The 144,179-nt window shown below is 42.9% G+C and overlaps 2 protein-coding genes across 12 annotated transcripts; both read left to right on the top strand.

Moving 5' to 3' along the window:
* The first annotated feature begins 14,562 nt into the window (after positions 1 to 14,562).
* DIO3 (iodothyronine deiodinase 3) lies at positions 14,563 to 16,339 on the top strand. The gene has a single exon (XM_035117139.2). It carries the CDS (start codon positions 14,689 to 14,691, stop codon positions 15,556 to 15,558), a length of 870 nt encoding a protein of 289 aa, XP_034973030.2. The 5' UTR covers positions 14,563 to 14,688; the 3' UTR covers positions 15,559 to 16,339.
* Positions 16,340 to 67,103: 50,764 nt separating this feature from the next.
* On the top strand, positions 67,104 to 142,976 carry PPP2R5C (protein phosphatase 2 regulatory subunit B'gamma). Of its 11 annotated transcripts, none has more exons than XR_009557179.1 (16): positions 67,104 to 67,365; positions 69,496 to 69,561; positions 76,637 to 76,799; positions 112,630 to 112,829; positions 116,749 to 116,859; positions 117,847 to 117,939; positions 118,027 to 118,157; positions 120,904 to 120,963; positions 121,365 to 121,473; positions 126,286 to 126,339; positions 127,316 to 127,486; positions 127,928 to 128,055; positions 130,951 to 131,052; positions 133,031 to 133,103; positions 136,193 to 136,286; positions 136,794 to 136,910. XR_009557179.1 is itself a non-coding variant. In XM_060271789.1 (16 exons), exons 1-16 carry the CDS (start codon positions 67,330 to 67,332, stop codon positions 140,137 to 140,139), a joined length of 1,737 nt encoding a protein of 578 aa, XP_060127772.1. In that variant the 5' UTR covers positions 67,104 to 67,329; the 3' UTR covers positions 140,140 to 142,976. The 11 variants fall into 11 exon arrangements, 10 of the variants coding, with proteins under 10 accessions (XP_060127772.1, XP_034961696.1, XP_060127800.1 ...); XM_060271789.1 differs by lacking the exon at positions 136,193 to 136,286 and adding an exon at positions 140,008 to 142,976 and having other exon boundaries at positions 67,104 to 67,356; XM_035105805.2 differs by lacking the exon at positions 136,193 to 136,286 and adding an exon at positions 137,271 to 140,001.
* Positions 142,977 to 144,179: the final 1,203 nt, after the last annotated feature.

The following is a 144,179-nucleotide window of genomic DNA, read 5'->3' as shown; positions in this document are numbered from 1 at the left end:
TGCCATTAGTGTGCGTCCGCATGATAGCACTGGTGACAAAGACAATAATATATTATTCTTTAAAAATACAGTAGGATGTTGGAAGTTGATACAACCAAGCCTCTGATTAGAAGCTACCATAAGGAAAAAACCTTGCATTATATTGGGCAAAATCGAGAGAAAACCATCCTGTTGAAATAACTTGCTTCCCCCTCCCCTTAACCTTAATTCATTTCAGTGCAATTTCCACACATGTAGCTTTGTCGCTGGATTGCATCAAACAGGCGAATCTGCTTCATCCCAAGTCAGACCACAGATCCATTTACCCCTATGCTGTTTCCTCTGGTTGAAGAGGAACATTTTCTCCTGGCACCTAAAGATGTACAATGAAGACACCAGATCAACCTCCCTGGAGAGAGCATTCCACAAACAGGGGCCACTACAGAGAAGGCCCATGTTCATGTGGCAACCTTCTGGAGATACACAAAGGAGGGCCCCAGAAGATGATCTCAGGGTCCAGGTAGGTATACAGTAGTACCTCGGGTTACGAACACGATCCGTTCCGGATCACGGTTCGTAACCCGAAAAGGTCGCAAACCGAGCGCCGCTTCTGCGCATGTGCAAAGCGTGCGCGCTGCTTCTGCGCCTGCGCGGGGGGGCGCGCCGAAAACACTTCCGGGTTTACGGAGTTCGTAACCCGAAGTGTTCTCAACCCGAGCGGGTCGTAAACCGAGGTATGACTGTATATGGAGAGATGCAACCCTTGAGATATTATGGTCCTCAGCTTCTATGAGCTTAAAGCTGAAATAAAGTGATTGATTGATTGATTGATTGATATGGTCCTCAGCTGTTTGTATATAATTCCTTCTACTAGCTTCTACTGGTTCAGTCACAAGGCATAGCAACTTTCTGATCTTTTCATCCTTCCTTTGTCATCAGCAGTTACGTGGATGAGGCACACGAAGAAGGGCCTCAAATGATGAACATAAGAGTCCAGGACTGTTTATATGGGAAGAGCCAGTCCTTCCGGTATTGTGGCCCCAAGTCATGGATCTTTCTTCTTCGAGGTTTGGGTCACTGCTCCTCTTGAATGAAGTGAGCTGCTGGAATATCAACCAAAGGGAAGCATGGGGTGCCTGCCGCCATCCAGATGTTGGACTCTCAACTCCCATCAGCCCCAGACGGCATGACCAAGGATCAAGGATGAGGAGAGTTGTAGGCCAGAAACATCCCAAGGGACTCCTCCCTGACTTACACTAACACAATCCTCCAACTTGTGAATTCTAGAATTCTCCAAGTTATATTTACCCTCTCCTTTGTCTGCAAGAACTTGTTTTATTGCCTTTGCTATGAAAGAGCCAAGCAGCCACTTGGCGTCTCCTCTTAATTTCTCTTCCCAGGCAGCCCAGCAGCTTCCATTTTGTATGCCACAAGATTCTGAGAGGAAGACAAATATGGTGCACATACCATATCGGTCACAACAACAAATCCCTTGGCTTCCGCAACCACCTCGACTTCCCTCTGTGGAATATTTCTAGCCGGGCATCGTCTCTCTCTTGTTTACTCCCTCCTGCTAAGTCTAAATAAACTGACAAGCAAAACTAAAAAGGAAATATGTAGAGATTTCAAAAATCAGCAGGGGGTGAGGTTTTCCCAATGTAAACTAGGAAGAATTGCGGTCCTGTAAGATGCTGAATAATTTCAGTTAATTGCTTGCCATTTCCTGACTATTGGGGCGGCAAGAGACGGGGGGAAGTCTGAAAACAAATCCAATTCTTTCCAGTGCCAAAGAATAACCCAGAACAGAAGTCATTAGATTTACACAAACCGTACATCAACTTTTAAAAAAAAACTTCATAGAAAGAACCCAAACTCACTCAGATTAACAAATTCAATGTTCTGAAGGTTTTTTTTGCTAGAAATTCTAGGTCCAGAAATACCATGTACGCTACAACAGCTGTGCAGATGTTATTTGCCCGAAGATGGAAGGAAGACAAAGAACCTGCAAGAGAAGAATGGCTGATAAAGATGATGGACTATGCCGAAATGGCGAAAAAGACCAGGAAAATTCAGAGATCAAGAAGATGATGCATTTAATAAAGAATGGGGGGAAATTATATGTTACTTAAAAGAACACTGTAAAAAAAAAACCATTGGCTGGCAGGATTCTAAAAATCTCTTGCAATGTAACGAAAACTATGGTGAGAATTGAGAATTAAGTAAATATGGAGAGCAGTATGAGATGCAGTTGGGAAAGAATAAAACCATGGAGAGGTGGAGGGAAGTCTGAGGATTCAGAGAATCCCATGTGTACATGGTTATGATATGTTTGTGGTGATAATTGTTAAAGACAAAAACAAATAAAAAATTATAAAAGCAAAACAAAACTCAGTGTCCAAGTCCTCTGGGGCATCAGGACGTTAACCCAGAAATGGGGAACCTCAGGCCCAGATGTGGGCCCATGCCAGCTCCCCTCCAGATGACACACCTCCCCAGTCCTGTTCCTCACCCTCCTCAAACTCTGTCCTTGAACTGTGATCATCCCTCTTGCTTGCCTAGACGAAGGGCCAGTTAAAACTTCTGTCTTTTGCGTGGTAGGAATGCAGTCTACTATACAAAAGCATGGCATACAGCCCACAGGGTTCTGGCAACCAGGGAATGTGGACCTCACGTCGGGCTTTAAAAGGTTCCCCAGCCCTGGTTTAACTTAAATGAAAAGGAATCATCTTTTCAAGAAGTAATGGAACGCTGCAAACTGTTGTTCAGCAGAACAGATCTTCTCTGTTAGAGCTCATTTATTATCCAGTGCTAGCAGTCTATTTTTAATTCGGGTCAAACATACCCAGAAACTCTCTCGATTATTGATAAACAAAAAGCTTTCTCTTGCATTGAGTTAAGATTAAGAAACACGCCCTTTCATGTTTTTTGGTGTTTCTTTAGGCCTCAGCAGAGTGCAACATGCCAGCCTCCGACAGCATACGAAGCAGAAATAACTTACCAAGGGTCTGGGAAGAGCAAGGGAGGGAAAGTTCGAGGGAGCGCTTGAAAAAAGAACAATGTACCAATCACCTCCATCTTAAAAGAAACACATTTTAGAATGTTGCATAACGTTATCTAATACGGCTAAAAATAATGCAGTGGTAGAACAAATGCCAGGAATCAGAAGTTACCAGAAAGGAATCTTCTCCAAGTGGATGTTTAAAGCACAGTCATGTAGTGGAAAAGGAAAGATGGAGGTAATATAGGCAATAATAATGCTTGAGATATAGATAGAGACATGGGCGTACCCAGCAAGGGGCAGGGGGGACAGCTAAACCCCCCCCCCCCGAAGCAAAAAAAAATTACCATATTTTACGGACCATAACCCACACTTTTTCCCTCCGAAAACTGAAGGGGGAAAGTCGCTGCGGGTTATGGAAATCGGGCTGTTTTCGTCCCCTCCACGGCTGCAGCTGGCAACAGGAACGTGGGAGGGGGGAGGAGCAGCCTGAGCTGGGGGGGGGGGGCGGACGGGAGCTCCATCCTTCCTTCCATCCTTCCATCCCCCTTCTTTATTTCTTCCCTTTTCTCTCTCTCTCCCTCCCTTCTCTCTCACCCCTTCTTTCCTTCCTTCCTTCCTTCCTTCCTTCCTTCTTTCTCTTTCTTCCCTCCCTCCCTCCTTCCTTCCCTCTCTCTTCCCCTCTCTTGCCCCCCCCCCTAGTTTTGATCCTGGGCACGCCCCTGGATAGAGATAGAGATACAGAGATACAGGAGTGGCTTGCCGGTTCCTGCTCCATGTGGATCATGTTTAGTCATAACTCTCCACTATGATCTGTCTGTCTTGGGTGGTCCTAGTTACAGGTAGGTAGCCGTGTTGGTCTGATGTAGTCGAAACAAAATTTAAAAATTCCTTCCAGCAGCACCTTAGAGACCAACTAAGTTTGTCATAGGTATGAGCTTTCGTGTGCATGCACACTTCTTCAGATACACTGAAACAGAAGTCACCAGACCCTTATGTATAGTCAGAGGGTGGGGAGGGTTATTACTCAGAAGGGTGGTGGGAATGGGTGATTGACTGACTTGTAGCTGTTGACGACTGTTAACGACTGCAATTGGTCTTAGGGGGGGGGGAAGCAAGGGGTGAGATGGCTAAAGATAGCTTTATCATGTATACAGAATTATATATCATGTATAAAGAAATAGCGAAAGACCTGTGCTTTCATCCAGGAAAGAGGATTGGATTTCCAGCTGAGAAGAGAAGAATGGGGAAGGGGAAGGGGAAAGGGAGTTGGTTAAAAAGAAAAAAGGGGTGGCAGGGGGGACGTGGCAGGGCAAGAACGTGGATGATGGAGTGGGGAGACATTGGAGAATGGGAGTGGGGTGAAATTTGAGGTTATGAATGTGTGAACTGTGAGAAAGGAATCTGCAGTTATGAAGAGGATGGAAGAAAATTGTGAACAATTTAAATGGAATTTAATTATATATATTAATTAATTAGTGATTATGGAAGAAATTTAGAAGGGGTATATAAGCTAAAGGGGGGAAAATATTTTAAGATTGTGTAAATGTAAAGAAAAATAAGTTGTAAATTATAATAGATTAATTATGGTATTAGAGGATAGTGGAGTGCCCCTGTACCTCCACTCTCCCCCCTCGTCTTGGACATTTTTGTGGCAGGGGGAGGTCCTGGGGTGGGGGTGGGGGGTTTCAATGATAAAAAAGGACTGCTTCTTCTGTTCTACTGCACCTGGGGATTCTCTGGTGGCAGGGGGATCTCTAGGAATGGAGTGGGGGAGGAGGGGGAGGGTAATAAATGAAAGAAAAATGTAATGAAAAGGATTGAAAAATTATGATAAAGGATATTGCTAAAGAGAATTATAAATTGAAGATCAGAAAGAGGGGAAAGGGGAAGTCTATAAGACAATGATTAGAAAATGGATGTTTTAAAGTTATATTTGTATTGTTTGTTCATTTTGTTTGTTAAGAGTATGTGCTATATTATCTTACCTTCCAGAACCTGGGTCCGGCAGCCATGTGACACCAGAAGTTGCGTCAACGTAACTTCCGGTGTCGCTTTGCCCTTCTATGGGCACCAAAAATGGCCACCGCCGGCTTCAAAAGTCGCTTGTACGCATGTCAGGAAGTGCGTCGACGCAACTTCTGTTGTCGCTCCGCCCATCTATGGCCACCAAAAATGGCCACCGCCGACACCGGAAGTCGCGTCTATGCACTTCCGGACATGCGTAGATGCGACTTTTGAAGCCGGCGGCGGCCATTTTTGGTGCCCATAGAAGGGCAAATCAGAAAGAAAAAAATGGCCGCCGGCAGGAGAAAATAACGGAGAAAAATGGGAGAAGAAGTGATACGGGGGACCACCGGGAAAAGGTAAGTAAAAACGGGGGTTTCCCGGGGAAAACGGGGTACTTGGCAGCTATGTATATTATACGTTTTTATGTTTAATTTGGTAAGGTTAAAAAATCAAATAAAAATTATTTTTAAAAAAAGAAATTACAACAGAAGTGACAATGTTGTTGCACTTTCTTCTGGGGTGATAGAGCACAGGCTTCCATTGGAATGATGGGCCACTGGCCTGATCCAGCAGGTTCTTCTCACTAAGAGAATGGCAAAACGAATTGTTGGCAGGAGGCTAAGGTTCAATTTAGGCCACCCATAGGAATGCGATTGTTCCTTGCAACCATAAGAGTCGGTAACGTAACTTCGGGCTTTATCTGGACATCAGGATTCACTCCTCCTGGGAAGATCCAGTTCCCAGTTCTGTACTGATTTAGCAGGCGCACACAGACGTAACTGCGAACAATGACTAATTTGATCTAAGAGTCCATGGCTACAAATGCACAATGGAACAATGGTTGACAAGTGTGGTGATAACCTGCAGAATTACCGAGGGCACATTGTTAAACATGGTACTTGAAATTAGATGGAAAGAACCTGTAAACTTAGCAAGCAACCTGTTTGTACCGTACTCAAGAGAGGACTCTTGTACTCTCAAAGAGGTATGTGGCAAAGACATCTTGAAGTTTCGTATCAGTTTGCAAAGATTCTTCCCAGGTATTACTTTGGACTTTGGACTGCACATGGCAGGACATACCCACAGAAATAACCGAGCAGCTCAACCACATTCCCTTGTGTGCAACCTCCTAGGGGCCACATTCCAGTGGTGGGTGGGGCCTCAGGGAAAATCAAATGGAGCAATGGATGTAACTCAAGCTACACCAGGCAGTGTTAGAAACTCAGATAAAGGTAAAGGGGACCCCTGACCATTAGGTCCAGTCGTGACCGACTCTGGGGTTGCGCGCTCATCTCGCATTATTGGCCGAGGGAGCCGGCGTACAGCTTCCAGGTCATGTGGCCAGCATGACAAAGCCGCTTCTGGCAAACCAGAGCAGCACATGGAAACGCTGTTTACCTTCCCGCTATAGCGGTTCCTATTTATCTACTTGCATTTTGACGTGCTTTCGAACTGCTAGGTTGGCAGGAGCTGGGACCAAGCAACGGGAGCTCACCCCGTCACAGGGATTCGAACCGCCGACCTTCTGATCAGCAAGCCCTAGGCTCAGTAGTTTAGCCCACAGCGCCACCTGGGTTCCCCTAGAAACTCAGATATATAAGCTAATTGTCAAATGGTTACGGTTGCCACAACGGAATGTCTAGGTGCCTATTTTCCAATGAGATTTATTTTTATTTTATACCACTTTATATTTTAAAGAAAAATCTCAAAGTGGTTTGCAACACATTAAAACACCCAACAAAACAATGCAGAATAAAGCAAATTCAAGCTTGAAGGAAAATATTTCAGATCCTTTTCTAAGTTACATTTTGTTTTCCCCGTATTTATTTATTTATCTACTTACCTAATTTATATACCTGCCCCATAGCAGAAGGACACTAGGAAGCCAGTGTGGTGTAGTGGTTTGCATGTCGGACTAGGACCTGGGAGATCAGGGTTCAAATTCCAACTCAGTGATGAAGCTCACTGGGTGACCTTGGGCCAGTCATAGCCTCTTAATGTACTTCACAGGGTTGTTGTAAGAATTAGCTGGGGAGAGGGTGAACCATGTACTCCTTAAAGGAAAAAAAATATGCTCTCCTGCTTACCTGCTTAAGAAAGCTGAAGGAGCCAGCCAGGTGGAGATCCCTGGCATCCAGAGATCTCCATGTGATTGAAATTGGACCCACATCAGTAGGAAAATGCACCTGGCGCCTGGCTAATTTCGAACACTGGTACCAGGATGTAACTGTAATGGGTGTCTCCAGACAGTGATTGTTTTTCGGTTTGTGCACTTAAAATGGATTAAAACACTCTGTTGCTCTGCTGCAACAAATCCACTTTTTTAAAAAAATAACCAAACCAAAAAAACAAAACTGGCCAACCTTTTTGTGGTTTGTAAAACAAAGATGCACTAAAGAAGTGTGGGGTGAACAGACAACTAACAAGAAGATGTGTAAACACCCTGCAGGCAAATCAGAATGCAGGATGAACGCTCATTGCCATAAACAAATGACAGCAAACACTCAATAAAATCTAACCACCATGTTAAGTTTTTGGGCAGGGACATCATCTGACTAATCATCTGGAAAAAAAGCCTAGGCTGTGCTCCACAGTATCTGCACAGTAACACACAACCCTTTCCATCAAGGCATGGAAGAGACATTATTGCAGTTCAATGACATATTCCAGCCAGGCAAAAGCAGCCAAGGAAGGTGTGGTGCAGGGCAGGTGAGGAATTGGGGGGGGGGGAGAATTCTGAGGATCAGATAAGGTGACCTAGAAGGCAGCATCCAGCCATGGTTCTATCCACAAATTGGTTGAAAAAAAGCAATCGGGAGGCAGGGGAAGATCTGATTAGAATGGTGAGGTGTGGAAGGATGCCAAGATACTTGCATCGAATGCTCCACACATATGGGATTAGTTAGCTGGCAGAATTCTGATTTACTCAGATTTCTTCAGGGCGCCCACATTTGCGTCCATACAGGAGACTTAACTGAAGCTGGTCTCATAAAAAAGGTATCACAGCACTCTTGAAAAGTATTCTCCTCTTTCTCCAATTGCAAGACTCCGTTTCAGCAAAAGACGGCTAATTTATTCTCTACGGGGCATTACAGAATGAACGAGGGCTTATGTAACATTATCGGTGTGTGAGACTATATGTAATATAAAATTGTTCAGTGTGCCTTTATTTCAAATTTCTATGATTTTATGAAGTGCCAAGAGCAAAAACAGATGTTCCCCTACTCCGCTTGGATATCAAAAACCCTAAACTGGTATGCTAACATGTCCCACAAGGCCTGTGGACTGTTTGGTAAATCTGGGGATAGATTAAGAGGCCCGAAAATGCTTGGCTCCAGAGTTTTCATGCCAAGATTGTCAAAATGGTTGAAATAAATATGAATCAAATCTGGACTCCAATGGCGCAGTCAAGCATTACTCAGAGGTGGGGAGGGGTGCTCAGCCTTAAATATAAGTCTAAGAGGGAAATGTTAATCTGAAATGTCAGTAACTGGTACAGTGTGTTTGTATGGCAGCTTTGCCAGCAAGACCCAAAAGCATGGCTAAATCCCACTGAAATCAATTGGGTTGAAAAATTATCTGTATGTTTGTGCCTTAACAACAACTGAATTTCCTACCAAAGTTGAACTGTTACAGGCATGTCCTGTTTTTCCTGCTGCTCAAACAATAAATAATTTATTATTATTTGTTGTTGTTGTTGTTGTTGTTGTTGCTTTTACCCTTCTCCCCCGCTCATCCGATTGGGTTGCCCCAGCCACTCTGGGCAGCTTCTGTTCTGCCAAGGACAGAGTTCTTTCTGGACCTGGAGTCAATAAGCACACCAGTGGGTGAAGAAAAAGCTTTGCTTTATTTGTGTAAGGTCAAAGAAATAACAGCAAGCATACAGAACACAAATAATGGCTAACCAGACAGGAGTTACACACAATCTCCCCTTCAGCTGCCCGGAGCCCCAGGTAGAGCAGCGAGAGAGACCCCAGCCGACAGTCTCACAACATCGGGTACCTTGATCTGTGAAGAAGCTCCCTGAGCCTCTTCAGCCTACAGCTTTTATAGCCAACTTTGATGTAATTGGGTGCACCTGGTTAGTAGGCATCACTCATGGTCAGCCCAGGATACCGGGCGCGGCTAGCGCAAAGCAGCTGAGAGTCTCCCATTCACTACAACTGGGTGTCCTGTCAGCACTTAGAGCACAGGAGACCCAGTAGATTCCTGATACAGGTGTGTGGAACACAAATTATACTATTAAATCAGCAGACCTTAAACCGGGGATGTTAAAGGGAGATGTCACCTAACTCCTCGGAATTACAATGGTCTTCCGCATTTCCGCTACAGCTTCCAACATATATAAAATCATAATAAAACATTAAACTGCAAACTGCAATATTCTGCATAACACAAACAACCAAATATTGTTTAGAAAATTATTAGCAGGCAATGACAAAGCCACCAGAATTTTTTTTTTCTTTTTTAATTCTGTTAAACCTGTAAATTCCCTCACACTGCTGTTTCAGAACATTTCCTTGTCGCCTTTGAATTGATAATCCTTTGAATTGATAAGGATTGGGAAAAATTTAACGAATATAAAGTAAAAATTGTAGAAAATGCCAAACTCTTAGCAGATAGGTGAAGGGCTCAAGAAATTGTAAACAGTAATGGAAGAGAACGAGAAAAAAGGTATACAAAAGAATTTGGAAACAGAAACCGGAATAGAGAAAAGGCTGGAAGTTATCACAAGGTGGGGGGGTAAGGGGGGCTATCCTTTATGTTCTTATTTTTTTTAATAATTATTTTTATTAAGGATTTTCTTGGGTTACAAAGGTAGTGCAATGCCTCATATATATTTTTTCTCCCATGTATCATTGTTACACATCAATTTTACTTGTTGAGATATTATGAGGAAGGGGGAAAGAGGTGGGTGGGATGGGGAGTTGGGTGTGGTGGATTGCCGATGTTTCTGTTTTTTCTTGATATGTGTAGGGGTTCGGCATCAGCATCGTTTGTGCAGGTTCTCTGTTGTTTGTTTGTGCTTCTTTGTTGGTGAGAGAGGCCGGGATTTGTCTTAGGATGTGATTGTTCATTTGTGGTTGGCTGTGATGATCCTTAGTTTCTTGTGTGAGTGGGGAGGGAGGGTGTTTTGATTAGGTTAGCCAAATTGATTTGTATGCTGATGGTAAGTTTTTATCGTTGTCTTGTTGGGCTGTATAAGTGACGAAGGGGAGCCATACTGGGGTGAAGGCGTCTTCTTCTGTTTGTCCCCGTGTCAGTTTCAGCTTACTGGTGAGTTTTTCTAGTAGGGCCGTTTCCCATACAACTTGGTACCATTGGTCCATGCTTACTCCTGACAGGTCCCTCCAGTGTCTGGCTATAATGTTTCTGGTTGCTGGCAGTTCTTATGTTCTGTTTTGAGGATTATTTTATGTTACTAATGTTTGATAATTGTTTAATTTCTTAATGTCTTGTTATTTATTTTTTATTTCTTCATTTTTTCTATCTTTATTCTTATTGTATCTCAAAACTGAACAAAAATGTTAATTAAAAATAAAAAAACAACCCCATAGTTGCCTTTGCCTGGACTTAACTGTCCAGGAGTCCTTTACCTTTTTACCTTTACCATTAGTGGGTTGCAACAGGAGCGCTGCCACCATGCAAAGAGTAATAAATGGGTCCCCAGGCGCATGTTTGGATTAAAATATGGGACTGGGTCTGGCAAGGTTGAAGATCTGGACTGGCTTGCAGGGATTCTGACAAGGGACTGAACCTCAGACCTTCTGCATCCAAAGCACGTGCTCTTCCTGAGTTTTCTTCCTACCTTATTGCTGAAAGGTGCCATTCTGCGCACCCGCTGGCAGCACATGTCATTGACCTGGATGTGTCAATTCAGAAGTCCCACAGAGTACAACAGAAATTCCCGTCAGGCAAGTGAGTATCACGTTGCAGTCTAATTGCTTTGATGCCTTCCAGATTCCTAAAGCTATGGGCAAATCATGTAAATACATGCAGCATCTCCCAGCCTAATATATAGTTGTGTGGCTTTTGATTTCAGCAATTCACTTACCTGAACCTTAAAGAATCTCAGGCATCGGGGCCACTCCCAATTATCCCTGATACACAAGGAAGAGGAACATAGTCTGATTTAGGATAAGGATAAGTATTTGCCCATCTAGGCCAGATTTTCTACCCGGGCTGACAGTAGTTCTCCAGGCAAAGGTCTTTCTTTTTTTGCACTGATACCACCTGCTCCTTTTAAGATGCCAGAGGCTGGACCTGGGAGTTTCTGCATGCAAGCATGTGCTCTACTACTAAGCTATCATCCCTCCAGAGTTATTCATGCTCCAGATCAAGCTTCCATTCCCCTTTGCAAAAAATGGTCACATCTACACCATACAGCAGGTGGTGGGAATCTTGGGCCCAAAATAGCTGGACTAAAACTCACATCAGCCACAGAAAGCACAGCCGATAGCCAGGAGTGAGGTGATGGGAGTTGTGGCTCAGCAACTTCAGGAGAGCCGAAGATTCTCCATACCTGCCAGACAGCTTTCTGCAACCTGGTACCCTCCAAATGGTTTGGATGGCAACTCCACCCAGTATGGCTGGGGAAGGCTACATCTCAGCTTCTGGCCAAGAGTACTATGCATGCTCCCAGGCCACAGAGTCATAGACCATATTTGCACCATGCATTCAAAGCACCATAATGGCACTTTGAACAGTCATGTCTTCCCCCCAAGAATTCTGGGAGCTGCAGTTTGTTAAGGGTGCTGGGAGTGGTTAGGAGACCTCAGTTCCACTCACAGAGCTACCAATTCTCAAGAATGGTTTAATGAACCCTCTGCAATTGGGAGAGCCCCCTCTGTCTGAAACCCTGGGGAGAGCTGATGCCAATTAGGCAATACTGAACTAACAATAATAACTCTGTCCATCTGACTGGGTTGCCCCAGCCACTCTGGGCAGCTTCCAGCATATCCAAAAACATAATAAAACATTAAAAAGCTTCCCTATACAAGACTGCATTCAGATGTCTTCTAAAGCTTGTATAGATACTTATCTCCTTGATAGCTTATGGGAGGGTGTTCCCAGGGCGGACCAGCCGGCCAGCAGGCGGGCGCAGCTCGCGGCACCCCCCCCCCCCCGGCGGGCCGGCACTGTGGTGACCTGCGCCACCCAGCCTGGCCATAGGGCCGGCCCAGGGTGTTCCACAGGGTGGGCACCACCGCCAAGAAGGCCCTCTGCCTTGTTCCCTGTAACTAGATGGGCCAATGGTCTGAGGCAGGATAAGCCTATGTCCTATGTTCCTGTGACCAGGCAGCAGATGATGGAAAAGGTGTCTGCTTTGAGAACAGGAGTTGCCAGTTGAAGTATTGCAGGTGTTGGACCAGTGGCCTTGTGACTATGCGGAAGGTGGCTCTGTGTTTTTGTGCAACATGCCCATCGTGGGTGGCACCGCGGTCTAATCCACTGAGCCTCTTGGGCTTGCTGATCAGAAGGTCAGCGGTTCGAATCAGCGTGACAGGGATGAGCTCCTGTGGCTCTGTCCCAGCTTCTGCCAACCTAGCAGTATGAAAGCACACCAGGGCAAGTAGATGAATAGGTACAGCTGCGGCGGGAAGGTAAATGGCGTTTCCATGCATTCTGGTTTCTGTCACGATGTTCAGTTGCGCCAGAAGCAGTTTAGTCATGCTGGCCACATGACCTGGAAAGCTGTCTGTGGACAGTGGCGGAGCTTCATGCTCTGGCACCGGGGGGGGGAGAGCAGGCGGGGGCAGGGCTGGCACGCGTCCTGGGGGCGTGGCGCGCCGCCCGCAGGGGTATAACGCTCATCTTGGGGGCATGGAGGCAGCCGCAATGGCACCCCCACCCGGATTGCGCTGCCGGGGGCGGTGCGCTCCCCCCACACTCCTCTTCCTCTGCCAGTGTCTGTGGACAAATGCCGGCTCCCTCGACCTGAAAAGCAAGATGAGTGCCACACCGCATAGCCAAATTCGACTGGATTTAACCATCCAGTGGTTCTTTACCTTTTACCCTAACAGATCAACCTGGAGCTCTCATGAGTTCACTGCCAGGATAGAGGCTACCTATGTGTGCCACCTTCAAACACGCTGAACTTTTATATAGTTTTGGACACAGTGAGCAAATGTCCGAGGCTTCCTGGGTTAAGGGAAAGCTGCCAACCAGGAATACGATTACTTAGACCTGGAGGAAGTGAGGGGGGAGGTAAATACCCACACGCAGCAGCAGGCAGCATAGCTGCCAAGTTTTCCCTTTTCTCACGAGGAAGCCTATTCAGCATAAGGGGAAATCCCTTTAAAAAAGGGATAACTTGGCAGCTATGGCAGGCAGCCTCCTATCTAGTACGGTAGCTTCGCCTCCAGCTTTCGGCCAACAGCTACCCCTAGTGGTTGCTCCCCCCAAAAGCCACCCTGCGGTTTTAACTCTTACTCTTGTGGATTTCGCTCCGGTCAACAGGTTTAATGCTGGAGCGGCACCGAGAGGTCACTAACCAAGCATTAACCCCTTTCCTGCCGGGATCAGGGCTGTCGGCCACGAACCTGTAGGCTGAGAGCAAGCGGCGCCTGAAGGTGGAGAGAGCACGGAAGAGATCGCTTTCCCACACACACACACACACAAATGTGGAGAAAAATCGGAAAAGACACGGTAACCCACCCCACCCCCGCTTTTCTTAAGTAATTGATCTTTTTAGCGTTCTTCGGGCTTGCAGTAGTTGCTGGCAAAATAGAGTGGCGAGGGGCAGTTTGCTGCGCTCGAAGGGGCTGCGGAAAGTTTGCCGGTTGCTGCTGAACGGCTGTCGCTTTGGGTCCTTTGCCTTGCAAAGCCCGCGCCGAACCGAAAGCGGGGGTGGGGGCGGCCGGCGGGGGCAACTCTCGGCGTCGGAACTTGGCTTCCCGGCCTCGCGCTGACGGCACGCGGGGTAGACACAGAGGGAGGCGAAAGAGGGGAGCAAACTTGGCCGAGTTTGCTCGCTTGCAGCGCGGGGAGCCGCTTCCCGTAACCCAGCCAGCGCCTCTCGGGGGACGGGGAGGGGCGTCGGCATCCGCTGTCCTCGCGCCCCCCTGCCTGGGACCGATCCACCTCCCTGCGCTCCCCGAACGGGCCGGACCGCGAACGGGCTGCCCCACGCGAGGCGGAGGGCCCTCTCGGGAGCCTGTGGCACCGCTTTCCTCCCGGCGCACCCGGTCTGCCCTCTTCCTCCGAGAAGCCCCCGAGCGTCCCTTCCGGCAGGGCGGGCGAGCGGGCGTCTGGCTTGCCTGCCGGCGGCTGCTCCCTGCACGCTGGCACGTCCCGCCGGCTTCCTGGCCCAGTCGGATCCGGCTCTTCCTCCTCCTCCTCTTCTTCCTCCTCCCTCCCTCCCATCCCAAGCCCCCACCCACTCTCCTCCCGCGCGCCTTTCCTTTTTCTTTCTCTTCTTCCTCTCTTGGCCACTATATTTTTAGGTCACTAGACTGGAGGGGTAGGTAATCCCCAGGCTCAAGTTCCAAAGGGGGCGGGTTCTGGCCGGAGGTGGAGTCACTTTTTCATTTAAATCCCCGACTATAAAATGGGCTTAAGGAGAAGCGGGATCTCAGCGGCTAAGCCACCCGGAGGAGGAGTGGCGGCACGAGGGAGAGGCGGCGGCGAGGAGGGCGGCGTGGTGGTGGGGGGCTCTCCGGGCAGCTTGCGCGCCCCTGGCCGTAGCCGCGGCTCCGGCGATGCTGCACTCCATGGGCGCCCACACCTTGCAAGCGCTCAGCCAGGTGGCCGCCTGCGTGCTGCTCCTGCCGCGCTTCCTCCTGACGGCCGTGATGCTCTGGCTCCTCGATTTCCTCTGCATTCGCAAGAAGCTCTTGCTGACGACGCCGGCGGCGGTGGCCGGAGAGGTGGCGGCGGCGGCGGCGGCGGCGGAAGAAGAAGAGGAGAGCTCTTCCTCGGGGCCCCCTTCGGACGACCCTCCGCTGTGCGTGTCTGACTCGAACCGCATGTTCACGCTGGAGTCGCTCAAGGCGGTGTGGCACGGCCAGAAGCTGGACTTCTTCAAGGCGGCGCACGTGGGCGCGGCGGCGCCTAACCCGGAGGTGATCCAGCTGGACGGGCGCACGCGGCTGCGCATCCTCGACTACGCGCGGGGCAAGCGGCCGCTGATCCTCAACTTCGGCAGCTGCACCTGACCGCCCTTCATGGCGCGCCTGCGCGCTTTCGAGAGCCTAGCCGCGCGCTTCGTGGACGTCGCCGACTTCCTGCTGGTGTACATCGAGGAGGCGCACCCTTCCGACGGCTGGGTCAGCTCGGACGCCGCCTACGACATCCCCAAGCACCAGTGCCTCCAGGACAGGTTGCGCGCGGCGCAGCTCATGCAGGAAGGCGCGCCGGGCTGCCCGCTCGCCGTCGACACAATGGACAATGCCTCGAGCGCCGCCTACGGGGCGTACTTCGAGCGCCTCTACATCATCCAGGAGCAAAAGGTGATGTACCAAGGGGGCCGAGGGCCAGAGGGCTACAAGATCTCCGAACTCAGGCGCTGGCTGGACCAGTACAAGCGCCGCCTCCAGGGGGGGCCCAGCACGGTGGTCGTCCAGGTGTAGGAAGGGGCTTCAGGCGGCGGGATATAGGGTGAGGAGAGGGCATGGTGGGAGACCATCCGACCAGGAGGAGAGAGGTCTCTCCCTTTTTCCTCCAACCCGCAACTCCCCAAAGGCTCCTGCGTGAGTTTTCATGAAAGACGTGACTCTTTCCACTATTCGAATCATGTTGATTTGCCGAGCATTTGTTATTAACATTCATTTCTACGTGCGGTTTTAATTTTTCCTTTTTAAAACAACAACAACAACAAATGCGTGGGTGGATGAATAGATCTCTCTCTTGTGGGCGGGGGGAAAGAAAACCAGCGTTTACTACTTGGATGGAAGTTTCAACGTCCTGTGAAACCCGATGAGTGCGTATTTGGTTAAGTGTGCCGATAGGATTGCAACCTGAGTGCGCGCAACACGCGCTGTTTGTTTATGTTTGTGTGTGGGTGTGGGTGTATGTTCCGGCGGGATCCGAGTTCTGCCGTGCACGTGGGTCATGTTGTCTGGGGGCAAAGTTTCCTCTGCGCCCGAGTGATCTTCCGCCGTCCTAGCAAAGCTCTTCGCTGGGATTTCTAGTGTTTCTGTGTGATGACCGGTTTCGAAATGGTGATCCCGATGCCAGGAAATCGCGTCTGATGATCTGAAATATTAGAATGACCAGTTTAAAACAAAAGCAAAAAAAGAAGAATGTTTATTTATGTGACCTCTCCGTTTGTTGTACTTTTCCCTTTTTTTGTAAAACGTCCATTTTTTATGAACTTTTTATAACATTATTAATAAAGATTATTGAGTAAAAGACATGCCTGATTTGGATCTTTGTAAATGAAATGTAAGAGTGTGCAAAACGCCTCCTCTCTATTGCTCTTCTATCTCCTGGGTCACATGGCTTCCTCCCAAAATCCTGGGAACTGTAGTTCCCAGCACAGAGTGCTGGGAATTGTAGTTCGGTGGGAGAGCAAACTACAATTCCCAGGATTCTTTGAGGAAAGCCATGACTGTGTGGATGTGACCCTGAACGAAGCAGAGAGCCCTGCTCTAAAGTGCCGTCAGCTCCTTGCATTTAGTGGGGGGGTATGTTTTTAAATGGGTGCACTGAGAGTTGCTCTTTGGGTGTCTCAGTCCTGAAAATGTTTGTGCATGGATGGCAGAGCCTTTCGCCCCAGCCAGCATGGTTGACAGTGCTATGGGATGAGGGCAGTGGTAGCCCTCCAACCACATCTAGATGTCGCTGCTTCCCCATTCCTGGTCCCAGAAAATGAGACTATTATTAGTTTGTATCACTCAAAAGGTGACCCAGGGAAAGTGACCTGAGTACATTCAATTCAATGCTTAAATTACAGAGGGGGTCTGGACACTTGCGAAGACTCCCTTATATACTGTTTTTAGAAAGCTATGGGAGATGAGAGAAGATCAGGGGCTGGGGCTTGTGGATTTCATTAAACCTCCTCCCATCTTCCTATTCAAACATGGGCAAATGTCCACACATCTGCAAGACTATAACCCCCCTACTACACACTTCAGCACCCCTCAACACGGCATCTCGAGACTGAGCAGTAATTGTATCTGACGGAAGTTGTCCCATTGGTGGACAACATAATGTCCTCTCCTCCCCATGCACCCCTAAAATCTGATCTGGTCATTCCTCTCTTCCCCCCCCCCCAATAAATCTCCCCTTACCGCCTCTGCCCAGCAGGGGAGCAAGGGGAGGGGAAGAACTTTGGGTGCAGCCTGCTCCATCCAGGGTGGTTTATTCCCAAGTAAATATGCATAACAGTGAAGAATATGACAGACTAAGTCTGCCTGGATAGCTCAGCATGATGCTGATAATTCCAAGGTTGCAGGTTTGATCCCTGTATGGGACAGCTGCATATTCCTGCATTGCAGGGGGTTGGATGATCTAGATCAGGCATCCCCAAACTTCGGCCCTCCAGATGTTTTGGACTACAATTCCCATCTTCCCCGACCACTGGTCTTGTTAGCTAGGGATCATGGGAGTTGTAGGCCAAAACATCTGCAAGGCCGCAGTTTGGGGATGCCTGATCTAGATTCTATGCATCAGGGAGTTGCTACACAGAGCTTTTCAGGTCACCCACAAAGACCCACATTGCATGGGATGCATTTCTTGAGGGGTCATCAGCCTTGAACCGTTCCAATCTCAAGCCTTGTTGGACTCCAAAGCAAAGGGAGCAGTCCTTATCCAAACCAATGGACTACAGAGTCTGTATATCAAAAACACACAAGCACCCTGTAATAGGTGCTGGATCGGAACAACAGCTCATCTAGTCCAGCATCTGATTCCTACTGCAGCCAATCAGATGCCTATGGAAAGCTGTATCCGCGCAATAGCACTCTCCCCGGCAACTGGTATTCAGAGGCATACCAGCTCTTGAGGTAGCACACAAGTATCACAGCTAATATGTTGAACCAACTGAAAGTTCCAAGTTCATCAGAAGAGCCTTGCTGGATGTAGTCAGCAGTCCAGCATCCTATTCTCCCAGAGGCCAATCAAATAGCTATGGGCAGCCTGCAAGCAGGACCTGGGTGTAACACTGAGGGATAATCTTAAAGGGTTGGGTTACTGCAAAACCTTGTTGACACTGTGTCATTTATTGTGGTTGCTAATTCACAGCAAGCTGCCCCACTGACCCCCTTTGACCCTAACTATGGACTGAAGAACTGCCAAAAATAATGGGGGCAGCTGGTGTAGCTGTCCTTAGCAAAAGCAATTTAATTTCCAAGGATGGGTAGGTGCATGTTCCCTTTGATGGAGCTTAATGGCATTGGGCAGAGTTTGCAATATTGCTAGATCATAGCCCAATCAGTTGAGTGTGAGGAGGCCATTTAGCCTAGCCCCCTGTTCAGAAGAAATACAGGGCTAGGGAAGCCACACACAGCCCAACAGATGGTTGCTGATCTCATGCACCACAACTTCAAATATTTGCATATCCCATTTCAGGTGTGGGAAACTTGCCCCGCCCCCAGATGTGGCCGGACTCCAACTCCCATCATCCTTGGCCATTGGCCATGCTGGCTCTGGCTGATGGGAGTTGAAGTTCAGCTGCATCTGGAGGACCAAAGTTTCCCCACACCTGCCCTGTTTCAAGTAATGAATGGGATGTGCTCAAAAAAAGTTGACTAGATGATCCTCAGGGTCCCTTCCATCTCTACAATTCTTTGATTAAATTAATTGTATCCCACAACTCTGTACATGACCTCCACTGAGGTCAATGAGAGTCACCCTCAAATACATGTACAATTGTAGCACAGGGATGGGGAAACAGATGTGGCTGGGCTCCAACCATAGCTGCCAAGTTTTCCCTTTTCTCGCGAGGAAGCCTATTCAGCATAAGGGAAAATCCCTGTAAAAAAGGGATAACTTGGCAGCTATGGCTCCAACTCCCATAATCTCCAGCTGCCATGGTCAATGCCGAAGGTTGATGGGAGTTGGAGTCCTGCAATAACTGGGGGGGCACAGGTCCCCAATGCTTTTCAGACGGGAAGTGCTTACAAATACCTGCCCCTCCTTGTTGTAACTTTCCACATCCCCGCAAGCAAGTCTGCCTTGCGCTAAACATTGTGACCCACAATAACCCAAGAGGGTCAATCGCTTACAGCTGAGCAGAATACTCTTATCTGCAGCTGTTTCTTCATTATTTGCATGGTTCCTTGATAATTTTATTTGAACAAGGAGGGATTACTCGAGACCAAACAGTTACTCATTTTGTTTACTAATTTATTTCACAAACACACAGTGTACCCCCCTTTTTTGCCATCACTGCAAGTGAATAGCTTCATTTACCTCATTTAGTTGTAAGGGCCATGCATTTCCAACTGTGACGGTAGGTTACATGGCTGCCCAGTGCTGTAAATCTGGCGGGCCAATTTGTGCAGAGTACCATGCCCAAAATTGCCCAATCCACCAACATTCACCGGATTCCAGTCTGGGTTCAGTTTTGCTCAGTAGCAACCAAGTGGAACAGGGAGTAAAGATCACACACAAAAAAACCCACAGACTTCTTATTGTAACTGAAACAAGTCATTGTTTTTATATATATATATATACAGTACAAAGCTCAACAGAATGAAATTACAGGAAAACGATCTCGAACTTAGATAGAAAATTTAATTCATAGGAACTAAAATAAGATAAAACATGATCAGATTTAAAGTGACTTAAAGCAACTGAATATAATTTTCATATGATCTGATAAGTAGCATTAACAAAGCAATCTAATCAAAGTAAATTAGATAACTCCTAACTCCAAGCAGCCCATTTAGTTGTGAAACAAACCTAAGATTCCCTAGAATATGGGGTCAACAAAAATGCAGAGTTACCACTTTTAGGGCAATAGGCTGGACCTTGGCTACAACAAAGCAAGACAGATCACAGGAAGCAAGAAAGAAAATGTCCCCACCCCCAAAAGAAGCAGACCCACCAATAAAATCCATGTACAGTACATCTTTTATATCAGGCATGTCCAACCAGTAGATTGTGATCTACCAACTGATCTTGGTAGGTTGCGGGATCCTTATTGATTGCAGGATTAAAGTGTACAAAAAAGTTACCGTAACTAAAAATAAAAGCTCAACAACTCTGGGCAATCCACCCACCCGACGCATGCTCCTCCTCCCTCCAATGACAATAGGTAGATCACTGCCATTTATTTATTTTTTAATACTGGGAGTAGATCGCAGTCTCTTGGGAGTTGGATGTGCCTGTTTTTTATATCAATCAGCAAATAGACCTATCCATTGGGTTTGGGGTTAATGTTACAGTTCATGTAATTGGCGATTCTTCTGCCATGCCTTGAATCAAAGTTAGAATCAAGTGTCAAAAACTGTCATGTGCAGTTTTTGACCACTTGATGATTCTTGTTAGGAATGTACAGTAAGTCATACCTCAGTATTGTCTGCACTGACTGGCAGCAGCTCTCTGGCCTTTCAGCCCAGGGATGTTATTAGCTCTACCTGGAGGTGCCAGTGATTGTTTGATGTTTCATTGTGTTTTCCTGTTTTGTTGAGAGCTGCCCAGAGTGGCTGGGGCAAAGCACCACTAAGTGTTAGATCAGTTGGTTAGAGCATGGTGCTGATAATACCAAGGATTCCTGCATTGCAGGGGGATGGACTAGATCAGGCATCCCCAAACTTTGGCCCTCCAGATGTTTTGGCCTACAGCTCCCATGATCCCTAGCTAACAGGACCAGTGGTCGGGGAAGATGGGAATTGTAGTCCAAAACATCTGGAGGGCCAAAGTTTGGAGATGCCTGTACTAGATGATCCTCAGAGTCTCTTCCAACTCTACAAATTTTATGATTCCAACACAGAACTACAGCTCTTCACCTTTCCTTTCAGGTGACTTGTCAGAAGTGGATGGGTGGTGGTTTTTTTTTGTTTTTTGTTTAACTAAATGCTTCCCATCAGTAAAAAGGAATTTACCACAAAGGCTGGGGAAATCCCTACAAGCGGTCACTTTTCCCCTTTGCGTAAATCAAGGCTATCTGCTCCTATCATCTTAGCCTCTTCTCGAAGTGAATCATGGCTCGCCTTCCCACCAGGTATTTATGGATGTTTGTTTCAATCAGATTAGACTGCAGGACTCTTGCTCTGACAAACCCATGCATATCGCAAGAACTTTCAGCTGATAAGAGTGCATTGAGAAATAACGTCACTAGCAGGGTTGTCTGAAGACTTGTAATGAGAAACTTTCTACCTTTCTATATTTATTTAAATTTTGAACCGTTATGTAATGAGTGTAATTGGAATTGGAAAACCTACAAAATGCAATGATATAAAGGTTAATTTTGAAAGCCATGAGGCAGGAGGGAAGGAAGTTGATAGGCCCTAAAGAGCCAGGCAGGGCTGGCCCTACAGCAAGGCTGGGGGGGTGCCAGGGGGCGCCACGCACCGGGCGCTGGGGAACGGGGCGGGGGGGGGGCGCCGGAGGGATCTTCGCACCACGGCGCCAGGGAACCAGATATGCTTAAGATGGCCCTGGAGCCAGGGCAGTAAAGTAGATAAGAATGATGTGAATGTATATGATTAAATGGAGATATATATATATATATATATATATATATATATATATATATATATATACATACATACATATATACATACATATATACACATACACACGTACACACGTACACATACACACACACACATACACACACACACATACACATATACATATACATACATACATATATAACCTCAGTGTAAAACCAATGGTGTGATCCAAAGGATTACAAGTTTCTGACAGAATATGCGCACCTTGCAGACTTAACATATAGAATAAGAGAACAAGAAGAACATACGTTTAGAGAAGATTGGAACATGTTTATTGAATATATGGGAAATAATTGTGTACAGCTGAAAACGCTGGCAGCATTAAGATAAATTCAACAGTGTAAATAAGCTTTGATGGATGCGATAATGGAATACTGAATGGTATAGATCAGGTATCCCCCAAACTTCGCCCCTCCAGATGTTTTGGACTACAATTCCCATCATGCCTGACCACTGGTCCTGTTAGCTAGGGATCATGGGAGTTGTAGGCCAAAACATCGGGGGGGCGCAGTTTGGGGGTGCCTGGTATAGATTCAGGTAGGTAGCCATGTTGGTCTGACGCAGTCGAAATAATAATAATAATAATAATAATAATAATAATAATAATAATAATATTCAGAAGGCTTTGTTTTAATCCCTTGATCTCTGTGTCGGCTGTGGATTTCTGCTGCTTCTTAATCTGAGCTATTGATTATTAAATCTGTTTTTACTTCTGAAGTCAAATACAGAATGGGCAGCCAATACTGGTGGAAAAGAAAACTGTGATGCAGGGCTGGGGCCAAATCCTGCCCTCCAAGCATCTCTTGCCTTGCCCTCAGTATTCTTCCCTTGTTATGCCGCCTTCTCTCTGATCTGCACTCTCCTCAAGTGCTTTTGGAAGGCTGAGAAAGTGTCATTGAACTGGCAATGCTTCTTGTTTGCTTGAGGGAAAGACTGGAGAAATTTATGAATGGGGGGTGTATAAAGTTTATCCTTTCACATGGTTGCAATGTGGTTTGCAGTACAAAAGTGAGAGTCATCCATTGCTCCACCAAAATTTGGCTCTGGCATACCTTCCACTGGCATGCAGGCTTTGGAAGTCTAAGAATACAGTGGTACCTTGGTTCTCAAACTCAATCCATTCCGGAAGTCCCTTCCAAAACCAAAGCATTCCAAAACCAAGGCACACTTTCCCATAGAAAGTAATGCAAAACGGATTAATCTGTTCCAGACTTTTAAAAACAACCCCTGAAACAGCAATTTAACATGAATTTTACTATCTAACGGGACCATTGATCCATAAAATGAAAACAATAATCAATGTACTGTACTATAAAATAAGTAAGGCAGTATTGTAGATGATGAAAATTAAAATGATTTTTTCTTACCTGCTCTGATGATAGTCATTGTTTGGAGCAGGGGGGACTTTTATCCATTTCCACAGTCACACAATCAATCAATCAGCTGAACTGGGTTCCACACAGTCACAAAAACAAATTAACTGAAAAAGCCTCAAAAACAAAAACGCACAATAAATAGCAAAACCAAAAGCACCAAATACAGTGGTACCTTGGTTCTCAAACTTAATCTGTTCCGGAAGTCCATTTGGCTTCCGAAATGTTCGAAAACCAAGGCACGGCTTCTGAATGGTACAGTCATACCTCGGGTTACGAACACCTCGGTTTGCGAACAGTTTGGGTTACGAACTGCACAAACCCGGAAGTGTTTTTGCCCCCCGCGCGTGCGCAGAAGCAGCGCGCGGTCTGCGCATGCGCAAAGCGTGAAAATCGCGCTTTGCGCATGCGCAAAATGGCGCTTCGCGTCGCGTTCGGTTTATGAACTATTCGGGTTACGAACTGCAATCCGGAACGGATCACGTTCGTAACCCGAGGAATTACTGTACAGGTGCTCCAGAAACAATAGCCGCATCAGACGTTCGGCTTCCGAAAAACGTTTGAAAACCAGAACACTTACTTCTGGGTTTTCGGTGCACCAAGGCGTTTGAGAACCAAGGTACCACTGTACGACCTTCAGGCTGCAAAGGATTCCTCATTCCTGCTGTAATGTGTCAGGCAAGAAGGAATCAGGTGATCAGGAGAGCCAATAGAGGTCTTGCTGGCTTTGTCTAAGAACTGTCTTAGGCTTTTCCTCTTCAGTCTGCGCAGCTTGTCTGCGTGGTTGATCACTAGCCTGTTTGGAGCATACTGTTACCCTCCGACCTCATTGCGCCCTGACGAAGAAACAATTCTAGAAATGACACCATAAAGAAAGAAACAGGTGGGAGAAATACCCAAAAGTTTAAAGTTATTTAATAACAACCCTACAGTGAAGGACCATCAAGAAGCACAAGGCTGTTGTCAACCAGATTAGCAGCACATGGACCTAGGAGAACAAGCTGTACTTCAGACACATGCATGCAATTCCAAACCGCAATCAAAATTAGTCCCAAAAGTAAGGAAAGCAGAGGAAGTTCTGCACATTGAAGCTTGTGACAGAACAGTTGGGGAAAACAGCAACTGCTCTACATTTCCAGAAAACTGGCTGGATTTATGCAGTACAGTATCTATATTCCTGTCTCCTTCCTTGTTTCCTCTTCCTCTTCATGCACCCAACCCTATCTTCACTAGCAGCCTTTGACTAAAATATATGCTCAATGGTAGGTGAACTTTGTGAAAAGTTGATTTTGCAAAGTTGCTAAGTTCATGGAGACTAGAATTCCGCACAGCGCTCCGTAGTTCTGTTGCAAAGAACAATTTTGCAGTTGTCTTGTTTGAAAGATTACATTAAATATTTGCAGTATTGGGACCATAAATTTTGTTAATATTACAGAAGGATTGACGAAAACCTGCAGCAAACTCAAAATTGGCCAGGTAACTGTATCTATCTCTCTATCTGTCATCTATCTATCTACCGGTATCTATCTATCATCTATCTATCTATCTATCTATCTATCTATCTATCATCTATCTATCTATCTATCTATATCTATCTATCTATCTATCTATCTATCTATCTATATCTTTTTAAGCGCCCAATGTTCTATCCCATTCTCGTGCAACTATGAAACATTGCCCAGTATGGGACTATGTGGGCAGCAGCACACATTTAATTATTAATAGCTGGAGATGACTAGGTACATTGAGCAAATCTCTTCATGTTCTCCTTTGTAAAGTTTTCCAGCAAAAGTGTGAATGAGGGTGATCAGAACCTTGTGTGTGCAGTTATCTTACATCACGTGGAGAAGGCCTGCAGGCAAGTACAAGTGTCAAAGTTATGAATAGGCTACAGATCTTACGTTTCAGAAACTTGTTCTTCCGCAGCTGAACAAATAGAAAGGGCGTCAAAGACACACCAGCCTGGTACCCTCCAGATGTGTCGGACGGCAGCGAATCCCTGACCATTGGGTGTGCTGGTTAGGGCCTGATGGGAAAACAACTGGGGAGCACCAAAGTGGGGAAATAAAACTCTCTGCTCCAGGCACATCATAAGCTGCCAGGACTCAAAATGGGAGCGTTTAGGGTTGTATGCAGCTGCCCCATGTGCTGAGCCACTGGTGCATGGTAGAGCATCTGCCTAGAAAGCAACTTAGTATCCTCATGTACTGGAGTGACCCCACTCATCCAAGCCAGCTGTTGATTCCTTCCAGACAGGAAAGACTGTGAAATGGATTCCCATTCCAATTAAGCCTAAAATTAGGAGTGTTGTCTTCTGGTGCTCTGGTGCTTTTCTGCATCCTTTGGCAGCATACACACCCTGCATTTAAACACATGACTTTCCCTCAAAGAATCCAGGGAACTGTAGTTTGCCCCCAGAAAGGGATAGTTCCCAACACCCTTTACAAGCTATAGTTCCCATAATTATTTGAGGGAAGTCATATGTATCGAAATTCTTTCAATATATGTTTGTGTACGCAGCCTTTGTTCCCATCTCCTGGTTTATCCTTTGGTCCTGACATCTGGCTTCGTCCATTACCCTGCCTCTTGGTTTAACCTTTCAGAAGAGCCCTACTAGATCAGGCCAATGACCCATCTAGTTCAGCATCCTGTTCTCACAGTGGCCAACCAGATGCCTGTGGGGAACCCCCAAATCGGACCCGAGCACAAGGGCACTCTCCCCTCCAGTGGTTTCCAGCAACTCATATTCCAGAAGCATTACTGCCTCCAGTAGTGGACTCAGAGCATAGCCATCAAGACACAAAGCCTTTCATCCTGACCTGTTCCTTGGTCCTGACAGCTGGCTTTATCTGTGGTTCCCGACATGCCTTCGTCCAATCAGGAAGGTTGAAAAGAAGGAGTCGTGCTTCCAGGTAAACAATGGTGAGGAACAGACTTAGAAACATAGAATCATAGAGTTGGAAGAGACCACAAGGGCCATCCAGTCCAACCCCCTGCCAAGCAGGAAACACCATCAAAGCATTCTTGACATATGGCTGTCAAGCCTCCGCTTAAAGACCTCCAAAGAAGGAGACTCCACCACACTCCTTGGTAGCAAATTCCACTGCCAAACAGCTCTTACTGTCAGGAAGTTCTTCCTAATGTTGAGGTAGAATCTTCTTTCTTGTAGTTTGAATCCGTTGCTCCGTGTCCGCTTCTCTGGAGCAGCAGAAAACAATCTTTCTCCCTCCTCTATATGGCATCCTTTAATATATTTGAACATGGCTATCATATCACCCCTTAACCTTCTCTTCTCCAGGCTAAACATGCCCAGCTCCCTAAGCTGTTCCTCATAAGGCATCGTTTCCAGGCCTTTGACCATTTTGGTTGCCCTCCTCTGGAAACGTTCCAGCTTGTCAGTATCCTTCTTGAACTGTGGTGCCCAGAACTGGACACAGTACTCCAGGTGAGGTCTGACCAGAGCAGAATACAGTGGTACTATTACTTCCCTTGATCTAGATGCTATACTCCTATTGATGCAGACCAGAATTGCATTGGCTTTTTTAGCTGCTGCATCACACTGTTGATTCATGTCAAGTTTGTGGTCTACCAAGACTCCTAGATCCTTTTCACATGTACTGCTCTCAAGCCATGTGTCACCCATCATTTTTTTTGCCCAAGTGTAGTACTTTACATTTCTCCCTGTTAAAATTCATCTTGTTTGCTTTGGCCCAGTTGTCTAATCCAGTGTTTTCCAACCAGTGTGCCTCCAGATGTTTTGGGACTACAACTCCCATCATCCCTAGCTAGCAAGACCAGTGGTCAGGAATCATGGGAGTTGTAGTCCCAAAACATCTGGAGGCACACTGGTTGGGAAACACTGGTCTAATCTGTTAAGGTCATTTTGAAGTGTGATCCTGTCCTCTGGGGTATTAGCCACCCCTCCCAATTTGGTGTCATCTGCAAACTTAACCAGGATGCCCTCAAGCCCATCATCCAAGTCGTTTATAAAGATCTACTTCCACTTCTTTTGGATCATGTCATGGCCCAGTAGGGTGGACACGGATGGATTAGGAGGAGGAGGAGAAGGTCAGGCAGAGTAGGAATAAGTCAGTGAGAATAGGTTGTCTCATCCCTTATATACCCAACCAGTCAGTGAGCTGTGCAGGACAAAGATTACTATTGAAGACTCCATTTGCAAGAAGCCTTTGAAAGGGAGGGGGGTGGCATGCTTTATCCCAGTCTGTATCTGTGCTACACTACACTTGACTTTTTAAATACAGTGGTACCTCAGTTTCCGAACGTCTCCATTGACGAACAATTCGGTTTTCAAACGCCGAAAACCTGGAAGTAAATGCTTCGGTTTTCGAACTCGCCTTGGAAGTCGAACATACAGCTTCCGTATTGAGTTTTCCGTATTGAGTTTTCCGTATTGAGCCTTCCGTGCTGAGTTTTCAGTTTTCGAACGTTTCGGAACTCGAACGGATTACGTTCAAAAACTGAGGTACCACTGTATAAGTGTATTTTATTGTTGACGTTTTTAATTCATAAATAAAGTTGCTCAGATTTGGGAACCAAGCCTCGGGCAAGAAGAAGTAGAAGAAGAGTTTGGATTTGATATCCCGCTTTATCACTACCCAAAGGAGTCTCAAAGAGGCTAACATTCTCCTTTCCCTTCCTCCCCCACAACAAACACTCTGTGAGGTGAGTGTGGCTGAGAGACTTCAAAGAAGTGTGACTAGCCCAAGGTCACCCAGCAGCTGCATGTGGAGGAGCGGGGAATTGAACCCGGTTCCCCAGATTACGAGTCTACCGCTCTTAACCACTACACCACACTGGCTATATACACCACACAAGAGCTATATAGAGTAAGCCAGGCATCTATTACTCCCTTGAGTCACCTAGTCTGGCTGGGTTGGTGAGCTGCAGTATCCACACCATTGTAGGGACCAGGTTGCAGCTCACCAGAGCTCAGACCAATCTCCCTCTGGTGGAGAGCTGCAAAAGGTAAGGCACTTAGGGCCTGCTTCCAGAGGCTGCATATGAACCATACATTTAAAGCACATCCTCCACACACCCCAAAAAAATGAATCATGGGAACTGTAGTTCACCCCATCCTGATTCCCAGGATTCTTTGGGTTGGACAGAAATGTTCTTTAAATGTATGGCCCTTAGTTCAATTTGCCAGTTTCACCTAACCTGGTGCTCCCCACCCCAGACCTTGTTGGACTACACCCCCCATCATGCTCAGCCACCATGATCGATGATCAAGAACATGCATCCCCAAACTTCGGCCCTTCAGATGTTTTGGACTACAATTCCCACCTTCCCCGACCACTGGTCCTTTTAGCTAGGGATCATGGGAGTTGTAGGCCAAAACATCTGGAGGGCCGCAGTTTGGGGATGCCTGGTAAAGAATAATGGGAGTTGTAGTCCAACATCATCTGAGGACCCTAGATTGGGGAAGCTTGCCCTGGAGCCTTACACTTGGAGCATCTGAGGTTAACTAACATTTATTAAACTGAGCAAATTCAGCCTTTATCATTATCATTATTGTCACTGGCTTCTTGCTTTACTCTTGCATCCTCAAAGCCAATCTTTTCAGATGTTAAGAGCAGTGATGGTGCCAATTTTGCACCCTAGGCAAGGCTAACTTCTTGCATCCACCCCCAACCCCAACCCCACAAAAAAAACAAATTGCTAATTTTCAAAAACAGGTGTCTTATAGAAAAAATGAAAAGCACAACACTTGAAATTAATATTGAATTGCAAGAATAAGCAATATAATAATCTTTACCTTTCTCCAATACAAAATAAAATGTTCTGGCACACAAATCAATTTTGAATGATCTTGTGATTTGTAATGTTAAAATTTAAGTTTCCATTTCAGGCACATCCAGAATCTCACTTTGCAAATTTTGTCACCAATTCTTTCAGGGGTCAAGTGCTGATGCTTGGGCTTGTTCAACTGATATAGCTACAGCTAGTCTCTTTTGCGACATTGTTGAGCGTATGCAAGTCCAAGCTTTGAGAAACTGCGTTCAAAATATAAAATAAAACATGGTCAGAAATTTGTAAGAAACGACGAAAACCAATCAGTGTCCCTCAAAGGTCTGTGCCCCTCTGAGGTCTGCGCCCTGGGTGGCTGTCTAGTTGTCCTGGTTAAGAGTGAAAGCATGGCTCTTTGATTTCATTTCCTTAAAAAGGTCACTTCAAAACCTTTGCTGAGATGGCATTACCCAGAGAGAGTTCCCATGACTTCATGGGAGATGGAACACCGGTTCTAAGAACCAACAAGGAAAGTATTTTCAAGCCTCAGATAGCCCAGAGTCAGGCTTCTTAATCCACATTTAATTTCCTCAATAATGCCATAATTGGACTGCTTTTCAATGAGAAAATACCCACAAATCCCCTTGAAGTCCATTGGAGCAGTAAGCGCCCAGCTCCACTGAATAATATGTCAGCGTTGCTCAACAAGCTAACTATGGGTTGATGAACTTTAATTTCTTAACACAACTTAGCAGTGCTTAATTTTTTTTGGCCGGTGAGTAAAGTAACAGACGGGAAAGATTTTGAGCTTTGGTGGCCAGGGTGTGTGTTCGTTGGCTCCAAAAACAATAATTTGCTATTAACATTGCTTTTCCTCCCTCTTAACAGCTTACTTTAAAAGGTTGCTTAAGCCAAGCATTAGCTGTTCTTAAATAGTGAATTGTTAAGCAAGGCTTAACTATCTTACATAGCTATGAAAATTATGCCAGTCCGTGCAGCTACAAGACTTTTGATTAGCTTTTTTCAAGAGGATACAGAAGTAAAATGGATATAGAAGAAAACCATGGATCAACATAATGAATTAAGAGACTACATTCATTGGGGGGGGGGGTATGCACTATCCAGGGAGTCTTCTCTTCTCATGAAGTGGCCAAAGTATTGGAGCCTGTGCGACAAAGAAGCTATGCTGCCCCCTGCGAGGGCGGGGCCACTGGAGCGATCTCCGCCCCTCAGCGCCAGGGCGCCTGAGCTGCTCGAGACTGCCCTGCTGATCAGCCTTCTTTATGGTCCAGCTCTCACTTCCATACATCACTACTGGGAAAACCATAGCTTTAACTATACGGACCTTTGTCGGCAAGGTGATGTCTCTGCTTTTTAAGATGATGTCTGGGTTTGTCATCGCTTTTCTCCCAAGAAGCAGGCATCTTTTAATTTTGTGACTGCTGTCACCATCTGCAGTGATCATGGAGCCCAAGAAGGTGAAATCTCTCACTGCCTCCATTTCTTCCCCTTCTATTTTCCAGGAGGTGATGGGACCAGTGGCCATGATCTTAGTTTTTTTTTATGTTTAGCTTCAGACCATATTTTGCACTCTCCTCTCAAAGCTACTAACATGAGTTTGACCAAACTTCAAGAGGCAGTGGGAGACAGGTGTGCCTGGCATGCTCTGGTCCATGGGGTCACGAAGAGTCGGGCATGACTAAACAAAAAGCTGTGAGGATAAAACTGAGGAAAGGAATATCCTTGAAGGCTTAGAGGACCTGTGAACTCACCAGATATTGTTGGACCACAAGTCTCATCAGATCTAGCCACCATGACAGTGACCACAATTCAAGGACATGGTTTGTTGTTGGCATCTGTCTGTCTCAAGAGACAATGGAGTGCACCTCCAGGAGTGAAGTCAAACTGCTGGAGAATCACAGTGCCTGCTGTGGCTGCAGAGACTGGTAACTCGTAACTGCTGACTCCTGCGTTGTTTTTGCTGCTTCAGCAGCACCGAAGTGACCTCTCCAGGGTGCAAGCCTGGGCAGTGCAGATGGAGGTCCTGGGCTGCTCAGACGACAAGACTCTTAGCCTCACTGATTTGGTCCAAAGGAAAGCAGAGCAATACATTTGGCACCAGCTTGGCTGCAAGAGTGGCTGGAAAGAGGTGTACAGTATAGGGACTCCACTCCAGATTTGTGTTGGGTTTACTCTTTAGTCTTTTCTTCTCCCCGAACACTTCGGGATGGAGACAGTAGTCCAACAATATCTGGAGGGCTGCAGGCTGTCCACCCCCTGATCGGAATCAATATATGAAGATAAGTTATGGCTTAGTAATAGGACACGTAATTTAAATGCTGAGAATCCCAGACAGTGGTGGCTGCTGACTTCTGGTACTGGTGGGGCAGAAGACCACCAGGAAGGAAGACCAACAGTAGGTGGAGCCAGAGCCCAGGACCAGTAGAGCTGACTAACTAGTTTTGACTACTTCCTCCTCTACAAGAGCAACACTGGGAAATTGTTACCCATTCCCTGGATTGGTAGGAAGTAGGAGGGCAGGCAGATGAGGGCAGGCTGATGGTATAGCAGAGCTCCCTATGCCCTTCTAGACCAGTCTCCACTGAACCCAGATTTATTCCACAGCATCTTAGTTAAAAGAGGTGTTTCTAACTACCCCACTTCTTACCTTTAGAAGCCTTATAAGAAGCTGCTGTAGGAAAGGAACTGTGAACAACATCATGGAAGAGGTGTTTTTAGAACCAATGTGAAACTGTCCAAGTCCTTTTATATTCTTGGAGCTGCCAGGGAGCGTAATATTGTTGTTGCAATCTTGTAGTAGTGAAATGTTGTGTTTTTGTACATTGTTATATATGCTAATATGTTGTCACTCTATTATTTTATTATGAAACTGTTCTTACAATGCTTGATTTCCAGGCGTATTCCCCTTTTCTTTGTTGTAAGCCACTTTGAGAATGGTTGTTGTTGCTTTTTGGAAAGGTGGCATACAAATAAAATTACAGTGCTGATGGAAAGGACCGGGTAGCAAGTGATGGGAAAGGTGTCTGGAAAAAACGCACCAGTCAACGAAGCGAAATGAGAACCTTATTGTCTCGCACAACCAAAGAAGAAGAGCAACAGGAAACACCCCACTCAGCTCCGCTCAGACACAACTAAGTCCACTGCCACCTAGTGGTCAAGCTATGGAACAAAACTATCCATACAAGGAGAACCAGCTAAGATCCTCAGGATAAAAATGTAAAGATTAAAAATTTAGTTTGCTTAATGCAGATTAAAAGGGCCTGTTCAGGCCTGGCACTGCTCTCCAATTGAAAACAAGTCCCTTTTCCTGAAGTGGCAGCCTAATAGCCAGCTGGCAATGCATTGATAAATTCTGGGCCCAAAAGCAATTTTCACTGGCTCTGGTGATCCTCCCACCTTTTAATTAAGGTGTGATAAAGGGCCGGCCTGCCATTTTGTTCATGTGAGAAAATGCCGAACTCAGCCATCTCACCTTCTCTGTGGCTTAGCAGTCCCCGAAGACACCAAAGAATGCTTTTCTGGAAAGGAATTCCTCATCCTATTGGCTATCCTCCTTAACACTTAAAACCACGTTTCAGTGGCTTCGCTTCAGGCTGTTTAAAGGAAGCAGGAATTACTGTAATTGTCAGCAGGACGTTACAAAAGGGAAAGCACTTCTCTCCTGATTTAATGCAGATTGTTTTTCTTGTTTCCTGTAAGCAACAGAAATGAAGAGAATGAAGAGAAAACACACAGGGAGGGCAGGGTGTAAAAGAATGTGGAACTACACTGATGCTAGTTTTCTTAGCCACAAAGAATAAAGCAGGGGTCAGGGAACCTCAGGCCCAGGACCCAAATGTGGTCCTACAACAGGGTTTCCCAAACTAGGGTCTGCAGTTGTTTTTAGACTACAATGCCCATCATTCCTGGGCACTGGTCCTGCTAGCTAGGGATGGTGGAAGTCATAGTTCAAAAGCAGCTGGAGACCCAAGTTTGGGAAACCCTGTCCTACAGCCCTCTCTTTCACCTTCCACAATGTTTTAATAGTGTATGTCATTTTTTTATTTTAAAAAAAAATGTCATGATGAACCTGCGAAGTGGAGTAAGTTAGACATCGGAGTAGAAAGTCGTCATCCCCTAAAATGCCCACATGCCTGCTAATAGCAATTATTTACATTTTACTGTAAATGCCATAACATCGTGCTGTTGTTTTTTGTTTTTTTTTAAAAAAACAGAAATGTAATAGCAGCATAACTGCTACTAAGATTTTTTAATGGCCAGTAAAACCCATTCTCAAAACTGCAGACACAAATGTTCTAGACTGTCATTTTTTAAAATTAGTTGCCTTCAGGGAACACTTTTCTGTCGAGTACATAACCTATCATCCAAGCAATCCAGGACATCTCTATGCTACAGGGAATCCTGGGGAAGTTATGGAAGGTAAACTCAGTTTACATGAACAAAACTATTGCTCTCCTTCATTTGTACTAGGTTTGCCAGCTTTTATCCCTGCCATGTACTCTGAATCACTAACATAAGCCATACAGCAGGCATCCCCAAACTGCGGCCCTCCAGATGTTTTGGCCTACAACTCCCATGATCCCTAGCTAACAGGACCAGTGGTTGGGGAAGATGGAAATTGTAGTCCAAAACATCTGGAGGGCCAAAGTTTGGGGGTGCCTGCCATACAGTATCAGTAAACAGGCTTCTACAAATATATCACACAATAAAAAACTGAAGGTATAAATCAGGTGCACATCCAAAGGAACAGCTGGATACACATCCACTCTCTTTATCCACGCTGTATTGCTTTCATTGGGATGTGCATTCTAATGTGCACATTCTGGCAAGATTAATTATAGAGACTCTGTGGTCCAGACAGGAAACCCTCCTGCTTGGCTGAAACCAATGGCTGAAAAAATGAGTATGGCCCCTTTAAGCACTGAAGACGGAAATTATGACCTGCCTGCAGCCTACTTAAACCTTTGGGTGGTTCCAGACCTTTAGTAGAGCAACATCCCGGTTTGCTTGCTTTTCAGTGACTGTTTCCAGCCTGGGTTTTTGCTCAGTGCCACCTGGAGCTGTCCATGGTCCTGTGCCTGAACTCCCACCCCAATTTCCCAATTCTCCCTGCAGACTCTGCTTAGAGCAGGTCAAATACACTTGGGGGAATGGAACAAAGTAATAATTTAAAAGTTTTGACAAGTAAGGAAACAGCTGTAGGATTGGGGCATCATTATAAATGCATATAATGATGCAGGATCCAGGTGCAAATAATGCAATTTAAGATTTGTCTAGCATACCCAGCTATTGAGACACAAAAGGTATAGAAATATGAGTATTATTATGGATATGACCAGAGCTATTAAAAAAAATCCAATGCCAACTGACCTCTGGATTTCAGCTTTTTAGAAAGTGTTTATTGGAATTTTGACAAAACCAACTATAGACATTTATTTTATAGTCTGTGAGTTGAGAGGTTATATGTCTAGGAAGGACAAAGCTGAAGTACAATCCTATCACCCAATTTCACAGCTCTACAAGGCAGCTACTATTTTTTAAGAAGCTCAAACAATATTGGTAGTTATGTAAATGTTAATCAAACTAGTTTTAACTCTAAATGAACTATTGTAAAATACATAATTCAGACTACAACCCTATTAATATTTATCTAATCCTATACATGTCTACTCAGAGGTATGTCCTGTTAAATCTAATGAAACTTACCTCTGAGAAGGTATATATGTGCTAACAGCACATATGTCAAAAACACAGCTGCTTAAAGCTTCAGGAAGGTGCTGAAAAAGCCTTTGATAAGCTAGAATGGAGGTGTTTGGCAACTTTTTTTGCTAAAGTGTCTTAAATTCTGTCATTTTAGCAGTAGCTTATATTGATGCTTATGAAAAGAAGACAAGCTAGAAACAGATGATGTAGTCACTGATACACATAATTCAGATAACCTAAACACATAATGGGCCTGTAATATATAAAAAGATGACTGGTTATACAGCCTTGGATTCTGAGAATCACACAGAAAAGAAAGCTAAAGGAAAGAGAATGTAATATTTCCTTTTCCTCTCTACAACTCACTGATCCTCCAAACACCCCCCTGGAGGGTCTAGAATCCTCTTGAACAGTATCCAATGGGCCATGCTGGTGGGCTGCTGGCAAAGCAGAGAGAGACCCAAAGTTGGGCAGATGTAGCTTATGTATGTGAAACTCAACTCACACAAGGTGCCTCTACCTGATTTTGAGTGATTGTCTCCTTCCCCAGCAGCTCCACCCATGCCCACATTCCACACTGTTCCAGAGGATTCCAGACTCATGGGAGAGGCTGTTCAGGAGTCAGAGTTGCAGGACTGAAGAGAGCAGAGGAAAACCAGAGATCACACCAATCAACTTACTTGCTTGTCCAGAGGAAGTTGACCACAGGAAATTCAACAACAACAACAACAACAACAACAACAACATTATTTATACCCCACCCATCTGTCTGGGTTGCCCCAGGCACTCTGGGTAGCTTCCAACACATATACAAACATAATAAAACATCAAACAACACCTTCAGATGTCTTCTAAAAGTTGTATAGTTTTTTTTATCTCCTTGATAAAAACCACTTGGACAAGCAGAAGTATGGACGAGCCCTGAGTAACAATGAGCAGCCATGAAAGAGTTGAAGAAAAAGAGTCACTTTTATTTAGTGGGCCAGAAAAATGTTCATTTATTAGAAACTGAAATATTTTCAAGGCAATTCCCCCTCTCGGGGGGGGGGATCCTTTCAGAGATTGAGTTTCACTGGCACCTCTTATTTTTAAAAATGCGTTTAAATGCTCTGCAAATGGTTGCTCATAGGAATCTCACTATGTTTTAATAGAATAGAAAAAGAAAGGAAAGGAAAGGGCAACATCCTGGTTTATTTTCCTGCTTTGTTTAATTGACATTAAGCCAGAGTTCCCCTGTTTCGACACATAACAGGAATCTTGGCTTAGTAAAAACCCGGATCTTTGCACCAAAGCTGGCATGCAAAAGGAGGAGGGGAGGCATGAGATAGGAGTGCTGGGACTTGACACTTATCCCCAGCTTCATAAACCATGTGCAGCTGGTTTATGAAGCCTGGAATGACAATGAGAATTGGGATAACCGTATTGGGCAGATTTTATGATGCAGTGGCTGTGTACGCACCATGCATTTGCATGTCGAAAGCACATTTCTCCCCTAAAGAATCCTGGGAACTCTAGTTTGTGAAGGGTGCTGGCAATTGTAGCTCTTTGAAGAATGAAGCTTGCTGGATCAGGCCAATGGGCCGTCTAGCCCAGCATCCTGTTCTCACAGTGGCCAACCAGGTGCCTGTGGAAACCACTCTCCCCTTCTGTGGCTTCTAGCAACTGGTATTCAGAAGCACTGCTGCTTCTGACCCATGGAGGCAGAGCATAGTCATCATGGCTAGCAGTCACCGATAGCCTTATCCTCCATGAATTTGTCTGGTCCTCTTTTAAAGTCATCCAGGTTCGTGGCCATCACTATTTCCTGTGCGATTGAGTTCCATAGCACCGCTTTTTGCCTGTCCTGAACCTGAGAGCCAGTGTGGTGTAGTGGTTAAGAGTGGTAGACTCGTAAATCTGGGGGACCGGGTTCAATTCCCCGCTCCTCCACATGCAGCTGCTGGGTGACCTTGGGCCAGTCACACTTCTTTGAAGTCTCTCAGCCTCACTCACCTCACAGAGTGTTTGTTGTGGGGGAGGAAGGGAAAGGAGAATGTTAGCCACTTTGAGACTCCTTCGGGTAGTGATAAAGCGGATTATCAAATCCAAACTCTTCTTCTTCTTCCAACGTTTGGGTTCATTGGATGTCCATGAGTCCTAGTGTTGTGTTTTCTTCATGGCCCCCTGGTAGGCCCTCCTGGATGCATATTGTTGAGTAATGGCTGTCTTAGCTCACCAAATTAGCTCATCCTGCTCCCTAGCTTTTAAACTGCAATAGTGACAACCAGGGGCGTACCCAGGATCAAAACTAGGGGGGGGCAAGGGGTGGGCCCAAGGCATGGGAGGGGAGGGGCAAGGGGAGGGGCCAAGGCACAGGAGGGGAGGTGTCACAAAGTGGGGATGTGGGTGGGGCTACAGAGCCCAGGTGAAACTGACTCCAGTCTAATAACACCAAAAGGGGGGAAATCCAGGGAAATAATAAGGAGGATCAGAGAAAGGTCAGGACAAGCAGCTATAAAAAGGGACATTCTCAATGAGCCTGCTGAGGACCAGCTGTGGTTACGCAAGAGCAAGGACAAGGCATATCCCATACTACGCACATGGGCACTCATATTATGAATGAACAGCATCCTTTGCCAGCCTGGCACCTTCCACGTGCTTTGGACCACAACTGCGCTGCCAGAGGCAGATGGGGGTTGTAGTCCAAAGCACACGGAGGGGAATCAGCTTAGCAAAGCCTGCTGTACAGAAATAAATTAAAGTTTGTCTGCTTTTGCCTTATCCCATATTTTGCCTTATCCCATTCTGGGCTGCATCAATAGGAGTATAGTATCTAGATCAAGGGAAGTAATAGTACCACTGTATTCTGCCCTGGTCAGACCTCACCTGGAGTACTGTGATTCTATGATTATATGAAAAGTATTGAGGGAATGGAGGAGGGGGGCAAACTGCAAGTTTTAATATTGTTCCATGCCACCCCAATATCCACAACAGTGAGATTCCAGGGGCCAAGGCACTTGCCCAGGGTTCATATTTCCACAGTGGAGATAGTGGTGTCTTTATGATGTATTGCTTATTTACACATATTTATAAGCTGAGCCTACAATACAGGCGCTACATAATTATACTTTGTCCATAATAATTTTCACACAACCATCTTAAGAAATCAATCCATGCCTAGGTAAGCCTGTATAGGATAGCAGCCTGAAGCACAGAAACTATCTACAGCCGCTCCTTTCACTTGAACCCCTCACAGAAATCCTGTAGAGCTGGCCTGAAAGGGACCCCCAGGGTCATCTAGTCCACCCCCCCGGTAATGCAGGAATCCTGCCCACAGCGAGACCGACCCCTTTCATACGTCCAGATTCCTGTAAGCCTAGCAAGCTGAATACACCAAGGTCCGGACTCTTCTGCCCTGCGAAATGCAACCCAATCGTCTGAATGGTGGACAATGTCAGCAAAACAAATAGGCAAGTTTGAAGACATGGCAAACAGTGGCAAAGTTCGTTATGAGAGGGAGATGGAAAGTTATATTCCTCCTAAAGGAGAGAAGAAGAAGTAAAAGGACTCCAATTCCCCCAAAAGTCCACCACCTGCTTTCTTCCTGTTTTGTTCTGAGCATCGCCCAAAGATAAAAAGCGACTGTTAGGGCAAAATTCTGGGTGCGAGAATGCTCAGCCACCCAGCTCATCAGGCAAGGGCCTGTGGTCGTTGCAGAGTATAAAAGGAAGGAGTCCAGCCACGATCCGGAGCAAACAGCAAGGTTTATTACTGCGCAGCAGGTTCAATGCCAGACTGAACACCATGAACAGGGCTGCAAGAACTTTTAAAAGTTCCCACCACCATCCCATAATGTACATCGAAAGCATCATACATACATCACTTGTGACAGGGTAAAACGTCAGAAAAGGGGAAGGGGCAAGGGGCATTAGCATACAGGTAAACAGGAGGTAAACAGGATTAACATAAGGTAACAATGCACGATGTCCCAGGACATTGTTAAGCAAGTACCAGTAAGTATCTGGGAGGGGATCCTTGAGTACCTGGCGGGGGGGGGGGGGGCAATGGGTCCAGGTGTGAGTATTGCCTCTGGCTTCGGAGGGTTGGGAATGGCAGGAGATGGTACCTGAATGGATTATGGATATGCAGAGGAGCACCACCCTGGCTACCTGACCTCTTGCTTAAAGGATTATGGCTGTTCCCTGCATCCCTGAGAGCCCTTGGCCAGAGTAGCAAAAGGGGGTTTCATTTAGAAATAAAGATACACGGTATTCATTCATAAAGAAATATGGTTACATAGAGTCTCAGGCAACAGAGAAAGGGTAGGAAAGGGAGCCTTTATTACACAGGGCTTGATCTTGAGGGGGTTCGTGTTGGTGCGATACTAGAGTGGTGTTGTAGGATCAAATGGGGTCCCCTTGAGGGCATTTGTGCCAATCTTGATTCCCAAATGAAGCCTCGTTTGGGTGCCCCCCCTATAAAATTCCCTAACAGTGACCACCCAGGTTTTTCTATTGGTGAGACAGCAAAGAAACTAAAAACCGTAATACATAACAACATAAAAAATATCTGTTGTCAATGCCAACATACCATCGCTTCCAATGAAGCTACATGCAGACTCTTTATAGCAGGGGTGGCCAACTTCCAAGAGTTAAAAACTGGCAGTGATTGATCTACCTCCTTTTGGGGGTTCAGGTTGAGGTTGTTGAGCTTTTTTTTAGGAAGGAAAGCCATCCATGTTTTAGGGGGTTCAGGTCAAAGTTTAGCTTTTTTTAGGAAGGAAAGCCCTGTTTTGGGGGCTTCAGGGCAAAGATGTAGAGCTTTTTTTAGGGGAGCCAAAGTTGCTGAGCTTCTTTGGGGGGAGCCAGTGATCTACCACAGACGTCCAGTGATCTATTAGTAGATCATGATCTACCTGTTGGACATGCCTGCTTTATAGCAATAAAGGGGTGCTGGCCCTTTAAGGCTGAAAGAGAAAACTGAGACATCCATGCCCACCCTTTCTAACACACATCTTTTAAGATCACATCACACAGTGGCTGCCCAAACAGCTTGGATGATAAAAGACACAAAGGAGGGAGGACAATTGGGAAAGATATAACACCATTGCATTCCCATGCCTTCCAAGCCTCCTTATGCAAAACCACCCAGTTAAAACGGAACTCCTTTCACACCTCATTATCGCTGGAGGTTTCATTAAACTGATAAAGATCCCCCCTCCCCAAGGACAAGAGTAAAAGCTGTGGTGCCGACCATTTGCTACCTGAAACAAGGAAACAAATTGTATCTTAAATACTGGCACAGGAGCTTTGGAAGGCTCGCCTTGTCCAGCCTCCTCTCTTTGAGAGAGAGAGAGAGAGAGAGAGAGAGAGAGAGAGAGAGAGAGAGAGAGAGAGAGAGAGAGAGAGAGAGAGAGAGAGAGAGAGAGAGAGAGAGAGAGACTGACTGACTTCAATCCTTCAGCAGCCAGCTTCAAGTTCTCTCTCTCTCGCTCTCTTCCCCCCTCCCTCCCACCGCGATCCCTGGGAGGAACATCAGAGTGAGTGTGGTGTTTTACGTACAGTGTTTTATTCCACACCCCAGCTCTTCCAATTCTGGTTCTCCATTCCCCCCTCCTTGTTTGCTCTAGTAAGAGCAGCGGCAGAATGAGCTGAACGAGCGAAGGCTGTGGGGAGGCAGCCCGGGCGAGCTCCAGCAGGAGGGTGTTGCGCTCTCTCCCCTCCTCTCCCTCGCTGCGTCCTTTTGCTTCTAGAGAGGGGCAGCTGCCAGCTGGCTTCTAGAGTAGGGCAGCTGCCCTAACTTGCCCCATGGTGGGTACGCCCTTGGTGACAACCCACCAACAGTAGCAGCAGCAGCAGCAGCAGCACAACAGTCTAAAAGGTCTTATGGGAACCTGGGTTTGGAATACGAGTGCCCCTCATTTGCCTGTGCCCTCTCCACCCCATAGCAATTATTGTATTTATGCCTCCCTCCCATTACCTTACCCTACCTCTCCTCCTGCATTACCAAAAGCCCAGAATAGCTTAAAAAATCTAATTGGTCCCCAGTGTTTCCTCTAGCAAATTCAGAGAATCTATAAGAAAACTCCATGCCATTTCCACACTTGGTGCCCAGATTTTCGATTCAAAACTGCCTATTTTTAGCTTTAAAAACAAGAATCTTTATTTTTACTGGACTCTTCAAAGTCCAGCTAACTCTTCGTGGAAAATGTTGGAAAACATTTTATTTCGAAACAAGCTTGTTTATCCTTCATTCATTCGCTGGAATGCCACACACTCCTCTGCTTTTGCTGATTAGTAATCCCCCCTAACTGAGAGCATCGTTCTTTTTTGGAACCCAATCCTGCAGCACACTGGGCATCCAATTTATTTATTTTTTAACAGTACAATTGTTTTACTATATGCTAGCCAACTAGGATGTCAAAAGCAATGTGGCTTGAACCGGAGACTGACTACCTTCAGGCTCGGTGAAATTGTAACTAGTAACAGAATGTCCACTTGCCCTGATTAATCATCACTGTAATTACAAGGACCTACAATGAAATATTGGTGTGTGGAGTGCTACTGTTCAGGATTCGAGAAAGCCCATTTCATCCTATCCACTGACCCGTTTTAAGCCCCACCCACGCCGTCCCAAAAAAATCATCCCGCGTTCCAAAGGCCACTGAACACACTCTATCTTCACTGAGCGGTTTGGTAAGATTTTCTCGCCATAGGTTTTGTTTTGTTTTTTCAAAAAATTCCAAAGATTCCCCAACCCCTGTCTCCTGCAGATAACATCTTACCAGGAGGCAATTCTGTCCAGTATAGGAATCAGGCCTTTAGTGTAGTGGCACTTACCTTCTAGAATTCCCTTCCCTTAAATATTAGGTGTTGTTTCTGTTGGCTTTTTTGGCACCTACTAAACACCCTCTGCGGACGCAGGTGGCGCTGTGGTCTAAACCACTGAGCCTCTTGGGCTTGCCGATCAGTAGGTCGGTGGTTCGAATCCCCACGACGGGGTGAGCTGTTGCTCTGACCCAGCTGCTGCTTGAGCCAGGATATTGGTGTTGCTGTGTCTGTTCCCAGGAGAAAGGAAGTCTTTATCTCCTTATGCTCATGTGATGTTTTTCGCTGTACGCTGTACACTTACACTTTCTCTTTTGGCTATGCAAGATGCCGGACGCAAAGCTGCATCTCTCTATAATAAAGTAGTTAAAGGTAAAGGTAAAGGGACCCCTGACCATTAGGTCCAGTCATGACCGACTCTGGGGTTGCGCGCTCATCTCGCATTATTGGCCGAGGGAGCCAACGTACAGCTTCCAGGTCATGTGGCCAGCATGACAAAGCCGCTTCTGGCAAACCAGAGCAGCACATGGAAACGCTGTTTACCTTCCCGCTGTAGCGGTTCCTATTTATCTACTTGCATTTTGATGTGCTTTCGAACTGCTAGGTTGGCAGGAGCTGGGACCAAGCAACAGGAGCTCACCCCGTCACAGGGATTCGAACCGCTGACCTTCTGATCAGCAAGCCCTAGGCTCAGTGGTTTAACCCACAGCACCACCTGGGTCCCCTAATAAAGTAGTTAGACACTACTTATTGATTCCTGTGTGTTCTTCTTCAAGCTGAAGGCAATCGCAATTTGCTCTAGCTTCTGTTAGCTGCGTGGGGGCAGACTAACACCTCCCCCCCCCCAGCTACGGAATGCTAACAGGGTGGGATATAAATTAAATAAACAATGCATAATAATGCATTAAAAATCACATGGCCTGAAATTAGACACGGGGGGGGGGGGGTGCTGTTGCTGTTTTATCAGCACTGTGTATATGTTGTTTTGTAGAATAATAAAAAGGAACGAACAAATTACGGAATCTTTGCCTGAAGGATCTTACAATTAAAGTTTTGACAATGGGGCAATAGCCAAAGCAGATGGCAACTCCATCTGAACCTTACTAACTTTACCCCCTGACCTGGACATAAACCCCATTGAATTTAATGCGACTTGCTTCTGATTAGATATATAATTGGTTTGCCATCGGCAATCTGGAGCTCCCTGCTTTCCTGTAGCTAGTTTCTCATCCTCCTGCAGATGACTACCTACACATGAATTCTGGAAGCCACAAACTGTGTTGTTTATGCTAGCATCAAAATTAATTGGCAAAGCTTTACGTGCATCATTCCACTTCAGGTGGCTGCTGGTGTACAACATTATCAGTGTGCTTGCTCACAGGAAGAAAGGCTCCCTGCAAGCAGAAGGTGTGTTCCACATGTTTCTACCTGGCAGGCTATTTGTGTGGACAGGCGGAGTCCCCCAAATCCCCTGGCAACCCGCTGAGCGGAATAAAGACTCAAGACAACGTGCAATGGGATTCAAATTGGCCACAACTTTATTAAGATTCAGATGTAGGGAGACCTTGACTCAGGCATTGGGCGTTATCCTTCCCAGTCCCCAGCCGGGGTTCTGGAAGACTTCAGGGTTATCTACATGTATGGGGGTTGGGGCTGGCTCTGGAGAACACATGTTCAAGCAGAGAGAGCCCGCCCTCTGTTCACTGCCGCTGGAAGAGGGAAGTGATGACGCCTATTGGCATGGTCAAGGCTTCCCCCAATACCCCGCTCTTGTTGCCGCAAAGGGGGTGAGGTCTCCGCCTCACGCCCCTCCCTCTAGGAAAATCGCCAAAGAATTCTGCCCAAGGCCTGACACCGCCAAAGTTGTGACGTATTGCTACAGGAAAGGCGAAAGCTGCCAATGCAGGAAAATTCCTTTCTGACTCTTCAACAGCGGCCTTGACATAGCAGCGCCTGTGAACCTGTAGAGAAAAGGTTAACCTGCAAAAGAACATGAATGAAGGGTGGGAGAAGCTCTGGAACCGACTGGTGCTTGGAGGTAAGATTCAAATTCTCTTTGTGTGAGCCGGACAGTCCCTCCCCTTACCTGGCCACCCCCTGGCAACACCTCCCCAGGCAGGATTGGACGCTGAGCTTGGGTAGGCAGAGAACCCTGGCATCCTACCTGGGAAGGCGATGCCAGCTCCGAACTACCAGGGAGTCGCCTCTGGGACCAGGGGGCTTTGCGCGTCCACGCAAAAGTCGCCCCCCCCCCATTGATGTGTGGAGCGGTCATTCCCTATGTGCATGGAGTTCAGAGGAGACTTTCAACAAGCATCTCCTACCCTACAGCACAAAGTCGTAGAGTATAGAAGGCAGGGGTGCCAACTTGAATAAAATATTGGGGGTCCCAGGTAAGTCCTATCCCACATAATTGATCACAAGGCATGGTGCACACACACACCATTTGAATAACAATGCCCATCAATTTGTGGGGGGGTGGCCCCCTCAAATATTTTGGGGTGGGAGCCAAAGGGACCTGAGCCCCTAGGAATTGGCTCCTGTGATGGGGGGGGGGGTTGTTACATGAACCCAATCACAGACTGACAGCATATGAGGGTGTCGCTCTAGGTATCTCTAAGGCCAGGGACTGCCTTGTTTTTACTGATAGGCAAGATGCTGTGAGTTGCTGGTTTTTTAACTGAGGAGAAGGGTAAAAATCACTTAAATAAATAAGGTAACCCAGAGAGCTTCGTGGCTGAGTGGAGGTTTGAACTCTGGTCTCCCCAGTTCTAGTCCTACTTCAGCATTCTAATATGTGATGTGATGTGACATCATTGCTAAATGAAACAAATGCCCTCTCATTCAGCACACATGCTCACATTCACATCCATGGATGTGTCGAGAATAGTACATTTCTTAATAGGGAGACTCTGGCATTCTATAGACCATACATTAAAAGAACGTTCCCCCGCTCCCAATTTTTTTGGGAACTGTGGTTTGTTAAAGGCTCTGGGAATTGTAGCCCTGTCAAGGATAAGCCACAGTTCCCAGTATTCCGGGGGGGGAGTAAAATAAACGTTCTCCTTTAAAAATTCAGTCTAGCCAAGTCAAAAAGTCACCGGCTACCGCTACTCCAAGTTATCCACTCAGGAAATATTAAGATGGATGAGAAACTTTTGCTATGGTGTGTGTTTCTCAGCTGTTTCCATAGAAGTGTCTTTATAAGTGGTAGCAAAAATGGTTCCACATATTCTTGTGCCAAAGGTAGATTTTGGGTTTTTAATGAATGGTTGTGAAAATCAAGCGTCTTTTCCCAAAAAAGCTTTGTTTCAATTAGCTAAGATGTCCACGATTTCTTTTTCGGATAGCCAAAGGATTAGAGACCACCAAACTGCTGGTATTTTAAGAATCTGTCCGTTCGCGGCTCTTGACTTTCTCTATCATCTGCGGTTGAAAGAACGTCTTAAGCACTTTAAATTCTTTTGGTTAAGGATCCCTCCCCTCTTTTAGAAGAAACAAATAGAAAGATATGCCAAGTGGACATTTATTACATGCTCTGTGAGTTTTAAGGAGGGGAGGGAAACTCTCCTATCTTCATCTGGAATTTAAGCTCCTGTATTTCAGTGGAAAGGAAGAAAAAAACTGTAAACTGGAGTAGAATCCCAGAATAATAGGGTTGCAACCCCCTGCAATGCAGGAATCATTTTGCCCAATGCGGGGCTCGAATCCACACCCCTGAAATTAAGAGTCTCATGTTCTACCAACAGAAGTAGCTAACCTTTTCAGCTCGAGGGCCTCAATGCCTCTCAGCAAACCCTCCAGGGGCCACATGTAATGGTGGGTGTGGGCAACAAGTGGGCTTAGATGTGCTGCACCTGCAATAGGGTTGCCAGGCCACCAGGTATGACCTGAGGTCTCTAGGTGGTGGGTGGAGAGGCAGACTCTCCAGGTGGGCAAGAATACTTTTATTTCATTTCCCCCCCATTAAGAAGACTTTTCATGCTTATTTTGGAGCAACAGGAAGGGAGCTTGCTCATGGTCTTCTTTGGCGATCACTCGTAGCCGAGTAAGATTGTCTTCCATAAACACGATTTTAACAAAGTGTAAGTGACTGTGGAGGACAATTCTGCATCCACACGTCCTTCCACAGTGGGGGCATTGGTTTCCAGGCGAGAGTTGATCACTGTGTGGATTTGCCAAGCGTGCCTTCCTCTTAGCATGTTTCTCCCTCGCGCCCTGAGAGCGAGTTTCTTCAAAGGTGTCATACCTTTGGTAAAGGCTGTTCTCCAACTGGAGTGCTCGCAGGCCAGTGTTTCCCAGTTGTCAGTGTTTATACTGCATTTTTTAAAGATTTGCCTTGAGAGAGTCTTTAAACCTCTTTTGTTGACCACCAGCATTACGCTTTCCATTTTTAAGTTTGGAATAGAGTAGTTGCTTTGGAAGACGATCATTAGGCATACGCACAACATTTTTAATTCAGCATTTTAATTCAACATTTTTTGCTCACGGTAGTCAGGCTACAAACCATCATTGAAGGATTTCCATGGATGCAGCCATGGGACTTGTTACAGAATCCCAGATGATCAAGAGTCACAGTAAGCCATTGAAGCAGCGTGGTTAGAACTGAGCTAGAACTGGAGAGATCCAAGTTCGAATCCCCACTCCCTTGGTGACTTTGGGCCAGTTAATATCACTCAGCTTGATCTACCTCGCAGGGGTGTCATGAGGATGAAAAAGGTGGAGTGAAACTATCCGTATCAGGTACAGAAAACATTTTCATGCCAAGATTCATGTTACCTTGGTCAGAACTTTCCAGAGCTGAGCAGAGTGGGTGGGGCCAGAGTCCAAAGTGGGTGGGGCTAGAGCAGGGCACACGGGGACACACACACATTCTCTCTCTCTCTCTTTCTCACACACACACACACACACACACACACACACACATTCTACACCAGTGCTTCCCAAACTTGGGTCTCCAGTTGTTGTTTTTACTACAACTCCTTATCATCACTAGCTAGCAGGACCAGTGGTCAGGCATGATGGGAATTGTAGTTCAAAAACAGCTGGAGACCCAAGTTTGGGAAACACTGTTCTACCCTGTCCTGAGCTCACTGGGCAAAGGGTGGGATAAAAGCTGCAATAACAATAATGTTATTTTTCAATGTTCCAAGTTCTCAGTATCAGAATTGGCAGTCTTAATGGGAAGAAGTGCAATCCTGAAGTTCGATCCACCCAGCTCCCTAAATCAGAGCTCTGCAGGCATTCCTTTTGAATAGATGTTTCAGCAGCTCCTGGAAAGTGTGCTGTGTTTTCCAACCAAACAAAGAAAAGCATCTAGACTTACCACTTAGGAAGCCTTTGGATCTATTCGCAAGCCAATAATAGAAACAGCTCTTTTTTCCTTGGAAGGCAGCTCTTGGAAAACATGTCAGATTCTCATAGAAACAAGTCAGGAATTTAAAAGAATGTGTCTGTGGCAGAGAACTTAAATCTTTCATCACTGGTCAGGATATTTCTGGTTTGGACCGCCTGCGATCGTGTGCTAAATCATGTGGTATTATTCGCCTGTGTGTTTGCTTTTCATGTTTTATGATTTGCACTAGATTTCATTTCCATGTGCCGTTTGGCTCGTTGTAGAATTGGGAGCATTTTCTTACGGGACGCCTGGAGAGGCGTCTCTGCCATTCCGCTGCCATCATTCCGATAACTGGTGTTTTTTTGAAACTCTTCCCTAAATCCTTCCTATTTCCTCAAGAGAGGGAACTGTGCTTGTGGTGCTGTTTGGGGTTTTTTCTTGCCAGCAGATTCTTAACATGCAGATCCTGTGTCAAAAATACTTTAGTCTCCCATTCAAAAATCGGATTGAGGGGAGGGGGAGGGAAGCAAACTGGAATTTGAGCTAAATTTGGGCTGTCATATCATTTACTTCTGTGGCTCCTCCAGAACTCTAAGTATTAGTCCTACTGCATTAAGCAGACGGGTGGTAAAATATTGATTTATTTACATTCTCCATATGATGCATTAAAGACTGGCAATGGGTGGCAAGAGATTGAGGGGGGTGGTGGTGTCTGATGTTTTAGACCTCCCTAACTTGGTGCCTTCCAAATGTTTTGGTCTATAAATCCTATGTTTTAGCTGTGCCGGCTGGAGCCAATAGGAGTTATAGCCAAACACTCTGAAAACATTTGTATTTCCTACTTAAAACTTTTCCCTGTACCGAGCTGAGCATATGGGAGCCAATCCGCCAACATAGCTCCAGTCTCAGTGTGTATTATGACATACTCTCCAACATTCCTCAGGTGAAAACAAGGACATATTATAAATCAGTGTTCACTTGCCATTCCTGGCCTCCTCCTGAGGCCAGGATGGAGAGGCAGTGGCCGAGTGAAGCAAGCCAGGGCCAACCAACCATAACAGCCCACCCGCGGCCCCGCAGCGCCCCTCGCAGCCATGGCAATGGCCTCACAGAAGGCCCCGTCCCCATCGCTCCCCTACCCACCCCTTTCTTTATGGGAGACTGATTGTCTGAGGAGCGGGGAAACGGTAAAAAAACTTTTCAGGGGCATTTAAGTGACCTGGATCTTGTTCTCGCAAAAACAGGAAGTGCCGCCATATTGAGTGGGGGGGAGGGAGGGGAGCAAGAGGCGTAAATCTAAGAAATGTGATAGAGAGACACACAGATCTGCACATCCAATAACATGTTGAAATGCTGTACTGAAGGGAAGGCCCCTTGGGAATTCAGGACTCTGGGTGAAAAAGTGAGAAGCTGTGGTGGCTTAAGGGTTTTCGTGACTGTCAGAGGTTCTTGAGGCTACTCTTGAGTAACGACACTCCGCACCTGCTTGTCTTTAAGGTGTTTTTATTGTGCATTCTATTTACAGTGCAAAGAGTCTGGAAAACATGTCTTCTTAGTCTGAGTCAGAACCTCGCAATGGCTTCTTTCTGTTTCGCGCCCAACATAACAGCTTGGGAACCCCAAAGCGCCTCCCTCTCGTCCTACGGGGTGCCGTGCACCTCAATTCAGGTGTAGGGGGGGGAGGGCCATCCTTCTGACTGCTCTCCCGTCATTTCCTCCCCAGCTGCCTCCTTCTCTACTCGGTGTTGAGGCTCTTTCATGCTGTTAGAGCCTCTTCCCTCCCTCTCTGCTTCCTGACTCCTGTAATCTGATCCGCTACTGGACTTACTGCTCTGAGAGGAACTCATGAGGGGGGGGCTGTTCCCTATAAGCCCTCCCCCTTACAGTGACGGTCCTGGTATTTGGGGGGCAGTTGGAGGGTATGCTATGAAGGATTGTGCAGTATATCTATTATATATCCTGTGACTCAATTAATTTACTTAATCAAGTGAGAGTCCTGCTAGGTTCCTGGTATTTATACTGCTACCTCTATGGCAAACCATGACCATTTTTGAAATCAGAATTTGCATGCATATTGCATTTGAAATAGAATATCAGAAAATCTGTCTTCAAATAAAGTATTGCTAGTTCCACTTAAAAGAAAACATTTTCTGGGCCTGGTTTAACAACTTATACATTGGTAGAATTGTGGAAACAAGCCGAAGTTTTGTTTTTGTTTTTATCTCACTCCACTTAGCCTCAAATGAACTTTCAATGTCTTTACATTGCCTACAGACTAATATGGCCTGTATTTCATGAAAACGTTGGGATTTTCTTCTTTGAATTGTGTAGACTCTGGCGCGAAGGAAGATATTTGGTAAAAAAATTAGAGTGCTGAGTGACTAATGTGGTTAATGCTTCTTTGCACAAGATTAGAGAGTCACATTCTCAAATCCTATGGGGAATTTGGCTTCGACGCTCACCCTGTTTGATATTTTTAGGAGAAAGAGCTAGAACGTGCCATAAACACACACACACCCCATCACACCATTTTGACATGGAACTGATCAAAGACATGTCAGAAGGGAAACAACATTCCACAGCACTTGGGGGATCATAAAGCAAAGAAATACGCTAGGTGGTAGCAGGAAAAATTGAGAGTTGTTGTTACTGATGGTCTTAAAGGGATTACGAGAGTCACATTGACCAAAAGAAAATGTGGCTGGCAAAATGAGGGGGGGTAATCCTACCAAAATAGACATAAACACATTTACTCTTCACTGAAATCTTTGGAAGAGTCATTAGTCCTTTTCAGATGACAATCCAAGGCAGGAAGTCAGGAGAGTTGGCTGAAGACATTTTGCTGCTGGGAGATAGAAGAGCTTGATATTTGCAGATGGTTATGCGCTCGTATTGACATCCTGGGCATCAGTGAACTAAAATGGATAGGAATGGGCAAAATCTGTTCGGATGACCATCATATCTACTACTGTGGGCAAGAATCCTGTAAAAGAAATGGAGTGGCCCTCATAGTCAACAAAAGAGTGGCGAAAGCTGTACAGTACTGGGATGCAATCTCAAAAATGGTAGAATGATCTTGATACGAATCCAAGGCAGACCTTTTAACATCACAGTAATCCAAGTTTATGCACCAGCTACCAGTGCTGAAGAAGCTGAAATTGACCAATTCTATGAAGACCTACAACACCTTCTAGAAATGACACCAAAGAAGGATGTTCTTCTCATTATATGGAATTGGAATGCTAAAGTAGGGAGTCAAGATATAAAAGGAACAACTGGCAAGTTTGGCCTTGGAGTTCAAAATGAAGCAGGGCAAAGGCTAATAGAGTTCTGTCAAGAGAACAATCTGGTCATCACAAACACTCTTTTCCAACAACACAAGAGATGACTCTACACATGGATATCACCAAATGGGCAGCATCACAATCAGATTGATTATATTCTCTGCAGCCAAAGATGGAGAAGCTCTATACAGTCAGCAAAAACAAGACCTGGAGCTGACTGTGGCTCAGATCGACAGCTTCTTCTAGCAAAATTCCAGCTTAAACCTGAAGAAAGTAGGAACAACCACTGGGCCAGTAAGACACAATCTAAATCAAATCCCTTATGAATACACAGTGGAAGTGAGGAACAGGTTTAAGGATTCAGATTTGGTGGACAGAGTGCCTTAAGAACTATGGATGGAGGCTCGTAACATTATACAGAAGGCAGCAATGAAAACCATCCCAAGGAAAAGGAAATGCAAGAAAGCAAAGTGGCTGTCCAATGAGGCCTTACAAATAGCGGGGGAGAGAAGGCAAGCAAAAAGCAAGGGAGATAGTGAAAGATACAGGAAATTGAATGCAGATTTCAAAAAAAAAAAGCAAGGAGAGACAAGAGGGCCTTCTTAAATGAGCAATGCAAAGAAATGGAGGAAAACAACAGAATGGGAAAAACCAGAGATCTCTTCAAGAAAATTGGAGATATGAAAGGAACATTTCGTACAAAGATTACCATAATAAAGGACAAAATTGGAAAGGACCTAACAGAAGCAGAAGACATCAAGAAGAGGTGGCAAGAATACACAGAGGAATTATACCAGAAAGATATGGAGGTCTCGTACACCCCAGGTAGTGTGGTTGCTGACCTTGAGCCAGACATCCTGGAGAGTGAAGTCAAATGGGATTAGAAAGAACTGCTAATAACAAGGCCAGTGGAAGTGATGATATTCCAGCTGAACTATTTAAAATTTTAAAAGATGATCCTGTTAAGGCACTACACTCAATATGCCAGCAAGTTTGGAAAACTCAGCAGTGGCCAGAGGATTGGAGAAGATCAGTCTACATCCCAATCGCAAAGAAGGGCAGTGCCAAAGAATGCTCCAACTACCGCACAATTGTGCTCATTTCACACGCTAGCAAGGTTATGCTTAAAATTCTACAAGGCAGGCTTAGGCAGTATGTGGACCAAGAACTCCCAGAAGTGCAAGCTGGATTTCCCGGAAGAATCTTGGGAACTGCAGTTTATCCCTCAAAGAGCTACAATTCCCAGCACCTTGAACAAATTACAGTTCCCAGATTCCCATTTACTTTAAAGGTATGGTGTAAATGTGACCCAGAACACATTTTAAAACAAAACAAATCTGGGGATAGCAGCTACTTTTGATAAGTTGAATATAGTTGGACGCACAATAATTTTTCTGTTGCCAAAAAAGTTAAAGTTAATAAAATGTTAATAAAATGGCAACTTGATAGCCCTGTCCCCTGTTGAAATTCTTCCAAGTTCTCTTAATAGAAATTGAATTTCACTGCTTTTCCTACTTCAAGAATGTACGAAGATTCCCTTAACATAGAAGACTAATCAGTTCAGTAACATCTAAGTTAGTGAACTGTGCCCTCTATAGTCTTAAACTGTAACTGATGTGTTTTGTGACCTATGTCAGTTTTTCACTATTTTCTGCATAAATTGTATGCTGTGGTCCTGCCGATATTGGGAAGTAAACCTTGCTGCATACAATGGGACTTACTTCTGAGAAGACATGCATAAGATTGCACTCTATGCCTTCCTTTAACTATAGGCTGCACAGCCACAACACAACCCTGTGCTTCTTTTCTTGGAAATAACGTCCCCTTGAGTTCAGTCATGTTTACTCTCAGATAAATGGATGTTAGATGATGACAGCTTTAACATCAAGCCTTGTTGTTTTTTCCACCGTAGAGAAAAGCTTTCAACCTTCGCAGAGGGCAGGTTCTTCTCTCATATAGCAGGCCCTAACACTTTGTATGTATATATTTTGAAAATCCCTGAACGTTAGCCATGTCAGCCTGTCGGAGCAAAAACAGTGAAGACTTTTTATTGCGGCTTTTTATTGTTATCACGGCTGGAGTGAACTAGGACAATGTTGTTGGTTGTTTAGTTTATTGTTACGGTTAAAACAATCCAAAATACAATCTAAAATATAAGCAATAAATAGAAACCACTTTAACCATTATAAAAATTATTAGATAAAAGAAGGTATCACTACTTGGGAGGGTACAGCGAATGGTAGCAATGGATCATCTTTGGCTCTGTCCTGAAATTTTTGGGCACTACTAACTAGGCCGGCTCGGATTTTTATGGCTCTAGCACAGAACTTGGCTACCTTTGCTGTCACATTAGAGTTAGCATCTGAAAGAAGCCGCTCTATATAGAAATTGTCTGAGCGTCCAGGAAGCTCAGCCAGCGTCATGTGGATGAGCTCGCCTCCCACCTCCTCGTAGTAGCTGCATCACAGGAGTATGTGGCCAATAGTTTCCACTTTCCCAGATCCACACATGCAGCATCTCTCACACATTGGGATCAGTTTGTACTTCCCTTGAAGAACTGCTGAGGGCATTATGCGATTTCGGGCTAAAGTGAAAGCTCTTCGATGTTGTTGTTTGTTTTGTTTTATCACACTACATGTATTGCTTGGGTTACCTATGTGTCTGTGTTGTCAACAGCAACTGTTTCGTAGCAATGGACTTTAAATTAAATTAAGTCTTGCACAACAGAAAATAATTTTTAGAATCTATTGGACTTCTTTACGGTTGTATAAAAAAGGACTAGCTAAGATAGATCTGTTTTGGAGATGTGGCAAGGACAATGCCTCCCTGAAACACATGTTTGTACTGTACAGTGCTCTATACAGTTCTTACAAAGTTTTGGGATGAAATGCTGAACTTCATAACTATGACAGTGCACAAAACGTTAATACCTCCAGCCAGACCTCACTGGAACTCAGTTACGGCACCTCTTAGATGGGCGCCATTGCCATTTTGAGAGAGCAAGGGAGGTGTTTATGGTGAGTTCTGGCACCTCTTTTTCTAGAAAAATAGCAGTGCTTCAGCGCAGTATATTCTTTTGAACTATATACCTATTGTATGGAAATTAACAACAGGACAACGAAAATGGATTCTATGCGCTCTAATGGTGGCTAAAAGACTGATATTGATGAACTGGAAGAATAAAGATATGTTACCCTTTAATCAACAGGTCAAAAGTATGGCAATGCTCACAACTTAGGAACAGACTGCTTACAGGATAAATATGGCAACATTTGGAATGAGTTCATACAGAATGTAGTAGGCTATATATATATATATATATATATATATATATATATATATATATAACACTATATCAATTTATGTAAGAATATTACATTGCATTTTTGTATATATATTTTCTTATATACATATTTGTTCTCCCCTCCCTCACTTCCCCCCTTCCCCCCCCTCTGTATCACTTTATTTCTTTATAATTATAATTCTTTATAATTGAAAGTATTCCAATAAAATATTAATAATAAAAAAGATCAGGGATACTTGTTAAATTATCACCATCTCTCTCTCTCTACACCAGGGGTCAGCAAACTTTTTCAGCAGGGGGCCGGTCCACTGACCCTCAGCCCTTGTGGGGGGCCACACTATATTTTGAAAAATATATATGAATGAATTCCTATGCCCCACAAATAACCCAGAGATGCATTTTAAATAAAAGCACACATTCTACTCATGTAAAAACATGCTGATTCCTGGACCGTCCGCGGGCCGGATTTAGAAGGCAATTGGGCCACATCCGGCCCCCGGGCCTTAGTTTGGGGAGCCCTGCTCTACACCATCTGAATTTCATTTCCCTCTGACCTCTCTGTTGACAGTTCACATTCATCCAGCCAAACCAGGTGTATAAATGAATACCTGTTAACTCGGGATAAGCCATGCACCTGTTGAAGTCTGTGCCTTGATAAATTCATTAGCTTTTAAGATGCCACTTGACTCATTCAGAATCATTTTTGTGTCACATGTAATGGAGTGATTTATTGTTTTCAATGAGGAAAAGTGAACACCCAGTTATGTTTTGTAGAAATTGTTGATCCAACAGTGGAAAAGAAGGGACAAAGGGTGTATCAAGCCCAAACACAGCCCACACACAGCCTTGAGTCCTGTGACTTCCTAGTTTTTGCAGGCTTTGGCAAAAGCAGCATAGGCCAACATGAAAGTCAGAGTTGCGTACAAGATTTGGGAAAGGGCCAAGCTCAGTGGTAGGGCATTTGATTTGGATGCAAAAGGTCCCAGATCCCTGGCATCTCTAGGTAAGACTGGGGGTGTCCTCAGGCTAAAGCCTTCATTGGAGAAGCTCTGCCAGCCAGTGGTGACAAAACTGGGCTAGATAGACCAATGGTATGACATCATACAAGGCCAATGGACAAATCCTGGCTAATGAACTTGTTATGTATTAGTGTATATAGTTTTCCCTCAGGTCCTCAGGTCCGTGTCAGTTGTTTTAGGAGGGAACTTTAGGAGGGAACTTTGAATTATGTTTGATACATTGTTTGAGCCAGCCTCTATAAAAGCAGGCCGGCTCAGCAATGCAGTTCAGTTCTGTTCCAGCTTCCAAATAAAGAGCTGCTTTTGGAGAGATTCCTGTGTCGTCTGCTATGCTCAGGGCCGGCCCTACGTGCAGGCTGGGTGGCGCAGGGCACCATGGCGCTGGCCCACCAGGAGGGCGCCGCGAGCTGCGCCCACCCGCTGGCCGACCATCCGCCGCGCAGCTGCGCCTCCCCGCCCGCCTGCCGCGCAGCAGCGCCTGTTGCACCCGCGCGGCGCCCACCCACCCACCGCGCTGGGAAACAGGGTGGGAGGGCGCCTTGACGGGGCGGGAGGGCGCCGGAGGGATCCGGCACACCACGGCGCCGGGAGCGCTTAAGACGGCGCTGGCTATGCTTACCCACTATTTAATAGAACTTATGTGGAGCTGCCTCAGACAGATTTGGGGCTTGTCTGAAGGAAAACAGAATCTCTTTGAAGTGCCTCAAATCAAAATGTTGTTGTTGTTTGTTGTTATTTAGTCGTTTAGTCATGTCCGACTCTTCGTGACCCCATGGACCAGAGCACGGCAGGCACTCCTGTCTCCCACTGCCTCCCGCAGTTTGGTCAAACTCATGTTGGTAGCTTCGAGAACACTGTCCAACCATCTCGTCCTCTGTCGTCCCCTTCTCCTAGTGCCCTCAATGTTTCCCAACATCAGGGTCTTTTTCAGGGAGTCTTCTCTTCTCATGAGGTGGATCTGTCCTTCCAGTGAGCACTCGGGGCTGATTTCCTTCAGAATGGATAGGTTTGATCTTCTTGCAGTCCATGGGACTCTCCAGCACCACAATTCAAATCAAAATGGGAGCCTCCAAAATCGCCTCACCTTGCCCCATGCAAGGGCCGGCCCTGCAGGCAGCTGGTTCGGGTTGTCATGAAAGGGCCATGAATCATTAATTCTTCTGTTTATTATTATTGTATTTGCACTCCCATGGAGAAGTACAGGAGACCAAGTTTTTCTACAATGTCTTGGGGGCTGGGAGCCTTACAGCCTTTAGTCTTGGCTAGAGGTGATTTAGTGGGAGTTATCCAAAGGTACAAAATAATATCGAAAACAGTCAATGCAGTCTTGTCCCGATAGCATCACCGGCTTCATCTCAGTGATCCATGCAATCACAGTTCTTTATGGCAGCTTTATGCATACCTATATATTCATGACAAATGTAGCCTCATTTGTGCTGGAACAAGCATTTCCCGCAAGAGGGCACTGTTTACATGCCTTAGAAGACCTTTGCATGCATAGGTACGAGGAAGAAAGGGGGGGACTGGGGAGTTAAAAATTCACCATCTAACGCAATAAAGATGTTAACACTCGGTCCTTTTACAGCGCAGAGTTTGCAGGCACAGCAAACACTGACGCTTTCTTCTCATCTAAATATAGAAATGTCACATTCTGCATAATTGTCCGTGACTAATCCGTTGTTTTATAAGGGTTATTTGTCATACACAAATGAAATGGGTGCAGTTTTTCCAGCAGAGACTGAAATAGTGGCTTGCAGTGAGTAACCAGGGTTGGGCAGGTCGCAGGACTAGAGGTTCCTGTTATCTCTTTAAATCTGCTTTTCAGTCAGAAGATAAGGGCGGCGGCATTTTCTCCTCCTCCTTTGTGCATGACACCCCCAGCCTTTTCATCAATCACTTTTTCTTTGGCATTCTGGATATGCATCCAGAACATAGCAGGTGGTGTCATAGATTGGGGGTGTCAGAGAAAAGGTACCAGAAATTGCATCAGTTCTGGACTAGACTGGGCACTGACCTAATCCAGTGGGCTCTTTCATTTGCCATTTTAATGTTCGTTCTCCTTTTTTTATTATTAAAATGTCCTCTGGGTGGTTTACAAATTAAAATCGATAAAATGCAAATATAGTCCATGTCCAGTACAAACGCTCTACCAGCACAGAAATTAAGCGTAAAAGCAACATAAAGTCATAAAAGGCAGCATAAGATCACAACAACAAAAGAAAAAGAGAAACCAAAGAGAGAAATCAACCTAAGAAAGCAAGAAGTAAATCATAATTATTTCAAATCTTGGGAGAACAAGAAGATGCCAAAAAGATATTATTCAGGGATTTTTCCATAACCAAGGGGAGAGTGCACTGCAGAAGAGGTTCAATGGGGATTATATAGAGCAAACATAGCCAACAGTGATACCCTCCAGAAGTTGCTGATTTAGAGAGATCTTTTTGGAGTTCCTCAAAATCTCTTTTTGTTGCTACCACTCTGAAGAATTGGGTTTCATCAGCAAACCTGACCACCCTAATTCCAGTTCATTGATGCACATGTTAGAAAGTGCAGGTTCTAATACCTGCCTTGGGGAAACTCCACTCCCTCCATCTCTCCTTCAAGAGAAATAGCCATTTATTGCTTGCTGCTCTCTGCTTCCTGTTCCTTAACAGCTGAACCAGCTACTTACTGATCCACAGGAACACTTCTCTTCTTATCCTGTGACTGCCAGGTTTACTCAGGAGCCTTTTGGTGATGGGAAAAGGTCAGAAGATTATTATTTTCCCGGTTCAAGTAAAACGTCACTGGACAAACTTCATCTAATTGCTTCTCTTTGACACTCTCAAAGACTGTTACAAGTTTGGTAGACAGGAAAATTACTTTCCAGAAGCTATGTTGATTCTTCAGCAAGACTTGCTCTGTATATGATGATACTATCTTTAGCCCCAAATCAGGTTATTTGAGTATGCTATCTATTTCATCTCCATTCAGATCCCATAATTAATTTAAATGTGACCATATCGTCCCCTGCCCACTGGAGTTTGAGAGCATCTGCTGGCTATGACTCTTTACCATGAACTGTTGGTCATGGAAGGAGTTTCTACTGGGCCGCTATTCCTTCCCAATTTTTTTTTTTAAAGGCTCCTGTGGTTATCTCCATAGCTGCCAAGTTTTCCCTTTTCTCGTGAGGAAGCCTATTCAGCATAAGGGAAAATCCCTTTAAAAAAGGGATAACTTGGCAGCTATGGTTATCTCTGCAGATAAATCATTACCTTGCAGAAAAACCACTGCTTTTAAATTGCCTTTTTTGCAAAAAAAAAAAGGCTTTAGTCCAGAACCATTTTATGCCTACTGAAATCAATACTTTTAAGAACATGTTCAATCGTTTTCACCCTCCCAATTATTGACTTTGTGTGTATTTAAAATGTCTAGGCCGGATCCCGAGTTCACCATCCATGGACAGAATGTCTCTTTCCATCTGCAAAATATTTTGGAGATGGGGTGACTTTAGCTGATTCTCTCTACACGTGCATTGTCTGCACGACTTTCCATAGTGTTTCGCTCACCACCCAACCCTTGTGGGTGGTGGCGCTGGGGGTTGTAAGAATCAACAAATATTGTCCCAGCCACCCCCATCCCCTACTAGGAGAAGTCTAGCTCCAGCTAATCATCATTATTATTATTCCTATACTGTAATTGCTATTCTTATGCCATTTGCATACTGCCCCATTTCATTCCTCTTACAATAAATGAGTAAAAATCAATTGAAATACCAAGTGGAACATTAAACCATTAAAACAGTTGAAACCTACATAAATGCAACTAAAGAACCTGATGCATATGAAAAAATTAAAAATAGAATTAGAAACCAGAGGGCTGTCACATAGAGGACGGAGCAAGCTTGTTTTCTGCTGATCCAGCTGGTATGTCTTGAACCAATAGAGTCAAACTGCAAGAAAGGAGATCCTGACTAAACATTAGGAAGAACTTTGCTGGTGCTAAGAGCTGTCCAACAGTGGAGCAGTCTACCTTGGAAGGTGGTGAACTCTCCTTCTTTGGAAGGTTGTAAGCAAAGGTTGGATGGCCATCTTTCAGGGAGTCTTTAGCTGGGATTCCTGCATGACAGGGGGTTGGACTAGATGACCCTTGGGCTTCGTTCCAGCTACACAGTTCTATGATCCTGTGCTTTTTGCAAGGTCAAGCCCTTGTTCCATTGAGCCCAGTATCTGGCAGTGGCTCCCTAGGGCCCTCAACCTGATACCTTACTTATAATCTGCCACCTCTCCTATGATGGTATTTTATGCATCATGTTTTGCTGTTGTTTTTATTGATTATAGATTGGTAATTCTTTATTGTGTGAGTGTAAACTGTTTAAGTATTATTTGCCGACATTTAATTTTACTGTTTGCTGTTAGATTCTGATGGATTCTTGAATATTGCTTTGTTTGATATATGCTCCACATGAAATAGAATTATGTGTTGCAACTTTTAGGTTGTGAATCAGGAGAGCTGCTGCAAAGCCAGAGTAGAAAAAAATTGGGCCAGATGGGCAAATAGTCTGACCTGGTATAAAGCTTTGGGAGGGACCAACACACAGTGGCAGAGGGCACCCATTGCACCAATAACATCCCATATTCAAACTCTAGTGCTGCTAGGTTTTTGTTTTTTTAAAGGGGTCATGTATAAATATTTTTTATTTATACCCCAGCCCAGAGTGCCCCAGCTTCCAAAACATATAAAAACACAATAAAACATCAAACATTGATAGTAACAATCTGATCCAATATAAAAGTCACAATAACCTTAAAATAAACAACTTTTATCACACCAGCTTGACTTGCCCTTACATTAAAATCCTGACTTATTCCCATTAATTGGTTCGGCTGCCTTAGGTTCATCATCAAATGTCACGCAGTGAGTATTATATGTGGGATGATTCAGTAGGAAATTTCCAGCGATCCGAGATTGTGCTTGCCATCAGATATATTTTCCCTGGTATTTGAAGGCACACATGTGTGCTGTGACTAACAAGTTCCATTCCCTTTATTCTACCGAAGAAGGATTTAAAATGTGGTGCTTATTTTAATAGGAGATCAGTGACTGGAATAAATTTACAACAAGCAGTTCTGCATTTCAGTAAACTCGGCTTTTGCTTGTATGAATATCAAAAGTAAGTATACTGAGAGGTTTCAGAGGATTTTCCTGGGTTCCCCTCCCCCCTCATAATTTTGGGGTCAAAATTTCGTGGTTGGGAACGCATTAAAAATGTCCCTATAGAAATCAATGGAAATCCCCAACTCATTGTGCGAACACTCAACTAGCAAATGATTTTCTGAGAATGCATTGTGTTCCGATATCAAGACCTGCTTGTATCTGTAATCTGAGTGTCCCCATGGCTCAGCTTGCCTTGCCTTCTAGCAATATTGACCTTAGACCACTTACTGTGTGCCCTGTTACCTCAGCAGCTCTGAACATTTTTTAGGATCAGTGTGAAATCTCACAACATCAGAGGAGCTGGATTGTGAATGAAACAGTCAGGTAATTAATTTTACATGGGCTACTGTCATAAAGTCATTTTCATAAGCTAGTTACTTAGAGACAGAAACCTCTGTATCCATTATCCCGAGTACCCTTGAGATCTAGTTTGCTGATCCGAGGATAAAATGCCATCAATAATTTATTCACGGTTTGTAGTCTCGTTTCAGTTTTGACATAAATCCTGTGTGTGTGTGTGTGTGTGTGTGTGTGTGTGTGTGTGTGTGAAGCAGCTGCTCACACATCTTTCCCCCTCCCGGTCTGAGGCAAATGTCTCCATCATGTTTTGATTGTGGTTAATACTGTACAGTGGTACCTCTGGTTACGAACGTAATTCATTCCGGAGGTCTGTTCTTAAACTGAAACCGTTCTTAACCCGAGGTACCACTTTAGCTAATGGGGCCTCCCGCTGCCACTGCGCCACCGCGCCACCGCCGCACGATTTCTGTTCTCATCCTGAGGTAAAGTTCTTAACCCAAGGTACTACTCCCGGGTTAGCAGAGTCTGTAACCTGAAGTGTTTGTAACCCAAGGCGTTTGTAACCCAGGGTGCCACTGTATTTTAAAAAGCCTTTTAAAAAACAGATCCACAGTTAAGGGATATTTTAAGCTGCATTCTGATTGGCCTGAAATATATGCTTTTCTTTTCTTTCTTTTTTTAAGGGATGTTTTGCATGGTATCCTAGAAACATGATGCAGGGCAATTCATACTGCATTTGATGCCATGAATAGCATGAGCAGGAACCAGGAATAAAAAAAAGAGATGCGTGTTTTGTGGAAATGAAGACAGTCCTTCAAGTAACACACAGAGATGGACCTAGAGCAGGCATCCCCAAACTGCAGCCCTCCAGATGTTTTGGCCTACAACTCCCATGATCCCTAGCTAACAGGACCAGTGGTCAGGGATGATGGAAATTGTAGGCCAAAACATCTGGAGGGCCGAAGTTTGGGGATGTCTGGCCTAGAGGGATTATTTGCCCTATTTCTGCCATCAGCCCACCCAACCACTCGATTCAACCTGAAGACTTTTGTATCTGAAAAAAAGACTCCTGTGGGTGCCTCACGGTACTCTATGGCTGCATACCTGTACATGCCATACATTTAAAGTACATGAGAACTGTAGTTTTCTGCTCATGGGGCTTCAGCTCCTAGCACCTTTAATGAACTACAGCTCCCAGGATTCTTGGGGGGGGGAGTGCTTTAAATGTATAATGTGTATGCAGTCTAATCTCCTCTAAGACTTGCCCTCTGTGCTGGTTCCAGTTTTGGGGGAGGCCTTGGCTAGTGTAGGTGGGTTCCCACGAGGCAAGCCACGGCGATACCAGCAAGAACCTTTATTGAACTACATAACTGGAAAACAGGGGCAAAGCAACTGCTTATATACATTTCTGAAAGCCTGGGCCACTCCCACTCCCAACATGATTGGCTGTCTAAACTTCCAAGCTGCGAATCACGACTCATTTCAAGGGCCAATGGCAGAGGCCCAAATCCTGAAATATTCTGTGATTGGGCACCATGTATCAAATCAGAACATAGGCGCTCAGAATCCTTAGTCCAGACTGAAGCTCAGACAAAGAAAGACCACTGAATACATAACATTGTCCACAATGGGTCCTCTTCTCCCATTGGCTCCTGAGAGGACCAGGGGTGACATCATTGAGCGTCCCAAGTTCCCAGGGGAAAGGGGTTGATACGGTAGTTATACCACCCTGAAAATTTTATCTCTGTGAGGGAGGTAAACAACTATCAGCATCCTGAACAAACCACAGTGTCCCCAGTATTATTTAGGGCAGGCATCCCCAAACTGCGGCCCTCCAGATGTTTTGGCCTACAGCTCCCATGATCCCTAGCTAACAGGACCAGTGGTCGGGGGAGATGGGAATTGTAGTCCAAAACATTTGGAGGGCCGAAGTTTGGGGATGCCTGATTTAGGGGAAGCCACAGGGCAGCTACCTCAGGGGACAAACCCCCATGGGGCAGTGCACCCAATGCGACCAGATAAGCAAGGAGAAGCGGTGCGGGGGTCCCACCGCCAGAACCTGGAAGCCGGTGCTGCAGCCGTACAACCCCAGTAAACAGTTGTGCCGCCTTGCCCCCACGATTGAGGGGCCCCGGGGCTGCGTGACATCACCACAACATGCAAGCATGCCCTGTGGCGTGTGCGCATGGCTGCCGCAGAACTTGGCGGGCGGGGACCCGGACCCCTTCATTGAGAATTTTGGGGGAGCCTTGCCCCCCCCTACTTGGCGACGGTGCCAGTAGGCAAGGCTTTGGCAGGCAGGCAGGGGAGGGGAGGGGGACAGAGGCAGCAGCCATGAAATCATCGTCAACATCTGTGTGGCTTCCAAGAGTGGCCCCTGGGAAGCCATGACTGTTAAAGTTGTATAATAGTGCTTTAAATGTATAATGCAGGTGTGGCCTTGGGAACAGAACCCAGAATGGGGTTATGCAGGTGAAATGTGTGGGACTATGCAGATAAGAGCAGGCTTAATTTTCAAAGGCTGGAGTTGCCATAGGCAGGAAGCAGGTTTCACCTCCATCCCTAATAGTGTTCTTGTTTGCACTCCTGAATATTCTCCCATCTTAGTGAACAGCTGCTGTTTGCTTTTATGGAAATAACGGAAGTAGTGCCCTTGGGGAAGTTTTTATGGAGTGTCCCTGACACTGGATGGCTACCCTTGAGCAACAGGGATCAGGTTTGGAGGCAGAGACTGAGAAAGGTAAAATGTTTATCGGTGTGCTTCCCCCAAGGTGCCCTTGAAAATGTAATCCTCCTCTCCATAAACACATCCCATTATAATGATGGATATTTTGCTAGTAGTTAAATAAATACATAAATGGGTCCTTGTTTATCCCTACCGTAGGGCTGAGACATAAGGAGGTCATATGATTTATAGCCATGAAGTTGCATGCCTTTGTATTAGAATAAGTTGACATTTTGTCTTTGTGGCACAGATCCAATGGAAATTCAGCCTGTGGGCTAGGCACATCAGAATTACACGGGACATGCTCCTGCTTGTGTGGGCCAAATATATAAAACCTAATGCAAAAAAAATAAAAATAAACAACATTTTAGATCGGTTTAAATTATAATACGGTTCTCTGTTGTTAAATTTTTGTTCAGTCTTCACAGATGAGACACGGCTATTGCACGGCATTTGTGGTGAAGAAGTTGTGGTGCTGCGGTGGTTTGTAAAATTCATTTATTCATCAGCATCATCCTTTTTCATTTCATTTCTATACCAACTCTACAATTCTGTGATTCTATGAAATTTAAAGCATACATTCAAAGCAACATGATTAGCAGGAAACTAAAATATTATCTTACCAAAGGAAGTCAAATATAAAATGTGCATTTGAAACAGCATAACTGGCAAAAGAATTAAATAATATCATAAGCATGAAACATATCAGCTTATGATTCCATAATGATAATTTTACTATTTATACCCCAAACATCTTACTAGGTTGATCCAGCCACTCTGGGCAGTTTCCAACATATATGAAAACATAATCAAACATTAAACATTTTTTTAAAAAAACTTCCCTATACAGGATTGCCTTCAGATGGCTCGGGGGGGGGGGTCATATAACTCCATACCCTCCAACATTTCTCCAATGAAAATAGGGACATCTTAAGGAAAAGTGGGACATTCCAGGATCAAATTAGAAACCAGGATGGCTTCTCTAAATCAGGGGTGTTCCTGGAAAATAGGCACACTTGGGGGTCTGGGTTCATGGAAGATGGCTGCTTGTGGAAGCTCAGGACCCATGACTTGGGTCTGGGCTAAGAGACACCCAAGATGGTCTCTGGCTTCTTCAGCAGCCTCAGCTTTTGTAGTTGGAGTCAGTCAGAACCCTGCCCTCCCAGGCCTAGTGGGGAAAAGCCTGCAAGAGAGGGAACAGATTGTCTGGGTCTCACAGTCAACATGGTCAGGGAGCTATAGAGTCCACAGCAAAAGTCAATGGACTGGGTCAAAGAAGGTGTTCTTCCACATGCTTCCTCTTGGGCTTGCTGATCAGAAGGTCAGCGGTTCGAATCCATTCAACGGGGTGAGCTCCTGTTGCCCTGTCCCAGCTCCTGCCAACCTAGCAGTTCAAAAGCATGCCAGTGCAAGTAGATAAATAGGTACCACTGCGGCAGGAAGGTAAACAGCATTTCTGTGCACTCTGGCACTCAGCACGGTCCTCTGTTCACCAGTGGTGGTTTAGTCATGCTGGCCACATGTGACCTGGAAAGCTGACTGTGGACAAACGTTGGCTCGCTTGGCCTGAAAGCGAGATGAGCACCACAATCCCATAGTCACCATTGACTGGACTTAACCATCTGGGTAAACCATGCCTTTACATTTTCCAGATGCAGGTGGTGCATTCTGTTAATGGAAGGCTTGTTATACTTTGCACTAGAAGATTGTTTGAGAAAAGTAAAACTCAGGGCCTAATTAAACATTATGCTAATGGCGTGATTAGCAATCATATCAAGGGGTTTTTTATATTAAAAAAACCCAGGTGCAGGTGTGTATGTGGGGAATTGTCATTGGTGCTTCAATGTGACGGGAGGGGAGATTTAAACCTTCTCTTCCCAGCTGCAGTCTCAGTAAATTAGCATTTGGCACCAATGGGAGGTTTACCTAATGCTAATTGCCATGCAGGGGGGGGGGGCAGTTTTTCCAAGATCGCTCCTCCCTGTGTGCTGTGGTGCCAGCGACAAACATACTCCCCCCCTCCCTGCTAGTAATTAATTTTTAAAAACCTGTGATGAGATTTACTAATCACATTGTTAACATAATGGGTAGTCAGGTCATAAATCCAAATATATTATTCTACTTGCAGAAGAGCAACTTGCAACTGTTGTTTGTGCAATTGGATGTGTGAGATCAGCTATGGAATCTACTTTGAATAATGTTGTGTGTGGACTCTTGCTCAAGCTTTTATGGAGCCACAGTAGCTGCTGTTTCTCTTTTCCTCTGCCTCTTTGGATCCAACCCATTGTTTGTGCTGCTGTAGCTAAACAGGATCGATAAGATTAGGCTGTAAATTATATGTGCAACATTGTTCGAAAGGGAAGTTGATATTCCAGAGCCAAAGATAAAAAGTTCAGAAATCCCAGTATATGCAGAGCTATTTTGCTGCTGCTCCTAGCAGGATAGCATTCTGTTACTGGACTCGTAATAGAGTTCGTTTGTTTACATGTATAACAAACACTACTGGCAAAGTAAAGAAAGATGTACAGGTGGTGCTTTCTCTTCTTTGCATAGCTTACATCTGCATAAGTCGGCCCACAAGACTACTGTACTACAAAGCAATTTTTTAAAAAAACAGAACACTGGCCAAGTTATGTGACTAAAGCTACTGATCTCCACCTGCTCCTGTATGGACTGCCAGCTCAGTGTGTTTAATTACATGGTTGGCTCATTTTGTTCCTAAAATGTACAGCACAACAGTAACCAGAGAACTTATTCCCCCAAAAAATTATGCCAAAGTTACTCAAAATACTGGACTGGATGCTTCCAAAAGAGACTGAACCTTTTCACCATGTGTAACAAATTAACAATGTAGTTTGCCAGGGAAGATGTCCTATGTCAAAATAAACAAAGGGGGCAGGACAGATTTTCATTAAACCACAGAGTCTAGGGCTTGCGGATCAGAAGGTTGGCAGTTCGAATCCTCGCGACGGGGTGAGCTCCTGTTTCTCGGTCCCAGCTCCTGCCAACCTAGCAGTTCGAAAGCACATCAAAGTGCAAGTAGATAAATAGGGACCGCTCCGGCGGGGAAGGTAAACGGCGTGTCCGTGCGCTGCTCTGGTTCGTCAGAAGCGGCTTAGTTATGCTGGCCACATGATCCGGAAGTGGTACACTAGCGCCCTCAGCCAATAAAGCAACGTGAGCGCCGCAACCCCAGAGTAGTCCGCGACTGGACATAATGGTTGGGGGTCCCTTTACCTTAACCTTTACATGTTTTAAAGTTGTAAAGAGAGAGGTTCTAAGGTCATTGGTGTGGCGAGAGGATGGCACATGTGGAGGAGATTCAAGGACGATCAATAAATATTTTAACATTTCAGTGTAGTACAGTAAAAAAATTCCTTCAGTAGCACCTTAAAGACCAACTAAGTTTTTGTTTTGTTATGAGCTTTCGTGTGCATGCACACTTCTTCAGAAATGCACACGAAAGCTCATACCAAAACAAAAACTTAGTTGGTCTTTAAGGTGCTACTGAAGGAATTTTTTTATTTTACTTCGACCCAGACCAACACGGCTACCTACCTGTAACCAGTGTAGTACAGGTGAAACTTGGAAAATTAGAATATCGTTGAAAAGTGCTTTTATTTCAGTAACACAATTTAAAAGGTGAAACCAATATATGAGATAGATGCATGTCAAGCCTTTATTGTTGTAATTGTAATTGTCGTTAGGCGGGTCAATTATAAATGGAATGTAATTAATGAAATGTAATAGCGATGGTTTTTTTTGTATTACTGTAACTATTTATTACTGTGGAATTTCCAAAAGAAAGCATTTGTAAAAATTAAAAGAAAAATATAAAATAATAAGTTGCATTACTGAAATAAATGCACTTTTCGACGATATTCTAATTTTCGAGTTTCACCTGTATGGTATCTTTCTTTCTTTTTAATTTGCAGAATACGGATTATTATAATTTTCCAAAAAGAGCAAGAGCATTAAGATTGATAATGAGGACCATCCTAGTTGTGCTTTCCAGTGGATTTCTTATCAATAATATAAAAAAAAATTCAGCAAAGTTTTATTCTGAAAGTATGGCCAAGAGGGGGAAAAAAGGTTTGAGAACTACTGCTTTAGGTCGTCTTTTAGCTGAGACAAGGCTGATCTAAGGCTGGCTGAGACGATGGCACTCCTTAATTTCATGTACAGCTGACCAGACCAGCAGCTTCAACGCTGGCAATGGGACACAAAACACACCTGAGGGCTTCAGGCAAAGAACAGGCAGCAATGCATGGCACATATGATGCGCTCTCTGTCTCCCTCTTCTCTTCTCTCCTACCTAACCCATATCCCGCCCCGCTTTGGGGGCGATAGGGCTGAGGGGTGCGTCTCTGTTTCTCCTCCTCCCCCACCCTTCCCTCAGGCAGGCGGGAAAAAGGGCGGGAACCCGACTCGCCCCCCGGCTTCGTGAGAAGTTTGCCTCTTCCGCCAAAGCGGCGGCGGAGGAGGAGGAGGGGGAGGGGACGTGGAATATACCGGAGAGGAGGGGGAGGAGGAAGAAGAGCAACGTTGGCCCCACGTGACGCAGCGCAGCCAATGGAGGGGGGCCCCGCCCCGCCGTGGAGCGAGAGTTGCCGACTGAGGCCGCCTCCTCCCTCCCTCTCCTTTGCCGCCGCCGCCGCTCCTGGGAGTCCGAGAAGGCGGGGTGGTGGGTTGGTTGGCTGGCTGGCTGGCTGGTTGGGGGGAGGGAAGAGGGGAGAAGCTTCCGCCGGGAGGGAGGCGAGGCAGGCCGGCTGGCCGGCCGGTGAAGTAGCAGCGGCAGCCCCGGGGAAGAAGAAGAGGAGGAAGGGGGAGCCACCGACCCCGCCGTGGGAGGCTGAGACTCTCCGGCCTGGCGGGCCCCCAGCCGCCCACCCAGCCGGCCATGCCGAATAAAAACAAGAAGGAGAAAGTGAGCCAGGTCAGGCCTGAAGAGGAGGCGCAGGCTGGAGGAGGTCCTGGGAGAGGAGCAGGCCCCGGGGGTGGCCGGGGAGGGTGTCGCAGGCAGGCCTGCGGGGGAAGCTGGAGTTTGGGGGGGGGAAGGGGGTTATGGGGGGCCGGGAGCGGTGCTGGTACTGGCTGGGCTTCGGGGAGGGTGGTCTGAAAAGCCACCCACCCACACATACACACACAGAGGCAGGGGTTGAAAGGTGTACCTCCTGAGGGCGGCTGCTTCTTCCCTGATGATTTGTTAAAACACGCGCGTCCCTGTGTACACACATATACATAAGACACGCGCCTTCCATTATTATCCCCTCACGCACGCGCGCCCCGCTTCATTATTTTACGCGCAGGCTCCCGCACGGATCTCGAAAAGGGTAACAAAAGGGCAAGAGTTTGTACCTACTTTGGGGGGGGGGAATAAAGCGACAAAGAGTGTCTTGTGGCTATTTTTTTAAAAAAAGTACTAACAGGTTTACTGTGGCGCCGGAGTTAAGTCTTTTAGTCGTCGTCGTCGTTGTTGCAGCAGCGGGCTTAGGGCGGCTCAGCACCCCTTGCTTTGAGGTTGGTTGCTGGAGGTGTCTGGTGTTCCTTGCTAAAAAGTGGGTGGGTTTCTTTTGGAGGGGAGAGGGGAGTCTATAATGCCAAAGGCTGGCATAGCTGAGGCCAGTGGGAAATACACAACATAGTTGGTTACGGTGGAATTGGTGTTGTTTGTTTATTTATATTTTAATTGGGGCATGTCCCAACAAACTTCCAGATACGCTTGTCAGCTTTCTGGATTTGGCTCTGTCATGTATTTGCAAAAAGAGGCAATTAAAACAAATGTTAAGGTTTAACATGTCATCCTCCAGCTTGGGTAGGGAAACATATTAACGTATTGACACAGACCTGATCGCTTTGAAGTGAGTGATGTTTAGGCATAAATCTTAAGTAATGTTGCAATCCTATCCACAGGTACTTGGGGGTAAGTGCTGCTGGTTAATGTGATGTGTTTTGAATAAGCATACATAGGATCAGGCTGTGTGCAGATGGAATGGTCCTCCCTATGTGTGTGGTTCTGGAGGTGGGGAAACTATTGGACAATCAAAAAAATCCTTGCACAGGGCTTCCATTGACACTAAGTAAAACCTGTCCTTTGTCTCCTAATTGACAGGGTAACTGAGGCAGAAACCTGGCCTCTTTCAGACATTCCAAGAAGTCTTGTTTTAGTGCTAAAACTGTGATAAAAGGCTCCTCTTCCACTTAACAGGACCCTGTAGTGTTGAATTCCATGCAACATCTGCACATCTGTTCAGAATTTGTTTGCTTTTGCACTCTGTCTTCTATCTTTTGTATCTCACTGTTACCCCAACAGACAAAAAAAGGCTGTAGCACAGGCCAAATAAATCCCAATAAATTTAGGGGCAGGACAAATCCAGGTGTTCTGTGATGGCTGTTAACCTAGGTTCTAATTGTCAGGTGTATTCTGAAGTGCTAGGGAGGGGAAAGTCTCAGATCTGGCTTACACTTTAGTCCTGCTGTCATAAACATACACATTTATGGGAGTGAGCCTTGAACTTGCATGTCTTCTCTGTTGTACATAGTTTTCAGTTTGAACACATGGGGTCAAAGTAGACCTCAGGATCATAGTACTGAGGGTGATGTCATGATCACCTGTTGCATCTTTGCAACCATAGGATATATTCCCTGAGCTGTTTCTGTACTAGCTGTGGCCATCCAGCCTCCTCATAATTCTCTAGGGTTAGAAATTGCTCAGACCCCAGTGTCTCTGTCCAGGTTTCTAAGCTGTTCTTAAAAATCAGAAAGCAATGGTTGATTGCCACAATACTTTTTGCTGCTTTATTGCCCATCCCTGTTCCATCTCCTTTCTGACAGCTTTCCTTGAAATTTTCAAAACTATTGCATGTTTCCTTTTACTTGCGTTGGGGTAGTTAATTTTGATTTGAAAACTGCTGCTTGCTGAGAGAGAGAGAGAATGGAAACCTAACATCTTCTCTTTTATAGTAAGCATGTGTTGCCATTTATTTTATTTCAGGGATTTTGTAACCGAAATTATACTGTTTCTGTTTCTAAGTAGGGGAAACTTACATGTCTCTGTAAATTTCAGGAACCTCCGAAAGCAGGGAAAAGTGGAAAAAGTAGCAAAGATGTGCAGGATAATCTGGACATGGAGGTAAATGTTACAAATTTAAACTTTTTGCTTTCTTTCAGGAATTTTTACACTGATGTTTTATAAATTCCTTTGCTGGTACAGTATTTGGCAGTGCTTTTCAGTCCCTCTTGTGATCACCAGCAACTTCTCAGTTAAAAACTAAAAAGTGAAGTGCCTTAGTGACCTTGTTTTGTGAGACTTAGTAATGTGAAGTTCTCAAAGTGTGATGAAAAAATTGTTCCTCAGCATTTTTCTTTGTAGTTAAGAAATTCAGTTTTGATCTGTATGCCACCTTTAAGAGTAAAAAACTGTCAATGGGGCTTGTTCTCTTATAAACTAGGCAAACTGCTGTTTGTTAGCTCTGCCTGCTCCCCAATCTGAAATACAAGAATAATAGTGCTGGTTTACCTTACAGGAATGTTGTAAGAAATATTGAGATAATACACTTCAGGTGCTTTGAACATTTAGGAAAATTGCACTACAATGATTGAGGATCTATATTTTTGCCTTTTATAAGTATGTTGTTGTATCAGTTTTTAATAGAGTAGACCTACTGAAATTAATTGGCATGACTAACTTAGGTCCATTAATTCCAGTGGGTCTACTGCGAGTGGACATTAGTTGGATACAATGCATAGACTCTAGGAAATGAATGTCTCCTGTGACTCATGAAAGACTGCCAAATGTACTGTACCTTCTACAGATTTGTTCTTAAGGCTGCAGTCATGTACGCATTTGCCTATACGAAAATTCCATTGGGTCTTATTTTTCATGAAATTATAGCTTTCTCATTTTATGTTTTAAAATGATTAGGTTTGGCATTTCTGGGTGCTGACAAATGCAGATTTCAGCACTTGGAATGTGTTACTATTGTGGCATTTTTAGGATGGCCATCTGTCATGGATGCTTTAGTTGAAATTCCTGCATTGCTGGGGGTTGGACTAGATGACCTTTGGCGTCGCTTCCAGCTCTACAATTCTGTAGAGTTATATAAAAAGGCATAGGGAAGTAATATGTCTGTTACTGTTAACACATTCTTTAATGCTTTTGTCAAATCTTTAGCTGAACTACTTAAGCAATGTTTTTAAGCATGATTACTTTTAAAAGTTTCCAAAGTGTGTTGAAAGTGTCTACCCTGTACTGCAGCCAGATAGTACTCAAAGGGTTTTGATGTAATGGTATACACTTAGCCTCACTGTACTTCCTGTATGCTGGTGGTGCAGCATGGGTGGGGCCCTCTTGCACCTAATTTTCAACATGACTTACTAGTGCTGCATGCAAGCAGAATTGCTGTTTGCCAGACGAGAATCAAATCAGTGGGACAGGATAGATACCGTGCCTGTGACTTGGGGCTAGAATACATGGCTGTTTCAGCCCACTGCCTCTGATGCATGGGAAGACTAGCTTCTGCTGTGCATGTTGGAGTAAGAGTGTGATTTCTGTGGCAGCTAGATATGTGTTCATAGGGTCCCTTGTGGCTCCCAGAGGAAAACCTGCTTCCCTCTTTATTTCACAAAAATTATATGCCAGCTGATAATAAGGAAACCTCTTTGCACTTTGCAAAAATATAAAATAAAACATTAAAAACATTTGAAACATTATTAAAAACCAGAATGGAAAAAGATAAAACATGTACCATTTCCACAGATTGAAGCAGTGGAGTGATTCTGCGAGTAAACTGGTGCTAAGCAGCTAATGCTTTACAGGTGAAACTTGGGAAATTAGAATATCGTCGAAAAGTGCATTTATTTCAGTAATGCAACTTATTATTTATTATTTTTCTTTTAATTTTTACATTTTTTTTTGAAATTCCACAGTAATTACAATAATACAAAAATAAACATCACTATTAAAGGTAAAGGGACCCCTGACCATTAGGTCCAGTCGTGACCGACTCTGGAGTTGCGGCGCTCATCTCACGTTATTGGCCGAGGGAGCTTCCAGGTCATGTGGCCAGCATGACTAAGCCGCTTCTGGCGAACCAGAGCAGCACACAGAACACTGTTTACCTTCCCACTTGAACTTTGACGTGCTTTCGAACTGCTAGGTTGGCAGGAACTGGGAGCGAGCAAGGGGAGCTCAGCCTGTTGCAAGGATTCGAACCACCGACCTTCTGATCAGCAAGCCCTAGGCTCTGTAGTTTAACCCACAGCGCCAACATCACTATTACATTCCATTAATTACATTCCATTTATAATTGACCTGCCTACGACAAATAATTACAATTACAACAAATAAAGGCTTGATCTATCTTGCTTTGCATATCATATATTGGTTTCACCTTTTAAGTTGCGTTACTGAAATAAATGCACTTTTCAACAATATTCTAATTTTCCGAGTTTCACCTGTATATACTAACACCTTGCGTTTGGATCAGTAGCAGATGGGCAACCAGGGCAGATCTCTTTAAGCAGAGGTGTTTCTCATCTAGACAGCTTCTCATTCCTGTCAGCAGCTGGGCTGAAGCACTCTCCACAGTTTCTGGCTCAGGCACAAGGGAACCCCACATAGAGTGCATTGCAGTAATCCAGTCTTGAGAAGTTACGAGTGCCTAAATTACTGCAGCCAAGCTCTTCTGGTCCAGAAATGAGCGTAGCTGTCACATCAGTGACAGCTGGTATAAGATTTGCGAAGAGAAGGAGCTGTAGAGACAAACTATGTTGCTAGGAAAAGGAGGATGGAGAGAGAATGGAGAATTGACAGCGATGTGGCTGAACATATGGGCCACATTTGCACACTCAGCCAGGATACGCATGCACGGTATGCACCCACACATCCCTGCTTTAGTCCTCACTTTGTGTGGGTGGTGAAGCAAACCAGGAAATGAAGTTAGCCATGGTTTAAACTTGACTTCTGAATCCTGTCTTGTTTTTTATTTATTTTATTTTTACCATTCACACAAAGGGAGAATCAGTGTGGTGGAAAAGGAGCTGTCTGCATGTGCATACAGCTTGTACGTATCCTGACTTAACAAGCCAGGACTTGATCATGCAAACAAAACCATGGGGTGGCTAACACCCACAGCAGATACTCTTTCGTTGCTAAAACCACAAGGACTGTCACATGCAAGTGTTTCTGCACGTAAATCGTTACTGGCAGAATAATTGTGCATATTGGAATGTAAGACGATAGTGCAGGTACAATTAAATATTCCATTTTTTAAAAAAATATTTGAATACATATTAATCTGTTTTGTGTACATGTACGTAAAAAGAAATTATTTATCTACATACCGGGAACCATTTTAGTCTCCAGTATGAAATTGTGTCTCATTATATGAAAATAAATAGTGCGTGCATATTCTGAAGCGCCATTAATGGCTAAAGGTGTGGTGCAGAAAAAGTGCAAAAATTCCTTGCTAAGTGAATGTTCTGTGTGTTATACAATGCAGAGCTCTACCAGACTCTTTTGGCGCCATTTCTGATGGCTAGGAAACAAAGGGATACACAGAAACTAACCACTTGGATGCTTCCCAGAAAATAGAATCAGCACTACAATCACATATGCTTACACAACGAAGCACAAGTAAATGGGCCAAAGGCTCAGTATGGAAGTTGGCTTTACTTAGCCTTCTTAACAGCAGCTATCCATTAGCTAGGTGGTAAATCTTATATCCGTTCAACTGGTTGTAACGTCTGCAGCGTGCAAAAAGCAAAGCTTATTTCAAAAGCAGAAATTGGGTGGTTTGACACTTTCCCATGGCCCAATATTCCCTGGCTTAACCTCTCCACCTTTCCCCTCCCCTGTATCTGTCTTGAATACTTTGGGCTAATTTTACGTATAATCTTAAGCCTCTCTTTCTGGAAATGTACTAGCATATGTTGTTTTGTTTCAAGTGCTTGTGAAAATGCCAGATTGTGAAGACTAGAGAATGTCCTTTATTCAAAGAACAAGGAGAACACAAGTGGCAGCATCCCACAAATACTTTATTTATAGACACCTATATAAATCTTATAATTTTATTTGAATTCATGGTGGTGCTTACTTTTATGTTATCTTCTCTGTAGATCTGAAAGCACTAGTAAAATGGGTAACATATTTCAAACATCTCATGCAACTTCTCTGAAGTCCAATAAAAAATGAATTCATGGCCAGGGTTGCAGCTGAACTTTTATATTCTGTTAGGCTTGAACTACATAAAGCGGGAGCTGCTTGGCTGATTCCAAAAGCAGAATATCAAAAAAGGTGTGGTGTCATTACACTGTTGAGTTTTTCAGACACCACAAGCAGCAACTAAGTAGAGCAGGGTGGGAAACTCAGCAGTCTACTGTTGTTTTGTGGTACTGGACTTTACCATCTAGGAGGAGAGGAGGAGATGCAAAGCCACAGTTTGTTGGTGCAGCAGCTATATCTATTTCTGACCTCATCTTTTTTTAAAGTCATCTGCATCTGTCTTGCTTACTTTAGTCCAAATACTGATGGTCACAATTGCATCATATCAGATGTAATTAGTTTAGAGTTGTCATTAAGTGCATCCGCAGACCCTGCTCACAACTGCCCAAAGAGCCTTTGTGGTGTGACTAATAAACGTCAGAGGTACACCTATTTACAATTCATTGAATATCCTTATCAAAAAGACACTAAGTTCCATGGATTTCCCCCCCTTCCTTGCCTGAGGGCTAAATATTAACTTGCATATTCCTTTGGGTCTGCAGTACTATAGTGTGGTGTAGTGGTTAAGAGCGGTATACTCGTAATCTGGTAAACCGGGTTTGTATCTCTGCTCCTCCGCATGCAGCTGCTGGGTGACCTTGGGCTAGTCACACTTCTCTGAAGTCTCTCAGCCCCACTCACCTCACAGAGTGTTTGTTGTGGGGGAGGAAGGGAATGGAGAATGTTAGCCGCCTTGAGACTCCTTTGGGTAGTGATAAAGCGGGGTATCAAATCCAAACTCTTCTTCTTCTTAGGAGGGGGTGTTAGGCCCATGTGAAGTGGCTGCTCACTTTCTAACCACCAGATTCCTTGTTGAAAGATACATGTATAGAAATGGTAAAATGTGCTGTCAGGCACTAAGATTTCAGTGGTAGAATTGGATTTTCATCCAACGATAGTGACTAGTTAAGCAAACATAGTATTTCTATTCATGCTTCGTTTGTGTACATGGCGTTCCAGCTGCCAAGTACAGCTGATGGAGCCGCAAGAGTATTATTTATTTATTATTTTAAATTTACAACCCGCCCTTCCTCTCCGGAGACAACCCAGGGCAGCTTACAACAATAAAACTCCATAAAAACAATTTACAGCAACAGTATCAGCAATTGCAGGCATTGCCATATTTTTACAGCACTGCGATCAAAAATTTGTTTAAGGCCATTGGAAGTGTATAAAATTGGTCTTTTAACCATTTGGTTGTCCCTACCATAGAAAAGTGTGACAACAGACCACTGTGGAAGGTACACTAGTCATGAGAAAGAAAGTGTTTACAGTGTTGGAAGAAAATACAAACATAGTTCAGAGAGTGCATCCATAGTCCACTCTATCCTGAGGTTAAAGCACCTTTTTCTTCTTTAGGAAATACAGAAGTTCCATACTGTTCCCTTTAGGGTGGGGAAGAGCAGCAATGGGGAAAGAGTCTGCTGGTGCAACTCCACTTGCTGTTAGGCCCCAACCTGTAAGCTTTTATTCAAAGAAAAATGCTAGTAGGCATTGAGTTTCAGTTATACACAGGGTACTTTGATGAACGGTTTTCCGTCTTTAAAATGAAGGTGACAGAAAAGAGTGTTAAAAATAGATGCAAGCTTGTTGTAAACAAAGTGCTGCTTTTTGGAATCTGAAATGCTATGTGTACTTTACCTAATACCATAATGCAGGTACAAAGTAAGTTCTCAATTCTAATTTAAAGGTTCAGGAAAGTCAGCAAACTAACCTCTAACAGCTGCTCTTCAAGCATACATAGTTCTTTCTTCAAAGTCCATGGATCGTAGACTTGCTGAACCTCATGGGTATTAAAGAGACATATTTAGCCACTTTGCCTCCCTTTCCTTTTGGAATTTGTATAACACCATACAATAGTAAACAAAGTCATTAATCATAGAATTGTAGAGTTGGAAGAGACCCTGAAGGTCATTTAGTCCAACACCCTGCAATGCAGGAATCTCGACTAGATCATACATGACAGATGGCATCCAACCTCTGCTTAAAAACTTCTAAGGAATGAGAGCCACCACCTCTCATGGAAGTCTGTTCTTCTGTCTAACAGCTCTTACAGTCAGAAAGTTCTTCCTGATGTTTAATTGGAATCTTTTTTCTTGTATCTTGAATCCATTGGTTTGGGTCCTAACCTCCAGAGCAGGGGAAACTCCATGTGAGAGGCGTTTAGATATTTGAAGATATTTGAAGTTCTCCTCTCAGTCTCCTATTTTCCAGGCTAAACATATCCAATTCCCTCACCCATTCCTCATAAGGCTTGGTTTCTAAACCCTTGGTCATCTTGGTTGCCCTCCTCTGCACATGTTCCAGCTTGTCAATAGCCTCCTTAAATTGAGGTGCCCTGAACTCGACACAGTACTCCAGATGTGTTCTGACCAAGGCAGAATAGCATGGTGCTATTGCTTCTCTTAACCTGGACACTATACTTCTGTTGATGCAGCCTAGAATAGTGTTAGCTTTTTTCTCCTGCTGCATCACACTCATGTTAAGCTTGTGGTCCACCAAGACCCCTAGATCCTTTTCACATGTACTGCTGGCAATCCAGGTGTCCAATCAGATGTGCACTGTGGTTTATTTTTATGCTTTTGTGAAATAGACACACCAAGGGTGAGGCCAAAAATAGAGGCTTCATAAGCTTGCCTAAAGTAAAGAACATTGGTATTTTCTTAAGGATGCTTCCTTTCTGGATCATGGATTGGGTGTAGCAAATCTTACAGCACTTGTTACCTTTTTGAGACTGTCTTTTGGCATTATGGACTTGTCCCCTTTAAGGTTTTCTAAAATAGGTTTAAATATGTGGTGATAGCCAAAAAAGAAAGCCCCTTCGGAGTAAGTGCTAATGGTATTAGAAGTGAAAACTATTGTTGACTGCTTTATATTGTTTGACTGCTTCTGTTTAAGAAGTCTTAATTATTCTTTATATATATTTGTTTTGGGGGAAAAACAGGTTGCAAGCAAAAAATCCAGCAGCACCGTTGTACCTACAGCACAGATATCTAAAATCAAAACACCTCCTGTACTACCTGTAGTGAAGAAAGAAAAACGGCAGAGTTCCTCAAGATTTAATATTGCCAACAACAGAGAACTCCAGAAACTGCTAGCTTTAAAAGGTATTTACTATCTTTCTTTCAGTAATCCTTGTCTTAGAATCAAGTTGGTAATGTAAGAGTGAGCAAATTTCTGCAACTGCAGGCTTCAATTTGGAGAGCTCATTTAGGCATGCACAGCAGAGGCTCTGACCTTTTCCCCTCAAAGATTGAGTCTTCAGAGCACTTCTCGAACTCGCCTGGTTTCCAAAGTGACTTGTCATGCTGTGCATAAACTGCTGTTGAGAGAAGGGAGAAAAAGCTAGTGACCTTGTTGCACATCCAGCTCACCAGATGGCCTGCAGGATTGTAGCCCTGGGGCACGGGCAGCAGATTACATTCCAAAATGCATGCGATAACATTGTGCAGTCGTGACGTCGGGGGGAAAAATTGGCTGAGAACTTCTTGGAGTCTCACTCGGCAAGCATCTACTGTAGAACCAAAACTACACAAGCTTTGGTTTATTGTGGGGCCCTGGGCCATTTCAGAAAGCAAAGCAAATGGGCTTCTACTGCAGATGCTGGCAGTGATCTGGAGAACAGAGGACATTCACACTGTTGGCTATGAGTGCATGCCATTCCATAGGTGATGGCGGCAAATTTCCAGCTTTTAAAGAGCCTTGGCATTAATATTTCCCAGTTCATGAGCAGTGTCCAATATGGCTTTTAGCGCTTCAACCTCTGACATACCACTTTTGGCCCACACTTTTTACGAATTGTTCTGCCTGGGCATATTGGCACAATAAAAGGTTATGAAATTCACACCAGTTGAACTGCCAAGGTTTTTCCCTATAGGTCTTGATGACGCTCGGGGTCCCTTGCAACTCTGCAAGTCTATGATTCTGTGATTGTGGTTTCGTGAGATGCTGTATTAGCAAAATCTTGCCCTGCCAACACAGAACTGCAGTTTTCAGTTTTCCTTGGGAAGAGGAATTAATCCTTAAGCAAGTTTTGGAGATGATGCAGATTCAATTGTGGGTATTTCTAAAGTGTGGGTCACATACAAAGGGAGCGGGTTTACGTATTCTTTCTTTGGCATGAATCCATCACCTGCCTTGGTAGCTATTGCTGACCTGGATTTGAAACCACAGTTCGAAGCTGACTTTAAATCCTAATTGAGAGAGAGCACTAGTCATTAGTGAGGGTGGTAAATGCAAATACTGGTGTAACATTAACTACAGTTAATAATAATAATAATAAATTTATTATTTATAGCCCGCCCATCTGGCTGGGTTTCCCCAGCCACTCTGGGTGGCTTCCAACAGAATATTAAAATACAATAATCTATTAAACATTAAAAGCTTTCCCAAAACAGGGCTGCCTTCAGATGTCTTCTAAAAGTCTGGTACTGTAGTTGTTTTTCTCTTTGACATCTGGTGGGAGGGCGTTCCACAGGGCAGGTGCCACTACTGAGAAGGCCCTCTGCCTAGTTCCCTGCAACTTGGCTTCTCGCAGTGAGGGAACCGCCAGAAGGCCCTCGGCGCTGGACCTCAGTGTCCGGGCAGAACGATGGGGGTGGTCAGCACCAACACTTTGAATTGTGCTCGGAAACGTACTGGGAGCCAATGTAAGTCTTTCAAGACCGGTGTTATGTGGTCTCGGCGGCCGCTCCCAGTTACCTTTCTAGCTGCCACATTCTGGATTAGTTGTAGTTTCCGGGTCACCTTCAAAGGTAGCCCCACATAGAGCGCATTTCAGTAGCCCAAGTGGGAGACAAATAGAGCATGCACCACTCTGGCGAGACAGTCCGCGGGCAGGTAGGGTCTCAGCCTGCGTACCAGATGGACCTGATAGACAGCTGCCGTGGACACAGAATTGACCTGTGCCTCCATGGACAGCTGTGAGTCCAAAATGTCCAACCCGCTGCGCACCTGGTCCTTCAGGGGCACAGTTACCCCATTCAGGACCAGGGAGTCCTCCACACCTGCCCGCCTCCTGTCCCCCACAAACAGTGCTTCTGTCTTGTCAGGATTCAACCTCATCCATCCTCCAACCGCCTCCAGACACTTACACAGGACCTTCACTGGTTGTTTTTAGACTAAAACTTCTGTCTTCCACTGCCTCCTGCAGTTTGGTCAGACTCATGTTCGTAGCTTTGAGAACACTGTCCAACCATCTCGTCCTCTGTCGTCCCCTTCTCCTAGTGCCCTCCATCTTTCCAAACATCAGGGTCTTTTCCAAGGAGTCTTCTCTTCTCATGAGGTGGCCAAAGTATTGGAGCCTCAACTTCACGATCTGTCCTTCCAGTGAGCACTCAGGGCTGATTTCCTTCAGAATGGATAGGTTTGATCTTCTTGCAGTCCATGGGACTCTCAAGAGTCTCCTCCAGCACCATAATTCAAAAGCATCAATTCTTCGGCGATCAGCCTTCTTTATGGTCCAGCTCTCACTTCCATACATCACTACTGGGTAAACCATAGCTTTAACTATATGGACCTTTGTCGGCAAGGTGATGTCTCTGTTTTTTTAAGATGCTGTCTAGATTTGAGCTCTGAAGTACTGGTAGCTGGGATTAAATGCCAATTTGGTGGAAATTACCTAAAACATGTGGGTTTTGCTATGTTTTTGTTTTTTATTGTAAGCACTTGTGCTCATTGGATTTTGTCTTGGACATAATCCAGTGAGCTGAAACATGCCCTGTACCACATCAGTACTTAACTACTCATTGCATTATCCCTCCTGCAGATACTATATATTGTGTTCCTCTTTATGGTATGACTGGGAAGTCTGAGGGTGAAGTCTGAGCCACACATAAGCTGTTGCTGGTTCCTTACTTGTGTATGACTAGCAGAAAGCATGTGATGCTGGCCAGGAATTTGTAGAAACCAAAACTACTGAGATTTTTAAATGGATAATGCAACTTGCTAGTTTCTAGGGCTGTGTCCTCAAGCGCTCAGCCCCACCCAGGGAGCACCTGGGTTATTGGGGGTTGGGCTAATGTTTAACTGGTTTTGTTTAACCCTATACTGTCAGGAAGGGGGGTGGGAAGGAGACATTGTGTCTCCTTTCTCGCCCTCCCAGCTGCACTGCAGAGAAACAAGTGTTCTGTTGGAAACATTCTGGCAAAGCAGACCCCATCAGCCAGCAGGACTGCACCCTTGGCAGTCGGCTCCTGCACTGCTGATGTGCTGGGCCTGCTTATCATCTCCCTCCATAAACAAGAGTGAGAGACTGACTCCAGACACTGGCCCAATATGTGAGCATTTCTTCTCTGCTCCTCTAGCAGATTTTACCAAGTGATTTTTAGTTTGTTGCAATTAAGCACTCCAGGGTAACCAATTGGTACCTCGGGTGGCTGCCCTTTATGACATTGGAACAGATAAAAGGAGAAACTTTGGTGTCTTGGTGTTGCTTGATTTTAAACTATTACTTGATAGCTGTTAATATTAGAAAATGAGAGTGTGTGGCATCTCATGGGTATAGCATTTGGTCCCAATGTTTAACCTGGCTTCATAGGAAGAGTGGAGCACTTGCAGTCTGCATCAGTGTCAAGGATACTACAAATATCTTCAAAACTTGTATACAGTCCTTCAAAATTGAGAAATAGGCTTCATCTCTTTCCTGCATGAAAACTAATAATTTCCTACAGACCAAGCAAGAATATTTGTGGGATATTCAAAACTGAATTACTCAGATTACTAGTAATATTTGCATACTCAGAAAGAAAGAAAGAAAGAAAGAAAGAAAGAAAAACTTTGCAGTATTCCTTGTGCTGCTTTTGCAAAAATCCTGGAGTTGGGTCTCTAGTACTTCTATTTTACTTATGAGGGACCAAAGAAAAGAATTAAATTTACCATGGCTGCACAATTTCTGGTAGCACTGGTATTTAAATGCTGGTATCTGAACCAATTAGGGAGGTTTTTAATGTTGGGGGTATTTGTGTTTTCATATTTTGTTGGAAGCTGCCCAAAGTGGCTGAGGCAACCCAGTTAGATGGGAGGCATAAATAAATAAATAGGATTATAAGAAACTTTATATAGAGTCAAGCATTGTTTTATATACACAGATTGGCAACATTTATCCAGAATTTCAGGCAAAGGTTATTTAGTTGTTGTGCTTTATTTATTTTGTTAAAAAAATTACACTGCTTGATTGTAAAAAAAAACCTTCAAAGCGGTTTACAAAACAATAAAATAAGGAAATCATGAAAATTCACAACTGTACTTTCAAACATGCAGAAGTTAAAATACTAAAATAGATTAAAATTACTTCTACTTTCTAAGCATCTGGATAGGCTTGACTAAACAAGAATGTTGTGGGTTGAACCCAAAATCTTCTGCATACAAAACAGTGAGCTATGCCAAACTATACCGGTCTCCCAGTAGCACCATAGAATTTATTGACAACCATAGACCTCACCTTTGCAGATTAGCACAATTTTGAAATAAGTATAAAGCTTTATTTCTGTGCAGTTCCCTGTACTCCAGCTGTAGAAAATGGTAGTAATGGAAGTAAAGAATATATTAATGAGTTAAACTGGGTCTAAGTCCTCTAGCCTATGCCTACCTGTACGGAAATCAGCCCTACTGAACTCAGTCAGTGCTAATTCTGAGTAGACACACATAGGATTGCACTGAAAATAGCTTTTCCTAAGTTCTTACCCTGGGAAGCAACCCCACAAAGTACTACACCAAGCCAGGTTGTGAAATAACATACCAGAACTACCACTACTTGTCTGCAATTTTCCAACCAGAATAAAGGTCTTGTGAGTAACTCCTACATTGTCAGAGCTGCTTCTTTAATCTAAATTTAAGGAAATCTTATATTTAGGGGAGTGCTCAACTTTTAATAGATATAATCTTATATGTAGTCAAAAGGCTTTACAATGTCTTTCTTGCACTTTTTAAAGTTCAGCTCACTATTATTTTCATAGTTTGTATTGATTGCCCTTTTTGAATTCAGGACTTGAAAAATGGATACATCTTTCATAGAGATCTGTGTCAAGGTAGGCATCCACTAACATGCTGCCAGTTGTGTCTCATGGGCATAAGAGCTTCTGTTGATAATGGCCTTTAGTTTAGCCTTTGCAAGTGAATGCTCAGCTTGGAGCAGACTTCTGTGGTGTTTTTTGAATAGAATAGATGCATGTGACATGCGACCAACTGACTGCTTAATTTGCTGGAGACTCTGCAGTGCATGCTTATCAGCTGTCTCTTGACTTCAGTCGAAAGAATTTTTGGAGAGAGGTGACAACAAAAACGGATTTGTATTTCCAAAGTGGAGTGTATTGATAAAGCTATCGGTGTGCATGAGGCTTTGAGGTTTCTAAAATAACAAACGGAATGCTAATATCTGGGACAAAATCTAAAACTGGAACTATGTTCCATGAAACTTAAAATTTGAAACTAAAATTCGTCAGTATTTGGAATGGGTTTTGTCAGGTTCCCCCCCCCCCTTTTAAATCCAGCTTCTGTAGCTGTATAATTGCATGACTTTGAAGACTGCTGATATTCTGGCAGTTTCTGCTTAGTTTTTCTTTGAAACCCACAGGCAATGTGCATCTTCCTTAAATGTCAGAAATGGTTTATACACTTTGGAATTCTGGAAGACGTGATGAAATTTAGTTTGAAAGATGGCTTCCTGGAAAGAATCTTCACCTTGCCATGGTTTCCTTCTCTTTCAAATAAGAACACAGAACAAAGTTTGAGTGAAATTATTGTGCCTTGCTATCATTCCAGCAAACCTGTTTCCTGGTTCTTATGTTACATTAAACCATAGAGTTAAAAACAAACTATGGTTTAACATGAATGTGCAGCGTGTTGGGGCACACTTACAAAAACAAGCCAGAGTCTGACTTGTCCTGACTCCAAGCTCAGCCTCATGGCTTCTTTCTCTCCATTATCCAATGTATATTAAACAGAGGGAATAAATTAAACTGTATCGGTATTCCAAGACAATTTTTTCAAGGTTTGTATGTGAGTTCTGATTAAAAGGTTTGTATGCAGCACTCTTTGAGTGTACCAGCATGAGCCTTTCTGCATGTATTTGAATGTTGCCACCCAGTTTTGTAAGTCTCATCCAATCCTATGCAACTTTTCAAGCCCGTGATTGAACTTTTAGTGTACTGCAGTTGAGGGAGACTGGAAATCGTAGGACCAATATGGACTATGTCATTCTTCCCTGGGATGGGGCAGATAAATCCCAAGTGCCTTTATTTTAGTCAAAATATTTCTAACCCACCTTTCTGCCCCATAGGGACTCCCAAGGCAGCTAACATAAGAAAACTCGGAAACATACTTTTAAAAACGTTTTGATAAGATTTGTATATAAGAAAACCAGGTAAATCACTCCAAGCAAAAGGGGATAGCCATTCTGCTACCTGACAGACCAAAGGCATGCTGAAATAATGCAGTATTTGCTTGACATTTTAAACACTTAGATGAAGAGGGCCAATGAAACCATAACTGATAACACACTTTGTCAGCTGTACCCATGCTTGAAGCAAAGCCTCCTCGTGACTACTTAAGCAGGAAGAATTGTGTGTGTGGACACTATCCTTTAAGTGTCCTTTAGCTTTTAGTATGTACGTGTTTCTAGTGAGAATGAAGTGTCTGGGCACAGAACCTTTCCACATCCCTCTTTACAAAGTTCCCTGCATTCCAAGACCTAGTTTTCATGCTTTCCATTCAGTGCAGCTACGGTAGCTGTTTGGCTGCAGCGCCCTTAATTTTCAGCCTTACTAATCTTACGAATTTTCATGCTTCAAAAAGTGGTGCTGCTCATGCATGTTTACTCAGCAGTAACCCCAGTGTGTTCAGTGGGGCTTACTCCCAGGAAAATGTATGCAGGATTGCAGCCTAAGAGTACTGAAATCGTTATTGGAGAGGACATAGATATAAAAATGAAAGTACTCTACAGGTCTGATCATTTCTCAAAATAATACATATGAAATAATGATGCTGTTTCTGAAAAAATTCTTTTAATGATTATAAGAGCCATTCTCCACGAAGGAAAAAAATGTTTTAATTATAATTTAATTTACTATTTAGATATAGAAGGAAATAACAATAGTACCATCTCCCATTGCCATTTTACATGACAATCACTCTAGATCTGCTTATTTATATATACATTTATTATACACATAGCCATGGTTTGCATGTCACATTATAACCAACACATAATAATATTGAACTCAGTTTATTGAGTTTGTGGGTGCCAGACCCCTCTAAACCTTGGATCCAGCAAGTGTTAAACTATAAGCCAGACTAGCTTCCTGTTGAGGTGATCGCCTGCGTGATCGGCCATTAAGAAAACAAAAAAGAGAGGGGTCTGTGCCAGATGACAAAATGTGGTGCCTGTCTTTCAACTGAGATAGACAAAGGCAGAGTTTAGAGCAAGGTTTCCTCTGAAGTGAGCTAGAAGCAAAAGCAACAAGCAGAGGGTCAGTGAGCAATGTTTGATTTCTGTTTGAATCCAAGGCTGTGGCTAGGGGAGGAGCAAGACTCTTTTGAGATATTGATGCTGTGAACCCCTCCTCCATTGTACACTTAGGTTGCATATGTGTTTAAATGAACCATATATCATTAAGACACCACAGTCTGCTCTGCCTCATTCTGAAAGGAAACACGAACCCTGGATAAGTGCATGGAGCCCCTGGAATCTTGCATCACTCAGAGATTGGGCTGGATTGCAACAACATGAATGTGCTGATGTAATGATCCTAATCATCATCATAATTTATTTCTGCCCCGCCCATTTGGCTGGGTTTCCCCAGACACTCCGGGCAGCTCCCAACAGAATACTAAAAACACGATAAAAGATCAAACAGGGCTGCTTTCAGGTGTCTTCTAAAAGTCAGATAGTTGTTTATTTCCTTGACATCTGATGGGAGGGCGTTCCACAGGGTGGGTGCCAATACCAAGAAGGCACTCTGCCTGGTTGCCTCTGATGTGGGAATCGCTGGTACATTCCACTCTTGGCATGGCAGGAAGGAAATAAGCCATAGACTGGCTTGCTGTGTGCAAGGCATGTAACAACAAACCAGTCTGTGGCTTGTTTCCTCCCCAGCAAAGCAGGATGGTAGAAGCAAAGTGCCTGCAAATTCAGTAGCATAAATTTCCCAAGGTGCACACTGTGACCACCACCTTCTTGAGCCCTAACAAGACAGAAAAAAGTCTGTTTTCCCACAAACACACTAGGCTAGTACACCCAAAGCTAATGCTTTCCCTGAGCGGTCTAGACAAGCTACAGACTGGGATATAATGTGTCAGTGCACTGTCATCTGTTGAAAGAGGAAAGCCATTCCTAAAGTGTATCGCAGTTTATTGATTTCTCAGTAAGCTGTGTATAGGATTTCAGCTGCAGTGCAAATGCAGTCTCTCTTGGACAGACATCAAAAGCCATGTAGATGTACGTATATATAACTGAAAAAGCTTACATACCATAAGTACAAAAAATCTAAGCAGTTGGAATATTTCCTTACCCCCATCTCTGGTGGCAAAATGGGGGTTTATACTTGGAATGTCTCATTTTTATAAACTGGCTAGTCTGGCAAGATTGTCCTAACAAACCAGGAGAAGCACTTTCCCTCTTTCTGAAGCCTTCGAAATTCATTTAAAGAAAAAGTCATGGATTTCAACCTGTGTGCTCCCCTGAAGTATTTATTATAACTTGGGTTTCTGTGACCTCTTCCTAAAGTTCATCTCTATTCAGTCTTTAACTTGGAAGCAATAATTTGTTGCTTCCTTTCTTTGACCAGCATCTTTACCAGCACACTTAATTTCTATTTACATAAGCTGCTCATTATGCAAGGGCTTGCCCCATTGTTAGACCAAATTTCTGCACATTGACCCAACATTTGGGCATTGTCTTAATAGCTCTTCAGGCCAATTGTTAACCATGCTTGTGTCCTTAGGGGAAGTGGAGCTATTTTAATAATCATTCCCTGTCCCAAGAAAACAGTTTTTTTTTAAGGTTTTTGTTCAACTCCGATTCTTCTGAGTTTTCTAGGCTTCCTGCAAAAGATGAGAATGTATGTGCTCCACACAAATCAAAGCGGGTAAGAGGAATGCATGTGGCCCAGGCAGTCAAATTCTGAGTCAAGAACCTGTGCAAATTATGCAAATTGAGGAAATGTTCATTGCATTATTGTGGCTTTGGTCACAGAGAGAGGCAAGAAGGTCTGCAGAGTAGCACAACCAGTCCATTAGAAATTCTAATCACCTGCTCATTGCCTTCTGAAATCTTAGCAGGTGGCATGCTCACAATTTCAAGTATACCTTCATTGCCGTATGGCCTAGAATCTGTGGTCTTTTAAGCGTGGTGGGGTTGTTTTTCTTTGATACTATGTGATGCATTTTTGTGTTTTATATTGTAAGTTGCCCTGTGATCCCTGGGTGAAGGACAGTAGAGAAATCAAATAAATAAATATAAATAACTTTTCTTAAAACGAGAGCTACGATTCTAAATGAGCTAAATTCTGTGGTCTTCTAGAATTGTGCCCCATACATTGCACTTGCAAAGTTTGCGTGAAGCTGTACCCTAACATTCAGGCATACATTTTGGTTTCAGTGAAATTACCAAAATTGTCAAGCCGTTGTAATAACTTCAGTAATTCTTCCAAGACAATAATGCCCACTCACATCACAAAGAACTCATAACCCACCTACTCTCTGCAGCCAGAAACATCATAACCAAACACTGGAGAGACCTGTCAGGAGTAAGCATGGACCAATGGTACCAAGTAGTATGGGAAACAGCCTTACTAGACAAATTAACCAATAAGCTGATACTAACAAGGGGACAAATAGAAGAAGATGCCTTCACCCCGGTATAGCTCCTCTTTATCACATACACAGCCCAACAAAACAACGACAAGAATCCACCAGTGGCATACGAATCAATATGGCTAACCTGATCCAAAACATCCACCCACACATGAAAACAAAGTTCACCAGAGCCAACCACAAACAAGCAACCTAGACCAGTTGTGTCCAAACTTTTTTCAAAGAGGGCCAGATTTGATGAAGTGAGGGCCAACCAAAGGGCCAACCAAAGTTGTTAACCTTTATTTAGGATAAAAACATCCCCACCCCACCACCACCCACCATTGCCCCCTCCACCCGTCCCCCCTTTTTTCCTAATGTAACACTAATGTCTCAACAAATGAACCCTGTAGAAAATGTAAAAAGAGACATTGCACATACTTTTGTAAACCAATAAACCTTTAATGAAAAATACAAAAAAAAACCTTCTGTAATTTTAATTCAGGAGTGCCAATAAAAATGTTTTGTGTGGATTTGCTGTATTTTATTTTTATCCTCTGCTGCGTGTGTGTGTGTGTGTGAGAGAGAGAGAGAGAGAGAGAGAATTGAAAATTTCTTTGGGGGGGTTGGCAAATCCAGTAAATTAAATGTTGTTGTTTAGTCATTTAGTCGTGTCCGACTCTTTGTGACCCCATGGACCAGAGCGCGCCAGGCACTCCTGTCTTCCACTGCCTCCCGCAGTTTGGTCAAACTCATGTTAGTAGGTAGCTTCGAGAACACTGTCCAACCATCTCATCCTCTGTCGTCCCCTTCTCCTTGTGCCCTCCATCTTTCCCAACATCAGGGTATTTTCCAGGGAGTCTTCTCTTCTCATGAGGTGGCCAAAGTATTGGAGCCTCAGCTTCACGATCTGTCCTTCCAGTGAGCACTCAGGGCTGATCTCTTTCACAATGGATAGGTTTGATCTTCTTGCAGTCCATGGGACTCTCAAGTGTCTCCTCCAGCACCATAATTCAAAAGCATCAATTCTTCGGAGATCAGCTTTCTTTATGGTCCAGCTCTCACTTCCATACATCACTACTGGGAAACCAGTTGTTGTTAAATACAGTGGTGCCTCGACTTACGAATTTAATCCGTTCTGAAGGCACCTTCATAAGTCAAAAAATATGTAAGTCGAAAAACGCCATTGAAAACGTGATTTCCCATAGAAATGCATTGGAAACGGAAAAATTCGTAAGTCAAAGCAACCCTATCTAAAAATTCATAAGTCAAAAAATCCCTATCTAAAACCGCCGCGGTTTTCCCCCGGATGTCGAGACATTCGTAAGCGCGCGGCCATTACCCCCATTCATAAGTTGAAAAATTCGGTTGTCGAGTCGTTCGTAAGTCGAGGTACCACTGTAAATAACAACAAATATAAACAGTATATTTCTTCTCTGCTCTTGCAGTCCTTAGAACAGGGTTTCCCAAATTTGGGTCTCCAGCTGTTTTTGGACCACAACTCCCATCCTCCCTAGCTAGCAGGACTAGTGGTCAGGGGTGATGGGAATTGTAGTCCGAAAAACAGCTCGTGACCTAAGTTTGGGAAGCCCTGCTTTAGGGGAAGGATGGTAAAAGGCTAGGCACAAATCTGGTCTGGCCCTTAAAATGTTGATTTGGGAGCCAAGAAATACATTTTCTACCTCATTTCTACCATAGGTCTCTCAGTTTGAAAACAAGCACCCATCAACCTTTTATGTGGGTTCATGTCCTTTCGGATATACATCTAGACTGAAACTCCATATGGTTCAAATTTTTTAAAGGGAGTTTTACCAAATGTGGCTTTATTATTGTAACCTGTGGCATTTTATCAGTTTTATTAGTCCTTTGTATGTTTCTGATGTGGTGTAGTACTTGGTTATTAAAAGGTTTTTATGGAGTGCTACTGATTTCTATTGTTTTGATTAGGTTGCATATATTTATTTGTATTGGGAATAATTATGGATGGCTACCCCTGTAGATTTTTGTAACTGAAATTGCTTGATATTAATAGTCATGTTCTATGAACTCAAGAGTTGGACCTCAGTATTGCAAGAAATGGCTCTGCTTTGTGGATTATTTCAGGATGCTAAATAACTGTCAAATACTCATTCTTACAGATAACCAGATACGGTGTTTTTTTATATAAATAAAGTTACATCTGCCACATTCCCCACTCCCAGGCATTTCTGGATTTTTTCAAGCCCTTTCTACTTCTATTTCTTTTTTGCAGCCATAACTTTTGCAGTAAATCTCATGATTCTAAAATGCTGCTTTTCGTACTCAGATTCGTACTGCTTTTCGTACTCAGTTTATAACAACCATCCAAACATTTTACGGTTGATACCTGCTCTTGTCACATGTGCGTCAGTTCCTGTTTCCCACTATACAGTACCTTGATTTAAGAAGATTTTGGAAGTTGTTTTCCAATTGTAAACTTGGAACCCTTGAAAAAAGAACAGGCTTCACAGGGCTGTTAAAAAAACACAGTACAGTATAGTTATTTAAGCTATCTTTAGAAACAGGACTTCTAGATCTGCACATAGAGCTGACTAATTTTCTCATGGGTCTTAATAAAATAAGCGAATCTGGCAATCTTGTGAGTTTTTGAACTAGGAAAACTCATCATTAGGAATATGAATCTTAAGTATGGGACTAACCTTACATAACTTGGAAGGAAGGAAAAATTCCAGCCTCTCCACTCTTCTGGCATCAAAGCCCCCGCTTTCTAGAATATGGCAGTTCAAGAAATATGAAGGTAGTTGGTACACAGAGGTCAGAAATGATCTATTAAACAACAAGTGATATTCAGCTTAAAAAGGTAAAATGTCCCACTTTGAGAACAGATCTCAGATTTCATTAGGCCATGGGTGGGGGACTTCTAACCAAAGGACAATCTTGGCTCACCAAGGGGTCCTGTTTGGCCATCTACCACAGGCATCCCCAAACTGCGGCCCTCCAGATGTTTTTGCCTACAACTCCCATGATCCCTAGCTAAGAGGACCAGTGGTCAGGGATGATGGGAATTGTAGTCCAAAACATCTGAAGGGCCGAAGTTTGGGGATGCCTGATCTACCATTTCCCAAAAACTCTAGCCACCTACCAACCAGCGGATGTCACTTTGATGGGCAGGTCACACCAGCTGATGAATGGCACGGGGTTCAATTCTATATTGGCTGCATGTTCCGGTTCCCCAGATGAAACTGGCGCGCACACAGTCAAAACGGCAGGATTTAACCCCTGCTCATCAGCTGCTGAGTGGGAGTTAAATCCCGCTCAGACTCCTTCAGAGAGCAGGATTGAAGCCTGTGCTCATCAGCTGTAAATTTTAAGCAGTGTGCCTCCGATTGCCGCTTACTGGGGGCAGCAGGAAACTGTTGCCTTTGTTCCCCATTTGTGGACTTCTCAGAAGCTTCTGCTTGGCTCTGGAAAACAGGGTGGTGTTTTATTTGGCTATTTATATCCTGCCTTTCAACAAGTTATCAGGGCAGCTTATCAGTATGCTGGACTGGACTGATCCAGCAGGGCACTTATATTAACTTGGGAAGTGCAGTGCTCAAGAAAAGATGTGGGGAAATATCTCTGCACTTTTAACCCACAGCTGCTGCATGGGATTATACATATTTGTACCTTTCCTGTCTTTTTACGAACTTTAGCTTACATAGTTCAGTGGGTGCCTGGGAAACGGGATATACTGCTGCTGCCTCCCCCACTCCCCAAAGTATGTATGATAATGCAACATTTCTGCTCTGAGCAAGTTCAGTAATAGTATTCCTTTTTATGGAATTTTGGAATGGAGGAAAGCTCCATGTCTGCATTACTGTATAATTAACACAGGTGAGATTCATATCCACCGTCAGAGGAGTGTCCTTTTGATCGTTCATTCATTCCATTAATTACATTTCTATGCCGCTTTTCACTCTCACGAGTCAGAAAGTGGCTTGCATAGAATAAATAACATAACAGAACGTCACAGTTACAACATAAACCATATGAAATAATTAAAAGATCATCAGTAAAAACAACCACCTTCTGTAAAACACTATTAACAGAGCAGCTTAAAAAATAGGCTAAGCACCACAGCCACAAGAAAAGCCATACTGTATTGTAAAATTCACAAAGCATTAAACAGCACCCATCCACAAAACAATATTAACAACATTAACAAACTACAAACTAACAATCAAAAACAAAGTGCCGTTGAATTCTCTCTCTCACTCACACTCACTCACACACACACACACTCACCATAACCATGGCTTGTAGTCTTCCACTCAGTTCATCAAAAGACACATACGGTACACATAATGGCAGCAACTCCCTTCTGAAAGCTGCTAGGGCTGGAGGGTGGGGCAAGGCAAGTGGGGAAAGCCCTTGCCTGATGGTCAACACAGAGCCCCATTCCCCTCACATACCCCTGTGTGTCAGTGTAGTTAACCGTGTATTTCTGATTGCAGTATTGCTATTAGAGCAGTGGCATTTGCATTGTCGTTATGCAACGCTGGTGTTTATGGTTAGCGTGTATTTAACCAGATAAATATGTATTGATCATATATGCAGCCAAAGAATGCCTATTCATGCTAATGCTATGGGTGGCTGGATGCAAACTTTCAACAATTCCTTGCTACCTTTTTAGGAACTTGAGTAAAAATAAAATAAATAAATGAAAATGCTTGCCTCTGTCTTGACCAAGCCAAGAGTGTACCTAATACGGTAAGTGCTGTGATCCCAGCTGTGATCAAATCAGCTGCCCAGGGAACTTCCCAAGCAAAGAAAAATTGAGAGAGCCACCCACTTGCATGCCCCATGTATCTGGTATCCAAAGAGATACTGCCTCTGAATATGGGGGGTGTCTTTGGCTGTGATAGCTACAGATAATTCTAATTTTCATTAACTTGTCTTGGCCTCTGGATTAGGTGACTGTAAACAGAACATTATCACAACTTCAGATAATAAAATCTTTTTGTTAATGTGTAGTACTTTTTGCCAGTCTGCAACTAACTACTAATTTTATTGAATGGCCCCAAGTTTTAGAGTCAGGAAAAATAGACCCATATCCCCCCCTCTCTTTCCCCCTCTACACATTCAGCTTTAGCAGTCCTTCCTCCCCCGAACCAGTGTAGTATAATGGTTAGAGTGTTAGACTAAGACCTGGGAAACCAGGGTTCAAATCCCCACTCAGCCACGAAGCTCACTTGGGCCAGTCATTCACTCTCAGACTAACCTACCTCTCAGGGTTATTGTGAGGAAAAGATGGGGAGGAATAGAACTGTATGCCACCTTGAGCTCCTTAGAGGAAAGGTGGGATATAAATGTCATACATAAATAACCTCACAACAATTTAGCCTCTCTTTTTTTGGTAGGGAAGGTGTTTGATTTTTGTTGCACTGCACATTTTACAGGTTTAAGTTGATTCCTGCAGAGAAGGATGACAACTAGGTTTGTATAATATCTGGGGGATGTTTCAAATTATACAATATACAGTGGAACCTCGGTTTATGAACACCTCGGTTTATGAATTTTCAGTTTATGAACACCGCGGACCCATCTGGAACGGATTAATTCATTTTCCATTACTTTCAATGGGAAAGTTCGCTTCAGTTTATGAACACTTCAGTTTAAGTACTCCGCGGACTGACTGGAACGGATTAATTCATTTTCCATTACTTTCAATGGGAAAGTTCGCTTCAGTTTATGAACGCTTCAGTTTATGAACAGACTTCCGGAACCAATTACACCCATGCTTCAGTTTATGAATGCTTCAGTTTAAGTACTCCGCGGACCCGTCTGGAACGGATTAATCCACTTTCCATTACTTTCAATGGGAAAGTTCGCTTCAGTTTATGAACGCTTCAGTTTATGAACAGACTTCCGGAACCAATTGTGTTCATGAACCGAGGTACCACTGTATTCGTATTGAGTTGCTAGTTGCAGTTTTCACATTTGTTAGTCACTGTAATTAACAACGTGGTCCAAATCTGTGTTAGGCTGAACAGAGCTACTCAAAACATCTCAAAATATAGAATGCCAATGTTGTGCTATTTTATGCTGTTGTCACAGCAAACAAATGTGCCAACACAGACGTGTATATATAGTAGTGGAGATTTTTTTATTTATTTTTTACTATCTTTCCTTAAAACGTTGAGAGCAAGTTGTAGATTTCACCTTTTAAAATACATTTTACATTGCTTGGCTTTTGTTTGTTCAATCTGTCATTCCAGACAAGTGTCGAATTTGTGTGAATGTGTGTTTTAGCTCTAGCTTCATAAAGCGTAAGCAAATTGAGGAGTCTTCTATTTAGATTCCAGACACTAACAGTCAAATTAAAATACAACGTTGTTTTTTGTAACACGTTTTTTACTTGTATCAAGATCCCTGTTTTCTTATCAGGCATCATTGTTTAGAATAAACTCTGGGAATTGACAATTTGTGCCCACTTAATTTGTTGCCCCAGAATACCAACATTGGCAGGGTTCAGATGATATTTCCCTAGCTTCACCAACCATCATTTTTCTTATCATTTGGCTTGTATGCTCCTTGCTTATCCAAGCCCTTACATACAAATATTCTTCATTCTTTGCTTGTCTTAATCTAAGGTTTCCCATTGTATCCAGCTGGAGAACTCTGGTTAATGACTGTTAACCATCGTAATAAGCCAGGATCTGTTTTCTGTACAAATGATAGATTCTAAGATAACCTGTTTAGCATAATTGGAAAAGGGTAGGTTTCTTATATACAGATTGGTCAAACTCTGTTTGCTCAGGCATCTGAAAATTTGTTAATGCTGTCTAAAAAGTTTCTGATCCAACAATTAAGAAAAATTTTCCAGGTTCCCTTCCTGAAGCAGAAATGTACTTTCTACTATCAAATGCTGGTGGGCCTGGTGAAAGGGGAGCTCTTGTGAGGCTGGAATGCAGTTCCAGTGAGAAAAACTTCTGGTGCTATTTCAGCATAATTATTTTTTGTAGTGAAACCCTGCATTTCATTAATGCTGGTTGTTATTCATGTTGTATCTCCAGAATTATAAGCATAGTAATCAAATTGACTTCCTCGATACCTTTGCTTCCTTCCATATTGGGTATTAATAAACCTGCCCATCATCATGGGGGCCTGGTTTTGCTAGTGGCGCTTGGTGTATTATATTAGAATTATGCTGCAAGGACCATTTGCCATGTTACTTAGATATAAGCCAAGGTTTGCCATAGTGTACATTCAACAGGGAACTGCAAAATATTGTAGCTCCTGATGAGTGTAATTATATGCTACATGTGCCATTACAAATGTATTTGTTTGATATTTTTACTTCACATTTTTAGGCATGAAAATGTTTCAAGTCTGTACAGTAGGAGATAATATCTGAAAAGGAGATAATATCTGAATGATCCAGGAACGAAATTGATCTTGTCTCTTTGCACAGCTTACTAGTTGAGCCTTCTAAAGTTAATTTCACTGCAATTGGTATACAAACAATAAATGAATACTGAAGGAAGAGAAGAGCAAGCAAGACACAGCAGACTTTCTTCTCGTGTTCAGAGAAGCTCTATTTTACTTATTCAACTAAATAGTGCAAGGATTAGCTTTTGCCCAGTGGGATTTCCCTCTCCTTCTATGTGTCATGTGCTGTCACTAAATCTGCTCCAGAGGGTAAGGGGACCCCCCCCCAGAACAGATTTAGGGGGTGCATGGGAGAGAAAAGGGGAAGAGTGTTCCATTGCACAAGGATAAACCCTTGCAGCACCGACTGAACATTTTGCATAACACTACACTGAATACAGCCTGTTGGCTCTTGTCAAATAAGCAATTTAATGCATTCATCAATTACCTATTTGTGTCTTAAGGTGGTTTTACTGGGGTTTGCCTCAAATGACTAGAGTACTGTTCCTTTTCCTCACTTGAAGTAGATACCGTAAGTTTCAAGCTGACTAGTTTATTCAGTTCAGATTGAGGCACCTTTGCTCCTACATATGAACTAGTCCAGTGATGGCGAACCTATGACACGTGTGTCAGACGTGACACGCAGAGCCCTCACTGCTGGCACGCGCCCCATCGGCCTATTCACGCTGTTGTTGTTTTCCCCCATTTGTTCTCCCACTCCTCCAGATTGTCTCTGCTACAGCTTGTCTCCGCTGTTGCTGGTAGCCAGAGATTGGTTTTTTAACCCGTTCTGTGCTGGGTTTTTTGGCACTTTGGCAAACTATGTCGGTGCTGCGTGTTAGTTCCAGCGAAGGTATTATTCGTCATTTATTTCTCTTCTCTTTCGCCCCCCCCAAAATGCAGCAGCTTTGGGGCATCCCCCGCAAAAGCAAAGCAATTTTTGCACCCCCCCAAAAAAGCTCAACAAACTCCCCCAAAAAAGCTCAACAACTCTGGGCACTTTGTGATAAATAAGTGGTGTTTGGTTTGGTTTGGTTAAATAGTTTTTGGTTTATTGAATACAAATAGTTTTTGGTTTATTGAAAACAGTTATATATTACAATTATACATTTTTGTTTTTTAAACTATAAATATCACAAAGTTATGGTTTTTTTCTTGAAGTGACACACCACCCAAGTTAAGCTCGGTTTGGGGGGAATTTTGACACACCAAGCTCAAAAGGTTGCCCATCGCTGAACTAGTCTATGACAATCTTGCCTAGTACAATATTAAATTTTGGAGCTTGTGTGAACTTCTCTATCACCCTCCTTTCCAACCAGCCTACTTTTTACTGGATTTTTTTGTTGTTGAAAAAACTGGTTAGCTCAGTTGGTCTGTTCTTAAACAGAAGCCATTATTAAACCAAGGCGCGCTTTCCCTAATGAGGCCTCCCGCCACCGGTGCCCTTCCACCGTTTGGATTCCGTACTTAGACCGAGGTAAAGTTCTCAAACCAAGACACTATTTCCGGTTTTGCGGAGTTTGTAAACCAAATCGTTCTTAAACCGGACTGTTCTTAAACCGAGATACTACTGTACCGTAAGCCTGCTTTCCCAGATCCTTGCCCGCTTTTTATTTTTTATTTTTTGCCAAGCACATAAAGCTGAATACACACATGTTAAATGATTGTAAGTTGGTGTACTGGTTAGCATGTTGGACTAGGACCTTGAAGAAACCAGAGTTCGAATCCTCACTTGGCCATGAAACTCAGTGGGTGATCTTGGCCAGTCAATGCCTCTCAGCCTGACCTACCTCACAGGGTTGTTGTGAGGATAAAATGGAGCAGGGGCGTGTGTACTTGAGCTCCTTGGAGAAAAAAGTGGGATATAAATGCAATAAATAAAATATAAATAAATAATAGTGGAGCATGGGGATTGTGTTGGGGTCCTGTAGCAAACCTCTAGTATGACACTATGTATAATTTTAAGTCTGTGTGTATATATGTGTGTGTGTGTGTGTGTGTGTGAGAGAGAGAGAGAGAGAGAGAGATAAAATTTAATATAATTGCTGCTTGCAAACTTCTAAAACACAACTTTTAAAAGTTGTGTGTGCATGTGTGTATGCGTGCACACACACATACGTTGTGTGCCTTTTGGGGGGAAGAGTTAAAATATTTGTATTTGTCCTAAAGCAATCATAAGGCAAATAGCACAGAGCCCATGCACACAGTTTGCAGGCTTGTGCAGTTCATTTTGAATAAGAAAGGGGAAACGTCTAATGCATTCATGAAATACTGCTGAAATAGAAAAATTCAGACAGTGCATCTATTTGTGGATCTTTGCTGGCTGATCACACAAATAGACACTGAAAAAATCCTAGCCCTCCTTTTGTGAAGTGAAAGTTAACTCCACGATATACTTGTTTGCTCGGAAGGTTTAGTGCTTGTATTTTCAAACAGTAGTCTGGGCATTCATTTACTAATGATGAATGGAAGTACAAGAGAGCTGACAAATGTACAAGCTTAATGCACGGTGACAGCCACACAGAGAGCTCTTTTCATTTGCGGCTTTTCAGAGTCATTTTAAGTTGGTGCATTTAGCCAATCAGCTTTCTCCACTCTGCTGACATCACTAACTAGCCAGTTCCCTCCAGCTGCAGAGAGCTTCAGTTTCTTTTTTTTTTTAAACTAAAATGGAGGCTGGTTTCTTGCCTTAAGGAGTACACCGCTTTCCCTGCTGAAGCCTAGATGTTGACATGTAATAAAGCTGGCAGCAGGATGGTGGTGGACGCAGCCAATTCAAACGGGCCATTTCAGCCCGTGGCCCTTCTGCATATTCGAGGTGAGTTATTTGTGTTTGAATGAATTGTAACCCTCTGTGGCTTAGTAATAAAAGGCTATTGTGATTCTCGGATAAGGAAAGCAGGAAGTCCTTTGTAGCAGAATCCATTTTTGTTCCGATGCAGATTTATGAAAGTTGAAAAAATACAGGGGAGTTCCATTAAATCTTTAAAAAGATTTAAGGATCGGAAGGGCTGCTTGCATCGTTAAACAGGTTTTGCTGCTTTCTGCCCCAGTGCTCCCCTCCCCCCACTTTCAGGCTGATGTCAAAGGATGTGAAGTCACTACCCAGAAAAGGGGGGGGGGAGTTGGAGGGAAGAGAGGCAGGGCACTTAAGTTACACAGCAGTTATTTCAGAGAATTGCAGCTCTTTGTGGCATATGTGAGCGATAACATGCAGTGAAAGGATTTTTGTGTATACAAGTGAGGGTTCATTTATGGCTGCTGTTTAGGTTTGCAGCTAAACAGGAAAGTGTGATTGAGTGATCCAGTCCATTGCATTATAGAAGGCAGCCACTATATATTTAGGAAACATCCAACGAAACGTGCTTTTTGAAACATACAACACTGACATTGTGAATCTTAAACAATTTTACATTGCTGTGTGGAGCGATGATTATAGAGAGCATGAGTGTATTCTGCCATTGAGCATCTTAGAAATCTGTAGTGTGTTTTTAAGTACCTTAAACAATTCCTAAATTCTCTCGAATTTGATTCCAGTTTGCTTTGTTTCAAACACTTGTGGGATTCATTGAGTCATGGCTTCTGAACAAATCAAACATTAGCCAAGATATTGATTCTGTGTTTCTCTTTGAAACTACAATCCCAAATGCCAGTATTGTTACAGGATTACTGGATGGCATCTCCTCTAGTTTTACTAGCAAACTAATGACATTATAAATATGCACAGTTCCCCACTCCCTTATCAGAATTCTTGGTACATTCAGAACTACCTGGCAGAGAGAGATTTCTAAGCTTGACATGATGGAGACTTCCAAAAATAAAATTTAGCAAGGAGTGATCTTACACATTTCTTGTCTTTGTTATAAAATTATGTACATTTTTTTAAAAAAATTAAAAATGCAAAGGAATCTTGTATTTCCTGCATTTATTTCTCTTCTGGCTGTAGTTTGCTCACTTTATTGATAGAAGAGTTTATTTATGTTTGTATTGTATTGATGTGTGCTTTCACTACAAAAGTTATTTCTTAAAAACAACAACACTAATGGTCTGTTCAGGACTTGCTGTTTAAACAGAGGATGCCTTTGTTAAAACACTTAACTTTAGGGTTCATAGCTATTTCCTTTCCATAGTGGCCCTCAAACTCTAGCAATGACTTTTTAAAAGTTAAGGCAAATCACCTACAGGACTTTCATTCCTTGATAAATACCGAAAGCGTTTTAACTTGCACTAAAGTAGAGTGTGCTGAAAAACCTAAATTGCCAGGCCAGTCCATTCTTCTTTTCTTACACTGACAACTTTTTTACAAGTTATTTCGCTCTTGAAATAGCTTCCCAACTCGTATTTGTAATTGGGACCAAACAGTTGTGTATAACTAGTGGCGTCGTAATGCCCACTAGACTTGTTGGGAATACAAAGATGTCAGCGGTGTGTTGTCAACAGGAGGTCATGGGGATGCGTCTGAATTCTGATTTTTCTCCCCATCCTCCTCCATTGCAAGGTACATTGCGGATACATAGGTTAATATATCTGCTTCACAAATAGCACCTGCTTTTCTGCTGAGAGGAAAGTTGTATGGCTTCCACTTTTTCTGGTTCTCTCCCTTTTCACCTGCTTTGCAAATAGTGGGCACTGCATCATTGCAGTTGTAATAATAACTTGGCGCCTAAATATTTTATCTTGGTTCAGAATGGGTACCCACTGTCACAATTTCTAGTGTGGATTCATGCCATAACAGCCATGTGTTACTCAGAGGTAAACCCCATGGAGAATTCCACTGGGCTGCTACCTGATAAGCAGGTTCAGGATTGCAGCTGGAATTGACCACACAGAACTGTTAATAAGGGCCCCCCTAAATTTCCAAACCCATAGGAAAAGATTATTCTCCTCCCCCCATCCCAGCTTTTAAAATTTTCCTAAATGTCTTATAGTCTTTTTTTATCTTCACAACCCTGTAAAGTAGGCCACAGTACAATTTTAGCAAAACAACAGAAAGGATAGTACTATCACCTTAAAAACTAAACAAAATATATTATGGCATAGCTTTCTTGGGCTAGAGTCCACTTCATCAGATGCATCATTCTTGATAATCCATGAATCAGTTATGCAGTAATACTGTACAATACTTTTGCTATAGTATTTAAAGTGCTACTGGATTCCCCCTTCCCCCCCCCATTTCTGCTGTAAGCAGTGGAAGTAGGTATAAGTACTGTACAGAGAATAATGTACCCAGCAGCAACACTAGCACCAAACAATGAGTCTATGGTAAAGGGCAGGAATTTTAAATTATAGCCCCAGAACAACACCTTATCCTCTGGTGGTTTGGGGTAAAAAATGCATAAAGACAAGACTCTTGCCAAGTGTCATCCAGAGAAGGAAAAGGTACAGGCAACAGTATGGTGAAACCCATGGATTTTATACTGTCACCACCAACTACTCACGGTAACCCACAGTATCCTTGTACAGATTTACAAGGGCGGGTGGGCATCCTGTGGCAATGAGTGCCCAGTTAATCTGGCGGGGTGAAGGCAGGACCTGTCACAAACAATTTCCCCTCTCTCGCACATACAGTTACACTTAATGCAGGCACACACACTCACACCTGACACTAGCACACACTTCTGACACACTCACCTGTAGCTCTGTTGTTCACATACACACACAGTGGGGAGGAGATACTCTGGGCTGGAAGCAGGGAAAGAATGAATCTGTGGGAGGAGAGCATTTCTGTGCTTCCTGGTCACTAGGTAGCACAGGAGCAAGCCAGAGGAGATGTTCAGGGAAGATGAAGAGTGCCTTCCCTTCCTCCCTGAGAAAATCCACACCCTTTCTTTTGCTCTGTCCACATTTGCTCTTTCCTCTCAATCTCCCTACCTCCCCACCTTTCTCTGTGTGAACAAATACTAGTTGTAAAAAAAGAAAACCAAGCTGCTCAAACTAGCAAAGTTTCCCTCTTGCCTGCCTGCCTGCCTGCCTACAAAGTGTGCTTCAAGCTGTTTGGAGGTGTGGTCTTGAAGGAAGCAGCCATGAGCATACTCAGAACAGCTCCAGGGTCTACCCAAAAGGTAGATTACATTAACTAGATTGAGATACAGCCATACCCAGGGGTCAGCAAACTTTTTCAGCAGGGGGCCGGTCCACCGTCCCTCAGACCTTGTGGGGGGCCGGAATATATTTTGGGGGAAAATATGAACAAATTCCTATGCCCCACAAATAATCCAGAGATGGATTTTAAATAAAAGGACACATTCTACTCATGCAAAAACACCAGGGAGGCCCCACAAATAAGCCAGAGGTGCATTTTAAATAAAAGGACACGTTCTACTCATGTAAAAACATGCTGATTCCCGGACCGTCTGTGGGCCGGATTTAGAAGGCGATTGGGCCGCAACCGGCCCCCCAGCCTTAGTTTGGGGACCCCTGGCCATACCTCTAGTTACGTATGCTTCCGGTTGCGTACGACACGGGATAGTTGCGTACGGCGCGGGATAGTACGCGCCGTTCTGGAAGTACCAGAACGGGTTACTTTCAGGTTCGGCGGTTCGCACGTGTGCAGACACGATGAATGATGTCACACGCATGCACAGAAGCGCCGAATCGTGTCGCGCACATGCGCAGACACGACACTTCATGTTGAGTACTTATAGTGTTGCGTATGAGGCTCCGGAATGGATGCTGTACGCAACATGAGGTACCACTGTAATGACAACAGGACGGGGGGGGGCAGTTACAATCAGGGCAAATAGCTAGTAGCTCCTTGTAAAATAAACATTGTAAGACATTTTAAGGGGTGCATAATATTTATTATGCTTATATGCCACATGTTACTCCAGGGGGCTCAAGGCGGTATGCATTGCTGTCCCTTCACCATTTTATCTTCCCAACAACCCTGTGAGGTAGGTTACAAGGCACCGTCTAATTAAAAAAATATGCTTCCCACAGGGTTACAATCTGCCACTGACCCATTATTTTTTCCTTGTGGAGAATAGCATATAGATAGTGTTCTACAGCATTGTCTATTTTGTCTATATAATTAACTGGACTCAAATGTTAGTTCACAACCAATTTCATTTATCATAGTTATTTATTAGGAAAATAAGTATAATGTATGAATTAAAAACGTGCTCAGAGTGAGGAATGTTGAGTAAGATTCATGAGGGATAGTTGGGGGCGGAAGAGAAAGGGGCAAAGAGCCCAGTTCCTGCTAGCTTATTATTCATCTAGAGATCATTGTTCAGTTTGGTTATGAGTGTGCCTATGATAAACTGGATTTGTGGAGTAGTCCTTACAAATCAGTTTGCTGACTCACACACTGGCATTGAAAGTGGATCTAATGCAAGTGATGTAACACTTAACTAGATAATAAAGATGCAACAGCTTCCCTCTGATCTTGATCACTTAAATGTAAAAGAGTGCATGCAGTAACTGAAAAAGCATTCACATGAACTCGAAAGTGGTGGAATACCATTTAATAAATGCTGAGTGCATCAGATATGGATGCCACTCAGATCAAGCCAAGATAAAGCAAGTTCAGTGTGGCTACGTGGTGAAGCGGAAGGCCAACCGGTTTTAAGAGATGTTGGCTTTATCCAATAAGCTTAGTATTCTTTGGTTAGATTTGTATCCTACTCCATCTCCAAGGACTTCGGAGTTGTAGATTATGTTGAAAGTGACTTCACCAAGCCAGCCAGTGAGGTTCATAGTTTAGTGCAGGCATAGGCAAACTCGGCCCTCCAGATCTTTTGATATATAGTTAACCAATGAGTGTTTGCGCCCTCCTTCCTCTGCTGTCTTCCTTGTTCCCCTGTTCTCACACTCTCTGCTGTCCACCCTGCCATACTTCCCAGGCTTTTGAAACCTAGGAGGACAGTGTGATAGGTCCTGCACTCCTCCCTCAAGCCAAGAAGCAGTAATGCAGCCCTACAATGTTCAGTCGCTCTCATGATTTCAAAGGTCCTGTAGCTTTGCACAGGGATGTCAAATCAGGAATAGCCTGCCTACTACCAAGTATCATTGTTTCTTAGTGACCAGGTGGGTTATTCCCCCACCCGCCCACCCCCAACTTTGTATTTAGCTCAAGGTAGGCCGTTTTTAGAGTTTGAGTTCCACAGAGAACCACAACGTTATTTAGCAAATTTCAACAGTTTCTCTCGTGGCATGAAAACCAGTATTATGCTAATTGTGTCGTGAATGCCAGCCTTTTTCAGACAGCTTTCTCCGGCTGGAACAAGCAAGTTGTGACCTGTCATTCTGATGCTGACAGACTTTTCAGTCATGGTGTGCTACTTGTTTTCGAAGTTACTAAATATGCGCTGGCTGAAAGGCCTAGCACACCCTTCTATTGCTTAAGGAGATTTCTCTGGTGACAGTTATTAACTCTGTACAGCATATTTTGGTATGGGAAGATCACTACAGCCAGTAGTTCAGTTTGAATCCTTTGGGGGGGGGGGAGACACGACATTTGCCAACCCTGGAAACATCTACCATTTCATTCCTTTATTGATCATTGCTTTTCGTCCAAGGGCAGGAAGGCATGCCTGTGCAAAAGCAGGATGCGCAAAATAAAGTGGGTGGGGCTGTTGTCTGAAGTGTGTGGTCCTACCTGTTCCAGAGATTAAAATTCTTCTGTCAGATTGTGATTGGCTAGTAGGCCATTCCTTTTTGGGTGAGGCTGCTTGGCCTCTGTTTTCCATTATTTACTTATTTTAAAATATACTGCCTCTATTGTATCACCAAGTTGATGTACAGTAAAAAAAAAATCAATACAAAACAACAATTAAATATAATATAAAATCTATTCCAATCTTTGGGGAGGCAGTCCTTTTGATTTACACATTGATGTTGCCCGTTAGCAGACAGGATTATTTTGCAAGGTAAAACCACACCCAGTTAATTCCCCACTATGTCTGCGTGGCTCCTATTGCTAGCCCAATTAAAAAAGAAAGAAGAAAAGACGACTTTGGTTCTTTTTCCTTCTAAGCCATTTGGACCACACTGGATACAGGAGTAGTCCTATAATGTTACTGATACCATCCCATCTCCTTTAGTTTCATGTGTCCCCAATGACCATGTTAATTAACTGTTTAGGGGATTGGATAGGAAACCTTGGAGCCTGAAGCAACTCTAGTTTCTGTTCTTTCATATAGAATCCTGGTGATTTCCTCATGACTCTTATATTTTTGGACTCTTGCAGTTCTTGAATTTTTACGATTATGCTGTTACAGCATCCAGGAACATAGTGTGCAAAGAATGAAAAGACAGGTCTGTGCCCCAAGAGGTTTGCAATCTAGAAAATGACATAAAGGAGACAACAAGCAAAGACAGAAGCTGGAAGCAGGAATAGAAAGGGGGAAACTATGTGATGTGTACATGTAATTACTGGTAGGTACAGTAATTCTTAGATACAGTAGGGAATGGGAAGTAGAGGCTTCTCAGAAAAATTGTATTTTGAAGAAGAGTTTGGATGGAAGCGAGAAGTGACACCATAGATTATTTCTGAGATGCAATTTCAGGCAGAATGAACAAGGGGAAAAAGGCGGGGGAATTTGACGGGGGCCTTTGGACTTTGAACTTGGATGAGATCACAATGGTGGGATGTGGGCCATGGAGATTTTTTTGAAGGTAAAGACAATAAGAATGGGCTGAATCTATGAATGGAAAGCTAACCTGTGTAGGGATTTAAAAGACACTGTGGTATGGTTGGCAGAATGAGAGAAGTGAATTATTTTGACAGCAGAGTGCTGGATAGAGGTGAAGGACCAGATGTAAGACAACAAAAGAGAAAATGCAAGGTGAGAGATGGCCGGGGATAGGCCAGAGTTTTTGTCTCATTTTTTAAATGTTGCATAGGGAGAAGTGATGTGATTTGGTAACAGGCAGCAAAAGAAAGATGCTTTAAAGATAAACCCATGGCTTTTTGCCAGATCAATAGGATGGAGGATATTGGCATTGAGAGAAGAGAGCTTGGAGAAGGTACAGCCCAGCTGCATCACACCAGTGGTCCTTCTAGTCCAGCATCCTATTTCCATAGTGGTCAATGGGAATCCTTCATGGAGGATGTCGGACATTTTAAAAACTTCCAGATACAGAGCTACCTTCAGATGTCTTCTAAAAGTTGTGTAGTTCTTTATTGCTTTGACATCTGATGGGAGTGTGTTCCACAGAGAGGGTGCCACTGCCGAGAAGGCCCTTTGCCTGGTTTCCCCTGTAACGTCACTTCTCACAGTGAAGGAACCGCCAGAAGACCCTCACAAGTGGGACCTAAGTGAATGATGGGGTGGAGATGCTCCTTCAGGTATACTGGACCGAGGCCGTTTAGGGCTTTAAATGGTCAGTACCAACACTTTGAATTGTGCTCAGAAAGGGTTTGAAATGATGGCAAAGCATTGAAATATCCAAAAGGCACATGGAGATTCAGAATTGGAGGGAGAAGGTTCTAGGCTAGAGAGTTAAAACCCTTCTGTCAGCACTATTGGTGGTACTGAAAACCATCAGATGTGATGCTGGGTAGAGGGAGAACAGTGAAGGGTCCACTCCCTTGTGTCCTGCACAGCCATTGTATAACCCCTAATGAAGACCATACTCATAAAGACTCAAGATTCTGATCAATGTTCAGATCGTTGCTTACAAATATATCACTTGAGGCTACCAGGCAACTAGGTTTCTGAATACCTTTGCTGTTGGATCAGCAATTCCTAAACATGCATTGTGAACCATTATTCTAGTTTCTTCTTCTTCTTCTTCTTCTTCTTCTTCTTCTTCTTCTTCTTCTTCTTCTTCTTCTTCTTCTTCTTCTTCTTCTTCTTCTTCTTCGCTGCCACTTTATTTCTTATATTGCAAGCAATCTGTGTGATGAGAGAGACCCATGTTAGGGCTGCTGCTTGGAACAACTGCCATGTAAAAGTCTTTCAAGCAGCAGCCTCCCACGCAGTGACCATGATCTGAGAATCTCAGTAATGAACAGGAAGCACAAATATAACAACACTTATCTACTATCTATCTGTACTTGCACACTCCTTGTTGTTGGAATTTATAAAACCCAAAACTCTTCTATAACTTCGCTAAAAAATAATAAAATGATACATCAGACTAGGACTTAAGAATTCAGACTAGGAGTGCAACAGAATTCTGATTGGGATATAGTGAAGGCCGAGTCTTCTTTCTTCTAAGTTTTGAAATCTAAAATAATGGTTGTCTTGTTGAAACAACTGTATGCATTGCAATTGCATTGCTATTTCTATTAATACCTGGTTTTAGTTTGGTTTAATTCCCATCTTTCATTTTTTCTCCTTCTGGAAATAAACCAGTGCCTTCTCTAAAGATTTCTATAAGAAATTGTTAGCCTATGTGACTGAGCTGTGTGCTTAGAGATTGTAAATCTTTTGCCCTCTATAACTTGTCTTTAGAATCTCAAAGGTCCAGAGAGGCCTGGACTACTTGCAGCTTTTAATAAAAATTTAAAAATGAGCAAGTTTGTATATATAACAGCTTGGGAGTGCATGTTCATCACATGTTCCTCATTCTTGTGCCATCATATTTATGTACATTTTAAATTACTGTATTCAATATGACAAAATCTATATCAGCTAATAATAACCTATGCTCTTTTCCAAATTGCATCTTTTATTTGCAGCTCTAACCCGAGCGTGTGTATCACATTTTGGTTGAGTATGCATAAAAACAAATTGTGAAACAGATGTCCAAAAACAATAATAATTAACAAGTGTCTAAATTTGAGGCCCCATTTGAGCTTGAGGCCCAGGCCAAATGATCCTATGCACAAATAGAGAGAAAGAGTTGAGCCTGATTGCATATCACAAAATTACTTATTTGCAGTAGTTCTGGTGGGGGAGTTCGGAGGGGGGTTAAGATTTTAAAAATTGGAATGTCCCCTATTAGGGTCATTTTCAGTCCATTTTGGCCAGTAATGTTCAGGTGTTACTGGAGGCATGAAAGTGTCTGCATTAGCCCTGTGCCTATCCTGATTGTTGGCTGTGGTGATTGTAGTTGATCACTCCTACTGAAAAAAATATACCTTCCCAACTGGTTAGCAGAATTTGCTTTCTAAGATAGGTGTTTGAAGGCTACTTCACCTGTTACTTATTCTGACACAATGGTTGCTTAAGGAAAATGTGTGTGCAGTTATTTATTTATAAGATATATATTTTACTTGCGAATCCCTGTGACGGGGTGAGCTCCTGTTGCTCGGTCCCAGTTCCTGCCAACCTAGCAGTTCGAAAGCACGTCAAAGTGCAAGTAGATAAATCGGTACTACTCCAGCAGGAAAGTAAACGTTGTTTCCGTGTGCTGCTCTGGTTCGCCAGAAGTGGCTTAGTCATGCTGGCCACATGACCTGGAAGCTGTACGCCGGCTTCCTCGGCCAGTAAAGCGAGATGAGTGCCGCAACCCCAGAGTCGTCTGCGACTGGACTTAACTATCAGGGGTCCTTTATCTTTTTTTATTTTACTGTAGGGTAGGTAAAACAAAAATAAAAGAAGTTAGACTCTTTGTTTTCCATTATAAAAAGAAGTAAAACTTTCCCAAGCAAAGTCATGAGGTTGAGTGGTGTTCCAAGTCTCTGTTCCTCTGCAGATAGATGGGTTGTGATATTACCACGTTTATCGGCTTCCCAGATTACATACATATGTTAAGACATTTTCACTGTCCGTGTGCTATAAAATTTGCTGGAACCACATCTCCACATTAAAGTATCCTATGGAATGATCCTAGTTAGGATCTGGATTGTGTCTGTATTAAGATCTCTAATTGTCTGGATTTGTAGCTGATCACGACAGTCTGACTACATTTATGTGGTTTCTAGTCAAACAAGAAAAAATGCCTTTTTATAAGTCCTATTTGAACTTCCTATAGCCCTGGCTAATATTGATCATAAGTTATAAACTGACTGACTGGCAAGAGAATCTGCCTCTTCTTGAAGACATCTCAGAAGATGATCTCCTTGAGAAATCCACATGTAGATATAAACCAGGTGTAGTGTTCTTCGGGTTTTAATGGTGTATATGTGTGTGTGTGTGTGTGTGTGTGTGTGTGTGTGTGTGTGTGTGTGTGTGATCAAGGTACCCACAGTAACTTGAAACATAACTTTTTACAGGCCACAAAGAATAGAGATAATTTACAAAGAAGAAATTTACATAATTTTTAAAAAATACTCAGGAGACAACAAAGTATTCTGTGGCATTCCTTATTTCATATGAACATATGCTATCAACTCAGCATTGTGTCGCATTGTGTTAATATCCATTATTTAGCACAAGATGCTTTGGTTACTTTAAAATATGTACTGATATATATAACATAAACCACTGTAGCAGTAATATTTTATGAAGAATTGCTTCAGTGCACTTTCCCCAAAAATGTTACACATTTGGTGTGCAAGTAGATCCTTTCCAGTTTTCTTCCCCCTTATCAGAGAACCAGATTTACAACTTACCATGGCCCTACCATACGTAGAAAGAAGAGCCTTTTGGATGTTATACATTTTATGGTTTCCATGGTGACACAATGCCGCAGAGACATCTTGAAACTATATCCTCACAAGTTAGCACAAATATAAAAATGTCCTCTTTTCCATAAGTAATCCCATGTTGTACTAATCAGAATCTTTTTTCCATTGTCTTCAATTCTTTTTACACAATTCTCTGGTAGTAGTAACATATGATTAAGCAGGAAAGCTTTGTCTACCACACTTGCCATTTTGCTCCCCCCCCCCACCAAAGAAGAATACAGTTTTTCATGATTAATTTTTTATTTGGAAAAAATTACGCATCACTTCCACTTAAGGCTACACAGCATGATTAGGTATTGTGATTTTTAAACATTATTAGTATTTATGTAGGTGAGGCATTTTGGGTGTAACCTCATTATCCTTTTACCAACTCAACTTGTCAAATGCCATTTCTTATTATCATGGCTAATACTTGCAGACCCTGCAGAAGTCCTTGTGCGAATGGGAGTACTTCATTGGATGCAGCCTTATGTATTTATGGAGAACTGGCAGTTGTCCATTTCAACATCTTAAAATAATCTAGATCTGGGCTCTTTTGGAAGCCTGTTCATTAAGCTATTGTGCCTACTACTCATTCAATATCACTCACTTCTACTCACATAAATCCATCAGAAGAGGCACATACAGCAGCCGCCAAATCACTCAAATTGTATACATGCAGGTCCCGCTTTCTGAACGCTCGCCATGCAAAAATGTTAATCTACAACAAAATGAAGCTTTATTGAAGGCACAGCCCACTAAAACAGAGGTTGCCCACCTTTCTGAAGTCAATAGACAGATCTATAAATTGCTGTGGGCACTGCAGATGTAGGCACTGCACCTTAGTCCATTGGCTACAACAGAATGCTTCTTGCTTGCCTAATTCAAGAGCAGGAGACCCTGCAAATGACCTTTACCAGTGCTCATGCACTAGAATATTAGTGCAATGCCTGTCTTTTCTTGCAATTGAAAACTCTTTTCAGTATGCCATCAGGGCTGTGTGGGAAGAAAAGTAACTTTTTTGTTTTTGTTTCGAGTTAGTCATTTTGCTGGTGCCTAGAGGACAAACGGCTTAACTGTTTTTTGTTGCATTTAAGCTGTAGTTGGGCAAAAGGACACTGTTGCATAATTATTTAACTGGTTTTCTATCTGTGTGCTGATGAATGAGTAGGCTGCCTAGGGTTGCTCAGATCACAGGATATTAGGAACATCATATTAAAGTAATTTACAGTGCTTTTCAAAAGGTAGTGAGCTTGAGCAGTCCCTTTTTAAAGTAAAGGGCAACGAATAAGCCTTTTTGAGGAAGAAATGAGCACACACTAAAAGTGTAGGAGAGCTTAGGAGAAGTGGCAGAGTTGTTTTTCTCTGAAACTTTCAGGTGCTGGATAAAATGTCAGATTTGCTTTAGGGCTAAAATCTGGCTTTTGTACATTTTGTTTACTTTCCCTCACTGAGCTAGATTTTCTACTCTCTGACTGTCTTATTATCTGAACTAGCATCTTTTTAAAATTTCCAATGATATTTGTACTTAAAGTCACATTCATTTCTAGTGGTTTCACTTGCAGTTTGGGGTGTTTCTCTGCAGAGTAGCTTTCAAATATTTGTGTGGTTTCTCTGAACGCCATTTCTCAGAATCGTATTTCCCAATAGTGTCAAACTTCATCTTGATTTTTAACATACCTTATGTTATAAGAATTTTAAGGTCTTAGATATATAATAAATGTTCATAAATGTACCAAGCAAACACATACATAAATATATAAACTACATATCTGAAACAGTACAGGAAGACAGTCCTGAAACCATTTTGACTCCCAAACTGACCAAATCTTTCTCTGCAAGGAGGGAGGGGGTGAGGGAACCTTCCCATTGTCTCAGGAATTGTCCCATTGTCTCAGTCATACCTCGGGTTGAGTACGCTGCGGGTTGAGTACTTTCAGGTTAAGAACCGCACGGCCCCAGAAGTGTTTCCTTCCGGGTTCCGCCACATGCGCAGAAGCATTCTGCACGCTTCACGCATGCACAGAAGCACTACTCGGACTGCGTACTTTTCGGGGTGCGAACGGCACCCCGAAATGGATTGAGTACGCAACCCAAGGTACCACTATAATTACCATCTCAAAGAAATGGCCAGACTACCAGGAAAGGCAATCAGATAAGGCATTATCAGATAACCTGGCAGACAGGAAAAACAACAACATTCAAATTTCTGTTGTAGACCGCCTTTTCTGTGATGTAGGTATGATGTATCTGGGGGGTGGTCTTCGGCTACACCCCTTCTGTGATCTATGTGTGAGGTTTCTGGGGGCGGGCAATTTAAAATGTCTATATAAGGGCAGGCACACCTTTGTTCTGGGTCCTCCTCCTTTCTCCTGCCGGTGAGGGCACCCTGTTACAACAGTTCAATAAAGATGAGGCTTACTAGGTGCTTTGTTTCTCAATATTCTTTGGTTGACCTATGTTATTTTCTCCTACCGATGGAGAACCTACAAAGGACTATAAGGGCTCTTGTATACCCCATAAGGAAATAAGGGCAGATTTTGTTTATACATGTAACACTTACAAAGCAAAACTGGCCACTGTTGCATCTTTATTGATAAATAAGAACCACCACCATTTTTCCTTATATTATTTAGAAGGCTTTTAAAGCAGCAGTTAAATGTGCAATTAATGGAAGGTGGTGCATTTTCTTCTACTATTCCTTCCTTCCTTTGTTCCAGTTTTCACCCAGTACATATCTTGATTGAAACTTGAACTGAAATCTCAGCTAGTGTATGCTTATGATCACCTGGCCAGGATTAGCCCCACCCTGTCCGTTGTGTTCACACGGTCGATGTGTTTCAAGAGAAGTATGACATGTGGAATGGTGATTGTAATTCATGTTAGACCAAAGAATGGCTGTTGCATAAGCAGATGCTATACACTGTGTGAGATCTTCTGATTGGTTTAGCATCAACAGGAATTATGTTTTCTAACAACAGTCAACCACAGTCCATGACCAACTGGTGGGCCCATTGGCTATCTTGAATTGTCATTGCAATCTCTCGCCCAGGGGTGATGAACCTCTGACCTAAGGCCAATCTTGGCTACCAGGGAGTCCCAAGGTGGCCCACAAGACCATTCCCCCTCCTCCCAAAAAAACAACCATGCCCACCTGTCCATCAGCTGACACCCTGTGTGATCTCAATTGATGGGCAGAAGGGTGGAGTTAAGTTCTGCTTTGACTGCATACACCTGTTCTCAGCAGGGAACTGGGGCGCCCAAATAGAGTGGCAAGGTTGAACCACCCATTCAGCTGATGAATAGGGGAGTTAAATCCTGTCAGTTCTCCAGGTTGCGCACCTGTTTATCAGAAGCTGCAACTTATAAATAATTTAAATAAATATGAAGTGACAAAAGGTGCCAAAAGCAGATAATTTAAAGTTAAATTTTCGCAGGAGTGTCAAATGTCTTTAAAATAATTTCCATGTTGTCAGTTTGGTACCCGTGTTACTTTATATTTAGTTGTTTGTGGTCTTAGAATTGGCTAAAGCGAGGCTCTTATCCTGCCAGCCGTCATAATAATGGTGTTCTGTTCTTAAATAGCTGTCATCTAGCACCTTCTTTGTGGTTACCAAGCTCTTTGCTATCAATGGTCTCCTAGTAACACTGACGAAAGCTGTAATTGAATTTCAGTTTGCAGTGTGTGCTTTCTAGACTGTTCGGTTAAGTTGATGCTTTTATTTATTTTGAAGATGCAGCTCAGAATTGCTAGATATGTGAAATCTTAATAAAATCTATCTCTCTTTGCCCAGAATAAAACTTTTTAATTGACTTGGCATTTTTGGTTGGTCAGTTAATATATTTTGCAAATTGCTTGCCCAAGACATTACATGCTGAACTAGACGGTTTGAGTAACTTAAATTTTCAGGGAACTTTGCCTTTGCACACATGTGTAAATGGAAAGTATCAGCACGGGGAGTCTCATTTCCTGTATTTTCAGAAAAGTGCTGACTTCTCAAAACTTCCCTTTTTAAATGTGCAAAATGTTTCTTTAGTACAGATGAAAGCTAGATGTTATTTTCTATACTCAAGAAGCCATTCCTTGAAATTGCTATGTATGTGCTAGTAAATGAGACTTGAGTTTTACAAGCAAGACATTACTGTCTTGTCACTAGAAATCTACCTCACTCCTGAGACTGAGGCCTGGTCTTGAACCCAGAGGTGATAAAAGTGGACTGTACAACCTTGATTTTCTGGTGGGCAATGTCATTTTTGAATATTCCTCTGCAATTTAAAACAAAAGCTGCAAGAAGCAGGAAACTCAACATATTAAGGATAACATTTTATCACATTTCTATATTTATAGGGAGAGTACTATATAGGAAAGCATTAAAAAATGTGATTTCCCCACCTGCCGCCTGAAATGGTGCTGTCTGTTTTACCACCTAAGGGCTCTGCCACTCTATTCTTGGAAAGGATCTTGGAAAGGATCACTAGAGTCATCTAGTCCAACCCTCTACAATACAAGAATCTTTGGCCCAACATGGGGTTCAAATGTGTGGAAATGAAGCCAAGCCAAGCTTCATTTCCCAGCATTCCCGTCTATATATACAGCAGGCACCCCCACACTCATCCCTCCAGATGTTTTGGACTACAATTCCCATCTTCCCTGACCACTGGTCCTGTTAGCTAGGGATCATGGGAGTTGTAGGCCAAAACATCTGGAGGGCCGCAGTTTGGGGATGCCTGATATACAGTCATACCTCGGTTTAAGTACGCTTCGGTTTGAGTACTTTCAGTTTAAGTTCTCAGCGGACCCCCCTGGAACAGATTAATGCACTTTCCATTACTTTCAATGGGAAAGTTCGCTTCAGGTTAAGTACAGACTTCTGGAACCAATTGTGTACTTAAACTTAGGTACCACTGTAGTTTTGTTTGCTCTAAACTATAGAGCTAACTTGTAATAGGTGAACTTCATGTCCTGTGTTTTACCACTGCATAAGCAAACACCCCGTTTTTCTAGTCACGAATGTGTGTATCCCATTAACGATTAATAATGAGAAAAGTACATGATACACGTCTATATAAGTAAATAGAGAGGCAGGAAAAATAGATTATACCCCACCTATGGCACAAAACCTTTACAGCTAGATCGTTATCTCTTCGGGAAGTTCATGGCAGTCTTCCACAATACAATATTTTACAGACAATAAAGACTGTACTGCATAAACACAATATAGCAATAAAGAAATATTTATTTTCACCCCTTTCAGATGTACCCCCTGGAGAGCAAGAAAAGCTTTTTATTCAGAAGTTGCGACAATGTTGCGTCCTCTTCGACTTCATTTCTGATCCACTAAGTGACCTGAAGTGGAAGGAAGTAAAACGAGCAGCTTTAAGTGAAATGGTAGAGTACATCACGCATAACCGCAATGTAATAACTGAGCCCATTTACCCAGAAGTAGTACATATGGTAAGTGATTTAAATGGAATTTATTTATTTATTTTTTAAAAAAACCTTTTGTTCTGAGTAAACTCCCCATAATTGAAGCTCTCTAGGTTCTAGAACTGTGCTCCTCAAACCGTGGGCCTCAGCCTACTTCTCAGGTGGGCTTCAGCCTGCCCCTTAATTTATGCAATAGCCTTTTGGTGGGCTGAATGCTTACAGGGGCAGCTCCCTACATGTGCACTGCATAGGCATGTGGGGCAGTGGGAGTTGGTCGGAGAGCAAAGCAAGAGTGAAGCTGTAGGGTACCATGTTGGAGGACTGGATAGAAAGGAAAGAGGTAGTGGCCAAGTGCGACAGAAGAAAGAAAATGGGAAGGAGGGAGGCAAAAGAAACAAACTGCATAAAGGACAGGGGAGGGGGGAGAGAGAAGCACCCAGGGCCACTGCTGAGTCTTCAAGCTCCTCTGCTTTTCTCTGACTCTCACATTGCACACTCAACACCCCAGTTCTCTCTTCCTGCTGAGTCTGCACCAGAGCCAGGAAGACTCTTCTCCATCCTCTGAGGGGAAGAGGCCAGAGGGGCTGTTTGAGGAAATGACAAGTAAAATGAATATATTCAAACGTATTTATATTAAAATATTCTAAAAGTAAAGTAATAAACTGGAAATAGAGAAGAAGTGCATAAGACAGGGAAGCTGTTAACAGCAAGAAGATGAAAGCAAAAGGACCAGAGATTAAAGATGGGGGAAGTTAGGGGAGGAGGAATAAGGTAGAAGTTAACTGTGGAGGGAGAAGGAGGGGAACGACAAGAGAGGAGAACAAATATTTTGCCTGTTTCCACATGCCTCTCAGATTTTACCTAAATTGAAATGTAAGCCACTTTGTGCCCCGAAAGGTGTCCTATAATTAAATTTGCATATGATGTATTATAAGATTAAGAATGGGATGTGTGAGTCACAATGCTCCAAAATCAGTGTGGTACTTTGCTATGGGACTTCCGCCACTAGGAAATTGATGTGGCAAAAAGTAATACAGTATCAATTTCAAAAGTGGCTAATTATCAGGGCCGGCTCTAGGGGTAGGCTGGGTGGCGCAGGGCGCCAGGTGGCAGAGCCATGCCCACCCACCAGTCAAGGCAAGAAACAGGGCAGGGGTGCCAGAGCGATCTCCGCACCACAGTGCCAGGGTGCCCGACATGCTTGAGACCGCCCTGCTAATTATGTCACTTTCTACTTCAGTCTGCTGTCATTTTGTAACTGGCATTGCCCTTGCACTGCCATTTTAGGACGGGGGTGAGTATTTTTTTTCACCCTCAAAAGGATGCTGCAGTTGGAATATTGAGAACCCCTGATCTAAAAGGGTTTTCTTTACGCTTCATTTCCTGTATTACACACTGGCATGGATTTTTAGTTCACTTTGTACTTTCAGGCTTGTCTTTTATAGCTAAAATGTAACAGCACCATACTTGCAGCAGCATCAAGAGTGTTGTATAAATCTGACTCCAGTCTTGCAAAGTCTGCTTTTACTTTTGCTAGAATCTCGATGTTCCATTTGTATGTTCTAAATTTACAAAAGGAATAGTTAGTAATCCACTAATTTTGGCATTGCTTGCTAGCCAAACCCATTACAGTGGTACCTCTACTTACGAATGTTTCTACTTACGAATGGAGCTCCGTCCGCCATCTTGGATGTGGTTTAGATAGGACTTTTTCTACTTACGAATTTTTAGATAGGGTTGCTTCTACTTACGATTTTTTTCTCCCAATGCATTCCTATGGGATTCGACTTACAATTTTTTTCGACTTACAAATGTGCGTTCGGAACGCATTAAATTCGTAAGTAGAGGTACCACTGTACTTGTGGGCATCACAAAGGTTGTCTTCTCCCCAAATCCTCTGATATGTGCAGAAAACTCGGCGAGGGGGGGAGTTGTTTGCAAAATTAACAAAGCAAACAACATCACTATTTCACAGCCCAGAGACCCTCCATTAAAATACCATGCTAAAACCATCAGTGAGGGGGAAAGCCTATAACCTTGATGTTACTACAGTGGTACCTTGGTTTAAGAACAGTCCTGTTTACGAAATATTTGGTATACGAACTCCGCAAAACCGGAAGTAGTGTTCTGGTTAGCGAACTTTACCTTGACCTATGAACGGAATGGTGGAAGGGCACCAGCGGCGGGAGGCCTCATTAGGGAAAGTGTGCCTCGGTTTAAGAACGGCTTTGGTTTAAGGACGTATCATGCTTGGGTCTCCTATCCTTCATGCCCAGCCCACTTTAGTAAGTGAAGGAGCACACAGAACAGTTTCTGAAGATGACATAATTGTATGGATTAAGTTCATACGGGAGAAGATGGTCCTTGAAACGTTGCTGTCCCAAACCACTTAGAGACCTAAAAGTTAAAAACAGTACTTTGAATCAGGCCTGAAAAGCAACTAGAAGCCTTCACCGATGGCATAAAATCAGATTGATTTACCTGAGAAGCATGCCCCTGTCAGCAGTCTAGCAGCTACATTGTGGTCCAGTTTAAAGTTTCTGAATACTCTTCAGAGGCCACTTTCTGTAAGGCACATTACAGTAGATTTTATCTGAATATCAGCAGACCTTGAGTAACTAGAAAAGATCTCTTCTCTAGGAAAGGGCACAGCTGGAGTTCCAACTAATTGGCAGAAAGTATCACTGGCCACTTCCATCACCTGAACATCTAGAAACAGTGCTAGTCTGATCCTTAAGTGGGGAGTGGAACTCCATTCAACAAAGGAAATACACCTATACCCTGTCCAGTCATATTTTTGATTGAAAGCATCTCTGATTCATCTGCTTTAAGTTTAATGGTTGTTACTCCTGATGGATTCCATTGCTCATCTCAGACACCACTTTGTGACTCCCGCTGTCTCCCCCAGAATTCATTGGAAAAAGAGCTGGTGGTGTCTGTCTGTTGATGGCACTGTAACCCAAATCACAGTAACTATTACAAACATCCTGTAAAGTATGCCAGTCTTATTCCCCGATTACAGATAAATGTTGGGGTAAGGGATATTTGTCTACCTACCTTATGCCTACTCAGTGAGTTTATTCCTGAGCTAAGATTTAAACCAGGGTCTTCCCAGGTCATACTTGCAGACTTACCACTGCACTGTAGCAGTTATTTAGGACTGCATGTGGTAGTTAGAACAAAAATACATCTTAATACTTTGGTTTCAAAAGCATATACAGTCGTACCTTGGAAGTCGAACGGAATCCATACTGGAAGTCCGTTCAACTGCCAAAACTTTCAGAAACCAAAGCACGACTTCTAATTGGCTGCAGGCCAGTCGGAAGTCTTTGAAGTCCCATTGGACATTCCTCTTCCAAAAATGGTTCGCAAACCGGAACAGTCACTTCCGGGTTTGCGGTATTTGGGAGCCAAAATGTTCGAGAACCAAGTTGTTTGAAAACCAAGGTACAACTGTATCACTCTGTATGTATTGATATTATGGTATTGCTAATATGCTGGGTTCTTTTCTTGCCCCCTTTTTATTTTTTTCTTTAATAAACTTTATTTAAATAAAGTTAAAAACACTTCTTAACATGTAATAGTCTTGATAGTGAACAGAATGCTAGTATGGGAATTCTTAAAAAATAATTACAAAACCTTTTGACAGTAGTTTTCAGAAGAGCTTCCAAGATACAGTGTTCTTTCCCTCTGGTTTACTGGACTTGACCTAGAGGCAAGATCCTTCTTTATGTAAAGCAAATAAAGCGAACATTATTTCTGGGGTAGCAAGAGATAGAAACTTGGAGAAAGAAATTCATAATAGCAAAACTTGTTTGGTGGTATTTGGAATAAGTTTTTTTTCTGCTGTGTGTTTACACTTGTTAGCATGTCCCTGTTTAATTTTTTTTGGGGTGGTTAAAATGGGATTTTCTTGTAATGTCACTTAGACAGATGTGATTTTTAGTTTGCAGTTAACATGTTTCGCACACTACCACCTTCATCCAATCCAACGGGAGCAGAATTTGACCCAGAGGAGGATGAACCAACCTTAGAAGCCGCCTGGCCTCACTTACAGGTACTATACAAACATTTTTTTTTTCGTTTCTTTGACTAAACAAAGAGGGGCTAAACTGCTGCAGAACAAAAGGTGACACACTTTAAATCTGAACGCTCAACGCAGTGGTTTGATATTCTAAGTTTCTAATGGATAGCCTACTCCTTTTAAGACTGCAGTTTGACCTAAATGTTAATTAATGAACTGTAACTTGGTTATGTCAATGTAGGTTTAGTGGAATACTTTAATCATAAAAATATAAATGAATGTATATTACAGTAATTGATTGGGGCCTTTTTGGGCTTGTAGGGTTATAACTTGGAGACATAAGCTCTTTTTAAAAGTGTAAGGTGCATGGTGCCCACTGTTATATAAACAAAAACCCGCAAATATAGTGTACACACAACACTGAGCTGGTTTAACTAAAGTATTCAAGTGTTGGGTCAGGGGTGAGTAGCATAAAGACCGGGGATTGCATATGATCAGCCAAGGCTGGTCAGCCAAGGTATGCTCTATTCCAGGCATCCCCAAACTTCGGCCCTCCAGATGTTTTGGACTACAATTCCCATCATCCCTGACCACTGGTCCTGTTAGCTAGGGATCATGGGAGTTGTAGGCCAAAACATCTGGAGGGCCGCAGTTTGGGGATGCCTGCTCTATTCAATTGCCCACCTCTTTTCCTTCCAACAGGGATTGGCCAGTAGTTGTGTTTTGTTTCCCCCCAGCTTTGGCAACTATTAGCCTTAATTGTGTCTTTCTCTCGGTAACTGAGCTCCTATGAGGTGTTTGGGCAGGGAAAGTTCTGGGTGGTTAATGCCCATTAAAAAAAAATAAGGGAATGTATACAGTTAGGAAGTCGAAGCGATTGATGTTGTGCACACTCTCATAATGACGTGGTTTTAGTTTTTCTTTAAATGGTGTTTAAAATTGAGTACTATTTTTAACTGCTTTTCAAAATTCAAGTTGCATTTCTGTTGTAAAACTAATTTTTTTGTGGATCTTTTTCAGCTTGTTTATGAATTTTTCTTAAGATTTTTAGAATCTCCAGATTTCCAACCTAATATAGCTAAGAAATATATTGATCAGAAGTTTGTATTGCAGGTGAGGTTAAAAAATGAATATATCTTCAAACTTTAAATCCATATTAATCTGAAATAGATTAAACAAGTAAATGTGCGTCTCTTGCAGCTTTTAGAGCTCTTTGACAGCGAAGATCCTCGTGAAAGAGATTTTCTTAAGACTACTCTGCACAGAATATATGGGAAATTCTTAGGCCTAAGAGCTTACATCAGGAAGCAAATTAACAATATATTTTATAGGTATGTTTTCATTCTGTGCCGATGCAAATTAACTGGGTAAGGTATTTTAGAAATGTTGTAACTTTGATGGTACAGCCCTGCTCCCCTCAAATGTTGGCAGTGTTTAATTAAATCTGCAGGTAATACTTTTTTTTACAATGATTTTAGCATTAGTTTAATTCGCTGCTCTGGATAAACCGAACTAGGGGTCAGTGGGTGGGAATAACATGTTAAAAGTTCTGAGTACAGAATTAGCATTCATTAAGAATTTGCTTTTGGTCAGCTTTGGCAATTTCTATGCTTTACGTTTGGAAAGCTCAGGTCAAGCTTCCTTGTTTCCTTAAGGTTGGAGTTCTGTTACATTTACCTATGGCAATTAATCCAATCCCCTATGACAACATTCTCTTGTGAATTAATACAATTGTTACATTTATTATCCCCCCCCCCGTCCTCCCCGTGCTGTGTACAGTGAGTATATGCACACAGCATTTGTTAATAGTGGTTTGGAAAGAGGTGTGTGTTGACATATGGCCTTGATTCAAGGGGCAACAAACTTTTTCAGCAGGGGGCCAGTCCACTGTCCCTCAGACCTTGTGGGGGGGGGGGCGGGAATATATTTTTTGGGGGGTGAACGAATTCCTGTGCCCCACAAATAACCCAGAGATGCATTTTAAATAAAAGCACACATTCTACTCGTGTAAAAACACCAGGCTGGCCCTACAAATAACCCAGAGGTGCATTTTAAATAAAAGGGCACATTCTACTCATGTAAAAACACTGATTCCCGGACCGTACGCGGGCCGGATTTAGAAGGCAGTTGGGCCGGATCTGGCCCCCGGGCCTTACTTTGCCTACCCATGTCCTTGAACTTGTTCTCTTTCCAACATATCTGCAGCAGGGCACTATTCTTCCAACATGACAAAAAAAGTATTTTTTTAACCTATATGATTGCTTTATTCCCACCCTCCTTTCTCCCCAAGGTATATTGAGCTATAATAACTCTGCCAGCTTTTAGCTCATTTTTCTACAGCTTTTCCCTCTGTGCAGTTTTCCCCAAAGGGAATATATGGTACTGCTCCTTTAAGAGCGTGATGGCAACTGTGCCACAGCTTTTTGCCAGTTCATCCATAAGAGACAATAGCACCAGCTGTAGGGGGAGCTTATCTTCTGTACAAATGGTAACAAATACGCACTTGGGGGGGGCAGAGGCATTGACTAAAAATATAGCAAGTAAGCTTCATCTGTCTGCATTCAGCAGGTTTTGGCCATACAGAGCCAACACCAATATTTTAGATGAGTGTTTCTTCCCGCCCCCCAGGATAAGAGTTTCTGTAGAAAGAAGAGATGTGGGGTATAATACATTTCTGATAGGAAAGCTTTGATTTAGGGCTGAAATGCACAAGTATGGCATACGTCATTGTGAAATCCGTGATACTGTGCATTCCACTCTTAAATCAATATATATATAATTCTGATATTCCATCATGGGCATGTCGCCTTAGTTAAGGTGTGAGGTTGGGTTGCCACATAACACTAAAGCACGGTTTATTAACTGGAATTTATTCCTTTATTATCCTACCTTTTCTTCAAGGAGCTCAAAGTGTCATACATGGTCCTCCTCCCCCATTTTATCCTCACATTTTATCCTGTTAGGTAGGTTCAAATGAGAAACTGAGTGACCCAAGGTCATCCAATGAGCTTCATGGTTGCATGTGAACCAGGTCCTGGTCCAACACTCTTCTCCACTGCACTAAACCATGGTTTCATGTAATGTGTGAACCAGGTCTCTGCTCTGACATTCACTGATACAAGCTGTAGAGTCTTCTTCATAGTGGTGCCCACTTTTTGGGACTCACTGCCAGGGAACCTCCCAGGCTGTTCTTCTGCTTCTTCTTTATCAGCAGGTTAAAACATTCCCTTAACAACATAGGTTTTTAAGAACTTCCCCAGCCACTGAATATACCAGATTGTTGGTTTTTTGTGGATTTCATGAGCTCATTGTTTGGTTCAGTGTTATTATTTTAGTTTGTTTGGGTTCGTCCATCCTCCACATTTTATTAATGGTACCAGCAAAAGGAAGAAGCTGGGCTACATAGTGGGTTGTTATGTATGTCTACTCAGAAGTCATTCCCATTCAGTAGGGATTACTCCCCCATAAATTGGTGAAGTTTGCTGCTTGAATTCTCTAGATTTCATTCTAACTTTAATTCCATCCCTCTCAGAGTATTTTTGAATTCTAGCTGATCTACAAAGTAGTTAATAGTCTTTTTGTAACTCTAAGATTATTACAACTAGCACTACTTGTATTTTCCTGCCCTGTTTCCCAAATGTTGTTTAATGACATGGAAGGATGTGGTACACCTTTGCAGTATCTTAATTGCCTCTAATACACCCTGGGCAATAATTGCTGGTAATATTATAACAGAAGTAAGCAAAATTCATTTAAATGGGGTTTGAGCTTTTCTATCAGCTTGGAAACCACTATTTTTTGTGTTGCACTCTCTTTAGCAAACCAAAACATTTTTTAAATGAGTTTATACAGAAAGCATATAAACAGTAGAACAAAGTTAAGGATAGGTACAGAAAAGAGTCTGCCAAAAAACTAGATAGAATCTTTAGTTAGGCAAGAGTATTGGACACAAAATTTTCTGGTATGGTTTTAAAATAAATGGCAGCTGTTCCTCAAGTTCTTATCCAACTTGAGCTAGACACATTACCAAACAGATGCTGACTGTCCTCATTGCTGATAACGTATTTGCTTTGTCAGGTTTATTTATGAAACAGAACATCACAATGGCATTGCAGAATTACTGGAAATATTGGGAAGGTAAGCTGCTTAATAGTTACGCATCATAATGTTACTATTAGTGCTCTAAAGCAGAACGACTTTCAAAGAAAGTGAGGGTGGACCTTGGATTGGAAGAAATTATCTTGGTTTGAAATGAAGAAGATAATTGCTAGTGCTTAAGGGGGGCAGTACTTCAGGATCAGACAAACCTGTCAACGAATTCCTGTGTATTTTAATACATAAGAATCTGCAGTTTTGTTCTTGCTTGCAGTGTAAGTGAGCATTGTACTTGGGCATTCCGTAAATTCAGAATGAAATTTGAGTGAAAAACATGTCATGAAACAATAGAATAAAAGTGATTTCAAGAAAAGATTTTACGATGAAAATGTAACATATTTTTTAAAACTATGATACACTAAATCTCCTCTCCTCCTTTTTAGTATAATTAATGGATTTGCCTTACCATTAAAAGAAGAGCACAAAATTTTCCTTCTAAAGGTATTGTTACCTTTGCACAAAGTGAAATCACTGAGTGTCTACCATCCACAGGTAAATGATTCTGCATTTGAATTTCATTTAAGAGTGTTGATTTAATAATTTACAAACTAATTCTGAGTATATATAGGAAAAGGATAAAAGGAACCAAATGTTACAGAAATGCCACCCTCATTTACAAACTTTGTTGTTTAGCAATAGGTTTGATTTTGTTGTATATTAGAAGCCTGATACTGACTTAAATTAATGTCTGTGTATTTTGGTTGCTTCTGAAAACTATTAAGGTGGTTGGAATGGCTTCGTTGCATTTTGGGCTCACTTTAATTTCACAGTGCTGTAGCAGACTCTGATAAAATAAATGAAAGATCTATCATGCTACTAAACTCCCAGGTGTGCTGCAGAACTCCCCCATCCTAGTGTCCACAAGTCCAGAAGAGCTTTTTTTTCTGAATGGTGAATTGGCTTTTGCCATCTGGCCAGGAGAGTGTTGCTTCGGCATCTTTTGCAACATTTTGTGTGAATTTTGCAAGGCGCTTTAGGGATAAAATCACTGGACTTCAACCAGAATTTGATTTCACATTTAGAATGATAGTATCAGCTATCCCACTTTAATTCGGCCTTTGACCGTTAACTTACTTGCAGGTCCTTTATCTGTTCTTTGATATACAGGCCTTGACCATTTTGTGCAGGGATTCCGTTCCTGGAACCGGCAAGTGCCAGCAGAGCGTGCATAAGCCTGGCCCATTACGCCCCTGTTTTACCCTCTTCCAGGTCCAAACGGGGCCCAGACATCAGTGGCCGCACATCAGTTGAATGCGTACAAAATGGTCACTGCCTGTATATTGTTTCGATTTTGTTTTGGAGTGGTTGTATTCAATTTTAATATATGACTGTATTGTAGTAACCTACTCTGGAACCTTATGGTCAAGGCTGGGTAGGATTTAATAAAAAACTAAATAGGTTATGGAATGAACTCACCAGGCTTTGCCTCTCCTGCCTTTTAAGGAAAAGATAAAGCTACCATAGTATGTTAAATGTTTTTGATTATAAGGACATTCTGAGTGTAGCTTGCTTTCATTCTGGGATATTCTTTTTCATTTTACTTGGGTGTTAATATGCCTCTGCTCTGTTTTTTGCGTATGCAAGTTGAGATTTTCGTGGGTTGTATCCAGTTGCGTCTCTTCATTGATTAAAGGCTCTTTGATCCAGTGGAGGCTTTCATTAGGGTGTGTTGTTGTTGTTGTTTAGTCATTTACTCGTGTCTGACTCTTCGTGACCCCATGGACCAGAGCATGCCAGGCACTCCTGTCTTCCACTGCCTCTTAGGGTAGGGGAAGCTAATCTTTTTTTTTGTCCCAAGAGCCGTGTCACCCCCTAGAAAACCCTCCACGGGGAGCATGCCACTGTGGGTGTGGTTAAAAAGTGGTTGTGGCCACTCCATACACACACACACACACACAGAGAGAGAGAGAGAGAGAGAGAGAGAGAGAGAGAGAGAGAGAGAGAGAGAGAGAGAGAGAGAGAGAGAGAGAGATGCATTCATCCTTAACTAAACCCCAAACCCCAAAATGAGCACTAAAATCACATCATAGTCATTCTGGTACAGCAAACAGCTCCAGCTTCTTCCCCATCATCCCCTCTGAACTAGAGCAGAGGGTGCTCAGTGTTCCTCCAGTGAACCAGTGTGGTGTAGTGGTTAAGAGTGGTAGACTTGTAATCTGGGGAACCGGGTTCGCGTCTCCGCTCCTCTGCATGCAGCTGCTGGGTGACCATGGGCTAGTCACACTTCTCTGAAGACTCTCAGCCCCACCCACCTCACAGAGTGTTTGTTGTGGGGGAGGAAGGGAAAGGAGATTGTTAGCCGCTTTGAGACTCCTTCGGGTAGTGATAAAGCGGGATATCAAATCCAAACTCTTCTTCTTCTTCTTCTCCACATCACCCAGCACCACAATGGGAAGGATAATCTGACAGAAATGGGGTGAAGGGGAAATAAGTGATTGGGGAGGAAGGTGAACAAAACATATTAAACATATTTCCTCTTCCCACTGCCATTGCTAGCGAAACAGAGTGCTTCAGAAACAGGAAGGAATCATAGAATTGTAGAGTTGGAAGGGACCCTGAGAATACTCTGTTTTTGTTTAGGCACTTAGTCGTGTCCGAGAATAATCTACTGTATATTCCTGCATATAAGACTACTTTTTAACCCAGGAAAATCTTCTCAAAAGTCAGGGGTCGTCTTATACGCCAGGTTGTATTTCTTATACGGCGAGTATATCCCAAACTCTATATTTTAATATATTTTAACTGGAAAAGTTGGGGGTCGTCTTATACGCCCAGTCATCTTATACGCCGGAATATACGGTAGTCTGAAAAATTCAGGAATAGGCAGCTGTTTTATACGGGGATCAAACCTTCAACTTTGGTATTATCAGCACCATGGTATACTTTCCAGCTTCAGTTCCATGTGTGGGTAGGGCTTATTTTTTATGCTTCTGCTGAACTGTCTTTGTTGGTGTAATACGGTTTTGAATCACACTTCAATCAATTGTTATATGCTTCCATTGTGTGTGTTCACTGCTTTTAGATCCTGCGGAATGAGGGGTGGTTTATAAATGTAAATAATGTCCCCACAGCTGGAAAACTGTGAGAGCACTCCTTCCTGTTTCTAGAGCACTCCAAACGGCTAGCAGTGGTGGGGAGGGGGGAAGGAAATCCGATTTGTTGGTGCTGCAAGGAAATTGGGTCGGGGTTGGCAAGCTAAATGAAAGGCACCACCTCTGCATTAGCAGAAAGAGAGGGAAGTATTTTCATTGAGTATCCTTCCACCTCATCCCCCAATTTGCTTCCCAGGGCTCGGGGGCCCCTTTGGAACAATGCCATAGGCGGCATGGGAATCTGCCTGAGGGTGAAGGAATGTACAAAAATTGCTTCTCCTCCTGTGCTCCCCACCCCATCTGGTGGAGGCCTCCTCTGGACCAAAGAGCCTTCCTGTTGGTGGGGGGACACAATTGCAAACAACCCTATGTTTTTAACTTTCAAAATACCTCCGGCAGGGAGGCGAGTTTAAAATCTTTAAAATGAATAGTTCAGCATGCACTTTTCGGCTGCGGGTTGAAATATTGCTTTCAAGGTGTGTGCAGGGTTTCTTTGGGCGGCTTCCCCCTCCCTCTTTCTACAGTAAACAACAGACATAGTATTTTTCCATCTACCAGGAAGCAAGGTGGCGTGTGTTCTCTCTTGCACAGACACAAAGAGCCATCTGGGAAAGCTCAACTCTTGTTTGAGCAACATTGTAGACTATTATAGTTACAGTGAAGAATACACAGCTGCCTTTTGCTGGATGAATCCAAATTCAAATAAAGCGCACAATAGGCTACAGACCCACTGATTTTAGCCTATAAAGTTCATCACTTGCTTTTTGCCCCTCTGTTTCATTTATCCTTTCTGATAAATGCTCCTAGAATAGTAGAAGAGACAATAGCATTCAGTCCTCATTCCAAGAGCAAGAGTGGAACTTCTAAGAAATTGTGAATTTGCTTTTTTTTTCTTATAGTGAATTATTAGCTCTCACACATCACTGCTAATGAGGGCCGCTGTAGCTGCAAACCTTTGGTGCCTTTCCCTTCAGCTAATTTTATTAATGGTTCAAAATGTTCCTTAAGTTTTTAGTCATTGATTGTGTTTCTGGAGGCCTATGTGCAGTTATAGCAAAACCGAAGCTTCATTTCCCAGTGTTGCATACCAAAATTGCTTGTCTGATTTCCATAATCGCACCAAGGATTGATACCTAATTATTTATATGACTGGTATCTCATTTTTATCGCAGAGTATTTATGTTGGCCCGCCTAAATGCTTTCCCATCCTCCGTGTTATCCGGAAGACTCAAAGGCATCCCCTACTGGAATAGATTATGCCTTTGTGGCCAGAAAGAGGTAGACTGTATGGCCCACATGATTCTGGACTGTCCCCTTTCCAATCTTTTCAATTTTGGCCCCCCACTATCCTTTACGAGACCTGGAACCCTCCCCAACAAGGAAACAGTGGTCCAGCTCTTGTTGAGGAATGACTTCCCCGAAATTACCAGAATTATGGCCCGCTACTTGTCCAGAATTTATGTAATTAAAATCAATACATCTAGCTGAGGATCCCTTGTGTGCCTTTCCCTCCTCCTGCTCTCCATTATTTCTGTATGATGTAGAGTCACTATTTATACTAATGACCTATATGTGTTGTATGTTTTGTCTTTGTTTTTATATTTTATATATATGCCAATACGGTAAAGGTGTTGAAATTGAAATTGAATTGATTTCCATAATCATTCTGGATCTGACAGCTGCCCCAGGTTAAAATTATTTTACAAAGGGATAGAAGTTGTCAAAAATAGTATCTTTTTGTGGGTTTGAATCTAGTAGTATTGAAGAGGGCAAGTCAACAGTATGGTTTACTTGCTGAATAAAGAAATATGGAATCTGTCAAATATTCCCATAGATCCCAGTTAACCTCAAGATAGCAAGGGTGGTGGTGGTTGGTTTTTCTCCTTCCCTCCATATTTCCAAAGATTTTGTCATTAGAAATAAACAAGTGCCACCTCAACAAAATGTTGCAGTGTGGAGTGTTACAGTTCAGTGTAAATAAGCAGGTATAGAAAACTACTTGTACAATGGACATTGTTGTATCCTACCTGAATATCACAACCCAAGTTCTCAAGTTCAAACTGTTTTTCTATAACCGACTTTGTGAGCCTTATTTGGAATCTTAAGTGTTCATTCCCCAAAAATGAACATTCAGTAACAACAAAATGTATTTGACTTCTGTATATATATATTTTTGGTAGTCTAACAATGTTGCTCTTTCCCCTCAATTTAGCTGGCATATTGTGTAGTTCAATTTTTAGAAAAGGACAGCACGCTTACTGAGCCAGTAAGTTTAATTTCTTTTCTTACTTTTAAATAACATCTTTAAAGTTTTTATCAAAGTAATATAATGAAAATACATTTGATTGATTGCAGTGCAACCAATCAATCTTGTCCCCTGAAGTAAGTTATGAATTGGTACAATGTTCTACTTGCTAATCAGCTGATTGCAGTGACATCAGAATGCATTTTAAGACTTACAGCCGCGCACCGACAGACCCATCTCTACCTGCCATCGCATATGATGTTAGGTGTGGGACAGGTGGGTGTGGTTTGGGGAAATGACCTCATGGGTCAAATTGAGACTCATTCTGAGTCTAATTTGGCACACTGGCCAGATGTTCCCCACCCATGTCTATTCTATTTGCATTTTCAGTTGGAAATGAAAATAGTGTGAATAGTTTTTCAAGGTGCTTGTAGGAGACACTGAAAAACATCAACAGATGTATTTTGTCATGCAGATATTAGCTACGAATTAAGTGTGTGCTTCCTCATCTCATATTAAGAACATCAGTAAGAGTCATAAATAGTAAAATCACCTGCTTAACCAACAAACATTAAAACCTGTGTTTGTTACATGGAGGTAACAAACTTTGATCTCTCCAGGATCTCATGAGCACATTCTTCATAATGACTATACAGAAAAACAAGTACAGAAAACATGTGCTTGAGAAATTTCAAACAATACTGGAATTTTTGTTTGTTATTTTGAGATCATTCCTCTTAAGAATTATTTAGCCCTTCCTCCATCCCGTTTGCAGAGTGCCAAAGTGTTTTAAAAACAAAATCGCATTCAACCTTCATTAACAGGTTTTTTTATGGCAAAGTAAAACTATAATGCCTGCCATTAGTCAAGAATCTTGAGTGTATATTGTTGTTACAATTATTTCATAATGGTGGCAGTCAATGCAAGCAATCCATGATAAATCACTGGAGAGATTTATAATGCCCTGAACATTCCCTCCCCCCTCTTTTCTTTACAGGTGGTGATGGCACTACTCAAGTACTGGCCAAAGACTCACAGTCCAAAAGAAGTTATGTTTTTAAACGAATTAGAAGAAATTTTAGATGTTATTGAACCATCTGAATTTGTAAAGGTTATGGAACCTCTTTTCAGGCAGCTAGCCAAGTGTGTCTCCAGTCCACATTTCCAGGTTGGTAATTCCAATAAATGCAGTAATTAAGTTTGACATTTTGACATTACACTGCATTAATCACTGCTTAGTGGATATGTTATATATGCCTTTTAAATGGCCCAGCTTTCAGTATGTTGTTAGGCACAATATTTTAAGACTGGCTGAGGGCAGGAAAGGAATAAACTCAGCTACTGCAGCTGTGAAGTCTCCTGTCTATTATCAGTAAACAAATGTACAGCTAGTCTTTCTGTTGCTTTTGACAGTACCAGTTTGGGTTTCTTGATGCTCACACAGAAAGCATAAAAGTGCCACCTTTGAAGCTAAGGAAACAGCAGGCAGGGGAACCGAAGAGCTCAGTTAAGATGGAACAGGAGTCTCTGCTTCCCAAAATGAGAGAACCGTATAAAGTGTACAGTATGTTAGAGTTGTTGAATGGTATAATGTTCCCATATCTCTTAGGTGGCAGAACGAGCACTATACTACTGGAATAATGAGTATATTATGAGCTTAATCAGTGACAACGCAGCAAAGATTTTGCCCATCATGTTTCCATCCTTATACCGAAATTCAAAGACACACTGGAACAAGTAAGTAGCCATTGAAATATATTGCTTGATGCCCTAAACTCTAACTCTGTTCATGTCACAGCATTTTTATATAAATATAAATCTCAATAAAGTTTGTGTGCTGCAGTTTCCTCATAGATATACAAGATTGTAATTGGTCAGAAGTATTTATCTCAAGCAGGTTAGGTGAAGGTAAATGTCACATCACAATAAGGAGCTAAGAAAGATTGATTGGGTAGGTTCTTCCATATCTATGCAGAGTTCTCAGGCACACGTCCTTAAAATCGCTGTTCACAAACCAGCCTGCCATGTCTGGTTCACAGCCCTCCCACCCAGCTGCATACAGGAATGTCAGTGCCCCTCACATGCAACAAGATGCTTCCAAAAGGAAGTCCTGCCGTCCCCATGATTTTAGCAGCTTCCACATGCAGTGGGGCTTCCCTCCCCTCTCCTCCTCTCCCCACACCCCACAAAATTGGCTGTGTGGGGGCCCAGTAGAAACCCACAGAGCAGCACACAGTGGGAGGAGAAGGGGGATTGTGTTTGCCCTGGGGGAGGTATCACCTGTTAATCCCTCACTATAAATTGTAACCCATTATGACCAATTGGCTCCCAGTACGTTTCCGAGCACAATTCAAAGTGTTGGTGCTGTCCTTTAATGCCCTAAACTGCCTTGGCCCAGGATACCTGCAGGAGCGTGTCCACCCCCATTGTTCAGCACAGACACTGAGGTCCAGCTCCAAGCACCTTCTGGCGGTTCCCTCACTGTGAGATGTGAGGTTACAGGGAACCAGACAGAGGGCCTTCTCAGTAGTGACGCCCGCCCTGTGGAACGCCCTCCCATCAGTTGTCAAGGAAATAAACAACTATCTGACTTTTGGAAGACATCTGAAGGCAGCCCTGTTTGGGGAAGTTTTTAATGTTTGATGATTTTTCGTGTTTTTAATATTTTGTTGGGAGCTGCCCAGAGTGGCTGGGGAAACCCAGCCAGATGGGCGGGGTATAAATAATAAATTATTATTAAATTATTATCATTATAAGTTCATATTATTTCCCCTCTTTTTCCCTTTTCCTTCTTTCTGCATTTCTGTCCTAGTTGGTTGTATTTTCATATAGCATGTCTCTCCTCTTGTCAGTTTTCCGTCCACGCAGTAGTTTAGAATTCTAGCATGAACCTGATACTAGACACCTTGATTCTGCAACTGCTCTTTGCCTAAAGGACCTTTTAATTGAGCTACTGTGCAAATGCTGGATGTCCCATAGGCTGATGCTGGTTGCAGACTAATGACTACCGGTAGAGTAGCCAACACTGCATGTTAAATCTGCACTTTAGAACAGGGAAAGAAAATGCTGAGTAGACAGTATTAAAAGCATAGCTGCCAAGTATCCCGTTTCCGCCGGGAAAACCCCTTTTTTCTTACCGTTTCCCGGCGGTCTCCCATTTAGTGAAAAATCCCAGTATTGTCCCTTAAATTGGCTTCTGCCCGGCGGCCATTTTTCTGGTGCCGCTTTGCCCTTCTATGGGCACCAGAAAATGCCGGCGCCGGAAGTCGCTTCCGCGCATGACCGGAAGTTGCATGACGCGACTTCCGGTGGCGCTTTGCCCTTCTATGGGCATCAGAAAATGGCGGTGCCGGAAGTCACTTTTACGTGTTTCCGGTCATGCGCGGAAGCGACTTCCGGCGCTGGCGCCGCCATTTTCTGGTGCCCATAGAAGGGCGAAGCGCCACCGGAAGTTGCGTCACGCAACTTCCGGTCATGCGCACGCTGCCGATCCCGGATCTTTACGTCCCGGACTTGGCAGGTATGATTAAAAGTTGATTTACACTAACTGGATGTCAGTAATCCATTGATACATTGGTTTTAAAGTAACATGGATTACTTCATTGAAGATTTGGCAGTCTGTACAGTGGTACCTCTACTTACGAATGTTTCTACTTACGAATGGAGCTCTGTCCGCCATCTTGGATGTGGATAGGGTTGCTTCTACTTACGAATTATTTCTCCCAATGCATTCCTATGGGATTCGGCTTACAAATTTTTTCGACTTACAAATGTGCGTTCGGAACACATTAAATTCATAAGTAGAGGTACCACTGTATTTTTTTCGCTTCACCACTTGTGGCTGTCCAGTCCTTCTGTCCTAAGCATGAGTAATATCACTGCACACAGTCACATACATAGAGTATATGGCACACCTTTGTACGTGTTTAACTTGCATGATGCAAGGAGCCATAAAACTGATTTGACTTTTGTATCTGATGGCCTAACATGTGAGAGATTATTTTTGCAGAATAACTTAACTTCTCTGGCAGGGAGTGCTGCCTAATTCAGGTGACGAGCTTTTACTTTCTCTCCCCAACCCCCAATACCATTTTCTAATCTGCTAAATTTAGCTTAAGATATGAGCTGATAGAGTAACCAAATTTCTCCCACCACTGCCAGTGACTGTAATCTATCAGGAAAATACCTTTTAGAGACACTACGGCTGTGCTCAGGAAACATTTTAGCTCAATATGTCTGAATAATGTTGGATAATTTCCCCATCAGTTGCTAGAAACATGTTAGATGTAGTTTTAAGTACTGGCAGTGTTCTTCTTCTTTTACTGAGGCTTTTGTTGCTGTGTGGAATTTTGTAATATGGACGATTAAAAAAACTTAGTGTTAAAATTGCTTGAATTATAGCATTGATATTCAAGAGGAGAGCAATGCAACATCTAAAGAGTGCTTGTTTTTTGGTGTTGAGAAGTTAGACTGCATACTTTAGCTAATGGAAACATCCAGTGACTAGTTTCTGGTTTGTATGGTGTGTGTGTGTGTATTTTGAAATAATCAAATGTCCAGAAAAGAGATATTTTGTAATTATTACAAAGAGATATTTTGTAATAAGTCTGAAGCCAAAATTTTACTTTATAGGACAATACATGGCTTGATTTACAATGCTCTGAAACTATTCATGGAGATGAACCAAAAACTGTTTGATGACTGCACACAGCAATTTAAAGCAGAAAAAGTTAAGTAAGTTTCCTCTTGAACATCTTCCTTTTCCCCCCTTTCATTTTGTTTTCCACTAATTTATTAGAATAAGCACTATCTCTCTCTCACACACACACACATATATATAATATATGAACAATAACAACTGTTTAGCTCCCTGAAAATGTTCTCTTCCTGCTATTATCGTCATGATTGGTTTATATTGCACTCCTGTATATTGTTTCACAGTGCTTACTAGAGCTGAGTGAAACCCATTAATCTCAATCAAAAATTGGCTGATTCACAATTCACCATCTTGTTTTGGAGAATACTTGGGGAAGACTTGAGCAGTTTCTGGGATTCATCCAGAGCTCAAAAAGGCCCAGCCCTACGAAACACCTCCACCATCAGATTGCAGAGTGTCAGTCCCTCTTCTTCCTTTTCTGCACTTCACCAGATTAAAACCTGTGGAGGAGAAAGAGGGGAAGCCCCACAAAAGCCAATGGCTCTCTACCCCAGGCACCCCCAAACTGCGGCCCTCCAGATGTTTTTGCCTACAACTCCCATGATCCCTAGCTAACAGGACCAGTGGTCAGGGATGATGGGGATTGTAGTCCAAAACATCTGGAGGGCCGAAGTTTGGGGGTGCCTGCTCTACCCTAAATGTTGCTGAGCATGCTCAACAATCCCATCGTCCACAGGAACTCTGGGAGTTTTATTCATGTTCCTCCAGGAAGAACAGAGAATTTTATTTCCTGGAGTAAGCAAAGATATTTATACCCTGCATTTCCTCATATATTTCAAGGGGAAGCTTTGAAATGGGAGAGGGGGCCCTATTACTGGTGGCCGGTGTATAAAGAAGAGTGGAAAAATTGCATTTCGCAGAACAGATTAAGCAACCCTCAGTTTTACCCATAGCTGCTATACAGTAATACCTCGGGTTACGAACGCGATCCGTTCTGGATCGCAGTTCGTAACCCGAATAGTTCGTAACCCGAACGCGATGCGCAGCGCCATTTTGCGCATGCGCAGCGAAAACACTTCCGGGTTTGCGCAGTTCGTAACCCGAACTGTTCGCAAACCGAGGTGTTCGTAACCCGAGGTACGACTGTATTCCCTCCCTCCCAAGGCTAGCCCTATGATGAGGCAAGGTGAAGCACATTGCACCCTGCTCCACACACACACACACACACACACACATTCACACACGGCCCATGCTTTTCACTGCCTATTACACTTTTATATTTGTCGGAAGCCTCCCAGAGTGGCTGGGTACAAATAATAAAATTATTATTGTTACTGCCCACCACCGCAACCAGCCTTCCGCTACTGCCTGGTCACCATGGATCACCACCACAAGGCATTGAGTGGCGGTGCTCTTAAGAGCAGGTCTGTCCAGAGCATGGGTCTCACCACTCCTCATCCTGAGGCTTTGTGGGTGAAGTAGCCACAGAAATTTGGCCGCCAGAGTGCCATCGTTTTGCCATAACAGCAGCCAACACTACACAGAACCAGTCTGTTTAAACAACATTTACCACCACGTTGCGGCAAAGTGGTGGCACAGGCAATCTCTGTGGTCACTTCAAACCTAATGCGTCATTCTGAGGAAAAACTACCTCAGGCAAGCTACCTCAGGCAGGGCACAGTGTTTCACCAGCCCTACACAAATACACACACACACCCCTTCAAAATTTGGTTAAGTGGGGTGGGAAAAGATCTTTCCAGCCAAGGCAAGGTTTGGAGTGGGGTTGAGCTTATCGTGTAATGACTAAGGGTTTTCTGGTATGTGCAGGGGCGGGGAGAGGATCATTTCTGAAATACTATTCATGATATCTTTATGGCTGTTTAACCCTCTGTTATGTTCAAATATATGTTCAGCGCTAAACAAATAAATAAATAAATAAATAAAAACCCCTGTCCTTTTCTGTAGTGTCAAAAGCATTTTAGTAATTTGATTTATTTGAAAAGTTCGTTGGAGCTTTTTCTGTGACCTGTGTGGGTTGTTTTTTTTTTCCCCTAGGGAGAAGCTAAAAATGAAGGAACGGGAAGAAGCTTGGGTTAAAATAGAAAATCTAGCCAAATCAAATCCCCAGGTATTTCAAAAACGTTCAGAGGCTGAACATTTCAACTGTGCATTAGATACTGCTGGAACAGTAAGGGCCACCATGAATGTAACATTTCCTTACTCGCATTTTTTAAAGTAATTAAAGAAGATGACTCTGTGTGGCTGAAGTGTGCATCTTTTGGTGGTTTCCAATGATGATATTGTCCGTGTGGCAATAACAAATATCACACAGTAGCCTGGTTGTTAAAAGCTCTTCATTACATGGTCAGTCTTTAACAAATACTTCTTCTTAGAGCTGTAGCTGCCACAGGTGAGCCAGAGAACAGTATTCATGTATGTGCTCTCATACTTGTGACTCATCAGACACCACAAATGCGTGTTTAGGTGTTTTACACATACTTCTTAACCCTTGCTTGAAAAAAAACCATGACTAGCAAAATATTTAATTAGAACTAGCCCTAACATTCCTTGCCCATTGAGATCAAGCAGGTGCCTTCACTGTGTACTCTTGTTTTTGGCACCTGTTTGAACAAACCAACCCAGTTGCTTAGGAAATTGAGGTCACTTTAATCTGTTTTAGTATTTTAACTTTTGTATGTTTTAAAGTAGGGTTGTGGTATATATATTTTTTACTCCTTTTTATTGTTTTATCATTTTGTAAACTGCTTTGAGTATTTTTTTTAAAAAAAACCAAGCGGTGTGCACATTTAAATAAATAGTTCAAGTGATACTTTAAATCATAGCTGCCAAGTTTTCCCTTTTCTCGCGAGGAAGCCTATTCAGCATAAGGGAAAATCCCTTTAAAAAAGGGATAACTTGGCAGCTATGCTTTAAATCTGTAAGAGTGCTTTAAAATGTCATTGTGCTGGTGGCCTGTTGGCAGACTTGGTCACAACCACTTTTGAGGTGTTTCTCCCCCCCCAAAAAAATATCAAGTGGTATATAAATTTCATGAAATAAAACAAATAGATTAAAATCCCTCTGGTTTGTATCCAGAGTAGCCCTTCTGTTTACCAAAGGGTGGGAGATCCAGTAGAAAGAAGGAGGCTGATTTCTCCAATTCCCCCTGCAGCCGCTTACACCACTTCCCACACTGTTCTGTAGGGTCCTCCATCCCTCCTCCGGTTCAGGTTTTCAGGAGGCACAGAGCTGAATTGGGGATTGGCAGGAATTACTTCTCTTCTGTGAGCTGAATTCCACTCATGGGATTGAACTGCAGCAATGTGGTGCTCTCTTAGCACATCTGCAGTAGAAATTTAAACTAGTTTTCAAATTGGTTTAATTGGAGGTCAACGAGAAGGAGTGTTGGAAATCTTTGTTCTATAAAAACTGAAAGTCCCAGAATTCCTGAGTTAGGAATCATGACAATTAAACAGGTGTGAAAACTATTTTTAAGTTTTAGTGCAGACATATCATTTGCTGAGCATTTTGTTGTTGTTGTTGAATGGCAATCTGGTTTAAATCTCCAGCTAACATTGTAATAGCTATAGAGAAGATGGTTACTAGAAGTACATATTCAAATGATTTTATTTGGATGAATTTGGGTATGCTGCAGTGTTTATTCTATCAGCTGGCATGTCTGAAGCGCCCAAAGAATATTGACAACACTCCCATTAGAAAAGTTTATTGATTAAGACCCTTGACTGGGGTTGTACTTGACCCTAGACGTATTTACAGAGAAGTAAATCCTGTGGAACTTGGTGGGATTTACTTCTAAGTAAAGATGTGTAAAATTGTGAAGCGGGTAAACTACGAAAGGAGTCTAGAATTGGCATTGCTGTTAGCTATGCAAATATAGTCAGTCGCTACAACTGCCATGGTTTTTGAGGCACAGAGGTGGTAATCCTACATAGAAATAAACCCTGTTGAACACTGTGGGAGTAAACACACATAGAAATTTGCTAGCATGATACATTAAAAAAATAGACTTCTTTTTCAAAGAATATTAAGTAAATTACAATTGGTTTTGTTTTGCTTTGTAATATGTTGCTTTATTAAATTACATAAAAGAAGATTTGGTGCGAAAGTACACCAATGTCAATGATTGATCTCAGAATTTGTAACTCTTATACTTTTTATAAAGTAGTCATGCATGCTGCTTGTGTGGATCAGTTTGTATAAATAGTGGGCCCAATTTCATATAAACCTGTTTTTCAGGTTAATTTAGTTTCAGTGATAAGTTACCGGTATTATAAAATGAATTTCATGCAGAAAACATATTAAAGGATTAATTGGTCTGTTGGATAATTGTTCAAATCAGTGACTTATCTTAGAGCAGATTTGCTGACTCATAAAACTTTTCATTGACCCCCATTTCCACATCACAGTAGGCCATAGTTCTTGCCTGCTTTGTTGCTTCTGGATAGCACTTAAGAGAAATAAAACCATGATCCTTGGCTTACAGTTGCATCCAAACTGGATATCATAGTTTGTTTGAGTGAAACAAACCAGTCTCTGGTTTGGATATAATGCTACTATGTTTTACTGAGGTGCAAACAAGACCACTTAGCCTCTTGATTCAGGTAGGTAGCCATGTTGGTCTGATGCATTAAAAAAGTTTTTTTTAAATTGCCCAGTAGCACCTTAGAGACCAACTAAGTTTGTTCTGGGTATAAGCTTTCATGTGCATGCACACTTGCTATCTGAAGAAGCATGCATGCACACAAAAGCTGATGCCCAGAACAAACTTATTTGGTCTCTAAGGTGCTACTGGGCAATTTTTTTATTTATTTCATATAGCCTCTTCTTATTATTGGGAAGTGCTGATACCAATAATTGGGCCAATGCAAATATTTTAGCATGCTGGTCTTCTTTTCCTGGCATCATTTTGTGCAGTGATTGGTCTTAAATTCTTCTACTAAATTTTAAAACGTAGGTCATCAACCAGTATAAAGATGTTTGCTCTAAAGGTTACTTTTGATTGTATCTTGGGTCCTAGGAGCTAGTTTAGGGTTTGACTGAATGTAGCAGACTGTTTCTCATTTGAATTTCCCATCACACCAATTTAGCATGTATAGTTTAGAAATCCTTCAATGTCTGAAAGGTGGTGCAGGATAAGGGGGCGGGGTGCATAAAGCCAAACTGGGAGAAACATATTGTTTCATATTTCCATTGCAGAAACCTAATAGCCCTTCTGGATCAGAGCAATAGTGCATTATTCAGCATCTTGTTTCCCACAACAACCAGTCAGATGTTCTGGGAAGCCTCACAAGTAAGGCATTCCCCTTTAAAGCCATTTAAGCTAGTGGTCATAACCTCCTTCTGTGGCAGCAGATTCCATAAATTAAGCACTGTGTGAAGTTATTTTCTGTTTGTTTGTTTTTATCTCCTGCAAATGGGTTTTATTGGATAGAACAAAACATTTTCTCCACCATACACAGTTTCAAAAAACCTCAGTCGTGTCCCACCCTTAACTGATGGGTTTCGGCACTGACAAAATGAACCTTAGATTATTTTTATGCTCATTTCATTATTTCCATAGGATATACGGCTTTATTAGATTTAAGCGAGCAGTTTGGGCTATCAAATCTCCTGTTTTTTTTTTAAGATAGAAGCTATAACAGTTCATGGTTTATTCCAAAACTCGATTTGTGCAACAAAATATGTAAATTATTCTTAATCAAGTGTGAGGGTGACATTTCTGCTAGTAAAATTGCTATTGCTAATCTTAAGCTTTGCCATCAAAAATTCTGACATAAAACATTTTGCATTTGGTTAGTACTCAGTATTGAGTGACACCTGTCTGGTGAGCAGTCCTGTTGCAATGGAAACAGATGGGCCTTTAATTGAAGACTTGCAGGTGCTGAAAAATACAGTGAAAGAAGAAACTTGTCCGGTAAGCACATAGGAAGAAAAATTAGCCTACTCGTTCCAAACTTGATTTAGAAATTACTCATTTTGGTTAGTAGTTATGCTTTTCCTCTCTAAATGACAAATTTGAAACGAGCAGAATAATTTTAGTAATTTCTAAGTAGTTTCCTGTTGTCAGTAAAAGAGTTATTGTAGCTCTTGACCGTGTCCCGTTGCATATGTGAGCAGTGAGAATTTTTTGTCTTGTGTTTATTAAGTGGTTTCCGAACCATTAAAGTGAAGTGGGTATTTCAAGGACTATACAGTGAAGAGATTGCTTAACAGAACTCGCTTATTGAAATTCCCTTTTTTTTTTTATTCCCTTGTCCCATGCCTGCTGCCTAAGCACAAGACTGCTCGGCCCCGGCTTCCCTGACATCAGAGGATTGCCAGTGAGTCTGGATGCCCTCTCTGCCAAAGCCACACTGAGAAATCAGCGCACATCTAGTTAACGGGTTCCATGAATGTAATGCCTGTGGTTGCAATGGCACCCTTGGGTATCTCCTGGCACCCACAAAGCTTCTGTTTTAATATTCTGTTGGAAGCCGCGGGAAACCCAGCCAGATGGGCAGGATATAAATAAAATATTTTTATTATTATTATTATTATTATTATTATTATTATTATTATTATTATTATTCTAAGTTCACCCCCTAACTGCCCCTTTTTTCATAAGGTGGTGAGGGTTTTCCTTGGAAAATGCAGAGAGCTAAAGGAGAAAATTGGAAGACTCCTCTCTACTTCCTCTTTCACCTCTGTGTGCTTTTCAAGACAAAGTGAAGTGACCAAGAGGATAGAGGAAGAGAGAGTGGAAGGAGTGGGGGGGGGGGGTTGGGCATGCCACAGGCATCAGGAGCAAAAGAATGGAGAGAGAAGCTGTGTCTACACGTACATGCACACACACATAATGAATCCAATAAAATGGATCCAATTGACATTGCAGAGTTTTAATAGGTCTCCCTTACCACTACCACCATCAAATCAAAGATCACATGTGCCTCCATAGACTGAACTGTAACCATCACACACCTGGTGGTTTCCAGTTCTGCCAGTACAAAAATCATGGTTCTGCAGCACAGATCCTCAAATTTAATTTTATTTTTTGCAAGGGAACATCTCAAAATTACCATCTAATTATAGACCACATCTTTGTGCATAGATGTGTTATGTGATTTGTTGGTGGTTTTGTTCTCATCCTGTGTTGAATCATGGGATCTATGCCTTGGGTAAATGTGTTTGTGGTGCTGGCCACAAGGACCAGATTTGTGATCTTTACTGTGCAGTCTACCAGTGTGGTCTTTCATTTGCTGGTGGGGAGGCAAATTTAAGAGGATCGGTTTTAATTCTACTGGATGTGATTTTTACCCTTGGAAAAACATAAGGGTATGGGGGGGGTTTGCGCGTGCACGCATACACATGTGTATGCGTTAGTGCATGCACATGCACAATTGTGCATGAAGACCGAAGAGGGAAGGGAAGCAATCAGAGGTGGTAGTATCCAGTGCACTCTCAAAATTCCAGATGTGCTCAGGCTCAAAAAAGTTGGTGACTCCTGGTTTAAACATAGAGATACTGCATATTTAAATACGGTGCAAAAGTTAATAACAATTGGTTTCATTAGAAAGCTTCATTGCCAAGTAGAAACTGGTCTAGCTTCATTAGTGAGGACTTCAGTATTTCTAGCAACACACGTATACTTCAGGTAGATAGAAAATGATCAATGGTTGTTATTCCTGCTCCCTCTACCCCACGCCTCAGCATCTTGGATTTTATAGTCCTGACCTAATTCAGATCCTGCCCATGACTACTTACCACACAGGTTTTTGAGGCTAAAACCGCATAAGGACCAAATCAGGATATACCGTAAATTCATTCGTTCATTCAGCCTTTATTGGCATAATTTAGACAATAAAATCATAAAAGAGAAAGAAAGAAAAAACCATCCATAAAACATTGGTTATCCAGACATATTAAACACGTAAAACGTTTATTTCCTGGAATATGGCTGGATGGAAGAACAAAGCTACTGACCCCAACCTCATTGATTATCTCAAAAGTTTTGACAGTATCTTACTCCAAGAAACTTGGTTTGTTATTCCGGCATATAAGACGGCTGGGCATATAAGACGACCCCCAACTTTTCCCGTTAAAATATAGAGTTTGGGATATACTCGCCGTATATGAAATACGACCCGGCGCATAAGACGACCCCCGACTTTTGAGAAGATTTTCCTGGGTTAAAAAGTAGTCTTATGCGCAGGAATATACAGTATATATCATTATAAGGGGGTGGGCAGGTGCTCACCCCCAAACCTATGTCACCTGTGTTAATCCTTCCTCCATTTCTGCCCCTGCAACCTGCTATTTTTTTCCATCCTCAGTGCTGTTGTAGGAGCATTTGAAAGCCTGGCTCACAGCTGCCATAGCACCACTATGCATCTCTCCAGCTGGCAAAACAGCAGAGTGCAAGGCCATGGTCTTTCTCGCTTTGGGCCACATAACAGTAGGAGGCAGGAAGGCATAGTATAGTTGTGTCTCCCCAATAAAGAAAACCATAGAGCTATGTATGGCAGCTGCATATGCATCCATGTACACTACTTCTGGACTTATTGATCTGCTAGGGTGAGTAATCAAAACATGCCATTGTAGTGCTACGCTGTGTTTCCATCGACTTATGGCTGACTCCTAGGATGGTGCTGTCTTGGTGGTAGCTGCACAATTGGAATGGGCACCTGTAGCCGAAAGAGGGAGCGGGTAGGACAGTTTGCTGCACGACTGCTCACCAGGGGGCATGGCTATTAGCCTAAACAACTTGCAAATGGTATGCCTATAATGATAGTATGTACTGACTGTTAAATTTATGGACTTGGTGGCTTCCCAAAGAACCAGGAGAATCCAAAAATGTATTCAGAGGGGTGTCGTGAATGGATAAGCATTGCATCAACCAAGTCATTCCAGCAGTTGCCAGGTTGTATTGCCAACTTGCTGTTTTAAGCTTCCTAATAATACTTTTCTTCACCCAAAAAAGCCAACCTATTGTGGATTAAATTGTTGCATTTAAAAAAAATGCATTTTGATTTTAGGCACAGAAGGAACAGAAAAAGGATCGTGTTATTATGCGCCGCAAGTCCGAACTGCCTCAGGATATCTATACCATGAAAGCCTTGGAGTCCCATTGCCGAGCTGATGATCTAATAACGCATGATGGGCATTAGACTATTCAAGTGAAATCTTATTTGGAGGAAAACCCTTTTTTCTGGACTCTTCCACAGTAGAGAACTTACTTTTTTTGTGCCATACTGATCAGTTACACACAAGTCAAAGCTTTTTTCCCCCAGTCCCATTTCTTTAGGCAATAACTTTGATACAGTATACACAGCTCAAGATTAGTTGTTCAAACAATGGTAAATTACCTGTTTCTATATGCAGAACCTTGGGGTTGACAAGTATTAAACGAAGACACTTCCTTGGTGACGTTGGCATAGTACTAACCAATCGAAGCATGCACTTTCCCCCCTCCATATTATTACTGAGAGAAGAACAGCCTTGGCGCAAATCATCAAACACTGTTGCCACACAACCTCCCAAAACCTTTTTGGCTGCTCCACCTTTCCTGTGGGAGGCATGGAAAGCAGTATATGGAAAAGCATGAAACCATAATGTTGATCATATTGTTTGCAGTATGTACATCTGTTAGACTACAGTCAGCTGCAGCTTGTGGCTCATGTACATCATATATGTGCAGACACACAAGAAAATGCATGTGTGACTGCACATTCCTTCCCCCCCCCCTTTATATGGAACTGCTTTCTGTGTGGGCAAAGTGGCCTTGCATGGGTTGTCCTAATTGGAAGCTACAGTCCAGGGGTGCCTGGTAAGCTAAGGCCACTTTCTTTCTATTCTTCCTGTCCCCAAAGTTGGTACTGTGGCAATAGTCGAGTTTTTTAATCCCCCGAAAACCTATTAGGCATACTTAGAACACTGAAAAAACTATTCTGCATTACTGCCTTGACAAATTCATGGCAGCTTGGAAACACACAGTTAAATTGTTCTCTCAGTTCAGCTTACAGAATGGCAACTTTCATGACAATCTTCAATCACGGCTGATTTCTAGGAGCTCTGAAAATTATTTCAGAGAGAGGCACCCTTAAAGTACTTTATATGGATTGAAGCCATATTTTCCAATCTTTAAGCATGTAATAGAAGCTGAGTATTTTGGAACTGACTTGCTAGAAAAAGAATTTGTGTTCCTAAAACTGAAATCCTGTCTGCCTTGATTAGAAATAAATTGCATTAAAAAAAAGTAATTGCATAACTCTTATTTTGTCGTCCCCCCCCCCCCCCGAAACCATTATTTCATTTACCAGAATGACTTCAATGTTTTTCTGCCTTACCTGAGTTTTTACTGCATGGCATATTTTGAGCTCTAAGAGTTCTTTTTGTAGACATCATGAGATCAGCTAGTTGGATACATTTCTCTGGGTGATATAGTTTGATGAGAGTGCAGCATTAGTACCTTTTCAGATTATATTTAATAAGGCAACAGATCCTCATTGCATTATGCATTTTTCAGATGCCTGTCTTAAAAGCTGAGAAATGAGTTACAGAAGTTCTGTTGTCATATTATTTTCTGTGGTGAAAAGCACATGTAAAACATAACACACCTCACAAGAAGAAAAAAACTCATCTGAGTTACTCTTGATCTTCAAATGCTGCTATATATTCCACAATATTACATGCATGTTATGAGCTCTTTTTTATTGTTGTGGATGGGAAAGCACGAAGAAATTTTCTATATATGTAGTGCTTTGTCTTCAATATTTGATTTCTCTCAGGGTGGCCAGTATTTTTAGACCTTTGTATCCTGCTTAAGAGGTGGGTTTCAGTTGTGTTTTATTTAGAATGAGCAACTTCTTTCTTTTGTCTCTGGCAGTAACGAACAGTATTTTAATGTCTTGATACAGAAAATTTTAAAACATGTGGCTTCTTCAAAATAAGTTTTTAAGGAAATGAGGTATCGTGAATCCATTAAAATTATTGTATGAAACAGGCAGTTCTAGTAACCTTGTGCAGATGTAGTGCCTGCTGTCTGGTCTCACTTAAAACAAAATGTCCAATATTTATTGCAAAAGCTGTGGGGGGAAATCATATGTGGTGTGATGGGAATTAGTGGCAAGGCAGAGCTAAATTAATATAAAGACCACTCCAAGCTTCAAAAAGAATACCCATTCTGTGTAAAAACAATTCCTGTTAAACTTGAAAATAAATATGGTTTACCATGAAAAACAAGTAATTTAAAGCAAATTAAAGTTGTCTTCCCTTTTTGAGGTTGGGGGAAAGGGTGCTTTTTTAATTGCAAACGGCAACGTCTATATGTATTTTGATATACCATTGTTTGAACTTCCATCTTTAGCTGGTAACCTGTCAACAACCTTTTTATAATTAGGCTGTTCAGTAGGTTCATGAAAGAGGTTTCTGGAAAGAAGCATTCAAACTAATGTTATCCTCTGGGGGGAGTGGGAAAATATTGTATATCAATGTTTGGTTGACTGTGTAACGCTCAACGTATAAGATCTTTCACTGTCTAGATTTTATTTTTTCTCTTTACTGAAGATAAACATTCACCAAAAAGCTAACGTTCTGGGATAGGTAGGAAAATTATGCCATGAAAACTTGCTCTTGAGATTTTAGGCCAGTTGACAAACTTGCCTAAGCAATATTCTAAAATTTAGCAGCACTAATTGTTTGGCTTGTTTGTTATCACCATTTTTATGCTCTGTATAAGTTCTGTATTAAATTATTCTAAAAACTAATACATCCAAAATAAAAATGTGCAAATAAAATATAGTTTTGGTGACTGTTGTTCTTCATAAAGTTCAGTGTTAGCCATCTTCCCATGTTCTCCAAAAATTTATGCCTGTACATCAGGAATGTCAAAAAGAATATTACCAAGTGTCTTTTTTTGTGTGTGGCTTTAGTATGGCTTCATTTTAATATTGTACATACATTGTACTTTGTTTTATTGTAATGAGTAATAAAAATGTAGACTTCATATTTTGTACAGAATGGTCCTATGTACAGAATAAAAAGTTCCTAGAAACAGCAAAAAATAATGATAATAGGTAAGTGGCACAATTTTTCTTTATACTATATCTGTATCTTTATGCTTTAGTTGAATGTTCAAATGTACCAACCTATTTTTTAATATTTTATAATTCAGTTTTTTTGTTCAGACATTGTTTTATGAAGAAAAACTTCATACACCTGCCATTTAATATGCTCTTTTATCTAGTTTTTAAATTCTAAAACTGGTGTATTATATGGATTGAATAAAGAAGAAATGGAATTTTACCTGCTCATCATAAAACTACGTTTAACTTAAGGAAAGAATCTTCCAGCAAGAGTGCAGGTTATGTAGGTATCCAGTAAAAATCCCCATACAAAACAAAGTTTCAATAAGGCCCTTTAAGGTGGGCTACATCATCTACAGAAGACTCAAAGCCTTCAATTGACCTTACGTAGAATGATGAAGCAGCCTATATATGGGTGGTGGCCAGGAGAAACTTATGGTTCCATTTCTGTCCCCTTGACAAGTCAGAACTGTGTTTTCACTCTGCCCATAATTACGAAAGTTGCATAAACTGTTGTGTGAAAAATACGGTTTTTGACAATTGGGTTTCTAGTGCAAAATACGGAGGTTTTAGCAGTCTAGTGTCTTGTTGCTCCATGCAAAAAATGACTGCTACTCTTAAAATTAAAACCATAGATAATAATCTCATTACCTTAAATTGAGAAGGATTTGAGGACTTTGTCTCAATCTGTGTTTACTGAAAGACAGTTCCATTTTCCTGCAGTTGTTAAAACTACTAAATGTTGCATACAAGCCAGATGAGATCCCTTACCTTTTGATGGTGGCAGACATCCTACTTGGTCGTGTCTGTCCGTCCCCCCACCACCACCACCACCTTCCAAGTTTACTATCAAAGTAGATAATTTTCTTTATAGGAGTTTCACTGAGCCATGAACACAGAATGGGCAATTAGACAGTATAGTGTCAAATTGACCCATTTAATATCTTACATAACCCAAAAGTTGTCCACTAATACGTGAATCTTGACACAATATGCATCATGTAACCATGCCATGGGGTGGAATTTGCTTCCTTTAGAAGCTGGACAAAGTCCAAGCCTCAGCATCTCCCAGGGCAACTGAAAGAGCTTCCTTGGCTTTGAGCAGAGGGGGCCAATCCGTTTTG

Source organism: Zootoca vivipara, chromosome 1 (assembly GCF_963506605.1).
Source record: "Zootoca vivipara chromosome 1, rZooViv1.1, whole genome shotgun sequence".
NCBI classification, from domain to species: domain Eukaryota; kingdom Metazoa; phylum Chordata; class Lepidosauria; order Squamata; family Lacertidae; genus Zootoca; species Zootoca vivipara.
Note: the sequence above shows the minus strand (reverse complement) of the source record. Positions and strands in the feature narration are given on the sequence as shown.

Bases quoted from the DNA above. Each gene is read 5' to 3' on its own strand.
- PPP2R5C (XM_035105788.2), top strand. From the start codon at position 67,330: ATGCCGAATAAAAACAAGAAGGAGAAAGTGAGCCAG. The intron at 76,800-112,629 runs GTATTTACTATC...CACCCCTTTCAG, and splicing joins GAAACTGCTAGCTTTAAAAG to ATGTACCCCCTGGAGAGCAA. The intron at 126,340-127,315 runs GTAAGTTTAATT...TTTTCTTTACAG, and splicing joins ACAGCACGCTTACTGAGCCA to GTGGTGATGGCACTACTCAA.